Raw genomic sequence first — 144,179 nt, 5'->3', positions numbered from 1 at the left:
TGCAAAATGTATTTATGCAAGACGATGAAAGTTCAATTGATTGAGCGTTACCATATTATGCAAGAAAGACGATACTTTTTAAATCTTCGTCGAAGATGAATTGAATTCTCAGTTTGGATTGAAATGATTTTATTGCTGCGCTTTCCGGCGAGTATCTTGTAACATTTTCGAGAGTAACTATAGTCAGTTGTCCAATCGTGCTTAATCTAAATTTTAATCTAAAAAATAAAAAAAAACCATATGTTTATTATCGTACAATCTTTATTATATACTATAGTTTTCATAACATTAGTGTAAACTACACACGGCAGTTCATTAATTTTTATTAAATATAAAATCTGTTAAAAACCGAGCATAAAATAAGATTGTGATATGTTATATAAACTTATGGTATGTGAGACAAACTTCATATTTTCGAGAGATTTAATCCACTGTTTACTTTTTATTATTTATTAAGTATTGCATATGCAATTATGAAATAAATTTTGGGGAATAATATTTATATATTATATATAAAAATAATTTAATATAAATATAAGTCTACATTATTTGTTACGATTATATTTCAAAAGCACATGTTTTATAAACTAAGATATAATAATCTTATGTCTTATATCTCTCTACATTGAATATATATTAATTTATTTATAATTTTATATTTAATAATATTATAATTTTATATTAAATAAAACTAATGTATAATCAAACAAATAAAATATAAAACAAATCCATTATTATTATTTCTTGTACAATAAATTATTATTATTAAATTCCATATAAATAGAAATTCACTTGTTCCATACACATAAAAAAACTACTAGATATATATCAAAACAATTATAACTTCTAAAATATAAACAAAAATGTCTTTGATCTACTTGTTTAATATTTTCTTCTAATTTTCTCTAATTCAATATTTTTTTAAATCTACTTACACTTTTACTCAATCAACCTTCTAATAATTATAGTGTAATTTAACAAATTTTTTAACAAAATTTGATGTCAATTTCAAAAATTACAAAATATTACTTTGTTATCATTTCACGTGGTTATTCTATCTAGTTTTCTCTTAATGCAGCACTGAATCAAAGCTTATATTTCATTTTCCTTTTTATTTCAATAATAAATGTCGAAAAGTCTAAAAGATATAAAATAATAAAAGATATTATTTTGAAAACTATTGTCAAAATTTGTTATAATTATTAATATTGTTATAATTATATAAGTTAAATAATTTGCGAATAATTTACCTTTTTCTACAGGATTCTTTTCAATTCATATTTTATTTGTACATAATTATTGGTTTCTTCCTTCGTGTTTCTCGCGTCTTCATTTCTTTTTATCTTCTTTACTCGACAAAATTCTTTTTGATTGAACGTTTTCTGATTCTGCTATTTTGAATAAGGAATTCGCATAGATATGTATTGTTAAAAGGCATTCATGTAATAATTTGTTGTAATTAAAATCTTATTAAAATCCTATTAACCGTTCACTGTGATCAAAACAATGTTACAGCGTGTATAATCGCCATAGTTTTTGCGACGACGAACTTAACGGTCGACACTTTCCAACATTCCGGACTCATAAAAAAAAACATTAATTACTGTTTATGTTTATGTTTTGATGAGAGTTACTTTGCGACCGGCCAGGTGTGGCAGTTCGTGATTGTGTCTTTTATCATTAACTAACAATAAATATTTTTTATCAGAATGAGATTACAAACGGTACAACACCAAGATTTCTTGACAGAATGGATCAGACAGTGTCGGTTCAATTTATATTTGATACAGAAACGACCATTAAAAGAAACCTCGCAAAGGTAAGAAAAAAATATGCCAAGTACATAAAATATATCTTAATTTGTAATGGAATGTTTAAAAAAATATTCACATACCTAAGGAACTGCGAAACTTTTATAAAAATTTTCCTTAAAAAATAATTGTTCTATAAAAATTAAAAAAGTAAAATCTAATTTTTCTTTAAACAATAGAACCTTTAAAAAACAAAAAATCAAAACTAAATATGAAATAAATAATTAATTAGCCAAGTACTTACAATTAGGAATAATTCTTTCAGTGAGGATATGAATTTAAAATATTATTGGCCATAAAATCAATCTTTCTTATAGAAATTATGAATAAAAGATTCTCTTTCTAGGAAATTAAAATGTATTTAATTTAAAGACATACAAAAACAACTTGGCGTACCCAGGTTACATTAACAAATTAATTAATTAATAACACTAAATTAATCATCAATATACTAATTTAATTGATAATAAAAATATTTATAAAATGTATCCGTCTTAATGCGACCTGGACACGCCAAGTTTTTTTGTATGTCTTTAAATTAAATGCATTTTAATTTCCTAAAAAGAGAATCTATCATTCATAATTTCTATAGAAAGATTGGTTTTGTGGCAAATAATATTTTAAATACATATCCTCACTGAAAGAATAGTTCTTAATTGTAAGTACTTGGCTAATTAATTATTGATTTCATATTTAGTTTTGATTTTTTAAAAGGTTCTATTGTTTAAAGAAAAATTATATTTTACTTTTTTAATTTTTTATAGAATAATTATTTTTTTTGCGAGGTTTTTTTTAATGGGATATCACTGCTTTTTGTAAAATTTTTTTATATTTATAATTTATTTTTTCTGCAAATGTATATAAAATAATGATTATATTTTATAAGAGTACGCACGGAGTATAATGTGACAAGAAAAAAAGTGATATAAAGTGATTAACGGTTATGAGAATATCGTGGAATAGTGCAACACAAGGAAAGAAAAATGATATAAAATTATAACCGGCATAATAATTATATAAAAGAATAGCAAAATAATGATATTGGGCAAAGTTAAGTTACATTAGTACAAATAATGTTAAAGGTTTCATTTTATTAATATTTCATTAATACTGATATTAATTGATTGATAATAATATTATAATTAACGATAAAATTAAATATTATTTTAAATATATAAAAATATATACTATTTGCCTAGAGAGAATACAATAATTCTGTTATAAATACAAATTCTGTTACAAATACAAATACATTTATAGAAAATCTAATTATTTATTAATTACAAAAAATTGTAATTAATATATTAGCTTTCTCATAAAATTTCTTATAAGCATTACCTGTACTTTTAGGAAAATTAGTCGCTGCAAGTGATCCTTATATAAAACTTGCAACTTTCAGTGATGTACCAGCAGTGATTTTTGGCATCGTTATATCGCACATTAAATAAATTATATTTGTATTATTTCAAACTTGTGTGAATATATGTAAGTTTTAGATAAATCTACTTTTGTATTACGGAATATTATTTTGAGTTGCGAGAGGATGGACTAAATGTGCTGATAGGATTCTCTTACAAGATCATCTATACTTTTATGAAAATTAGTTGATGATTGTGGTTGTGATACTTATGTGATGTACACATGATACTTATATGAAGCTCAAACTTTCAGCGATGCAACAGCAGTGATTCTTGGCATCTCTCTCGCTCGCTCCCTCTCTCCCGCCCTCCCTTCCCCCCTCTCTCTCTCCTCTCTCGTTGGATTCCATTTTAAGTGTTCTTTCTTTTCTCTTATAGAATTATTATTTATTTATTACATACTTCTGTTTAAATTACATTTAGGTTTCAACTTTTTTCCTTTCTTATAAATCTAATAATGATCGAATTTTAATCATATCTTTGAGTGGTAGAATGTATTTAAATAGTTATGTCATATTTGAATGAGTGGAAGATACTTAAGAAAGCATAACTAAAAGAATAAATCCCCAAAAAATGTATTATATTAAATTAATAAATATTAAAGGCAACATTTTTTTTATACATATGATATATTGAGAGAATTGCATATTAACATGTCTTAATTGATCACCTAAATTCATAATTCTCTTTAATTTTTTTATACGTAAAACAAATTTCTACTATTTATTGTTTCATTATTATTGTACTCTATATTTATTGTTTCAATATTATTGATATAGTTAATTTTTTTATTTACAAAGTAGATCTTTGTTTTACTTGTTGTATAAAAAATTAAAGTTGATTGATTAAAATATTAATATGCAATTCTCTCAATATATTATATGTATAAGAAAAATGTTATTTTTAATATTAATTAAAATATAATAAATATATTTTTTATTGAATGTTCTTTTTTCAAACTTTTTCTATTCATCTTTTAATTACGCTTTCTCAAGTTTTTTCCGCACTCATTTAAATTTTGACATATCTATTTAAATATATACTACCAATCAAAGATACGATTAAAATTTGATCATCTGCAATGGATTTATAAGAGAGAAGAAAGAAGTTGAAATTAGAAGTATCTTGAACAGAAGTATATAATAAATAGATAACAATTCTGTAAAAGAAAAAAAAATAATACTTATTGTGGGATTCAACGATGTCAAAGATCACTGCTGTTGCATCGCTGAAATCTGTGAGCTTCATGTAAGGATCACTGGCAGTGACTAATTTTCATAGAAATATAGATATTTTGTAAGGCAACATTATCAGCACATTTAGTTCATCCTCTTGCAATTCAAAATAGTATCCTGTAATACAAAAATATATTCATCCAAATGTCAACTCAAAATAAAATAATAATTAGATACTTAAAAAGTCGCTAGTAAAATTTTAAAATAGGAACGAAGTAAAGTCGACCCAACTAGCCAAAATTATATATTATTTAAAAAACACACACAACGTTTCGACCATATGGATGTGGTCCTTATCAAGTGTAATATTCATTAGTAGAGGTGCAGCCAAATTAACGATAACGTCAACTTTTCCATAATATAGTTACAACATATTTAAATAAACATAACATAAATTCAATTTTGTCATGTTATGTTTATTTAAATATGTTGTAACTATATTATGGAAAAGTTGACGTTATCGTTAATTTGGCTGCACCTCTACTAATGAATATTACACTTGATAAGGACCACATCCATATGGTCGAAACGTTGTGTGTTTTTTAAATAAATATAATTTTGGCTAGTTGGGTCGACTTTACTTCGTTCCTATTTCAAAATAAAATGTCCTGTGATACAAAAGTAGATTTATCTAAAACATATATTCACAAAAGTTTAAAATAATACAAACGTATGTAATTTATTTAATGTGGGATTTAACGATGCCAAGGATTACTGCTGTTGTACTACTGAAAGCTGCGAGTTTTATATAAGCATCATTGGTAGCAACTAATTTTCATAGAAATACCGGTAATGCTTATAAGAGACTTTATGGGAAAGCTAATAACATATTAACTACAAGTTTTTATTAGCATATTTTTTTATTAGTACAGTTTTTTAATTAATAAATATAATATTTTAAAATATTATTAGTTTCTCCATAAGCGTTTTTAAATTTATAAAAAAAAAAGTATTTATTATGTATTATCTTTATGCAAAAATATACATTTAATATATTTACTTTAATCATTAATTATTATCAGTCTTAATTAATGACAATATGTTAGACAAGTGAAACATATTTAAGATTATTTATACTAATGTAACCTAACCTAACCTAACTTTGCCCAATATCATTATTCTGCTATACTTTTATGTAATTATTATACTGTTAATAATTTTGTCACTTTATAAATAATCTTAAATATGTTTCATTTGTCTAACATATTAACATTAATTAAGATAATAATAATAATAATAATTAATGATTAAAGTAGATATATAGTTTTGAATATATAAAATGTATATTTTTGCATAAAGAGAATACATAATAAAAGATTTCTTTTACAAAATCGCTTATGGAAAAACTAATATTTTAAAATATATTTATTAATTAAAAAACTGTACTAATAAAAATATATACTAATAAAAAATTGTAGTTAATATATTATTAGCTACCCCATAAAATCTCTTTTTTTCCTTATGTTGCACTATTCAACAATATATTCTCATATCTGTTAATCACTTTATCACTTTTCTTTTTGTTACACATTACACCTCGCGCGTACTCTTATAAAATATAAACATTATTATCTCACACATGTACGCACACATGCACACAGAACTTTTAAAGTTTCTCACACTCGGCGAATAATCATACCTGGAGCACAGTCAGCACAGTATATACAGTAGTGCAACCAGAGAGAAGAATGAGAGGCGCCACGCCATCGTTTTTCGTACGACGCTTTTTCTCTGCAGTACACTAGCGTCACGTACATCCATTTTACGCCGCCTGGAACTACATGGCCACATCCACTTTCGATCTTATGGTAAAACAATCAATTGGTTCATGTCCGTGCTACATCCACTTTTCGATTAAAATCTAAGGGCCATTCCACAATAGGTTGCAAATGCTCTCGTTGCCAGTTGATAATTGCGGATTGACCAATCGGATTGGTCAATCCGCAATTATCAACTGGCAACGAGAGCATTTGCAACCTATTGTGGAATGACCCTAAAGCCTACGGCACACGGTACGATTTTTCGTACTGGATTTGATAAGATTTAGTAACATACTAAAAATGCACCAATCCATGGTGGAAAGAAAGTAAGGTGTGCTCATACTGAGGACGCGTTTTCGTATCGTTCTGCGCATTATACCCATAGACATATTAAATATAGACTGCGCGTTTGATTAAAAAGGTGTTAGGGTGCCGGCACATGCAGCGTAAGGGTGCCGTCACATGGGGCGTAACTTGCGTAAGCGTAATCAGCGGATCGCCAATCACCGAGTTATTCCGATAGAGCCCTTCGTCGAGTTCTATCGGAATAACTCGGTGATTGGCGATCCGCTGGTTACGCTTACGCAAGTTACGCCCCATGTGACGGCACCCTAACTTGCGTAAGCGTAACCTGCGTATTCTAGTAATTTTAACAGAAGTTACGCCATTTTGGGCTCGAGATTCACATAGGGCGTATTTTACGTAAATGTGAAAAAAGCGTAACTAATTTAACCAATCACAGATTAGAGTTTCTGTTAGACATTCTAACAGAAATGCAAAACAAATTTGTGATTGGTTTTCGTAACTTACGCATCTGAAAAGGTACGCGTCATGTGAAGCCCGGACATGTGTGAAGCGTAATATTTGTAGTATATCTGCACTTAGTACACCTCGTGTGTTTTTGAGGCTATGTAAAAAGATTATCGGTGATACCATGGTAAACTCGTCATTACAAAAGGTAAAACTAATTTATATTTATATTGATTACGTTATAATTAATAATATATAAAGTTAAAATTCTAATACGAATCTTTTATATTAATAGGTGATTGTGGGATCAGAATACATAAATTCTGATTTATTATTACTTATTATTTGGAAACGGTGGCAGAGATGGAAGAAGAAGTAAACAGTTCAACAGTGGAAAATTAGAAAAAATCACTTATTAAAACTGTTTGCAATCTGGAAAATACTATCTGAAAAGAAAGAAGTTCGTCGTATGTGGTAGATCAATGTGGTAGATGACAGAAATTTTTTTATGATTTTCATTTTCAATGATGCATACTTCTTCTGTATTCTGACATAAGCATTGCTTTACAAAAGCTAAAATAAAATAATTAATAATTAAAAGTATGTCTATGGATAATCTAAAATTATATAACGTTAATATTGCAAAGAGATTATTACGAATTAATGGCTCTCCCTCTATTACGATAAACTTTTGCATCCGTTCTGGCTTATTTTTTAGCCAGCTAACATGTAATTTCCTAAAATCAATTGTTTTGTATTATTTTATTTTGTAATAATAAGAACATAAAGTATAATCAGACTATAAAGCTACTTTTTAACTTACCCTGATTTGATTCTCATTCATTTTTATTTGCAAATTTTTTGTGCGAATAATCACTGACGAGGTACTGTTAGTGGAATAAATGCACTCTCTCTCTGCACCACGATACACTTCCGTCAGTTTCTTGAATCGGCGTAATAAAACAGCGTAGTCTGCGTATCCTAGTAATATTTTACGCCGAAGTGTAAAATTACTAGAATGCAGGTTACGCTTACGCAAGTTACGCTGCATGTGCCGGCACCCTAACGTCCCGTCATTTTCGCTAAACCATATTTTTGCGCGCTACTGTTTTCCCTGCGCCGATACTTAAAATTTAAGGATAATTAATGATTTTCCTCTTTACATATAATTGTTTAGACTAAAATCAAGCATTTATGGCCTAGTTTACATCGAGCACTTGATACGCGTATCAAATAGTGCATTTAAGCTGATCAGCCAATAACTGAACCAATGTACTAGTTACTTACTATTTGATACGCGTATCAAGTGCACGATGTAAACTAGGTCTATATTGGCCTAGTTTACATCGAGCACTTGATACGCGTATCAAATAGTAAATAACTAAGGGTGCCGTCACATGGGGCGTAACTTGCGTAAGCGTAACCAGCGGATCGCCAATCACCGAGTTATTCCGATAGAACTCGACGAAGGGCTCTATCGGAATAACTCGGTGATTGGCGATCCGCTGGTTACGCTTACGCAAGTTACGCCCCATGTGACGGCACCCTAATACATTGGTTCAGTTATTGGCTGATCAGCTTAAATTCACTACTTGATACGCGCATCAAGTGCTCGATGTAAACTAGGCCATTATTAATTACTAACCATACCAAATCTAGGGTCTTCAGTTATCTAGTTCTAACTAGCCGCTACCAGGGACTAGCGATCCGACCATGGACGTATGAATATATCTGGACGGAGCGTAAAGTTAGTTTTAGGGCGAGGGGACCGATACTGGCGCGGCGGGGGATCGGCCATCTTGTCTGGCGACATTTTGGCGCTCTCTTTGAAATGTGACATATCATGATATTTTATTTCTACTTCTATTGCATGAGAACAGACTTTTATAGAATAGAACATTAATTCAACAATTGTGCGCAATTGAAAATAATTTTCTGTTTATATTAAAAGTTTATATCTTTTAATTTAAATGATGCAAAATATGATATATTTTTATTGTTTGTATGGAGAACCATAATCCTCATATTTTGGCTTTTTTGAAACGTATTAAAACATTTTAAGCTATAAAGTCATAATTATATAAAATATAATTTATTAAAATTTTTGAAAAATTATTGAAAATAACTTTATACCTAAATATATTTTATACATATATATATATATATATATATATGAATTACACTCATAAACATTAAAATCAACTTTATTATAACAATATTGATCATATATATGTAATACCACGAGACCACTTTATAGCTAAAAGTGTTCTTAATTCGTTTAAAAAAATCTGAATCATGAGAATTACGGTTCTTCATATAAATAACAAAAATATATCACTGCATCTCAGTTGGTTGATGAAAAAGAATTGTGTTATTGGATTCGGGGAAAGAAAGACTAGATTTTTATCATTAGCTTTGCGATAACTTTTATTGTAACAGCCGATTGCAACACAAAGCGGCATTTTTTAATATTTTCGTGTAATAAATTAATTTCGCACAATAAAATAATTCAATGACACTGTTCTATACCTATGGAGCAGCACTAATGTCGCCAGACAATATGGCGGCCCCCTCCTCCCCTAAAATCTTCACCCCCCGCGCCAGAAAGCTCCGTCCAGATATATTCATACGTCTATGGATCCGACCAATCAAACGTCATCCGAGACCCCTGAGCGTATACTTCAACTAACCAGCTGTTATTATATGAAACCACTGATTAATAGACAGATAACCAAAGGTCTGGATGAAGGCGAGACCGGCATTTCTCACTGATTTCAGCGCCATATCGTAGTAGTGGCCAATGCAGTAACTACTAACTACATTCCCAAGAAGTAAGTTATTTTCGAAGTCAAAAGTCGCGTCGTTAATACGACGGTAATAATAGTAATTGTGGGATTTTAGGTTCAAAACTTGGGATGGCATATTTTTTTTTTTTTAATTATTTTATATGTATGTTATATGTATTATTTATTACGCAGACATAAATATTCGGCATATATTTATTGTTTTTTAGATACGTATATATCTTCTTATATATTTAAAATGTATAAAATAATCATAATATAAATAAAATATTTTTACAGAGAAATATTTTTAGAAATATTTTTACTTTTTAAAAATTTATACATTTTTTAAATTTTCTTAAATAATCTAATAATGTTAGAATACACACTAGTAGATATACTAGGCGGGTTCTAACCCAGTTTAGGTCATTCACCCCGTTCCGCGGGCGCGGGGGAATGCCGTCACGCGGGGAGGGGGAAGCGTCCGCGAGGGGTCCGCGGGGAGGGGGAGGCGTCCGCGAGGTTAGGGTCCGCGAGGAGGCCGCGGGGAGGGGGAAGCGTCCGCGATGTACCGCGAGGGGTCCGCGGGGAGGGGGAGCGTCCGCGATTTTGGAGCCGGGTCCGCGAGGGGTCCGCGGGGAGAGAGGAACGCGAAGGAGAGCGCGAGGCGAACGCGAGAGAGAGAGAGAGATGGCGCGAGAGAGACGTTCGCGAAAGAGAGATAGCGGTCGCAAGATGATGCAGCGAGGCGTATATGCAAGAGCGAGAGAGATAGCGGTCGCGAGATAGTGCGAGGTAGCGCAGCGACAAGATGACGCGAGGCGTTCGCGAAGGAGAGCGCGAGGCGCACGCGAGAGAGATGACGCAAGCGAGGCGTATATGCAAGAGCGAGAGAGATGTTGCGAGATGATGCGACGATGGAGAGCGCGAGAGCTGATGCAGCGAAGGAGAGCGCGAGAGGCGTACGCAAGAGAGACTTTATTTTTAATTAATATTTTTTTTTTCTTTTAATATTTTTTTTCTTTTAATATTTTTTTAAAATAATAAGATTTTAATAGGAGGAAAGGAGAGAGGACTTATTTTAAAATAAATACATTTATTTAATATTTTTAATTAATATTTAAAATAATGTTTATTTATAAAATAGGTATGTGTATACACATGTGTGTGTGTGTGTGTGTGTGTGTGAATTCAAAATATAAAAATGAAAATATATAAAATATAAGAAAAACAACAAAGAAAAATATAATATATGAATATATAATACAGAATATAGGAATATAATGAATATAAGAATATAATATAAAAAGATATAAAGAGATATATTAATAATAAAATATAAGATTAAGATTAAAATATATATGTTAGGGAGGGCAGCGGTTCCATCTTCTTACGGTAACCATTATACGATGGTCTCTATCTACCAGTCTACTGAAACAAAAGTAAAAATTTATTATTAATTTTAATATATATTACAAAAATAGATTAAATATACTTACAATATTACCAATCATTAAAATCTTCGGGAACGAGTCCGAAAAGTTCATCGGACAGTGATGATGGTGATGATGGTGATAGTGGCGATGCTGATGATGGTGGTGATGGTGGTGATGGTGGTGATGATGGTGATGGTGTTGATGGTAGGTTGAATTCTGCTGCATAGAAATTATGAAGTCCCCAGCGCGAGTATAGGTGTTCTGTATAAGATTTTTTTAAACCGATCTCTCGACTTTGTATCGCTTGCACGATCGAACTCACTGGATTATTTCCCGATATCGCTGGAACACTGACACCAGGTTCGAAAAGTCTGCGTAATGAGTACTTTAAACCCTCGAGGCGTGCAATTCGAGCGCGAAGCAATGCATAATAATAATCTTCCAAATGTTCACAATCAATTTGTTTTTGCTCTTCCATCAACAACTCGATACACGTGTCACATTGATCCTCCCACACAGCGCATTCTCTTTTCGAATCCACCCAAAGGAAATGACTCCACAGATGCCGTTTTAATGCTTCGATTTCCCCCATATTGTTCGCCATTTTTCGATACACATGGAATGTTTTTAATTAATCAATAATATATATACTCACTATAATAGTTTATGCAAGTTTATTTTGTGCAAATAGGACACAGATTGCACGATAGTATTTGGGATATTGAACCTCTACACTCACAACATCTATCTCCCAAAAGATAAACGTATTTTTCAGTTTCATGTTCACGCACAGCACAAGCATGCATGTACAAGTCATTAACTCGCAGGAAACACGCTGTGCAAAATTTATCATTATAAACTCTATAGTAAAAAGAAATGCAATACATTTTCAGTAGCTCATCAATGTTTCTAATGTCTGTCGGTTTTAAACGTTTCACGCGTTTATCAACACACTCACTGCAATCACTATCATAATCAGAATCTTTTAAAATTCCTATGTCATGATCGGATGATTCTTCATTGTTCACTTCTTCGATATCCATGTCTTCCTCTTCATTGTCGGCTTCTTCAACATTTATTTCAATGTCTTTATCATTGTCTTCATCAATAACCACATCTTCATCACTATCTTCTATATTCATTTGTTTCTTCTCACTTGCACTTCGTCCAGGACACTTTAACTCGTCAAATGCTAAAAACTTTATGACGGTACACATATTATAATGTTGCTCCCCTCATGATTTTAATTCTACATCTCTCTTGTTCTAACTGGAGTATCATGTCTCGGCTAGCTCATCACTTTTTACATCACCAGAGAGCGAAGAAATAATTTTGTCAGCTATATCTTATTGGGAAAGAAATAATTACATACAGTTTAACAGTAAAATAATTTTTATTTGTTACAAGCATTATGAAGAATATCTTTTACAGCACAAGCTAATAATTCACAATCAATAAGTGAATCGCTGTCAAACATAGGGCTTTCACGTATCATTTTTGCGGCATTGCTCACATCGCAGATATTATCAAGTTGTAAAATATTTACAAATTGTTTAAACTTTTCAGTAACAATATGCAGATTTTCACACAACCAGGAATACATATGATCTATACATTTTTTAAAATATTTACAAATTGTTTAAACTTTTCAGTAATAATATGCAGATTTTCACACAACCAAGAATACATATGATCTATACATTTTTTAAAATTAAATAAACATAATAAAGTTGATGGTTTCATGTATAAAGTATTATTAGATGATGTAATCTTTATAATTTTTGAAGTAGACATGTCAACCAATTCAAGTGTCAAATCACAAATCCATAGCGGAGTTTCAGTTAGCCGCTCAATATCAGCTCGTTTCTACATTAGCGATTTCCATGTTTCAATAGGCAATATTATTTGATTGCATCGATTATAGCCAATAGCCAATTCCACATAAGATATAACTCCAACGCTGATTCCTATTTCCAAATACTTGTATGACGTAGCAGTCAGGGCGTATCTTCTTCCAAGTATACGAACCGCAAATCAATTTCAAGCGTTGGTACAATTGCGTCATCCGTATGTGACAAAATCACAATTAACCGATTTGCAAAAATGTAACACAAGCGCCAATGTTTGGCCGCTATGACATCATCCTCAAATGAAATGTTAGAATTATTGTCAAGGTCAAAATGTGCAAAATGCAACATGTTCAAAATTTTCAAGCGCCGATGCGCGGCTGCTATGACAGAATCCTCAAATGAAATGTTAGAATTATTGTCAAGGTCAAAATGTGCAAAAATGCAACATATTCAAAATTTTCAAGCGCCGATACACGGCTGCTATCACCTTGAGATGAATCTTGCGAAATGTGCTAAATGTATCACGAGCGCCAATGCACAGGCTGCTGTCATCCCCCAGGTGTTCACAATTAGTTTATTAGCAAAATGTGCAAAATTGCAATTTTCAAACAGCTGCATGGTCGCTATGACACCATCCTTAATGAAATATTAGACGCAAAATGTATCAATTTCAAGGCCGATGAGCCGCACGTGACAAAATCGCAACATACTCGAGTTTTTCAAGTGTCAGTGATCAAATAAAAAGGATGATAAAGAGGCATACTATGTCAGTATCTTTGTCAGAGGTTCAAGAAGTGCATCTCGAGTAAAGAAATATGGCACAATTGGAAGCAAGTTTGTTGGAGCAAGCCACAAGGGTGAATTCGGTTGAAGAATATATTGTGTGGGAGCAGCAATGTGACGAATACATCGAATCACTGGAAGAACAAAGTCGAATAAAACGTCCACGATTACCGATCGGAGTTCGACAATCGCTTGTCTCCCAAATCGCGCGTCTCGAAGGGTTGAAGAATTCGGTACGCAGACGTTTTATACACGCAGGTGCTGGAAGCAGTTCGCGAGACATCGGACTCATATGGCGAGAGATTGGTACGGCGTTCGAGAGCCGCATCTTGACTGGTGCGGTGATAAACAGCAATCACATCGAACCTCGTCAATTTCTAGAGGAGGCCAAAGACATTGTGATCGGACACGTGCAAAAAGTGTTGCAAAAACACACTAGTGTGAAAGTGAACACTATGTTTAATGGTGAGTTTGTGTCGGGTGATAAACGCGCCAATAAAACTATCAATACGAAAAACTGTGAAATCTTTCGATTTGCGTGAATGGTACGAGCGCCGCATTATCGAGCCCACGCTAGCATCACTAGAAGAATTTCAGGAACGCGATAGTGGTTGGGCATTGTCGCGAATAATCAATTTAATTGTAAATATAAACAAGTATAATCCAATGCGCGCGGGATGCCATATTAAATTGCCGCGGGAGATTATGATGAAGAGAGCAGTGATTAACGTGAAATCAAAAGACACAGCATGTTTCGCGTGGGCTGTGGTCGCTGCACTGTATCCCGCTGAAAGACACGCGGATCACAAATCTTCGTATCCACATTACACAACAGTGCTGAATCTCCAGGACATTGAGTTTCCAGTGACTATTAATCAAATTAAAAAATTTGAACATCATAATGACATTTCGATAAATGTGTACAGTATCGAAGAAAAGAACATTGTCCCGATACGTCTCTCGGAGGAAAAGAAAGACAGACACATCAACTTGTTGTACATGCAAGACAGCAACAGCGTTGGACATTTCGCCTGGATAAAGAATCTATCCCGGCTTGTCAGCTCGCAATTGAGCAAAGACAAATGTAGAAAATATATCTGTGATCGGTACGTATATTTATTGCAAATTATATATTAAATAATCATAAAATAATTATAAAGTGTTTATAAATGCTATTATCTTTTACAGATGCTTGCATTATTTCGGGTCTGAGGACAAGTTGCAGACACATATGGTAGACTGCAGAGAGATGAATGACTCTATCCGGTTACCGAGCGATAAGGACAAGTGGCTCGCGTTCAACAACTTTAATCGCAAAGAACGACTTCCTTTTGTCGTATACGCAGACCTCGAATGTGTGCTGACAAAGACGAATAAGAAGGAAGAAGAAAAGAATTTATATCAACATCACCAAGTATTTAGTATAGCATATTATGTACATTGCTCATATGACGTTTCGTTATCCGAATATTATTCTCGTCGTAGTGTAGATTGCGTTTCGTGGTTTTCCAAACAACTTAAAAATTTAGCGATACGCGTAAAGAATATTTTAGCAACTAACGTCCCCATGGTAAATTTAACATCTGACGAGTGGGAAAAATTTCATAGCGCGACGCATTGTCATATATGTGAGAAACCATTCATGCAAGATGACGATACACGCGTACGCGATCATTGCTATCTGACCGGGCGGTACAGAGGTCCCGCGCACTCAAATTGTAATCTAAATTATAAAAACTCTTTTTGTATTCCAATAGTATTTCACAATTTATCCGGTTATGACTCACATTTCATAATTAAGGAAATAGCTACAGCGTTCGAAGGGGGAATCGAATTACTTCCAATAACTAAAGAAAAATATATATCATTTACAAAAACTGTCAATAGTACCAACGATGACAAAGATAGGAAAGCTTGCATAAAATTACGATTTATCGATTCATATAAATTTCTCACGACAAGTCTCGATAAATTGGCATTTTTTTTGGATAAAGATAAACTCAAAATTTTACATTCAGAATTTAAAAATTTATCTACCGAAAATTTCAATTTATTAACACGGAAAGGTGTCTTTCCATACGAATACATTGACTGTTTTGAAAGATTGCATGATACGTGTCTACCACCGCGCGAATCGTTTTATAGTTCCTTGACCGGCGACACTGTATCCGAGAACGATTACGCGCACGCTGAAAACGTATGGGAGCGGTTCTTCATTCGCTGGGCGAATATAGCGATCTGTATTTAAAAACTGACGTCTTGTTATTAGCCGACATTTTTGAAAATTTCCGGGATAAATGTATCGAGAGTTATGGGCTCGACCCCGCGTATTACTATACTCTCCCCGGGTATACGTGGGACGCCATGTTAAAGCATACAAAAATTACATTCGAATTACTTACAGACGTTGACATGGTAATGTTTATCGAACGCGGTATACGCGGTGGATTGAGTCAATGTTCAAACAGATATGCACGCGCTAATAACAAGTACATGCAGTCGTACAATCCATTGAAACCATCTTCATATCTAATGTATTTCGATGTAAATAATTTGTATGGATGGGCAATGTGTCAACCATTGCCTTATGCTGATTTTCAATGGGTCGACGATGTATCTAATTTCGACACATCATCTATCGCGCTCGATTCACCCACAGGCTACATCCTCGAGGTAGATTTAGAATATCCGCGACTTCTTCACAACACGCACACTGACCTACCGTTTTGCCCGACACGCGACAAGCCGCCAGGCAAGCGGGAAGATAAGCTTCTCGCAACGCTATACGACAAGAAGCGATATGTGATACACTACCGCAACCTGCAGCAATGTACGCGTCACGGCCTTCGCGTTGCAAAAATACATCGCATATTACAATTCGCGCAATCTCCATGGCTTCGAAATTATATCGAACTTAATACACAATTTAGAATGCAAGCAAAAAATGATTTTGAAAAAAATTTATATAAATTGATGAATAATGCAGTATTCGGCAAAACGATGGAAAATGTGCGTAATCGGGTTGATGTAAAACTTATCACACATTGGGAAGGAAGATACGGTGCAGAGGCAATGATTGCAAAACCAAATTTTCACAGTAGAAGTATCTTTTCGGAAAATCTAATCGCTGTCGAATTATGCAAACTCGAGGTAAAATTTTATAAACCAATCTATGTTGGCATGTGCATACTCGACATCTCCAAAACATGTTTATATGAATTTCATCATGAGTACATGTCATCGCTGTATCGTGACAGATGCCGGGTAATGTACACCGACACAGACAGCCTAATATATCACATCGAATGCGAAGATGTGTACGAGAATATAAAGCGCAACCTCGACAAATTTGATACGAACGATTACACTGCGGACAATGTGTACGGTATACCGCTCGTGAATAAAAAGGTACCCGGTCTAATGAAAGATGAAAACAACGGTGTGATTATGACCGAATTTGTAGGGCTTAGAGCAAAAATGTATGCATTGCGAGTGGATGGCAAGAAAGATACGAAAAAAGTAAAAGGTGTCAAGAGTAACGTTGTCGCGAGAACGATAACGTTTGATGATTACACGCGGTGTTTGAATGAAGAGATTGAAATGACACGTAGTCAGTCATGTATAAGATCGAAATTGCATGAAGTATACACCATTCGCGAGACGAAAATTGCTCTAAGTCCTCACGATGACAAGCGGTATATCATACCTGAAACCACTGATACATTACCATGGGGACATTATAAAATACCTTTGTAAATAATATTTGTTGTAAAAACTGTATATTATATGTATATTATATGTATATTTGTATTTATTTATAAAATTATTAGATAAATATATTGTAAAATAAACAGTGTACAGATATTTTAAATAAATGTTTATAATACATTATTTTATGTATCCATGAGTTGTGTTAATTGGTGGTCGAATCATCACAATGAATCACCACACCCTTTTATTGAATAAATTTTTATTGAATAAATTTTTATTATTGAAATAATATTCTCCTTGTTCTCTCATTTTCCTCACACACACACACACACACACAAGTATTATATGTCCGCACGTGCTCGTATTAATTTCAGTATGCGACAGCTTTCTTATATTATAATTTTAAATTTAGTCGAAAGTGGTTCGAAGGTGGTTGATCGAGATACGAACGTGGTTCGAAAGTGGTTCGAAGGTGATTGATCGAGGTACGAACGTGGTTCGAAAGTGGTTAGAAGGTGGTTGATCGAGGTACGAACGTGGTTCGAAAGTGGTTCGAAGGTGGTTGATCGAGGTACGAACGTGGCTCGATGTCTTTTCTATTTTATTATTATAATAATATGTATTTTATTATTATATGTTAATTTATTATACATAGTTTATAAAATTATTATATTATAAAATATATGAATATAGATAATCCATCTAGACGGTGTGCAAGCACGAACACCGAAAGTAACTAAATATAACAACGGCATGTGCCATTTGAATTACATATAAAAAGCAACACTATAGTATCTAACTTAGGCAGATATGAACCCACAAATATAACAAATATGAAACCAGAATATGTGGAATTAAAGGATATTTTAAATAATTCGCGATGTATAAATAAGTTTTATAGATAGTTTCATATATAATATAGTTCTACTTATGTATATTATTATTTGTTTTATAATTTTATAATTTAATATTTAATTTATTTGTTATAATAATTATAATAATATAATAAAATAATAAAAACAATAACAAAATAAATAACAATAATATAATCATAAAATAATAATAATAATAATATAATAAAAATTAGATACAATTATAACATACATATAATTACATATTTTATTTTAATTTTAATTTTATATTTTTTATATTTTATTTTAATTTTATATTATTAAATTATTATGAAATTATTATTAAATTATTTTTTATTATAATTTTACATTATTATTATAATATTATAATATTTAATTATTATATATTTCTAATATATTTATATTTATAATATAATTTTAACTTAAAAAAAAAGATATATAGATATATTATATTAATTAAAACAAAATTATACGATAATTAAAACTATGCGTTAATTAAAACTCTTTGAGTATTAAAATGTAAATCTGTATATGAAGAAAAAGAAATATGTTTAAACACAATTAAAATAATATATTATCTATTAAATTTTTAAAAAATATATTAATTTTTTGAACTTGAAACACAAATATATACAAACATCATCATTATCATTATCATAATCATTATTGTCATCAATGTCATTATCATCATCATCATTGTCATCAGTGTCATCAATGTCATCATCATCATCAATGTCATCATCATCAATGTCATCATCATCATCATATCATCATCATCATCATCATCATCATTATTTTATCACTTTATATTAATTTTAAATATCTCTTTATTATATTATGTACAAAATCTATATATATATATATATATATATATATATATATATACAGGGTGATTCAGAACAACCTGATGTCCTTGAAATATGATATTCTTGAGCGAATTGTGAGACTATTTCTCCTTTTACATAATTTTGTCCGACGCTTAGTTTTTGAGTTATAATTGAAAATAATTAGCGAATTACGAGTCCGGTACAACAGGCAGGCAGGGACGGCGTCACGACACTAATGCCTCTCTCCCTCCTCTAGTCAATCACTATTATTGCACAATATTTGATATTAATATTTGAAATTTATTGAATTATTATTGCAAGTTTTTCTGTACAATATTATACAATATTATTCATTGTCTAGGAAGGTTATAACATAACGCTTGAGAATAAAATATTCAAATGTGAGTTTTGCATAACTGGCAAATAATGATTCAATAAACTTTAAAAGATCAGCATCAAATATTGTGCAATAATATTGACTATTTAGAGAAAGAAGAAGGCATTAGTCTCGTGACGCGTTGTGCCGTCCCTGTCTGCCCGTTGTATCGGACTCGTAATTTGCCAACTATTTTCAATTATAACTCAAAAACTAAGCTTCGGACAAAATTTTGTAAAAGGAAAAATAATCTCAGAATTCGCTCAAGAATATCATATTTCAAGAACATCAGGTTATTCTGAGTCACCCTGTATATATATATCAATAATTCAAATATATAATTCTGTTCAATTTATAATTTTATCTTAAATATAATACAAATACAACGTACAACTTAAACGTGTTAAATATATATATATGTATATATATAAATATATATTTATATATATATGTATAAATAATTATAACTATATTAATTAATTTTAACTATATTATTATTATTATTATTATTTATTTAAACATCTGCAAACATCCGTATCTTTACTGCGTACCTGAAAATAAAATAAAAAATATTAATATCAAATAGAAAAAATCATATTTTATAAATGTTAAAGACTATAATAGAGAGAGACTATAATAGAAAGAGAGTGAGAGAGAGATTATTATATTTTTATATTATTATTATTCCATGATTTCGAGTTATGGGATACCCTGTATGAGGGTTAGTCCAAAACTTACTTTTAAACTAACCCTCATATACCAGGTGTCCCATTTTAAAGGACCCACTCAAATATCTCATTGTCAGAAACACTGCGTTAAATCGAAAAATGTTTCCTACAAAAGTTGTAGGGTTTCGAGGGGGACATAACATAGTAATATTCATATGACCTTGGGCGGCGTCTCCAAGGTCAAATGAAGGTGAGAATGAATTTTGAAAAGAAGAAAAAATATTAGGAAAATAAAAAAATGCTTCAGATAAAAGTTGTTCAAATTAATTAGTAGAAAAAGATGTTATAATAAAAAATATGTTTTTCCATTTAAAAAATTCATTCTTACCTTTACTTGACCTTGGAGGCGCCGCCCAAGGTCATATAAATATTACTATGTTATGTCCTCCTCGAAACCCTACAACTTTTGTAGGAAACATTTTTCGATTTAACGCAGTGTTTCTGAGATATTTGAGTGGGTCCTTTAAAATGGGACACCCGGTATATAATATATAAATATATATATAATATATATACAGGATGTATTATAAAAAATTAAGAGAAGATTTCAAAATAAATATTTTTTTAATACTTTGTTAATACTATTTTTCTCTCCGACGTTTAGTTTTAATATTATATAGTATGAAATAGGAGTTTTTGACTTAAACAATAAACAAACATATAAGTGGAAAAATCAAATTGAATTTTAATCTTAAACAAAAAGCAAAACAAATACATAAAAGTGACACCCTTTTTACAGAATTTAATAACGATACGTGCTTCACAAAAAAAATATTTTAACTCACATCTCTAAACTTTGGAAGTATAAAAACTTTTATTTATAAGATTCCCATTAAAATAGAAACATAATTATCGATCTTGATAACAACTGCGGCAGATTAATTCAAAATATCTCTGCAATATATTTTCGAGCATGTGAGACAATCAATGTTTCGATGATGTCATCTTTGAATTGAAGTTAATAAAATAATTTTTCATCATTTACTGTAAAAAGAATAAATCACTTTTATGTACTTATTACATTTTTTGTTCAAAACTGAAATATTTGATTTTTCCACTTATATGTTTATTAATTATTTAAATCACAAATTCCTATTTCATACCACGCAGTGTATTAAAACTAAACGTCGTAGAAAAAAAATAATATAAACAAAAAATATTATTTTAAAGTTTTTTCTTTTCCTTCTAATTTTTTAACATCTTTTACACACACAAATATATATACATACAGAGTATACTATTTTAAATAATGCATTGTTAAACATACTTTTTTGTTCGTCTCTCTCTTCTCTTTCCTTCTTTTTCTTATTCCTTCTCCCTTCTTTCTATCTTCTTTTCTCCCCCTCCCCCTCCCCCTCCCCCCTCTCTCTCTCTCCTTCTTCTTCTTTTTCTTTATATTTTTTCTCTTGACAGCTCGACAACTGACCAATTAAGATAATACAGCAGAGATATAATTAATTATATATATAATTATCTTAACATAATATTACACATATAATTACACACACACACACACACACACACACACACACACACACACACACACACACACACACACACACACACACACACACACACACACACACACACACACACACACTGAAAAAAATCTTGTTAACCTGACTAAACCTCACCGTCAAAAAAGAAGGTCACGTTTCAACGACCCCGTTTTTTAAGCGCACCGGCGAAATTAGCAAATAGATTCGGCTTCGTAACGCCCGTGCAAGTAGTAGAAGAAGCGGCCCGCGATATTTGCGATAGCGTACGGAAGAATCTCGAATCCGAATACCCAGGCGTAAAGCCGCGCGAACCGGAAGCTCGCGAACCCGAAACCCAAGGCGCAACGGACAACCAGTCTTCGCCGCATAATAATAACGAAGCAGGACCGAGCAATATCGATCGCACAACGGTTGATCGCGTTTCGGTAAGACGAAACTACTCCCCCGTGTCGTACGATAGTATTATTTTTGAGATACCTGACGGAAACACTATGACACACCCCACGGTCCCGTCCGACGACATAGATAGAGAAATCGAGCGTATGCGAACGCAGACTAGGCATGGCGCCGCCGCCCATTACGAGGATGCCGGACGTCCTAGCGAAGATCCGAGCAACGCGGTATTAGTCGAGGTTTTGCAGAGCTTCCGAAAAATGCAAGAGGAAATGAGACACCTCCGCGACCAGATGCAGGACCTACGTACTAACCGGGAAGACTTAAATAGAACGCGAATAATACACGAAAACCCCTATGCCGAAATCTCATATGGACGAACCGTGAGCGATGTGCGCAGGCAAACCGCACATCTGCATGGCTTCTTACGGCTGAAAGAAGCGCGGGACATGATACCTGAGTTCGACGGAACCTCCCAAGCCAGACTTAAAGAATTTCTAAGCGCCAGCTCCTACGCCATAAAAAATATTAACCCTATAGACGAAAAGAGACTAGAAGCGATACTCTGCACCAAGTTAAAGGGGAAGGCTATGCTCGACTTTGAAACACGCGACATAAACAACTTCGCACAACTTAAAAGGGAACTGGAAATCTGCTATCTAAGCAAGAGGAGCACTACCCATCTCCAGGTGGAATTCAACACCCTGAAGCAAAAACCCGGCGAAAGCGCCCGGGAATACGGACTACGCGTCGACAATTTAGCCATGGAACTGTACGAATCCATGATCGAAGGGTAGGCTTTCGGCAGCGAGCGCAAGCGCATTATACTCGATACTCTTCAACAACAAGCCCTGCAGAACTTTCAGATAGGCCTCCAGGAAAACATCCAGCTGATGGTACGAGCACAGCATCACACGACGCTACAAGACGCCATCGCACAAGCCAGCGCGGAAGAGAAAGTGAAGGGCCCGACAGAGCAGACACTACGACTCCGGACCGACCAGACTGCTTCACACGCAGGACACATCCATAAAACTCTACAGTGTCACAAATGTGGGAAGACAGGACACCTCGGACGAGATTGCCGCACGAGTAGATACGCCAACAGATTCTCCTTGCCAAAACCACAAGGGAAAATCAACGCTGTTGAGAAACATTGCACCTACTGCAAAAAATCAGGTCACGGTCGTAACGAATGTTGAAGTCTGCACGGACGCCCTGGAAATACGCGGACAAAGACAAACGGAAATAAGAGCGCCCAAGGCCATTCTAACACTAGTGGACAGCGAAAGAAACATACAACACCGGAGGATGAAGAAGACGAGGAAAACACGAAACGGCCGAGACCCGCGGCCGAGTATCAAATATCGCAACTAACCACACAACTACCCACTACTACAGGTCTAGATCTAGTGACTCTGCCCATACAAGAGGCAAAGAAGGGAAGGTTAAATTTACTCTTCGACACCGGCGCAACCGTTACCTTAATTAAATTAAGAAAGGGGAAGCCATGATCTACGAAGAGAAAATGGCATTGACCGGAGTGACGGGACACCAGATCCAGACCATAGGAAAAATCAAGGCCACAATAACCTTGAAGGACCGAAAAATACGGCACCCTATCTACATCGTGAAGGACGATTTCCCCATGGACTACGAAGGAATCTTGGGAGTAGATTTTTTGCAAAAGCACAAGATAACGTGTGATTACGACAAAAAACAGCTACAACTAGCAGAGACAATATTAAAATTACGCCCGTACCGCGAGCTAATGCTGAAGCCGCGAAGCGAAACAATCGTCCGAGCCACCACCGACTCGAATAAGGTAGGCGTGGTACGCGCCGAGGAAATGATGCCCGGAGTATTTATCGGACACTGTCTCGTAGAACCAGAAGAATTTTCATGCTCGATTAGCGTTATAAATACAACCGAAAAATACATTAAAATGTCCATTCCATGGGTAAACGTCGGGGAAATTACGAACACGGTGGCCCGAATAGATAATGTCCCGCCCCCACAGGAGGTGCCTACACTCTCCCGCAGAGAGCAAATAAAAAATTTACTCCGACTACAACATCTCAATCAAGAAGAAGTAAAAACATTGCTTCAAATCTGTGAGGAATTCGGTGACGTGTTTTACCTTAAAGGAGACGCGCTGACTTGCACTCCTACTACGTCACACGAAATCGCACTCCGAGCTGACAGTGCACCTGTAAATGTACGCCCATACCAATTGCCGGAGAAACACAAAAAGAGATAAATAAACAAATAGAGGGCATGTTGAAGGACAAGTTAATCCGACCTAGTAACAGCCAATGGCGCCTTTACTTGTGGTCCCCAAAAAGGTGGATGCGGAAGGAAACCGAAAATTACGCATAGTTGTAGATTTCCGGAAACTTAATAATTTAACCATAGGCGATTCTTTTCCAATGCCAAACATAACGGATATACTAGACCAACTGGGAAATGCCAAGTACTTCACCACCTTGGATCTAGCGTCGGGCTATCACCAGATACCCATGGCCGAGCCCGATAAATGCAAGACTGCATTTTCCACACCGTATGGACATTACGAGTTCAATCGAATGCCATTCGGGTTAAGGAACGCACCAGCTACATTCCAACGGTTAATGAACTCCGTGCTGACGGGACTACAAGGGATCAAATGTCTCGTATACTTGGACGATATACTAATATACGGTAACAGCCTAGAGGACCACCACATGCGACTCGCCGAGGTTCTCTACAGATTACGCAAACACAACTTAAAACTCCAACCAGACAAATGCGAGTTCCTTAGAAAGGAAGTGATATATTTAGGGCACATCGTTACAGAAAAAGGGATCATGCCTGATCTTTCCAAAATAAACGCCGTACAAAAATTCCCCACTCCCACCAAAGCTAAGGAAATCCAAGCGTTCATAGGTTTAGCAGGATATTATAGAAAATTTATAGAAAATTTCTCAAAAATTGCTAAACCGTTGACAAAATTAACAAAAAAGGAAGAAAAATTTGAGTGGAACGGCGAACAGCAAAACGCATTTAACACGTTAAAAAATTAATTAACTACCGCACCCATACTAAAATATCGGAATTCGACCAGGAATTCCTCGTAACAACGGATGCCTCAGATTACGCCATCGGAGCCATACTGTCGCAAGGCCCGGTAGGACAAGACAGCCCGATCGCTTACGCAAGCAGAATTTTGTCGCGGGCGGAACATAACTATAATACTACTGAAAAGGAACTACTAGCCATAGTATGGGCAGTAAAACATTTCAGGCCTTATCTATATGGTACAAAATTTTAAATTATCAACGATCACAAACCGGTAGTATGGTTATTTAATGTAATGGATCCTGGATCGCGATTGATGCGTTGGCGATTAAAACTTGAAGAATACGATTACGAGATTGTACACAAGGCAGGCAAAGTTAATAAAAACGCCGACGCACTCAGCCGACACGTAGGTGAAATTAATAAAATCGATGAAGAAGAAATTAATAAAATCGATGAAGAAGAAATTAATGACACAAAAACAGAGCGGAAATACACGGAAGAGGAGAAACGCCGCATACTATATGAGTATCACGACGCATCCCTAGGAGGACATCAAGGGACAGAACGTACCATTAATAGAATCCGGTTACTACACAACTGGAAAGGACTGACTAAGGACGTAGAAAATTATGTAGCAAAATGTGAACTCTGCCAAAAAAATAAACTTTCGCGAAAAAACAAAGCACCGCTGGTAATAACAGACACCGCAAGCAAACCATTCGAAAAATGCGCTTTAGACATCGTAGGACTCCTAACGATCTCTGGTAATGGGAATAAATATGTACTTACCTTCCAAGATAATCTAACGAAATTTAGTAAAGCGATTCCGATAACTAACCAAGAAGCCGCAACAATTGCAAGGGAATTTGTAACAAAAATTATTTTCGAACATGGTATCCCAGAAAAGGTCTTAACCGACTAGGGTACAAACTTCCTTAGCCAAATGTTCAAGGACGTCTGTAAATTACTAAAAATTGAGAAAATTCAGACAACTGCCTACCATCCAGAAAGCAACGGAGCCTTGGAACGATCACACCGTACCTTAGCAGAATACCTTCGCCACTACATTAATGCTGAACAAACAGACTGGGATGAATGGACATCATACGCGATGTTTGCGTATAACACCACACCGCATACAGCCACGGGGTTCACGCCGTTCGAACTACTTTACGGGCATCAAGCGACCCTACCTACGGCATTATCGCAACCCCCGAAGCCGACATATACATACGATGACTACGCGCAAGAATTGAAAGAAAAATTACGCGCCGCCCAGCAAATCGCAAAGGAACACTTAAAAAACGAAAAGGTGAAAGCAAAGGATAACTACCACAAAAAGTCGAAGAATACCACGTTCAAGGTAGGAGAAAAAGTGCTATTACACAACGAAACCGTCCGCAGGGGCCGATCCAAAAAAGTCGATGCATTATGGACCGAACCATACACAATCATCGACAAAATCTCCGATGTCAATTATAATATTAAAGTAGGACGAAAGATAATAAATACACATGCGAACCGTTTAAAAGCGTTCATAGAACATTAAGAAAGAAAAATTTCGGCACATCTATTTCCATTCCAGAGCGCTAATGGCATGGAAGATGCAGCCTACTACCGCAAGAAAAGACCTAGAAGAGGAATACGAGGTAGAACAATTTAATCGAGAGCCAGGGATATACTTCGAAAAAATCGGTTATCTACATCAAGTAGAATCTAACTGGAAGTTAATAATTAATATAGACCTAGGAACCTTAAATAAAAGATTCCACGATTTACAAAATTATATTGATCACGGACACCTCCTACACAAGATACAAAATAAAGAAAACTGCCAAATCCAAAAAACGATTATCGCAACGGAGAATGATAAATTAACACAACTCTTAAAACGAGTAAACACCATATACAGGACACCAACAAACAAACGAAGAGGACTACTCGACGGGATCGGGGCACTAGCAAAAACACTCTTCGGAACCATGGATGCCAATGACGAAAAAGTCATTAAGGAACAACTACTCCTCTTACAAAATCAAGAGCAAACACTGCATCACACTATGAAAAATCAAGTAAAAATTTTAAACACAACAATTGCCCACATCGATAATCTGGAAAAAACAACACAATACAACGAACAACTACTACTCAATTTTACCACCAAAATCCAAAAACAGATGGCAAGTCAAGTACAACGAGAAGAAATACACGAATACTTCTCCATAATTAATGCCATAATAACGGATTTGATGAGAGACCCGGAAGACGTCATCGAACACTTAATGGCAGTAAAAACAGGAAAGATACATCTGTAGGTTTACGGATTTGATTTCAGACGGGAGAAGAATGTCTTTAAAAAGATGAATTTATATACAGATTCAGATAACTTTATTTCTACTCAGATAACACATACTTTTGCCTTCGCGGAATTCGGCGCTCTCCCTGAAAACTCGCGAGAGACGATCTAGCCTCGCTATGCCCCGCGCGGGCCAATCAGGAAGCGACACGTCGAGTGTTCGAAATCGCACGCTTAACTGTCGCACGGTAAAAACAAGGGCAAGAACTGCCTCAAAATAAATACGAGCTCAAGACAATATACCTACAGACAATAGAGATACAATAAACTCCAGCCGCGGTTCGTCAACACGCCCGAGAAATAATCTAACATACAAAGCAATTCGAAATGAAAACGAAATCAAACGAAAAATTCTCGATTCCTACATTCGGCCATCCTGCGCTGATATCTGTCCTCAGATATTCTCAGCATCGTCGTCGGTTGTTATTTCATCTTCTTCATTTATCCAACGCTTCATGTATTCGGCCGCGGTGGATGTCTCATAAGGCCCTTCATGTGCGCCCACCTTCTCGACGATATAGCGGTCATTCCGCAATATCTTAACTCGCAATATTTTAACTCGATACGGGCCGAAATACTTGTGCGCGAACTTCAACCCAGGATTAGCCTGCGTTCTTTTGATCGCAACCAGGTCGCCTATTGTGTAAGACGTAGCCGGCTTCCTTCGTTTGTTAAATCCTCGGCGATTCTCCCGCTGTATCTGCCGGATAACTTCCTTGGCTTGTCTCCTTATTTCATCGCGATTCTCTTCAAATATGGAAATTAGCTCCTTCTCCATCAATTCTCGGATGGAGACGTCGTCCCTCATTTTGATATCCGTCCCGAACAGTAACCTGAAGGGCGTCGTCCCAATGCTCCTATGTTGCGTGGCATTTAAATATTTTTGCGCTATATTCAAATGTTTATGCCACTCTTCTGGTCGGGGGGCGGACAACTTTGTCACTAGCGGAATTAACGTCCGGTTGACCCGCTCGACTTGCCCGTTGCCCCTGGGCATTCCCGTCGTGGTGAGGACATGTTGCATTCCCTCCGCCTTGCAATATTCTTGAAAATCGTTGGAGGTGAACGCGGACCCGCGGTCCGAAATAAGTCTCCTCGGATTTCCAAAAACATGCGACTGTCTTGTTAAGCACGCCAACACCTCCGCTGTGTTCACCGTCTTAACAGCGTAAAGCCAGATAAACTTCGAAAACGCGTCTATTACCGCCAGTATGTATCGATACTGTTTCCGCGTCGAAAGGAGCGGTCCCAGGTGATCGAGATGGAACGTGTCCAAGGGAGCCTCTCCCTTCTCGATGGGATGCAACATTCCCTCCCTCTTACCATACTTTCTTTCGGCTAGAATACACGACACGCAGTTCCGAACGACTTTTTCGACTTTCGCTTTCAAGTCTGGTATCCAGTAATCTTTCGCGACTATACGCTCAGTTTTATCCGCCGATATATGACCTTTATCGTGCACGTATCGGATAACTTGCGTGTGCATCGGTCGGGGAATCACCATCCGCTCTTCGTCGCTAGTTAATTTATATAAAATTCCTGCTCGCATTACAAAATTATCAGTCTTTCTCGCCTCAACCAGCTCAATAATTTCTCGCAAACTAACGTCTTCGCGCTGAGCTTTCCGAATTCGCGTTACTATATTATCTTCGCACTCATTCCACATACACGCAGGCAACGGATTTCAGCTTAGCGCGTCCACGTGCGCCATCGCTTTCCCGGGGCGGTGCTCGATCGTATAATTAAATTCTTCCAACTGCAGAGCCCACCTCGCCACGCGCATGCATAAATCTTTCTTGCTCATCGTAAGGCTGAACGCTTTACAGTCTGTCAATATCCTAAAAGGAATGCCTATTAAATACACGCGAAACTTTTTCAAGGCTTTAATGACTGCGAGCACCTCGAGCTCATAGCTGCTATATTTTTCTTCAGCACCAGTCGTACGACCGCTAGCATAATAAACGGGACGTAACAAATTATTATTATCATATTGCAACAAAATAGCGCCGTAACCGTATTTTGACGCATCGGTGTGGAGCTCGGTGGTCGCATTTATTTGATATATTTTAAGGACGGGATTGTTTACCAGAGCGGCCTTTAGTCCGTTAAACGCGTTCCTCTCTTCCTTCTCGAATCGGAAAACAGCATTTTTTCTTAATAGGTTCGTCAAGGGTCGCGCAATTGACGAATAACTACAAATAAATTTACGGAAATAACCGGATAGCCCTAAAAAACTCTGAACCTACTTCACATTCTTCGGCTCCGGAAATCTCGTGACCGCGTCCGTTTTTGTCGCCGACGGCCGTATGCTACCCGATTCTATTTCGTGCCCTAAGAACTCGACTTTACTTTTTAAAAATTGACATTTCTTCCAATTTATTGCTAACCCCGATTCACTCGTCCTGTCGAATATCCGTTTAAGTTTCTCCAAGCCCTCTTCGCAATCTCCCGACGGCACGATCAAGTCGTCCATGTACGTCAGTACTGTCCCGTCGCTAATAAAGTCTCGGAACGTCGCGCTAACGAATCTCTGGAAAACGGCTGGTGAATTACATAAGCCAAACGGCATTTTAAGAAACTCGTATTGCCCGTCAGGCGTAATAAATCCCGTATATTTTCTACTGTCCCCGTCCACCTCAACGTGAAAAAACCCGTTTTCCAGATCTAAGGTCGTAAATATTCTCGCGCTCTGCGATCCAGCTGATCGTCGATCAGTGGCAGGGGATAACGGTCCTTTATTATTTTCAGATTTAAACGTCGGTAATCTACGCACAATCTATACGTGTCGTTCTTTTTCTTCACGAGCACCACGGGGCTCGCATACTCCGATAACGACGGCCGCACCACACCCTCGCGCATCCAATCGCCTATCTGTGTTTTTATTATTTGCTTCTCCCGCTCGGAACATCTCCGCGCTCGCTGATACACAGGCTCATCGTCCTTAAGAACTAATCGCATTTTTACATCCACACCGCGTGTTTTATTTGGCGTATAATTTCGTATCATATTCTCCAACGCGTCTTTATTTTTATCGTCAAAGTGTACAGTGTCAAATTTATTCGCTTCATACTTATAGTCGATCTGAAACACTTCCGGCAATTTTGACAATTCCGAATCCGAACTTGGCCTCAAAATTAACGCCTCATTCTTTATTAAAATTTCTACGGTTCTTAGAAAATCGGCTCCAATAATTAGATCATATCGCATGAGCCCATCGGAAACTACCCGTATTTTCATCAAATACACGCTATCGTCTATATGAACGTCGGCCTCGAACTCGCCTAATGTCTCATTACCGTCCCATTACCGCGGAAATAGATTTTGTTCTCTTTTAACGGAACGTTCAATCGACTATGGCAATCCGCACGCATCAAGCACATATCGCTTCCGGTATCTACCATCGCCCGGATATCACAACCACCGATACGCACGTCTTTATAATATTTTTTATCGCAGAGTTCGCTCACCGCACAACTATCTTTAGCGCTCGCTTTTCCGGTGCACCTCGCCGCTACGTGCCCGCGCTCGCCGCACCGAAAACACTTCACTCCACTTCCTTTTGTCGGACAGTTCGCACTGATGTGATTTTGTCCGCCGCAATTGTAGCACCGTCGTGGTTTCTGCGCCTCGCCGTCGCCTCTCCGCTGCCTCGCTCCTCCCTGAGATCTCGCGTCGCCGTCCGGTTGTCCCATCGGGGCGGCCGTGCCATCTTTCTGCCCCTTCGGCCGGAGGGTCACCTTCTCGAATGCCCGCAACAAGGATGCCGTCGTCTCAAATCCTTGGATCCGCGCTTGGTTTTGCAGATTCAGATCCGTGATTCCGTCAACGACGTAATCAACGAGATCGCTTTCCTCGACCGGCACCCTATTCGCCAGAATTACCTTATCATGGAGGTACGCGCCGAAGGCCTCGCCTTTCCTCCAGATTCGTCCCTCAAATTCTTTTCTGCGCGTCACTTTATTCGGGCGGTGGTCGAACATGCCCTTCATTTCAGCTAAAAGATCGTCTGCTGACATTCGATGTGTTCAGGTTCAGGTTTCGAACGAAACCACTCGGCCGCCTTTCCTTTGAGGCGCGAACCTATTAGTATCTTAACCATCTCATCTCGCAACCTATAGGTAGTCGCGAGGAGACGCACCTGCCTCTCCCAGACGCTCCAGGAGTCGTTGGCCCCGTCGAAATGCGACAACAATTCGGCAATTGCTGTTATGCCGACTCGCGCCGTCGCTCCCATCGTCTCCGTCCATCTCTCACTCTCCTGGCCACGCTCGGTCTCTCGCTCTCTCTCTCTCGCCCGAAGAAGCTCGGTCTCCCGTCGCGCCAACGCGAGCTCTCGCTCTAGGAGTTCTCTCTCTCTCCTGAGCATGTCCATCTCCCGCCGCGCTATCTCCGTCTCACTCACGCCGGCTGCCACGGATGCATCTTGTTCCTCATCGTGCAACAGATTATTCTGCACATCGTTTTCCGGCCCGCCGAGCCAATCGCCCGCAGGATCCGCTTCCAATAATCGGCTAATCAATTCATTTTTCGCTCCGGTCGTACTTAGCCCTAAAGTCCTTAGCTTCTCCTTAAGCACCGGGACCGTTAAACCGGAGGCATTCTTTGTAGGACTGATTACCTCTCGCCGACTCACTCAGTGTCAACCTTGCCTTCCACTCTATTGCACTCAGCACTCTCAGGCAACGCTATCGCACTCGGTACCACTGCAGCTCGCTATTGTCTCTCACAGTTCAATCGCGGCTCGAGCCCCCAAAAATTTGTAGGTTTACGGATTTGATTTCAGACGGGAGAAGAATGTCTTTAAAAAGATGAATTTATATACAGATTCAGATAACTTTATTTCTACTCAGATAACACGTACTTTTGCCTTCGCGGAATTCGGCGCTCTCCCTGAAAACTCGCGAGAGACGATCTATAGCCTCGCTATGCCCCGCGCGGGCCAATCAGGAAGCGACACGTCGAGTGTTCGAAATCGCACGCTTAACTGTCGCACGGTAAAAACAAGGGCAAGAACTGCCTCAAAACAAATACGAGCTCAAGACAATATACCTACAGACAATAAAGATACAATACTCCAGCCGCGACCGGTTCGTCAACACGCCCGAGAAATAATTTAACATACAAAGCAATTCGAAACGAAAACGAAATCAAACGAAAAATTCTCGATTCCTACACATCCGAGGTTAATTCCGTTAGATCAAATCATAGAAAGTCTCAAGGAAGCCACGTCACAAGTGCCCCAAGGACTATTCTTCCCCTTCGGAATCTCCGAAGACAATTGGCTCACGATTGAAAAATTCGTAACAGTTAGCGCATATTTTAATAACCCTTACGTACACACTATTTTGCGCTTCCCACTAATTTCGCATCCTAGATACAGTGTTGCCACCGGTCTAAAAGATCTTATCCCTACTAATCTTATAAAAAGTCCCTACTTTTCCCTACGCTTTATTTTTTTATAATTTAATTTAATTTTTATAGTTCTTACTTTTATTTTTTATTTTTTTTACATAGTATAGTAATATATCTGTAATAATGATTTTCTGTATAATATAATTTCAACGTAATATAATATATTATAATTATATTATAATATTCTTGTTTGTAGAGCCTCACATGCATTAAAATTATATAATCTGATTTATATGAATCAGTAGTAAGGATTGCTTTTGATTAAATTGTAACGATACCCCCGTTACCCGACCGAACACCGTGCGGAAGGCTGCGCCCGGCAAACACCGGCCGGGCGATGCAGCGGGCGCAATGCGCCATCATTTATTAAATACACACGAATCGGGCCAGTTATTCAAAATCCGTACGGCGTACCGAAAACCACGACGTCACGAAAATACCCGAGCGCTACCGAAGACGCGCGGAAATTCCCGAACGCGAAGCCGGGACGCTTAAAAAGAGCGATTCGAGGCGAGAAAGCTCATTCCGGTCCCGATCCGCTCTCGAGCACACATCCCGAACCGATTCCAGAATAAAAACACGAGTAAGCCGCAAATAACGGGGGTCGGGTGTACTCTGCCTCCGGTGGGTGTTCCCATCTAGAAAGCGCTCTAGTGTCTTCCGTCTTCTCTCGCTGTAAGCGTATGACCAAAGGGGTCGGGTGTGCCCGGTCTCTACCGAGAGTTTTCGGTTAGCGGACAAACGCTGACGTCCTTCCGTACCCCGGTTCCGGCAATCAGTCACAAGGTAGGGAGTTCCCCGCCTTGGACGGGAGTTCCCGTCGCCGGTCACTATCCTCCGCGCAACTATATCCTTACACGCGGACGCGAGTCGCGAGTCGCTAAAGAGCCCGCGTATAATCCCGCGCGGCTTTCGAGATATATCGAACGCTCTCTCGGGCGCGAGAGAGAGTCCGCGTAGAAAAACGCGAATTCCGGAGCCACGCGCTCGGCCCCGCCGCGCCCCGCTTCCTGCGCCGTCACCGTTCGCCACAATAACATAAACACGCGTGAACTAGTGGCCCTTTAAAGTATAGCTACCCGAGCCTATAATAACCTCGCGATTGAAAACATATGATCGCGCCTCTCTGTATCGATATTATATCGCGGATTTTGTACGTTATTTAGCCGAAGCGTTTACCGCATTAATTCTGTTAATTGTATTATTGTTATATCGCGGATTTTTGTATATTATTTAGCCGAAGCGTTTATCGCATTAATTCTGTTCTTTTAATTGTAGTATTGTTATATCGCGGATTTTTGTACATTATGTAGCCGAAGCGGTTACCGCATTATTTCTGGTAATTGTATTATTGTTATCTCGCGGATTTTTGTGCTGTATTTAGCCGAGACGTTTCCCGAATTATTTATGTTAATGGTATTATTATTATATCGCGAGTTTCTCTCTTATATGGACACCAAACGGACGAAACATTAATTTCTTTTGTGTCTTTTGAATAAACAGTTTATTAAGTTAAATATTAAATCATCGTCTTGTGTTTTCGCCTGAACCGTTTTCCCCGAACCTTGTGATCCCGACTGAGCGCAGTCCGACCGTATCGGAAAGAAAACGGTACGTTACAAAATAAAACCAGAAATTTTGGAGAAATAAACATTTATTCATATATTTAAACATCCGTATTGATAATGACAGATAAAATAATAAAATAAAATATACATTTTATTTATTAAACAAAATAAAAATAGTTTGAATTATTTTATTCATCAAGAATAAATAATAATTTGCAACTAAATAGATTTTAAAAAATTTATTCATCATCAGACTCTAAAAAAATCCAGTCTTCTTGAATTGTGTTATTATTTTCTTTATTCTTATACGCATAAACATTTTTGTTATAATTATGTATTAACTTTTTATCTATTACATACGTCATACAATTTGTATTGCAATTTTTCATATCAATTTTTACGCGAAGTAAAGCGCTTACTGTTGAACTTGAGAGTTGATTTCGTTTTTTAGTTTTTATGTCTGAGCACATAGAGAACATTCTTTCTACATCTGCATTAGAATGCGGTAAGGCCAAAACAATTTCTGCAAGTTTGCATATATTTGTAAAATAATATTCGTCATTGAAATTTTTTATATTTCTTAATTTTGTCCAAAATTCAAAAATATCTAAATTTTCTAGAAGAGTTTTCTCTTGATTCAGAAAATATGAGCTTATTAACTCATACTCTTGTAAAACCTTAAAACTATCAAGAATATCGCAATACTTATTACATAAATTAGTAATAGAAACTTTTTTATTCAAACACATTTTGGGAATAATAAATTCAAATTCACTCAAAATTTTTTCTTTTAATGGTAAACGTTTAACAGCTTGTTCTACAGAAACTTGATAGAATTTTATACATTTAGTTTTAAATACAGTAATATCAGCATCTTTACAATCTTTTAAAGTTTCTAATGCTTCTTTTCCTATATTAATTTGTTCAAATGGAATTTGATGGTAAATTATGCGGATGATAAATATTTATATCACAAAAATTTTCTTCCTTGATAATATCTGGTTTTAAAAAATTAATACATAAAAGTTTCAAAAATCTTTGTGATTCTGATAAAATATATGGAACTAAAATTTTGTTTGACTGAAATAGTATATTAAAATTATTAAAAATAGGCAACACATGTTGCAAAAATTGCAGATAAGCCTTAGTAAAAGGATTATTTAATTCATTTAAAATAAAATCAGCATTTGAATGTCGTTCTTCAACTGAAGCTAACAAAAATACTTGTTGCAATACATTCCATTGCTCCAGAACTCTTTGAACAGCATTTAAAAGAGCAAGCCAACGAGTTTTGCTTGGATTAATAATTTTATGTTTTTGTGATTGCAAATATTCTTGTAATTCTACTAAGATAGCCTGACGTTTAGGACTTCTAGAGAAATAAGTATATAAAGAATGCATTAATTCTTCTACATTTGTAGGTAGTTCAGCTGCTGCGCTTGCCATTAAATGTGTTGAATGACAGATACAACCTAAGATAAATATGTTTTTATTCATAGATAATAAATGACTAGCAAAGCTGTTATTTTTACCCAACATTACATTAGCATTGTCATTGCAAAAGCTTACTATATTCTTTATATCTAAATCAAAGTTTTTTAAACAATCATGAAAACTGTTAAATACATTTATTGCAGTGGCCCCGTTTGTACTTAATTTTATATAATCTAATAACTGTATCTTAATGTTGCTATCATTACAATATTTGACAAGAATGCACAAATTTTTATCTGAACTTGAATCAGTGCTCTCATCAACAAAATCAGAAAAATATTTATTTTTTATTTCATTGCTAATATTATTTTTTATGTTTTCTGCTATGACATTTTTCACAATTGATGTACATTTAGTTCGATGAACTTTAATTTCTTTAGAAAGAGAATCATTTTTAAAAATAAGTTTATTGATACTAATAATATGTTCCATTGCTCTGAAACTTAAATTATGCTCAGCTGCTAGCAGAGCATATCTGATTTCTGCTTCTATTTTTTCAGTGGAATGTTTTTTAACAAATATCTCATCTATATTTTTAATAGTTTGCTTACTCTTAACATTTCTTTGATGGAGAGCTGTATTTATATGTTTTTGTATTTCACTTTTTCCTGCAGATAAAATTTTGTTGCAAGCTGAACATTTTATTTTGTACTTATCATCTTCAACATTTGTAAGCCATGCAGCATCCTTAAATTCTTCTTTCCATTTTGAACAAAATGCTTGACGTCTCCATTTGGTTTTAGCTTTTTTTATTGGAATGTTACTATCATCGCTCAATTCGTTATTGCTGTTTGTGTCTATTGCTGCTATTTTCGTTCATTTTTCTGTAAAAAAAAGTAAAATTCTAATACTTTTATGAATTAATAGATACTATTTTCATTAATCCAAGTAATGGATACTATTGAATAAATAGAAATATTACCTTTCAATGTGTGTGATAATTAGCACAAGTAAACACGCACATAGACATAACCAAAGGTTAAATAAAACTTAATCGAAATATGAGGTATAGGTATGTATCGAAATATAAGGAATCCGAACAAAAGATAAATAAAAACGTTAAATACGTGTCACATTTGCGTTCTTGTTTACGACAATAACGGCTGTAAACTGCGCACGCCGCACGTGCGTATGGGCTTCTGCTTCTTCACACAGGACGCGTCGACGCGTGGTGAGAAGGCGACGCGATAGCCAATAGATCAATATGTCAATACAAAAAAGTCCCTACATTTTGATCAATTTTCATTTATCTGTACCTACGCTATTTTACTTATAAAAATCCCTACAAATAGGGAAAAATCCCTACAAGTGGCAACACTGCCTAGATATAACATAGTGAAGGCTATCGCCCTACCGAGTTATAGCCACGGGAATTTATTTACCTTTGCAGAAATAAACCAACCGATAGTAGCCATTGATAACGAAAATCAAAATTATCTAACAATAACGCAAAGTAATTTAGAAAAATGTATTAACGTAGACAATCACTATATATGCGAACAAAATAGGCCCATCTATCACATAAACGACAATGCGATCTGCGAAATTCAAGCGTACACACACACCCCCCCAGGGCAAAAGTTATGCGACACACGATATATACATTCCAATCATACCATATGGATTGAGCTGACTAACCAGCACTCATGGTTGTACTCCACACTTACCGAGCAGTCGATAACCATAAACTGCCAACACCATGAAGAATATAGGACAACCATCGCGGGGACAGGACGAATCACACTAGGCAACACTTGTAAATTAGTAACAGCCGACATGATTGTAAAAACTTTGGGAACCATAGACGGCACATATCTCCAAGCGTACTTACCAGAGTATAATATCTCAAGGTTAAAATTCGAAATACCAGCGAACCTGAATACAATATAGTTAAAGAAAATAATTCAGAACCCTACTAAAAGATTTAAGCTCGAGACTACAAGATCTAACAAAAGATCTAGATAATGTCAGCGTCAACCCGCTTTTACAAAAACAATTTATATATCTAATATCAGGTAACACAGCCATACTTATTATAAGCATAATAGCTATAATATTGTACCGAAGAAATAGAAGACAAAACCCACCACGTGAAGAATAGGGAAAAGAAAAACTCGATCCGTTTTCTTTTTTCCGCGGGGGAAGGGTGTTGTAACCGTAAACACTATGACACAACCATGACCTAAAAACCCACAAAAGAGAACGCAGAATCAGCATTTCGAAAGATATAGCGCGCGCCTCGAAATCGAAAACGCAACCGATTGCATACACGCGTTAAGACATCGCGACACATTCGAGATCGCAAAACGCAGACGATGCAAAAACGATTGCATACATGCGACACATTAACCGAAAAACAAAACCTACTTTCGGGTAATATAAACGCGCCTGATTAACTCCTCGGGGCCGTATTCCGAACCGAAGAAGACAAGTAATTACATATAATCTACTGCGAGGACGCGCTGCGATTCGATATACCAAAGAATTGTACACGTGAGTTGGAATAAACTCTTCTCTTGTGACCAAAGTGTTCTGTTCACCACCCTCGACACTCGAATTCCCAACTCCTAAGACGAACGGACCCCTCACAGTATCCTACAAATCCCGTTGTACCCTGAGAGGCACAACACATTATTAACATACTTTTTTTGTTCGTATCTTCTTCCTCTTTTCTTTTTCTTCTTCTCTCTCTCACTCTCACTCACTCTCTCTCTCTCTCTCTCTCTCTCTCTCTCTCTCTCTCTCTCTCTCTCTCTCTCTCTCTCTCTCTCTCTCTCTCTCTCTCTCTCTCTCTCTCTCTCTCCTCTCCCTCTCCCTCTCCCTCTCCCTCTCCCTCTCCCTCTCTCTCCCTCTCTCTCTCTCTCTCTCTCCCTCTCTCTCTCCCTCTCTCTCTCCCTCTCCCTCTCCCTCTCCCTCTCTCTCCCTCTCTCTCTCCCTCTCCCTCTCCCTCTCCCTCTCCCTCTCCTCTCTCTCTCTCTCTCTCTCTCTCTCTCTCTCTCTCTCTCTCTCTCTCTCTCTCTCTCTCGATCTCGATCTTTCTTCTTCTTTTTCTTTTTATCTTTTATCTTAACAGCTTGACAACTAACCAATTAATATTATACATATATTAATATAATTATAACAATATAATAAAACATAATACACAAATTACATGTAATTACACACAAACACTAACACACGCATAAACGCACGTACGCATAAACGCACGTACGCATGCACGCATATGTGTATAATATATATGTATACACGTGTGATAAATATGAGTGTTTTCAATTTAACAACACAAGTCGACACAAGCGTCATTCTAACTTTATTCACATAGAATGTAGAAACAAAGATAGAATGACGCTTGTGTCGGATTGTGTTGCTAAATGGAGAAAGCAACCTACATCTATACTTTTTTTTTGTTCATCTCTTCCTCTTTTTTTCTTTCTCTTTTCTCTTCTTCCTTTCCTCTCTTTTTCTCTTCTTCTTCTTTCTTTTCTTTCTGTCTTGTCTCTCGGTGCGACTCTGCTCGACAGCTGGCTAATTAATACAATATAGCATACATTTAGATAACATACTTTTATTACCTAAATAAATATATATTATATATATACATATATATATTATATATATAATAAATATGTATGTTATATATTACGCAACAAATAATTTATATATAATTATTATTTACCTTATTCTTTATAAAAATTCCTGCACAATTTGCACACTTTTAATACCTTAACCAATTTGACTCGAAACTGTCAAAATAATCTTGACGATCAAACACTACGAAGCATGCGACACGATGATCAGCGTAAGAACCAATCACTTCCGCGGAAAAGAAGCAACAATACACTTCGATACATTCGAGAATCAATAACATGCCTTTTTTAGAAAGGGATTATTTTTAAGTTTTTGTTGCTGCATTGAAAATGTTTTCGTATTTCAGGTCTGTTGCAGATCGATTTGGAGTATCTAAAGACACTATATGGAGATGTGTTTTTAATGTAGCTTACGTACTTGAGCAACATGTGCAAAATTATATTAAATGGCCACAAGTTCATGAAATATATAATATACAAGAAGAATTTGCTGCTATTAGTAACTTTCCTGGTATAGTAGGTGTCATTGATGGCTGCCATATTCCCATCAGTGCTCCTACTGAATATCCAAACAGTTATATAAATAGAAAAGGATTCCATTCTATATTACTACAAGGTATTTGTAATAATAAAATAAAATTTATGGATGTTTTTATTGGAATTTGTGGCAGTGTTCATGATGCTCGAGTTTGGCGGCTAAGCGATATTAAAAATATGATAGATCAAGATATAGAAAGATACTTTCCACAAAATAGTCACTTATTGCTGACTCTGCGTATCCATTATCGCATTACATGCTCACTCCATATCGACAATGGTCACTTAAATAATATGCAACGTAATTATAATACAAAATTATCCAAAACGCGTGTTATTATTGAAAGAATATTTGGAATGTTAAAAGGACGATTTCGCAAATTAAAATATGTATATATGTATAATACAGAAATGATACCATTAGTTGTACTTGCATGTTGTATTTTACATAATATTTGCATTGATAATGAGGATGAACCATTTGACATGGAAATGGAAAATATAAATAATAACAATAATCATAATTATGCAGTTATTAGACCTGATGAGAAAAGAGATATTATTGCACATTTATTATTATAATAGCAATTATTATGTATATATTTTGTACATATTATGTATATATTATTGTATTATATATAATACACAAGACAAACAAATTTTATTATTTAAAATATGAAGATACATATTTATGTATAATGCAATATATTATGTACGTATAATATACAAAATACCTAAGATAGCAGTTAAAACTATATTGTAACTTAACATTAATCTTTGGTTTAATATAAAATAAGTTGTATTAATCTTCAATATACATACGAGGGTGGTTTGAAAAGTCCGTGCAAAGTCAGAGAGATGGCACCACTGGTGCGTATCGGGATTATTTTTAGTTAGTAGCATCTCTTAGAAGAACACACACCAAGTTTCAGCCAGATCGGTCTATTTCTCTGTGTTTGGCGTTTGTTTGAATCGAGAAAGTCGAGTGATTTCCAAAAAATGGATGAAAGAGAATTTCGTGTGTTGATAAAACATTACTTTATGAAAGGCAAATCGCCTCAGAAGACTAAGGAGAAGCTTGATAAACATTATGGTGAATCTGCACCTTCGATTAGAACAGTTTATAAGTGGTTTCAAAATTTTCGGAGTGGCCATATGAGCACAAGTGACGCTGAACGTTCTGGACGCCCTATTGAGGTCACTACTCCAGAAATCATTGATAAAATCCATGATATGGTGATGGATGATAGAAGAGTGAAGGTGCGCGAGATTGCTAGTGCTGTGGGCATCTCGAGTGAACGGGTACATAATATTTTGCATCAACATTTGGGCATGAAAAAACTATCCGCAAGATGGGTGCCGCGATTGCTCACAGTTGACCAAAAACGAAATCGTGTGAGGTGTTCCAAGGACGGTTTGCAGCTGTTTCAGCGGAATCCACAGGACTTTAAGCATCGTTTCGTCACTGTGGACGAAACATGGATACACCACTACACGCCTGAGACAAAGAACAGTCCAAACAATGGGTTGCCAGCGGGGAGTCTGCACCAAAGAAGGCGAAAACCGTTTTTTCGGCCGGGAAAGTTATGGCGACTGTCTTTTGGGATTCGCAAGGAATAATCCTCATCGACTATTTGGAAAAGGGTAAAACTATTACAGGTGCATATTATTCATCGTTATTGGACCGTTTGAAAACCGAGCTGCAAGAAAAACGTCCACGATTGGCCCACAAAAAAGTCCTTTTCCATCACGACAACGCACCAGCTCACTCATCTGTAGTTGTAGCCGCAAAATTGATGGAATTAAGGTTCCAACTCGTTCCGCATCCCCCCTATTCTCCAGATTTGGCTCCCTCGGACTACTACTTGTTCCCCAATATGAAGAAATGGCTGGGGGGAAACATTTTATTCAAACGAGGAGGTGATTGCGGAAACAAGTGCCTATTTTGCAGAGTTGGACCAATCTTATTATTTGGAAGGGATCAACAAACTGGAGCAGCGTTGGACGAAGTGTATAAGCCTAAAAGGAGACTACGTTGAAAAATAAAAAAAGTTTATCCCGAAAAATTAAGTAGTTTTCATTTTTGCACGGACTTTTCAAACCACCCTCGTATAATATTCAATAATCATAAACATTTGATTTTTAATCTTATTTGGCAATTCTATATATCTAAATCATTAACATTTAATGTAATTATAAATTAGCATGAGAAATAATAAACTAGAAACTAAATTAGAAATTAAATAAAAAACTAAAACTAAAAATAATTTTATATTTTTAAATATTTTAAAGATTTGTCTAATCACATATTTTAATTTGTTTAATAATTTTAATTTGTTTAATAATTAACAGTCTCTTTTCATCACAGTTAATTATTGCAAAAATCAAAAAATACTTCAAACAAAACAAAAATGAAAAATCTTTTCATTTACTGATATAAAAAAAATGAACGTTAATTACTAATGTTTTCTTACATAAAAAAAATAATCACATGTAATACTAATTAATGTAATTATAAAGTAGCATGAAAAATAATAAACTAGAAACTAAATAAAAAATAAAATAAATTAGAACTAAAAATAACTTAATATTTTTTAATATTTTAAAGATTTGTCTAATCACATATAATTTGTTTAATAATTAATAGTCTCTTTACATCACAGTTTAATTATTGCAAAAATTAAAAAATACTTCATCAAAACAAAAATAAAAAATCCTTTCATTTACTGATATAGACTAAATCTTATTGTTAGATAATTCTATTGTTTTTATTCTGCGTTATTTTTTTGTAAGCTTTTTTTGAATAACTTCAGAAATTTCTTTTGCATTTTTATATTGTTTTGATGATCGACCTCTCTTTGTTTGTAGAGTGTTTTGAGCCATTGAGGTTCATCACTTCTTCGCCGTTTTTTTTTATTTCGTCTTACATCATAAAAATTAGTATTGACTGCTACAGAGTCATTTTCATTAGATTCTTCATTTTGCTCTGTAGATGGACTTAATTGTCTTATCCTAAATCCATGTGAGCTAGAAGCAATTGATGCAGGTGCTATTTCAGGTCTCGTATTAATAAAATCATCAATCATATCAAAGAATTCCCAAGATTCTCCATCTCTACCCGTTTGATTATTTAGATCTCGTACACTTTTATATTTTCGTTTTAAATTTTTCCATTTACCATTACATTGTTCTTCTATTACGTTATAACCTTTTTCAATAAATTTGTTTGCAATTCTCCTCCATATATTTTTTTGTAGACAATTTTTGTTATTTAACAGGGCCATATTATTTCTAACCTCTTCTATTAAAAGTTTAGTAGTTTGAATGTTCCACTGATATCTGCAATTTTCTGTAAAAAAAACAAAAATTATTAAAATAATGCAATAATATTATATACTATATTATATATTAAGAAAAAAAATTTTGAGTGCAAAGTATATATTATTTTATAAAAAATATAAAAAATGTTTTAAAATAAAAGACTATTTAATTCAAAAAATTATCTTTTAAAAGAGAAATAATTTTTTTATTATAAATTTTTATTTAGCGAAAGAAAATTTTTCCTACCCAAACACAGCTGTTACTTCAAATATTTTCTTAGTAATGTTTTGCTTTAAGTATATGTGCAATGGAACAACCTATATATTGTCATATTTAGAATTACACGAATAATATTTGACTCAATATTTATGCATCAATAATAACAAAATAAAATAATTTGCAATTTTATAGTATACACATACCAAATTGATTTTGCTCTTAACATCTTGCTCCATAACATTTTGCTCTTCATGTGAATTCATTATCGTAGTTTTTTTATCCTAGAATTAAAATTATTTATGAAAAATATTGTTTTAATTATATATATATATATATAACTTTATTTAAATAAATTCACTTTAATAAATGATGAAAGTAAAGTGAGGTTACAATTTATTTGTTTTTTCTTTTACACTTTTATAGTAGCAAAATACATTCGGTTATTAATATATATTTCAAGAACACAACAACGTTAATTATTAGAGAAATAACAACGTACCTTTTATATTTTATATTATTATATAACAACTTTTGATTATATGAATATTTTATTAAGCATTATTTTTTTTTCGATGCTGCTAATCTAACCCGATCACTGCTGAGACAACATGGATCCGGATCTCGATTTTTTCCTGGACTAGGGAAATTTTTAAAGTCTATCGATTGAGTGCCACTGCTCAGTCCGATCAGAAATCCGATTAGTTGTCGTAAATACCCTGTATGAAGCGTAGTGGGATGATGTTTTTGGCCTCCGCAAGTTATTCAGGGAGGAACTATATCCTCCCAAACCTGTCAGGAAAGAATTATGGGTCTAGTGAGTATTTCTTTATAAAGGACCCCGCACAAACCTTATGGAAAATGGCTTTCGGTAAAATTGGCTGAAACTTTGCCATTTTGTACTTCAAGTAATGCTGATCAAAAGTTACCATTGTCACAAGTCAATCCTATGAGCTGTTTTTGTTCCAAAAAGGCTCAAAGTTCGATAATACACGTATCATAGGCACTATTATCGAACTTTGAGCCTTTGGTCCTTTATAATAAAAAAAAATTTTAAGATTATTAATCTTTTTTCCGTGTTACGCAGGAGTCCCGCCCGGCCACAACTCAGCCTGCCGCCCCACCATCGTCGGCACAGCCGCGGGCGGCCGCCACGCCGCCTCGCAGCCGCAACACTTTTACATTCTTATATTTTATATTCTTATATTCTTATATTATATTCTTATATTTTATATTTTACATATTTTAAATTTTAAATTTTATATTATAATTTTTTACATTTTACACACAGACACACACAGTCACACACACACGCGCGCGCGCGCGCACATGCACACACATGCACATATAAATACACATTATTAATTAAATTATTATTAATATTAAAATAATATGTACTTAAAAATTCCTCTCCTTTTCCCATTGTGTCATCTCGCCGCGATATCTCTTTCTCGCCTTGTCGTCCTATCTCTCTTCTTTGCATACTTTGCCGCGACATCTCTCTCGCGTGCGCTTCACGCTATCTCTTTCGCGTTATCTTTGCTTCTTCTTCTTCTTCAATTTCGATGGCACTTAGTAGATGTGATTTCTGCTTATGCTGCCAGATTTTCCTCTGCAAGAGTCAGCAAACATCAGTGGTCATCTCACTATTCTCTGTTTCCATTCCTTATATATGCTTTGCAGATGCTCATGCCCAAGAGACAGGAAATGCAACGTCCTCATGCATGCCCACACCAACAAGCAAAGCAAAGCCAAATCCCCATCCTCAGTCAATCCGATCAGATCATTATATCATTCTTTTGCAGAAAAGCGATCAAAGGTGATAGGACTTTATATGAAGGGAATTTTAGTAATGCAAAAATATTGTAAAGAGGCCCGTAGCCTAGGCCGCGACGAAGGGAGCTCAGGAGAGCGCCACGACCAACTTCAACGGTGGGGCAGTCCCACAAGACATATTCTATATCCTGCAAAGCAGCCCCACACTCACAACCCGGCGAATTGACGATTCCACATCTGAAAAGACTGCCATTCAAATTATAATGGTTAGACCTTATTCTACCGGTCAGTACAATCAGCTCGTCCCAACCCAACCGCAGAAAACCATGGTTTAGAGGAGAAAGAGGAACCATAAAGTTCGAAGTACAACGATTCTTTATGCCCAGCCTGTGCGAGAAGATAATCTGATGTAGAGTTAATATATCTATCTTTTGCTCTTTTATAAAAATCTGTGTGGGGAGGAAGATACTCCGAGTTCTCCCTCCTCCGTTATCTTTGCTTGCATGCTCCTTCGCGTACCTCGCAGTCCCTTCTTCCTGTAGCTCGCGGTCCCTAGCCTCGCGTTTCCCTCTTCCCGCAGACTCCGCACGTAGTCTTTCGCGGATTCCCCTCCCCGCGGACCCCTCGCCCACGAAGCTCCACGCGGTTTTTCGCGGATCCTCGCGTGGCGTCATTCCCCCGCGCCGCAGATCCCCCTCGCCCCGCGCCCCTCTCAGAGGACCTGGGTTAGAACCCGCCTTATATCACTATTGACATTCAAGGTCCGTAGATTGACAGGCGGAACAGGGAAGGTCTTCGCATGAGCCGCCATTTTGGATCCACGAAGTATGTGTGAGTGTGTGTCATACGAGAAAAGTAAAGAGTGATAGTAGTGGGCACCCGGTTGTGAGTTGTGAGTGATTCAGGTTAGGTTAGGTTAGGTTAGTTCCAATACATTTAATTCTTTTTATTTTATCATTTTTCGATGTAATTTCAATCATATTAAAAGGTTTGTTCTTTATTGCTGCACTGAGTTTACAGTGCACTGCACTGAACTAAACTAGTGCAAGCGGGGACAAGCTGGTATAAACAAGTATAAAGAACGTTTCAGTGTCATTTAGTGCAGTGATCAACATGGCGCATTACGTAATAATAAATGAATTATTAGATTCTTCAGATGAAGATCTAAATCTAATGCCTGATATTTTATGCCATAAGACTCTTTTATTTTTAATTTTTCTAGTTATAACTAAATTAATTTTTTCTTTATATAAACATAAAAATAATTTGATACTAGCATCCGTCTATGCAAATATTTCTGTATTTTCTTTATCATTTTCATTTTCTTGTATATTTTCTTCTATATTGTTTTCAATGTTATTCATATTTGCATCTTCATGTAATTTAATAAATATTGATTTATTTGCTACACAGTACAATTTACAGTATCACAATTAAAATCAATCTTTTTATAAAGAACTTTAAATTCTGTCCGTCCTCAAAAGTCAATATAATACATTAATTTTTAATTTTTCTTTATTTTTTAATTAAATTTCTTCAAAAAATTTATATACACAAAATTAGCTTTTATTTTTATATAATTTCTATTTTTAATATTTAATATTTATTTTCAATATTTTCCCTATTTTGTGCAGAACTTTACTTTCTATTACTATTTATAAAATTAAATTCGCCACCATTATTGAACTTATCAGTTCCTGCACTGCTTGTTCTTCCTCAAGACCCAGTGCAACGAGTACAGTGAACTGTTGCACTAAATTTCGTTGCACTGCAATAAAGAACGGACCAGTGCTATCTTGCACTGCAATAAAGAACGCTTTGGTGTCACTAGTTTACACTAGTGCAGAAAGTTCAGCAATAAAGAACAAACCTTAACTTTTTGAAGAACTCCTGTTTATCCTTAACCTCTTTTTTAAACTGACAGGGAGCAAAGAAACTATAGTTTGAACATCTGGCATCTAGCGGCCGCCATTTTAGTTCCACGTGTGTGAAACGAGTGGGAAGACCTTCCCTGTTCCGCCCGTCAATCTACAGACCTTGCTGACATTGTACAAAAATATGCTAGCGAACGTTTCGGTCCTTTTTTGGACCATCCTCAGCGTACAAAAAAAAACATCAAAATCAGCAGACTTATATAAAAGGTGAAAAGATTAACAGAATCAGTGACGTTACATAGAAAATAATAAACGAAATTACAAACAACGTGACTGAACATTAAGTAGTTTGCACGTAGAATGTGATAGGAACAAAAATCATATAATGATGAGACTCGCTACGTTAAAGAGTTTCGCAAATGCATAATAATTATCCGTATTAACGTTGTTTCCTATTAACAAGCTGGAAAAACAAAACCAAGAATACATATAGTGGTAATGGTTAATCAATTTCATGAGTTCCCACCACGAACATCTATATATATAAACTAGACTGCTAACTCCTTATGTACATGCAGACATATTCATATATATAGACTGCTCATGAGGCTGTGGAATCGGGAGTGGAGGCATCCTCCTGAGGGAAAAAGATAGCATGAATTGACCTGGCTTGCTGTCTTCTTCTAGTGGGCGTGACTTATGACGTATCTGCATACCAGTATGCACGGTTAATAATCTCAAAATTACGGCCCTGCGCACAATAGAGAAAAATTAAAAATTAAATATTAGGAATAGGAATTATTTTAAAATATTTAAATCGAAAAGACTTTGATATACAAATACAAATTTGAGTAAAAAAGACTAGTATCTAGGAGCCTTACTATTTTACTAGCTCTTTATGGTCGATTTTCTATTTGTATATCAGAGTTTTTTGATTTTATATATTATTTTAAAATAATTCTTATTTTTAATATTTAATATTTATTTTTAATATTTCCTCTATTGTGTAGGATCTTAAATGTAAAAATATATATAAAACATATATAAAAAAATTCATTAATTGTCATTATTGTTTTCGAAAGTTAAATAAAAACTTATATATAAACATTATCCAAACAGCTTTATATATACCTATATTATATTTAAGTTTATAAAAAAAATATATTTTATTACTGTTACTATGCAAACGTATATATATATTATTTATAAAATATATATATATATATGTGTGTATTTTTATTTATAACAATAAAATTAATACCTTATATGTTACTTTTTTCCCAATAGCTGAAAACCATTGTTTTTTTACATCTTCATTTTTGAGAAAACTGAAAAAATTGATTCATATCGAATTAAATTATCATCTTCGAACAACATAATTATATTGTATAAAACAATTATTGTATTTCAAAATATTTTAATGACTTACGTGTGAAATGATCGATACACATTGCTTTTATGTTCCACACCGCATATGCAACAACATTGAACCATATAAAATTTATTTATAAAATTTATATTTTTTCTTATTTTCTGTTGGCTTTTGATATTTGAAAGCAATGAGGGTGCAAACCGATGGAGCGGAACGGCGTACGCAGAAAATCGCGGAACGAGAGCCTCGACCAATCACAGGCATTCCGCTATTTTCGTTGCGCGGATTCACGATCCCTATGTACTCATGAAGCGTAACGAGCAGCGCGGATTGCGTGCGACCAATCACGAGTCTTCATTTAAAATATGTTCAAACTTTATTTCAATGTTTTAAGCATTAAATTAAATATTTCTAACAGAAAACCCATTAAATGTAACATTTAGAAACATGATTATAATAATTACTTGTAAATAGAATGATTAAAAAGTAATTATTGGGACATACTAGTCGTTACGCTTTGCTCATTCCGCTCCATGGGTACCTCGGGATGTGATTTCGCGTAACGTATGTTGCGAATGTGGCACGCACACCGCTCCTAAAAATATCTCCGATTTACATAGTGTTAGCGAACTGTTAATCCACAAAAGTCTTCAGCAAATTATAAAATAATAATAACTGCCAGGTAATATTCATATTCGTTTTATTCGTTGTGTTGTGTATATTGACACTTCGAGATACTTAACCTCGCAATATTGAACACATGTACATGGAATTGCGTATTGCGCAGTTCTGCCGTTCTGCGGACAAAAGTTATCCGCTGAAAACCACGGAAAGTCGCTGAAAATCACGAAATGCTTGTGATTGGTCGAAGCTTTCGTTCCGCGATTTTCTGCGTACGCCGTTTCGCTCCATGGGTTTGCACCCTGACACTTGGCGCCTTTGACTATAAAAATATGGACTGCTAGTCCCCCACTTTCCCTATATGATTTCTGTGCATCGTCATGAATCCAACATCTTTGAGATTTAAGCCCCGCCCCATCGACCAAAGACCAGGAAATTTGAATAAATAAACTGCATTTTTTTAAATGCACAATTATATTTTCTAGTTTTTAGTTACAAAATAATGTAAAAAAATTATACATTTTAATATACTAGATAACTAGAGCACTATAAGCGCGCGTGTACAAATGTATTAAAAAAATGTATTTAAATATAAAATTTAAACATAAATAATAAGTACACATATAATATAGTAATAAGTATATAATAGTAATATAAATTATATTCATAAAAACATAAATAACTTGTATAATTATTTGCATATACATTTAAAATTTGAACATAATAATAAATAGTAAGTAATAATATAAATTTATAAAACATAAAGAACTTATATATAATTATATGCAGATACATTTACTGATCACTAAAAATAATCGTTTTTGTTAAATTATGCCTAAGAAATGAATTGCGTTGTCTCAATGTAATTGTTTGCCATAATAAAATAATTTAATTTAAAAAAATAACTAAAGTATATATATATTATATATATAGTAAGAAGGATAGAGAATGACTAACACAGAAGTCCACCGTGTACGTGTGAGTCCCGTGAGGCAAAAGCGCAACCTTGCGGAGCATTAATAAACTACATTTAGGCTTGGCATTCTGTCGCACTTTTCGAAAATTCCTCCATGCTAGTTCGGCCTCCTTATCTCTATTCTTCATGGCTATAACAGAGAGAAGATATAGGGTGGTTTCCAGCTATGTACACAGGCGACACTGTGTAACACAGTGTACGACCAGAGAGAAACATGAGAGCGGCCATCGCGGTTCAGGGGACGTGTAGCAGCACCATCGGTGTGTTCCCCTCCATGTACAACTCTGAGTTCACTTTCTAGACTTAGCATAGTTCATGTAAGTAATGGCTACGCACCAAGAAGCCGTTGGAAGAATACACAATAAACAAATATATGTTAGAGCGGCTATTCTCCTTCATTACGTATAAAAGAACACAACAAACCCCACAGTGGTGACCCCGACGTTCTGGGAGAGTAGTCGATTAGCGAAAGCAGTAAAAAAGTAACGTCAACAAAGGCGAAAAAGAAAACGCTAGCACGTGCTCATGTGTGATAAAAGGATCCAGTTTCCAGTACAATCCATCACAACCAACAAAAGGAACGATGAAAAAAGAAAGCACGCAGAGGGCCGAGGACGGCGAACGTTATAAGCAGGACGGACAAGAAGACAACGCAAGTGGCAACGATAACCTCACCGAAAGAAGCGACGAACACAAGACGGACCCAGCGATACAACGCATAGGTACGACGATGACGGGAATGCCAGGAGTGTCTACGTATCCACCGAGGCAGGTAACATACGAACAGGCATACACGCCAACACGCATGACAGGATTTACGGGACCAATCAGGTACGTCGAGTCCAGAGTCAAATTACGTAAATTCAAGCCGGGTAATAATATAAAAGCATGGTTTGAGATCGCCGACAACGAATTTATGGCGCGAGATACTTCTGAGTTGGACAAATTCAGTGCATTGATAGCCAGCTTAGACAACGAAGTATACGACGGTATGAGCAACGCAATCGCGGGACTTCCTCCTAGAAATCGTTACGAAACATTGAAATCGCTATTAATAGAGCATTATTCGTTAACAAGAAGACAGGAGTTAAGAAAATTATTGTCAGGATTATCGATTAAAGGAAAAAGGCCTTCAAGACTTCTGACAGAAATGAAATCACTCGCAGGCCACGGAAGATTCGACAACGAAGATCTAAAGACTCTCTTCCTTGAATACTTACTTAACGATGTACGCATGACCTTACAGGTAGTACCAGGGGATGTGTATGCATTGGCCGCAGTCGCAGATAAAATTATAGAACACCGACCGGCAGATTCAGGTCAAGAGTTGATGGCAATCCAGAAACCAAGAGACAGTCTTGCTAGCCAATTAGCAGAAATCACCAAACAACTTGACGAGATGCAGAAGCGATTGGATAAAACCGACACATCACGCTCACGCGCACGTTATCGTTCACACTCAAGGGCAGCATCAAGAGATTCTTCACGTGGAGCTAAGGTTTGCTATTATCATCGGAGGTTCAAAGAGCAAGCAAAAAAATGCGAAGAATCCTGTACTTGGAAGCAGAAGAAACCGGAGGAACAAAAAGCGTTAAACTAAAACAGCCGCCATTGGCAGCGGCGACAATGGACGGCACTAATTCCTCTCGCCGACTTTTTGTTACAGATAGAAAAACTGGACTCCGTTTCTTAATAGATACAGGAACGGATGTATCAGTAGTGCCACCACGTCCGTCAGATCCAAAGATAGCTCAGGGACCACTGTACGCAGCCAATGGTTCACACATCATGACATTTGGCGAGCGTGCATTGGCACTCGATTTTGGTCTCCGGCGACCAATCCACTGTGTTTGTCTAGTTGCGGAAGTGCCCTACGCAATTCTAGGAGCTAATGTAATATACCGACACAACTTAACATCCAACCTTCGAAGAAAAACACTAAAGGACACAGAGACGGGATTGACGACTAAGGCAAGGGTGGACAAATCCCAATAACAGGAATTTCGAGCTTCGACAAGTCAACACCAATAGCAGGTATCTTAGCTGAATTTCCAGAGGTTTCAAAACCTGCGACGTACATAGTTAAATCTCGTCACTCTGTTAAGCATCAAATTGAGACGTCCGGCAAACTAGTATTCGAGAAGCCACGACGCCTCCCAGCAGATAGGCTAAAGGTCGCCAAAACAGAATTTCAATTCATGATGGACCAAGGATACTGTCGACCATCAAATAGTCAATGGGCCAGTCCCCTCCACCTAGTCAAGAAAAAAAATGGAGGTTGGCGTCCATGCGGCGATTACCGTCGCTTAAATGCGCAAACACAACCGGATAGATATCCAATAGCTCACATACAGGATTTTCCGGTGGTACTACATAAAAAAAAGTTTTTTCTACAATCGACCTAACGAGGGCATATCACCAAATTCCGGTGGCAGAAGAAGACATAAAAAAACCGCTGTCACAACGCCTTTTGGACTTTTTGAATTCCTGGTGATGCCTTTTCGTCTCAGAAATGCAGCCCAAACGTTCCAACGTTTTATAAATCAAGTCATCAAAAACCTTGATTTCACATACGCATATATAGACGACCTTATAATTGCTTCTTCATCCTTCGAAGAACACAAACAGCATCTTAGGACAATCCTGAAACGATTGGAAGAACATGGATTACATATCAACGTAGAGAAATGTGTGTTCGGAGCGGAAACTGTAGAATACCTGGGATACAAGATCTCTCAAGAAGGATTCGCACCCTTACCGGACAAGGTAAAAGCTCTTCAAGAATACAAGAAACCAAGGAATATCCAAGAACTTCGCAGATTTTTAGGAGTGATAAATTTTTACCGGCGATTTCTACCCAAAGCAGCAGCGACGCAAGCTCCATTGAACAAATACCTTAAGGATTCAAAGAAAAATGATAAAAGACCAATTGAATGGACAGAGGAAGCTACGGAAGCTTTTGAAAGAACGAAGCAAGAATTGACAAAAATGACCTTATTGGCCCATCCAGCCCTGCACGCGAAATTACGTCTATACACAGATGCCTCAGGAGCGGTAATGGGAGCAGTATTGGAACAGAAAACAGACAAGGACTGGAAACCATTAGGATTCTTTTCAAAAAAATTTTCACCAGCACAGACGAACTACAGTACATACAACAGGGAACTGACAGCTATTTATTACGCAATTAAATTTTTCAGACCCTGGGTCGAAGGAAACACAGAGCTAGAAATGAGAACGGATCACAAGCCATTGATCTATGCCTTTGCACAGAAATCGGATAAGGCCTCATCAATACAACTTCGCCAACTGAACCTAATTGGACAATTTACAACGAAAATCTCATACGTTCAAGGCCACGAGAATATCGTCGCAGATTCACTGTCAAGGATCGACGCCCTACGAATCCCTTCAGTAATCGACTTCGAAGAATTGGCAAAGACGCAATTGGAGGATGAAGAGCTGAACAGATTACTCAAAGATAATCAATCGTCTGAAATTGCAAAAGCTTACGTTTGGCCCGGATCATCAGGCAATGTATTGCGACGTCTCAGCCCATGATATTCGCACCCTTACCGGATCATTCGTTCCAACGAAACTGAGGAGGCAAGTTTTCGACGTATTTCATAATTTAAATCACCCTAGCGGGAAAATCACCACGAAGGTAATCAGTCAACGTTACGTATGGCCATCCATGAAAAAAGACATCAAGGAGTGGGCCAAAAATTGCGTACAATGCCAACGGGCAAAGGTAGGTCGACATGTCCATACACAACCAGCAATTTTTCCACATACAGACGCACGTTTCGATCACGTATACATCGACATAATCGGACCAATGACTCCATGTGACGGATTTATATACTGTATCACAATGATCGACAGGTTCTCCAGGTGACCTGAGGCAATTCCTATCAAGAATCATCAAGCAGAAACGGTAGCCAAAGTCTTCTACAGAAATTGGATAGCCCGCTACGGTACACCCAAGATAGTAACTACGGATCAAGGATCAGAATTCGAGAGCAGACTTTTTACAGCACTAGTACAACTAATTGGTGGAAAACGAATACGCATTACGGCATACCATCCGGCATCGAACGGACTCATCGAGCGATGGCACCGCAGTTTGAAGACAGCAATTAAGTGCCACGAAAATCAAAGATGGATTGATATACTTCCAACAGTACTGCTAGGCCTCAGAACGTGTTACAAAGAAGATTTAAGAGCATCACCAGCGGAATATCTATACGGAACAACCTTAAGAATTCCAGGCGAATTTTTCACACAAGAAGAACCGCCCGACGATCCAAATTTCTTCCTAGAAGATTTTCGTATTCATATGCGAGAACTCAGACCCGTTCCTGCGGCACACCACGGGCGAAGAAAGACGTTCTGTTTTAAGGAACTACACATCTGCACACACGTTTTCGTGCGGAGAGAGAGCACCCGAAAAGAAACTCTAGATAGCCCATATTCGGGCCCACACCGCGTGATAGAAAGACTAAACGACCGAATATTTACAGTGGAGGTGAACGGTCTACCGACGAATATATCGATCGAACGACTAAAACCAGCTCATCTTCCAACGGACGAAGTCAGGGAAACCGAAGAAAGCAGCAACGAAAATATTGCCGAAAATTCGGACGCACGGAGTGCAGGAAACGCTCAACAAATACAAAAATCCGACACGCAAGTTAGTCTTAAAAACGAGGAGGCACAACGACAGGCCGGAATACGACAATATTTGGGATCAAAAAAGAAAGTACAATTTAATATAGTTACTCAAAAAAATTTATAAAGATTAAAATAATAACTTCAGTCCAACTTACAGTATTATTACAAGTAGTATTAGATTAAGACAGTTCAAGTAGCGCATTACATTTTATATAATATTTTATTTTTAAAATGACCTTACTAAAAAGGGGAGTATTGTAGCAGCACCATCAGTGTGTTCCCCTCCATGTACAACTCTGAGTTCACTTTCTAGACTTAGCATAGTTCATGTAAGTAATGGCTACGCACCAAGAAGCCGTTGGAAGAATACACAATAAACAAATATATGTTAGAACGGCTATTCTCCTTCATTACGTATAAAAGAACACAACAAACCCCACAGACGCGTGTACTGATGCGCCCCCTGAGAAAGTGGACATAAACTACCACGTTACGATCGGTAAAAAAACGTAAGGTTCGAATCCGTGATATGGTTCATGTCCGAACTACTCAGATAAGAACCGAGTTGAGAACCAAACAGATGAGTCAGACAAGGACAAAACAATCCGTCGCTCTGGCTTTGTCTCACCGACGATGAGCGTCTCGTGGACTCGTGCGGCGGCAGGCACGAGGTTTCGCCTTTTACGCGTAGCGTTCGCGTAATTCGGAAAATTTCATGACGTTAATAAATAAATAAATAAAAATTTAACCTGACCTATATATATATATATATATATATATAGGTATAAAACATGTACCTATTTATTGAATCTGTTTTTTAATAAAATGTTTTATTATTATTATTTAATCTAACAATAAGTCATTTATATAATTAATTTTTAATTTTTTTATAATTAATTTAATTTGTTCGACAGTTATTTTTATACGAGAAATACTCTATCACGCGTATACGTTTTATAATGAATTAAAAATATATTTTTTTGTGTTAAAAAATTTATTTTTCCTTTAATTTTAATTTTTATTTTATTAAATGTTAACACATATACTGAATTGCGAATTATTATATGGATGAGAAAAAATCCCTAGTGTGTAAGAGATTTCGGAATTCTTTGATAATAGCTCTCATCTCGCCTTGCTTTCATACTCGGCAAGTCATAAACGATTCGGAAAGATAAGCAAGCTCGCGAATCATCTCCGACAAAAGTTCTAAACTCTTTGATGATAGATCATGTTGCTCGTATGTTCTTGCTCTTGTTATGCCCTTGTGAGGCACAGGATAGTTAAGGGATCGTTACCGAATTAGAACTAGGAAGCTCGGGAACGTCAGGGGGAATTTCACTTCCGTTTGTGGTTTCACAATATATTCAAAATAAATAGTCAGTTGTACAAAGTATATGAGCGTCTTGGGATGACGCAAAATAAAGTATGCTTACACAGTTGTTGCGTAGGTCACTTGTTCACAATCGTGTCGTGGTTTGTTATTAACGTACTTGCGCTTTACTGCAGCTTGACTGGGACCTCGAGAGTTGTCTTAGGGTCCTTTTTATATCTAATAATTGGGTTACTAGTCGCAAGCGAAGGAGGTTAATGGAACGCTTTGCTTGCGATTTTGGTAATTTCTTAATTAGCGCAGTGCTTACTCAGCGTTAGTCTCGTTTTTCGGATTTCGTATGCTTGTCGAAATTCTTATTGCCTCAGCGCTTTTGCAAGCATGCGTCTTACTTATTTTTGTGTAATATATACAAAATAATAATAATTATATTAAGTGATTTTAATAATTATAGTTATAGCTTTTAGGGCTATAACACTCTCGACAATCAGGGGAAAAAAACTTGTAAAATATATATATATATATATATCATATAAAAGTGTATAGTATGATCTGGCACTCCGCTTGGCAGTTTATCCGAGACTGTGAAACAGTTCACATTCAGCATCAGTTATAGCAGAGATCTCTCTGGTTATAGAAGATTGATTAAAAGTTGAGTAAGTATTAGTAATTAATTAATATTATATATTTCTATTTACATATGTGTGTGTGTGTGTGTGTGTGCGTCGTTTTAAAAAACGTCTAGGCATTTTATAAAGTGCGGCCACATTCTCAAATTGATGGTTAAAAATGAAATGTTTTACAATCTGGCTAAAAATTTTAGTCTTTTTATAAAACGGTAACAAAAGAGACTCTCGCTACATTGTCAAACGCAACGATTTGTACATCGTTTTAGATTCTGGCTGGTTCACTTATATAGTCATTTTATGAACGCGCATTTTTACCCCTATTAATTTTCTATAAACAAATAGCTGATGTTACTTTTTATAAAATCTCAATTGTAATAAATGTGTTTATACAAGCCTGAATTTTCTCATTTAGAAATACACATAATTACCTATTAATATTATAATTATTTTATTAATTTTCTATAATAAAATCTATAATTACCTATTAATTTTCTAAATAGCTGTTCTATAAAGACAGTTCATAAAATGACTGAATAAAAGTGAACCTGCCAGAATCTAAATCGATGTACAAATCGTTGAGTTTGACAATGTAGCGAATCTGGTACCGCGTTTTATAAAAAGATTAAAATTCTTAGCCAGATTGTAAAACATTTCATTTTTAACCATAATTTGAGAATGTGGCCGCACTTTATAAAATGCCTAGACGTTTTTTAAAACGACGGATTTTGTAATCTGGCTACGACATATATACATCTATCTCTATCTCATATTATTATATATTATCCAGCAAACCACAAAGTAAGAATAACATTCAATACATTATAATTACTCAATCGACAATTTAATTGCAATGTACGTGCAAATGCAACATGCCTTGTACGTAGAATTAACATTGTATTGCTGTGAAATCTTATAAGACAATACATATTCACATATATTTTCTGAAAGTAATTGATTACATAGATTGTATAGACTACTTAAAGAAACAATAAAACCAAGAAATCCCACTCTAACGTATTTACTTTGTATTACTTTATGATGCATAGTTAATATCTCAAATTCGTCATTATTTTTATTGTTGTTTAATTCGTTATTGTTACTTTGTTTTTTTCAACAAACTCGTACCTCAACTTCTAATTTATTTATGTAATCAATATATTCGTCAATTTTTCGTTTTACTTCTGACAAATCTTTTGTAGTTATACCTTTCCGCGTTGGAGTTTTACTAAATTTATTTCTTGTGTTTAACATATCAAACATATCATTAAAAGTTTTACAAAATTTAGCTGTACTAGAAGCATTTTTAAACGTTGGATCTTGCAAATCAAATTCAAGAAAATGTAACGCATTTGCAACACTACTGCTTAAAACTTGGGCTGCAAGAAAGACTATCATCTTTTCATTTTCAAAATAAACATGTCGTTTACGAATTTTGCAAGCGCAGTGCAAGCCTTCATTAACTTGTTTTTCATGTAATTTTTCTATGTATTTCCAGTTTATTATTTCTGTTTTATCATATATTACGAGGGTAATTTGAAAAATCCGTGCAAAAATGAAAACTACTTAATTTTTCGGGATAAACTTTTTTTATTTTTCAACGTAGTCTCCTTTTAGGCTTATACACTTCGTCCAACGCTGCTCCAGTTTGTTGATCCCTTCCAAATAATAAGATTGGTCCAACTCTGCAAAATAGGCATTCGTTTCCGCAATCACCTCCTCGTTTGAATAAAATCTCTTTCCCCCCAGCCATTTCTTCATATTGGGGAACAAGTAGTAGTCCGAGGGAGCCAAATCTGGAGAATAGGGGGGATGCGGAACGAGTTGGAACCTTAATTCCATCAATTTTGCGGTTACAACTACAGATGAGTGAGCTGGTGCATTGTCGTGATGGAAAAGGACTTTTTCATGCCCAAATGTTGATGCAAAATATTATGTACCCGTTCACTCGAGATGCCCACAGCACTAGCAATCTCGCGCACCTTCACTCTTCTATCATCCATCATCATATCATGGATTTTATCAATGATTTCTGGAGTAGTGACCTCAATAGGGCGTCCAGAACGTTCAGCGTCACTTGTGCTCATATGGCCACTCCGAAAATTTTGAAACCACTTATAAACTGTTCTAATCGAAGGTGCAGATTCACCATAATGTTTATCAAGCTTCTCCTTAGTCTTCTGAGGCGATTTCCTTTCATAAAGTAATGTTTTATCAACACACGAAATTCTTTTTCATCCATTTTTTGGAAATCACTCGACTTTCTCGATTCAAACGAACGCCAAACACAAAGAAATAGACCGATCTGGCTGAAACTTGGTGTGTGTTCTTCCAAGAGATGCTACTAACTAAAAATAACCCCGATACGCACCAGTGGTGCCATCTCTCTGACTTTGCACGGACTTTTCAAACCACCCTCGTAATTGTTTATTTTTTGATCCAAAATAATTTCGTACTAATTTCAAACTATGACATGGATCAAAAAATATATGTACAGGCTTTCCTGTGACCGGGTGATCAATATACGGTTTAAATTTTTCTTTGTCATCAAAATCAAAATTTGCTCCTAATAATTCACAAGCAGTTCTATGAGCACTATCGCCATCAAAAGTAGTACCGACTACGTCAAGGCCTTTTTCATCAAATTAAATTAATAGATCTCGTAAGAATATTGATTTTTCATGACCATTCAGAGAATTTATAAGATAATAAGCAACTGATGCTTTAAAATGTCCATTGACATTTACTACCATAAAAACCAAGACTTTTATTGCTTCAAGAAAACGGGCATTTTTATCTTTTTCCGACAATTGACCACCCGCATCAACAATTCCCACCCATTTTTTAATATTTTTATTCCAGCTTACTCCTTTTTTTATGTGCATTTCATCAAATGTTAAGTTAAATATTAATTTTTTAACCTGCCTATCTAAGTGATCTTTCACCATATTTGATACATGTTCAACCATTTCTATTGAAATACCTGGATTATAGTTTCTTGAATAAATCCAACTATTTAGAGTTTGAACACATGGCAAACATTTTAAGAAGGTTTCACGGACATATCTATAGGCAGATGGAGAAAATGAAGGCTTCTTGCAAAGCTTTTTAAATGATCTGGATAAGGACTTGTAGGTTTTCTTTCTTTCATTCGATGTATCAATTGTTGTATATGTAGAGGTAAATCCTAGGAAACATTGTAAAAACAAAGTTAAATTTAAAAAAAGTAAAGAAATTTGGAAATACACAATACGACTGAGATCTGTAATAATAAATCCTAAGAAATGATGTTTATGGAGATTTAAAATGTAAAGAAAAATTTTTTAAATTATAAGTACAAAATATAATAAAAAATATATAAAAATTGTAATGATTAAAAAAATCAGAAATATATAAATTGATTAGTATATGTACAAATGATTTTTACCTTATTCATTCCAATGTAAAGTTAACATAATAATGATGAAGTTAATACATTACTCAGATAGCACAGAAAGGTTAAAAAATATCTTAAAGATATCTAAAAGACAATAAAGCCGGCTACACACACGCAGTTAAAACTGAGCGATCTAACTGTACAGTTCAAACTGCACAGATCGGTCGGATTCACAAGTGCACACACACCTTCAGTCAAATTTATCAGTTCAATGTTAGATCACGATGATGACGGACGACATTTTAGCGGTGGTCGGTTTATTGCTTTCTATTAAAAGCAAACGGCATAAACATAAAAAACATTTGGTGCAAGGAATGGTTAAAAAAAAGAGAATGTTATTCTCATATAAACTTATTAAAGGAACTAAAATTGCATCCTAAAGGTTGGCATAACTATCTCAGAATGAATGAGGATACTTATTTAAATCTTTTATCATTAGTTACACCATTAATAAAAAAGAAAGACACTTTAATGAGAAACGCTATTTCGCCTCATGAGAGACTTACCGCAACTTTGCGATTTCTTGCAACTGGACGAAGTTATGAAGATTTAAAATTTTCTACAATAATTTCACCTCAAGCTCTCAGTTATATTGTACCCGAAACATGTGAAGCCATATATAAAATTCTATATAAGGATTATTTGAAGGTAATTAAAAAAATTCTTTAATTAATCTATTCATAATTTAATAAAACACTTTAACACTTTTAAAACTTTTAACTTTTAACTTTATTTAACATTTTATCAAACTTCATTAAAATATAAAAATCTTAAAAATATTATAATGTATGAAATTCATTAAAATCAGATAAATATGAGTTTTCTGATTCGGGGTATTGAGAATCTATTTGTTGCTGGGTTTGCTGTGTTGATAATGATGTATGAGTTGGACTGCGTGATGTGGAATGGTGAGCGTATGGTGTATGAGTTGGACTGCGTGATGTGGAATGGTGAGCGTACGGTGTATGAGTTGGACTGCGTAATGTGGAATGGTGAGCGTATGGTGTATGAGTTGGACTGCGTGATGCGGAATGGTGAGCGTATGTATGCTGTTGATTATATTGCTGATATAATTGTTGACGCATTGGTGTAGGATTTGAGGCAGCGATGAATGGATTCATTACTTTATGTGATGTAGTTAATTGTCCCATTTCAGTTTCAAATAAAGCTTCATTGATGATTTTTTCGGCTAAAATTCTTTGATTTTTTTCTAGATCACGCAATTGAATTGCGACATTTGTACCGAAAATATCGAAACGGTCATCTTGTTTTATTGGTTTTCTAAAATGATCTTTAACTGATAATAGGACATCATTTGTTAAGTCTTGATCAGATAAAGATTTTTTTGATGGCCTAGGTCTAGGATGATTATGTTGAGGTAAATCAATAGAATGGGAGGGAACTGATTGTGACAAATCAATAGAACGGGAGGGAACTGCTTGTGCTTCTAAATTTTGATCTTCTGCAGCAGCAAAGTGATGCGGGGATGAAGGTGATAAGTTATCGATACTCTGTAACAATATTTTTTGTTTCAGTTTCTACGAAAAAAAAAAAAATAAATAAATAAATAAATAATAAATAAGTAAATCAATAATAAATAATAAGTCAACAATGTAGGCTCCCTGCATTGATAAATTACAAATTCAGAAGGAGGCTATATGGAGCCACGCGTAGGGTGTAGATACGCAAATACTAAAAACAAACTTGTTGGAATAACAAATTTATTAAATCTAAACGTTTCGGCCCTTTCTTTGGACCTTCTTCAGTAAATTTAATACAATAAGTTATAATGTGGAATCTACATACTGACGCACGCAGCGCAAAAAGCCGTGAGCCCCCCGATCGATACCCCACTAAATAGACAAAGTGAAATAATATGTCATGAGGTACTCAAAAGTGTATATATATAATAATAAAAATAAAAATAATAAAAAAACAATAATAAATAAATAATAAATAAATTGATGAGTTATCGGTATTCTGTAACAATATTTTTTGTTTCAGTTTCCACGAAAGGAAATTGAATGGAAAAATACAGCAAAACAGTTTGAAGAAAGGTGGAATTTTCCCCACTGTCTTGGGGCAATGGACGGTAAACATATTGTAATTATTTCTCCAAGTGGAAGCGGATCTGAATTTTATAACTATAAAAATCGACACAGCATGATTTTATTAGCAATAGTGGATGCTCAGTATCAATTCATTCTGTGTGATTTTGGTACAAATGGCAGAATTTCCGATGGCGGTGTACTTCAAAATACAGTTTATTTTGAAAAACTTCAAAACAACGATTTGAATATTCCCCCTGAAGAACATATAAGAAATAGTTCAAGAAGACTGCCCTATGTTTTCGTAGCAGATGATGCTTTCCCCTTGAGAACAGATATGATCAAACCATTTAGACAGTCGGATTTGACTACTCAAGACAGAAAAGAATATAATTATTGTGTATCACGAGCAAGGCGAATTGTTGAGAATGCTTTTGGCATTTTGGCATCTCGATTTCGAATATTTCATACAGAAATCAATATTGAGCCAAAGAGAATTGAATCTGTTGTTATGGCTTGTTGTGCATTGCATAATTATTTAATTAAATCAGTACCAAATTCTTATTCTCCACCAGAATGTTTTGATCGAGAAAATTTAGAGGATGGGATTGTATCACAGGGATACACTTCAATAAATTCTAATATGGAGTGATTAGATCGAAGAAATTCGGGAAATATTTCAATGCGGCCAGAAAAGTCAGAGAGGACTTCATGAATTATTTTGTTAATGAGGGTCGAATTCCATGGCAAAGTAACTTTACTCATTGATTAGAAAAATCTTATTATCTTTGTAAACCTTATTATTTGTGTATAATTAAACTTATTAAATTTAAAATATAAATGTTATATATATTGCGACGTCTTTTTCTCCCGACTCGATTAAAAGCCGGAAGAACGGAACTTGGCCGTCAAAACACAGGGGTTTTAATGTTTCACGCGGCGGAACTAAGCTCGGGGTCGTCCCGCGCGTGCCGCAGCAGAACGCCAGCCGTGCTATTCGCGAGAGACTAGTTTTGGGCGCCAGACGCGGTCTTTCACGCGTCAAACCACAAATCGCGAACCCAACGCAAAGTTTTGGCCGGGAATCCCGCTACGGGCTAACTAGCTCGCCTAACGGCAGAGGGGCAGGGTGGGGTTGCCGAAATTGCTCTAACGGAAGGAACTTACACTCTTTTCGCGATGTGATGAACACAGAAATGACGACACAGACATTTAAGTTGACAGTACTAAAGAAAAGCAGTACGCGATTTAGTTAAACAAAGCAAAATAATGAAGTTTATTATAAACCAATGTAATAGACATAAATATAAAAGAAAAACATAATAGCGGATGATAATCAGAGAATAAATTTAATATAACAAAAGATAATAAATAAAAGTTGAAGATAACAAAATATAACTGGAACCGATATTAATAATGAAGTATAATGGAAAACTATGAAAGTAATAAAGAAATGACTATAAAGACGGAAGATAATATACAAGACACAGTAAATCCAAAATTCTATACAAAAGAAAATATTTCGACGATTGAACACAGAGTTATATCCGCGACAAGCTTAAGTCCGAGATACGCGCATCGATAGCATAGACGAATACGAAAGAATAACCGCGACCATACAAATAGACATTATCGAACTGACTTAGATCGCGAACAATCGGAAGTTCATATCGGCGACGAGACTGGAGAGTGATACAATATCTGGATTAATCTATTTTTCGCGATCCGACGGGCGAAATTCACCGGTGAATCGAGAGCGCCGGAATCTTTTCCGCGCGCTGTCTCTCTCACTCACGCGCTCGACTACGCTCGCTCTCTCGCTCGTAATCTCTCTCACTCGCGCGCGTTCTCTCTCACTCGCGCGCTCGACTACGCTCGCTCTCTCGCTCGTAATCTCTCTCACTCGCGCGCTCGACTGCGCTCGCTCTCTCGCTCGTAATCTCTCTCTAACGCGCTCGCCGGTGGTCGCGAACTGCGTTATCACTCTCTTTATGTCGAATTCCTCCGCGATGAGATTAACACAAGGTGACGTCCGGACACAGCCGGATAGCGCATACAACAACGAGACCCGACAAACATACGCACTAACAGAAGTAATATTAGAGAAAGACGCGACAACCGTGTAATATGAGACGCGACATATATGATCGAATCCCAGAGAGACGAAGATTTCGCGTTAATATTATTCACTTGCCCGAAGGTGCGAAAGTACTCGCCGCTTGACGTCGATCGCTCGTACACCAAATAGTTTCCCGAATAAGGCAGAGCCCACGCGACAAAACTTCACTAAATAAGACAATCGCGTCAGAACGGACGAGACTCGGATTAACACCGTGACAGACGTGATAATTATTCGATACGCTTACGAAAGGGTAGCCTCACCGGTACTTCTCCCTTCGACTTGGTCCCTCTTGAGCTCGTCTTGATCGCCAGAATCGATCTTAGGTCGTCACCCGTCTCGCCAAGTTGAGCGGTCGCACCAATCTGCCGGATCTATCGGCCCGAAAATCGACAGCTGGATCAATGCTGCGCACGCGGGGTGCGTACGCGATAACCAATTACGGCGCCGTGCCGTCTACCGTCGTCGCGCGAGATTAGCAAGGCCGTACGGGGGTTCACAGCACCCCTCGTGATGGTGACAAAATATATTTATTCGCGCGGTATTTGCGTGGGGTTTCGAGGCCCTCGCGACCTCGCGCCGCGGGCCTCCCCGCGGTGGCCTTGTGTCCAGTATCTGACGGAGCGGTAACCCGCGGGAGGAAAGTTATCTTCCCGGTCTGGGCCCTTCCGGCGCCTGTTGTCGGGCGCCTCACTGGATCTCCTGTCAGTAGATTGTCAAGGCCGAATTCCTACGTGACGCTCTGTATTTGCTTCCTTCTTTGTTGTTAGGAAGGGCAGTTCTTACGGTTCTCGGCGGTATGTTTATCTCGCTAATCTCTCCAACCGCGGCTGTCTCTTTCCTGCGACGACAACACCTCTCTCTCTCTTTCTCCAGCGACAATATTCTCTCTCGGTCAGGCTCCCAAAAATAAAGTAAAATACACGCGAATTAGTAACAATTGATACTGTGTTGCTCAGTCTCTCTGGGATTTTCGGTTTCGCTCTCTCTCTCTCGCTCTCTCGCGATTGACGTGACCGCTTGGCTTTTTGCCCCGCGATTAGGCTGGGGCGGACGCGCGTCGTGACGACCACGTCACAATATGTATAAATAATTTTATAATATATATAAATATTATATATATTATAAATATGTATGTATATTATAGTCTTAAAAATTCTTAGTTTAAAAATTTAAATTCAAAATAATTTTTTTTATTTACCTCCAAATCACTTTGTTCGTCAAGATTATCTTGCGTTTCTATATTAGATAAAGAACGTCTAGGTATTTCTTCATCATTTAAAAACTCTAATAAATCGTAATACCACAATTTTGGTTCGTATATTTTCTCGGTAGCTGATCCTGACTTTGTAGATGCTTGCACTTTTTTTAATTCTTTTTTATAAGAACATCGTAAATTATTAATTTTTTTTACTACTATTTCTTTTGTGACGTTAGGTTCAATTTTTTAAAAATAGTTTATTAATTTTAAATATCCCTGGTAGAAATTGCCTTGTCGACGCCACGACACTTGTCAGCACCATGCAAGTTTGCATGGTGCTGACAAGTGTCGTGGCGTCAACAAGGCCACAGCCTTATCCAAAAGAATTGGAAAGATACATATCAGGGCCATGCTTGCGCGTGATATATAAATGGCGTGGCATTCACTATAAAATTGAACGGGCGCAGGTCTGGATTTGACTAGGCTTCTAATGCGGCCCATATTTGCGCCACGTCAAATACTGTCGCGACTTTAGAGCAATCTGCGCATGCGTTTAAATTTAAACAAATTACTGCCGGTTTTAATCAACTTTTTTTTTTAATAAACTACAACCTATATATAACGATATGGATGCTAATAAAATAAAATAAAAAATTCGGGCGCAAAAATATCGCCAAATAAAAAAATTTAAACAAAATTTATATGAAGAATTCACAGAAGAGGAAGAAAAACATGATGGATATAATAATAAAGCAAGTTGTAGTGGTGCAACATCAGAAGGTATATTAATCAATGTGAATAATATCGAGACAAGTATATATATATATATATATATATATATATATATATATATAGCAGTGATAAAAAGGTATTTTATTATTTCTGATATAGATCATATGGATAATACAAACGTAGAAAGAGAAGAGTTGATGAGTGACTCCGATACAAGTTATTCAGAAACTCACACTGTACATGAAGAAATTGATAATAATGATAGCGATCGATCATTACTATCATTATTATCAATTTCTGATCAGAGTGATGTTGACGAGTATAATGATGACAATATAAGTGATGAAGAAATCGAAGAAATCGAAGAAATATCCAAGCTATGAATGTGGGCTATTGAATGTAGAATTCTATTCGTACATCTGGATAAATTGCTCAAAATCCTTCAACCAAGACTTTTATCTACATTACCAAGATCATCGTCAACGTTTTTGAAAACTAATATTTCATGTTATGAAATACGCAAAATAGATGACTGCGATAACATTACTAATGGAGAATATTCGTATTTTGGTATAGAACAAGGATTGCAATTTTGCGTCAACTCGGAAATCCATCCTGACAATAGCATTATCGAATTACAAATTAATATTGATGGAATGAAATTATTTAAATCGAGTATAAAATCTATGTGGCCTATTCTAGTCAAAATACATTTTAAGCCAGACATTTATAAGCCTTTCGTAGCTGCTGCTTATGTGGGAAATAGTAAACCAAAATCAATCAATTTATTTATGAAAGATTTCATTGCTGAAGTCAACATCCTGCAAAATAGAGGCATAATTATAAATAACAAACATTATTATATAAAACTAAAATGTTTTATCTGTGATACACCTGCTAGAGCATACCTTAAATGTATTAAAGGTCACAATGCAAAATATGGTTGCGAACGATGTCTGGTAGAGCGTCAAACTCATCATAAAGTTGCCACATATTTAGACATTAAATGTCCCAAAAGAAGTGATGAAAGTTTTCGAAATTTTTCTCATGTGGAACATCATACAGCAGCATCACCTTTAATATACATACAGCCGTCAGTCAACATGGTCAGTGATTTCCTTCTCGACTCGATGCACTTGTGTTATCTAGGAGTCATGAAACGTTTAATTGATGCTTGAATGTTACCTGATTTTAATACGCAGCTTAGTAGCAATCAGAAGAGGTTATTATCAAGCCGAATGGAGAAAATAAAATTTCAGCAGCCCGACGAATTCCACCGAAAAATTAGAGATATTGAGCACCATGCTAGATTTAAAGCCACGGATTATCGTTTTATCTTGTTATTCTGCGGACCTATAATATTAAAAGGCATTTTAGAGAGTGACAAATATAAACACTTTTTATTACTTCATGTAGCTTGTCGAATGTTATCGATGGAAAATGCAGTTGAATATACAAATTATACAGAAGAAATACTTACCAAGTTTATTGTGCTAGGAGAAAAACTTTATGGTCCACAATTTGTAGTTTTAAATATCCATAATTTAATGCATATTTCAGATGATGTAAGAAATATGCAGTGTGGATTGAGTTTTTTAAGTGCGTTTCCATTTGAAACATATTTAGGGCAATTAAAAACTATTATAAGATCACCTCATAATATTTTGGCACAACTGGCTCGAAGGCTACATGAAGTTAATTCATATTTGAACCAGTCACCTTCACTCCCATCTGTACATATTTTAAAAAGAAATGGAGCAGATATTAAAAAGTTAAAATATAAAACAATAATAACAACAAAGTCACCAAATAATATGATTTTGTTGGAAAATAATAAAGTATGTGAGGTGATTAAAATTTTCAAAGAAATAAATAATGGCATTTTGTTAAAAATTAAAATATGGAAAATTAAAGATTCATTATATATTTATCCTTGCGATTCAAAAAATTTAAATATGTACGAATTAAAACTTGAACCTTTACAAGAAGAAAAAATAATTTCTGTAGAGAAAATTAAATATAAAAAGTTGTTCACAATCGTGAACGATGATCATATAAATGGAAATTATTAGCCATCCGGTGCCATCATAAAGTCTGTTGTTGTACACGTGTTTAAATAGTTTGTACATTATTTTTGTGCCAATTTCACTTGATCCGTTGATTCGGCCACGTGTGCCGGCCGGTGAATCATGTGCGCACATCTTTTGTTCTTCGCAAGTTCAGATGTTTTTGATTTTTTGCAAGTCAATATCAGCCCATTCGAGAGAATAATTGCACGGTAAATATTATGTTAACTACGAATTAACGCACGCACGCACGCGCGCCCGCGCACACACACGCGCACACACCACACACACACACACACACACACACGCGCGCGTTATGTATTATATATTCAAGACTATTCTTTTATTCAATTTTGAGGTTAAATAAGCATTGGTAATTATTTATGTAAAAGACACACACACAAATTGAATAAATGAATAGTCCTAAATATACATATAATATATGAACATGTTCGCTATTAATTGTAAATAATTGTAAGGCTCTCAACTTCAGCATCATATATAAGGATATATATACATATATATATATATATATATATATATATATATATTTACAGATGTCTGACAGCGATAATGAAGAAATGGTTCATCGGTTTAAAATTGTCAGGTTTATTAAACGTGGAAGAAAAGGTTCTACAAAAGAGATCGATATTGTTCCTTCAACCTGGATTAATTGGGATAACACTACTAAACGATTGAAAGTTCCATTTCTTCCACCTCCATATACAAAAGAAAGCATAAATGATCTCCACGATATGGTACAATTTGAATTGGAAGCACCAGAGTCATGGCCGTTCTACAGTATTGACATTATTGGTCAAGCAAGTATGTATTTTATACAAATAATTTTATTTTTTCAAATGAAAGAAACTAATAAATCCAAACTGATTAAGATGCTTACAGACTCAATCCAACAGAATCTAAATCTGAATCTATTGGATTGCATTGGTCTGGAAGCACCTTAATGCAGTTAAAATTTTTTCTTATGGATCAATTAAACTTATAAGTTTTTTTTCAAATTAATCACAATGAATTTAATAAAACGATTATCTTATTTCAGAAACATATTCAGAAGCTATCGATCGCTTGATGCTTCTTGATCGAAAGGAAACTGCTTTTTCGCATGATTCGGAAGATGATGAACAAAAAATTAAGAAAGTGCAAGCAATTTATCAGCAAAAAAGATTGAAAAAAAATGCGGAAGAAATTAAACATATTTTTAATGAAAGTCCTGCGTTTGCGAAAAAAATCTTGTAGTCAGCCAGGTATGATTGCATTTTGAAATGTACAATAATAATATTTACTTTCGCTTAAAAGTCTAGACTTCAATATTATATTATATTGTAGACAAACATAAACTTGTCAAGTCAATACCATCAAAGAAAAAAAACTTAACAAATAAGAGTTTCATTGTACCAGCAGCAAAGACATTTGATTGTGAGCCAGAACCATCGAATAGTGGGTCAGTATCATCGGAGAAAAGAAACTTTAAAAATAAGAGTTTCATCATATCAGCTGCAAAGACATCAGTACGGGGATTCTATAACTCATAACGACGATGTCGCTATCGTTAACGTGTCGTTGCGCATATATTTTGACATGTTAAAATATATGCGCAACGACACGTTAACGATAGCGATATCGTCTTTAAGAGTTACAGAATCCCCGTACTGATTGTGAGTCAGAATCATCGAATAGTGGGTCAGTATCATCGGAGAAGAAAAAGTTAATAAAAAAGAGTTTCATCACATCAGCTACAAAGACATCTGATTGTGAGTCAGAACCATCGAATAGTGAGTTCTTTTATTTTTAATTCAGTATTCCTGAAAAAAGAAAAGAAAGCTTTCTCTGATGAATGTGTTATAATTCACATTTTTAATTCATATTTTATTCACATTTTATACATTATTATACTCAATTTGCACATATGTATTGGATTAGCATCAATTTTCTGGTATTTACATTATTGATATAATATTTTTATTATATCAATAAATATGTTATGTTGTTTATTATGTTTATTTCTCAACATCACATATACATACATATTACATTTTTCCGTAAAATTTTTAGGCCAGAACTCTACGGTAATGTTGCTCGATGCAGACTTATCTGTTATAGATGAAAACAATTTCATAGAATATGCAAACAACAAAGGTATACAATATTTTTATAAAGACGTAAATGTTAAATTTATTGTATAAAGACTAATGACATTAATGACATTAATTATATGCATTCAAATATTTAACAAAATTTTATTTTCAGAACCGGTTTCGGTTGATATAGATTTAATTAATTCAAAATTGTTAATTTTGGAAAATGAATCAGTAAAAACGAATAAAAGTAAGATTTTTAAAATTAGATTTATTATTCAAATATACAAATCGCTGTCAAAGTATCTATATATGTATATGCAACTTAATTAATTATTTTTATTTTACAGAATTAGATTTAATATTAGTAAAATTGGAAAGTTTATTATATGAAACGAAAATAATAAAAAATAAAACGGTAAATCAAGCTAGTTCTAAATGTAACATGGATACGGATAACATGTTGTTAAAAAAATACAATATTATATTACCTGTAAAGACAAATGAAAAGTTCAATCGTATCAATAATCAACTAGAAAACAATGTAGAATTCCGAAATAATTTTGTAAGTTTACTTATTTTATAAAACATAATTTATTATTCTTTGAAATATATATATATACATATATATATATATATATATATATATGGTATATTGTAAATAAACATTGTACATATGTATTATAAAATAAACATTGTACATACATATATCTATATATATTGTAAATAAACATTGTATGTATACGTAAGTTTTCTTCTAAATTTTTATTGATTTTCAAGTGGAGATTTCCTTCTAAAAAGTTTTATTACTTTTTAAATAAAATTTTCCTTTAAAAGAAAAATTTTTATTGCTTTTCAAGCACGAGTTGTCAACTAGTCAAAGCAAGAATTTCGGACACCGCGAGTTACATCTGGTATGTATATATCTCTTTTTTTTATTTTTACGATTAACCGTCTCCGGTCAGCTGCTTCGCCTGCCAGATCATAGTCTTATTCCCACGCCTGTGATTTTTCAATCATCGCCTTGCGTTCTTTGAAAGAAAAGAATCGTGGAGTCCACAGGACGTAACAAGAGAATAAAAAAAAAGAAGTTTGTTGAAGAAGTAAGTTGAATATTATTCTGAGGAGAGGACTTTTATATCTACGCATTAATATATTATTAGAATTTAGATTGCGCTAATTTTCTTATTTTTAAGTATATACATTTAATTATTAATATAATTTTCATACTATACATAAAACAATGTCAAAAAATATTTAGTATTTAATACATTGCAGAAAGCGACAATTAAGTTCTTTATATTTTAATGAAATAAGTAATGAATCTTTAATTAAAAGTCTGCCATCGTCATTGTCTTCGGTTGTAAAAGTAAATAGAGAGTCATGTAATTATGCTATTGAGCAGACAGCTTGTGAACCAAATTTCAGAACTAATAATGAAGAGTTGACTAATCAAATAGCTCAGGAATTAATGATTAACGAATATGTTGAAAGAAATTATACTTGTAATGACAACATCAAACAGTGGTCGAATCATAATAATCAATTTTTCGTAAATAATGAAAAAAAACAATTATTTAAATGAGTCTAGTGAAAATATTTCATCAAAATTAAGTTCAAAAAATCTAATTAATGATTTACAAGTATGGGCTTCAAATTTTCAAATATCTCTGTCTGCTATAAATGCATTACTAAGTATTTTACGTGAAAATAATCATTCTGATCTTCCTAAAGATGGTAGAACATTAAAAAAAACTCCAAAAACAACTTGTAAACAAATTCATTTTGGAAATGGTGGTGCATATATGCATTTTGGATTAGAGAATGGATTAAAACGTTCAATTATTAGATATTTTAAAATTTATCCCGATGTGATTTATCTTCAATTAAATTGCGATGGAGCTTCTATATCAACAAGTTCAACTAGTCAATTTTGACCATTATTAGTTGCTATTGAAGCTGACTTTTATTCAGAACCATTTTTAGTAGGCATTTTTCATGGCTATTCAAAACCAAAAGATGTTAACATCTTTCTTCTTCTATTTGTTAATGATATGGAAAATATTGCTAAAAATGATATAAATGTAAATGGAAAAGTAATTACTGTTATTCTCAACACAATAATCTGTGATGCCCCGGCAAAGGCTTACATAACTCGTACAAAACATCATACTGGATATTTTGCATGCGGTAAATGCACTCAGGAAGGCGAATGGAATAATACAGTGATATTTCCTGAAATTGATAATCCTTTGAGAACAGATGAATCATTCATTACTATGGAACAAGAAGAGCATCACACTGGAGAGTCCATTTTAACACGGTTAAAAATTGGTATGGTTTCTAATGTAACAATAGATTATATGCACTTGGTATGTCTAGGCGTAATAAAGCGTCTCCTTCAAATATGGATTAAAGGTTCAAAGGATCATAAGCTACCAAAAAATTCACTTGATGTATTGAACACTAATCTATTAGCTATCAAAAAATTAGTTCCATCGGAATTTGCTAGACGACCAAGAGCTGTACATATTGTAGACAAATGGAAAGCAACAGAATGTCGCCAATTTCTGTTATACTCTGAACCAATTGTTCTAAAATCGATTTTATCAGACTCTAAATATAATCATTTTCTTGCATTATCTGTAGCGATTAGAATATTATGTGACTCGGAATTTTGTTTGATTTGGAATAATTATGCAAACTCTATTGCGATGGTTTGTACTGGAATATAAAAAATTATACGGATGTCATTATATTACATATAATGTACATAATCTTATACATCTTAGCAATGAAGTGAAAAGGTTTGGTTGTTTAGACAAATTTAGTAGTTTCAAATTTGAAAGTTTCATAACAAAAATTAAAAATAGAGTTAAACATTCACCGAAACCATTAGAACAAGTTATTAATCGCACTTTGGAAATTAATTCTTTACTAATTTCAAAAGATTATGAGAGAAAATATCCGATAATTCATCAATCTAAAAAAACATTAATTATTTCTAAAGTAGAATATAATGGATTTATAATTTCTGAGAAAACTAATGATAACTGTTGCCTTCTATCAAACTCAATATTAATTGTCAAAAATTTTTCATTAAAAATAATGTTCTGTACATCCGTAGCAATAAAGTATTGAAAGTATTGAGATACAAATCGTTCTTTACAATACCATGTGACTCAAAAAAGTTAAATATATTTATGATCAATAATTCTGTTGAATCTGTCACTATTGAAGCTGCAACTGTTAGTAGAAAATGTTTTTGCATTTCTTTAGATAAAAATTGTTCAGTAGTGATTCCTCTCTTACATACAGAGTATGAAAAAACTTATTAATGCAATAATATATATGGAACATATCACTGTATTAAATTTCTGTGTTTTATTGTCATTTTTATGTATTTTACGATTTCTTAAAAAGATTCATTACTTATTTTTTATAGACTCGCATTTTATATTTAAATATATTAATAGTATTAATTTATATATTTCGAAATAATCCAAAACATTTTATTGTATGTTTTAATTTTGAAGACTGCGTAAAGTAAAAGAAAATGATTTATGTTTCTTTCGTTTAAGTTTATATATGTATTTTTAAATAATTATATATACGCATTTAATTAAGATATAGGACATAAAAAAAAAATATTTAATAGTATTAATTTATATATTTCGAAATAATCCAAAGCATTTTATTGTATGTTTTAATTTTGAAGACTGCGTAAAGTATAAGACAATTATTTATGTTTCTTTCGTTTAAGTTTATATGTATTTTTAAATAATTATATACGCATTTAATTAAGATAGGACATAAAAAAATAATATTATTCCTTTTTATATTATGGATTATTATTTGTAATAAAAAATTTAATTTAATAAAATAATTTAACTATTATTAATATATTAATGTATAATAAATATATAATAAAATTTTAATAGAAATTATATATTATTTATATTTTATCATATACCTTTTCTCCTATGTAATTACAATATAACAAAATGATTATGCATATATTACAGATTCATCACATTACTGTCACATTAATGTTATTGTATTATTATAGTTTTGTTAAATTTATAAAATTGTGTAATATAACTGTTACATAACGTGTTATATTAGATCGTTATGTTGTTGAGGCGGAAATTGTAACTTGCATTTAAGTTACTTCTAACATCCATGTAACATTACTTAATAATTGAGTTTCGTAATAATAATGTAACAATGATATAACTGTGTTTAGTGGGATACTATTACTATCATTATAAATAATATAATCGTTGAATTACTCTTTTTTTTACAGTTGCACTACCACTTGCGATATAAGCGCATTCTAAGGTATGCTCTTTTACAAATCGATCCCTTAAATTTTTCCATTTTGTCTGACTTGTACCAGGAGTTGTTTCTACACACACATATATCTATACAGTAGGTGTAAAAAGTATTCGTACACAGGGTCGGACTGAGGAATTATGGCGCCCGGGCAAAGGACCAAAAAGTCGCTCCCCTCCCCATTCTAGCTTTCTCGATCGCGTTTGCTCTTTGCACTACTCGGGATCACGACGAAGATGTGGCAAACAGGATCCCATTTGTTTTAAAATTTTTTAATTTTTTTTGTACATTTTAGTTTTAATAATTTTTTTGTGTAGTATTTTTATTTTTTATATTTTTACATTTTTACATTTGTTACCATTATTTTATTTTCTATGGATTGCAATCCGTAGGTAATCTCTGTATACTTAGCAGACAAATTTAATATTTCTTATTTTTATTTATTATGCATTTAAAAATTGTTTGGGCAAGTTTAGGAATATAGTCTCATATAGTTTAAGAAATAATTATTTTATTTATAATTAATTTAAATTAATTGAGCGTATAGTTAGCATATATAATTTAAAAAATTTTAATGCAATTGTTGAAAATTTATTTGGGCAAGTTTAGAAATATATACTACGTTTACGCGAGTGTTACTACAGTAGTAACACTCGCGTAAACGCAGTAATAGTCTCATAGTTTAAGAAATAATTATTTTATTTATAAATAATAAAAATTAATTAAACGTATAGTTAGCAGACATAATTAACAAACTTTTAATATTGCAATCATTTAAAACTTATTTGGGCAAGTTTAGGTATATAGTAATAAAATAATTATTTTATTTATAATTAATAAAAATTAATTAAGCATATAGTTAGGAAACATAATTTTAGAAATATTAATATTGCAATCGTTAAAAAATTGTTTAAGCAAGTTTAGGAATATATAGGGTGCGGTCGAGTTGCCACTCTCGAATGCTTTGAACGTTTTCGTTTTCAACACTTCCATGAAACGGTCGATTAACGTTACTAACGCTATCAACGCTGTCATATCGACCGATCTGAAGCGATTCCAAACGTTTGAGCGTTTGTCAATTTCGTATTAGTATCTATTATCACGTTAATTCACACTACGTTTTACAATTAGTACACTAGTACGCAATTAGTCCATTAGCACACAATTTCCCGCGCTTTGCGAAGATTCAAATAACGCTTCAGCCGTACCACCTCTCCGGCTGCAGCATTGGAAGCAAAATGGAGGGGGATATCTGTGACGTTTCAATGACGTCATTGATATTGCTGGAGTGTTTCTAAATGCTAAATCGACCGTACTCGAATTGCTTCGTAGCATTCCTAGTACCTTCTCGACCGCACCCATAGTCTTATGTTATATAATTTAAGAAATAATTATTTTCTTTATAATTAATAAAAATTAATAGAGCATATAGTTAGGAGATATATAGTGCGATGTCGCTACCTTTGTCGGGAACGCCGATCCCAAGGGGGCGGTGTGTAATAGAATAAAAGTATATTAAGGTATGCGGTAAAACGGTAATCTCGGTAACGAACACACTCGGTACTCCCGCGGTATTGCGGTATCAAGTATTGGCGCGAATTCTCGCGCCGCGGTACGGTATGTTCGGTAACAATTTCCGGTTGCTCTTAGCCCGGTAGATGGTAGAGAGGCGCGGTTCTTTTGATTGATCGATATAAGGGGTAGGCTCTGGAGAGAGGACGTTATAATATTCAACACACAGTTAACAATAATTAACAAATATATTTAGAGACGTTTACAATGGTTATTGATACAATCGGTTACTTATTGCTACGGCCCTTTTATAAGGACGAACGGATAATACAATGTATGAAAAACGGGCGAAACATATTATTGAACGGCAGTCGAGATAAACACGATACAAAAACTAAATTCTTGACGGGATTCGGTATGTACGCGGAACTACAATTATTTGATAGCGATATCACGAATTATACTTTAATCTTGACGGGAATATCGTCCCAACGGAAGAATGCGGTAAATTGACTTTCGGTACTAACTTCCAACGACAATGGAAATCAACGCGATAACGCGTAACGAACGTGATCGGCAAACAATTCGATATTTACCTCGGCGACCTCGGAACTCGCTCGTTCCTTCGCGAAGATCGCGGAAATACAAATTGCGGTAAGAATGTTACGGAAATACGGGATTAACTAATGAGAATTTCGCGAATTTATTGCGACTCTCGCGGAGTTGCGTTCGGTACAGTAACGTTAACTCGCGAGAACGACATCACGCCAATTCCACTATTAATCCACGCGACGTTAATTAAATGAAGTCGACATTAATTCGCTTCTAACGAATATTTACGTAAACGGTATTCTACGATACGGTACGGTACATTACTCTACATACAACGATTGTCGGCGGCAACTTCACTGAGAGGAATCTACTCGCGACACCCGGAGTCAGCTGGTCTCGTGGTAACGATACTTATATGGCGAGGTTATTCTCGCCCAGAAACGGTAACTGAATTTTACTCACGGACATAATTTGGAGACACTTAACTCACGACACGACACCAGCCTAGTCCGGGCCTTACATCTATCGACTACCTGAGTGGCGGCTTACAATAATGATGGCGATGTATCGGCGTAGTCGGGTCCCGATTCTGGTATTCTCGTCTCACGTGCTCGCCGAACAGTGCCCAGTAGCGAGAGCGTCCTCAGGTCCCTCGAGTTCCGCGTCGATCTCCTGCGCATCCTGTCGATGTTCGGGCGCGGTGGGGTTGCCTTGATCCGCCCATCGATCTCCGGGCGCCCCCGGTATGATAGCCGCGAATTTTGAAAACTTGTTTCCTTGATCTTCGGTAGCGTCATAATAATGTACAGCTGATTTTCGGGGTTGGACGTGGCAGGCTGGCCGGGCCGTACTTCAGTCCTTCCCGACGGGCTTGTTGACGACCGCGGGCCCTCCACTCATTCTGCAGCATGGTGTGGGTCCGGAAGTGTCCAATTTTGTTTTTCGGTATCTAAAACAATTAGTACCTGTAATCGATTATTACGATGGCGGAAGTGATGGAACTCGATACTTGACCTGAGTGAAGGGGAGTCCTTTTATCCATGACCCCCTCGGTACTTTCCCAATGCAGTCTCTTCTCCGAATCCCAGGAATCTTGCTTCACATTTTCACGATTACCCTCCGCTCAGGCTGTCGCACCGCGACCTTCTAAAGGTCGCATCCTACGGGTCTCGTGATTACGGAATCACGGTAACACGAGAATATAATTCTAATTACAGTCGCTCTCTCTCTCAGGTGTGAGGGGCAACTCCAGAACCGTTCCCCCCCCCCTCGGTCGGGCCATTGCCCTTGTGACGGCGCTCAAAAGGCGTCACGTCACAATAGTTAAAAGTTCTTAAATTGAATGGATGCTTACGCGCGTTTCTTTCTTTTAATCGCTCTTTGCACGAAAATAATTATGTAATTTAAATAATTATAGAAAAAAACTTGCGATTTTTAATTATTACAAATTGTTAAACATAATTGTACATATACATGGGTAAATTTAGTGACAAATATTGTAAAGTGACTGCCCTGCACTCTGGTGGTGAAATGAAATAGCTAAATAGCATTCCAGCTACAAGTCGACACTATGTAACACTGGTCTAGTTTCCACCGAAGCCTTCAATCCGATTCTGCTTCGGTGCAAGTCGAATTTAATATACTGTTTCCACCGAAAGTAGAATAGAAGCGAGGAAGATTGATATTTCAGAAGAGCCAATTTAACGCCAACACTTAACTTTTGCTTGTTGAATGTAAACAAACTTAACTTCTGAAAAATGTACATATTAATTGAATACAAAGATAATTGAGTTAAATAAAAGGAAAATGGGTAATAAAATAATTTTGTTGGATTACTCACTGTGTTCCGTAACTGGAAAGCACCCCTAGTGACGAGCGGACGTGTCTTAAGGTTTCAGATTTCGATTGGTAAGTAAATTCAGTTTTGTGTTCATGATTTTACATAAATTAAGTTTGGATAAAGTATAGAAAAATTTTCATTCAAGTTTTTACATTATTTATTTAAATAAAGTGGGTGACGAAATTATGTGTCCTTAAATTGCCTTGTCTCTTATTTCGTCACACCGACGAAATTAGTGAGAATGTTTACGGAGTAATTGTTTTTACATGTGTAAACAATATTTTGATTTTTTAAAATAATTTTTTCAAAGACGCTAATAGAGTTTACAATACTAAGATTAAATTTCGTCATATTTATAATTATCTTGCGCTTATCAAAGTAATCTTTAATTTTTGAGATGTCAATTCGGTATGATGAAATTAGATACATTGTGGTTTTTACTCGGGTGGATATAACTTCGTCAAATACATTTTATTAATAAAAGTCTAAGAAAGAAAACAAACGTCATTTTATTCCAGCGTTCACTTATTCTATCCTGAATACTACCAACTATTGTTGTTTGTTCTCCTTATTTATGAGGAGAAGAAATAATATTGAATGACGATACTATATCCAACCTAAATGATACTTGCCCCTTATTTCGTCACTCGACACAAATAGATACTGACAGTGTTAAATAAACTGGACTATTTCGCCATGCACTTTTCATTTTATTTAATATAACAAATAATTAAACTGTTTTCATTATAATAAATTTAATCAACTCAATTGCTACGTTTATTTTTCTATTTATGCCTGTATCTCATTTTTATATAGGAATTTTGAAGATGGAGAAAGGGAAGAAGTCCCAAGTCAAAAAGAAACCCCAACAAAACATGAATTACAATGATCAAACGATGAAACTAGCTTTAAAACAAATTAGCGAAGGGATGTCTGTAAGCAGCGCTTCGAAAGCATTTGGCATTCCCAGAACTACGCTTCAAGATAAAAAATTTGGACGACATCAACGATCAGTCGGAGCTCCTACTATATTGACACAAGATGAGGAAAAAGTTTTTATCAATTGGATAGTCGAACTGGGAAAGCAAGGATTTCCAGTAATAAAGGATCAACTCTTGTACAGTGTTTCCAAATACATGGCAGAGAACGGACGAATCAATTATTTCAAGGATGGAATTCCAGGGCGCCGATGGTATGAAGCTTTTTTAAATCGCCACAAAGAAATATCCAAAAGAGTACCTCAAAATTTGTCGACGGCTAGAGCAAACATAAGTGAAGAAGGAGTTCCAAATTGGCATGCAAAAATCAAGAACTTTTTTGAAGAATATGGTGATCTCAAACAGGTTTTAACTTGTCCCAATCGCATTTTTAATTGCGATGAGACAGCTTTTTACCTTTGTCCAAAAAATAAATTTATTCCCGCCAAAAAAGGATCTAAACAGATTTATAGTAGAACAACTAATGACGAAAAGGAATGCCTGACAGTTCTTATTGGAGCATCAGCTACTAGATGTTTAATGCCACCATTGACTCTGTTCTCATACAAACGCATGCCACAGAATATTGTTGCGAAAATGCCCAAAAATTGGGGAATAGGGAGAACCGACTCAGGTTGGATGACATGCGAAGCATTTTATGAATACATAACAAATATTTTTTATCCATATTTGCAACAAGTCTCGTTCGAGCCTTCGTACGGGTCGGATGTGTTTATATCGCGCTGCCGTTCCGAACGCGCTAAAATATCTCAGTATAAAATATCTCAGTGTTGCTAACTTTCAATAATTTGATAGTGCTAATATTTATCACTTAAATTTTAACATCTGTGTGTAAAAAGCTAAAGTATTCAATAAACAATAAAACACATTGCTGCTCAGTTAAAATAATCCGCGGCCGTTATGGCCAGCGGACGTGATAATACTACCGCGCAACTCGCGCAGACAACGACCCATAGCAATACACATATACAGACGGATACGATGCCGCAACGGAGTCAATCAGATGCAATGGAACAGATAACCGCAGTCGTGACAGATCAAGTATCTTATAATAATGATGAGATAACTTCGAAAAAGTATACCACGGATAAACATAATGAATGGCAAGAGGTTAAAAGCAAAAACAAACGACCTAGATCCAGTCCTGAAAATAATAATAATAATATACGGCGCAACTCAAAACAAACACGTATCGCCGATTACTGGCTAAGCGCGCCAATTAGTGTAACAAACAAATACAAGCAACTAGAAAACCAGAAATTCGAAGGAACAGAAAATATAAATACTGCTAAACCTATAAAAGCTCCACCCATATTTATTTCAGGAGTCAATAATATTAGTCCGTTAATGAACATGCTAAATGTAATTACTAAAGACAATTATATTATTAAAATTCAAAATCAAGAACAAGCTAAGGTTCAAGCTAAAATTATCGAGGCCTATGATATAATTATCAAATCCTTAAAAGAAAAAAACACCGAATGTCACACCTATCGGAAAAAACAAGACAAACCCTTCAGAGTAATACTACGAAACATGCACCACTCGACTGAAATTGATAGTATAAAGGAGGAAATAGAAAGTCACGGTCACACGGTGCTAAACATTATAAATATGCGCCAAAGAATAACGAAAAACCCCTTATCAATGTTCTCTATAGATCTAAAACCAGACGAAAACAACAAAAGCATTTATACAATCGAATATCTGCTAAACACAAAAATTAAATTTGAAGCGCCGCATTTTAAACGTGAAATACCTCAATGCATAAACTGCCAACGATACGGTCACACAAAAATTTCTGTTTTCATCCACCGAGATGTGTAAAGTGCACAGGTAAACACAAAACCTCAGACTGCTCATATAAAGAAAGATCTGATAAAGTAAAGTGCGTTCTGTGCGGCGAGAATCATCCAGCCAACTATAAAGGCTGCATAATTTACAAACAACTACAAAAAGCCAAATTTCCGGCACTAAGGAATAAAGAAATTATACCAAAACAAAATACTATGGAACAAACTGTACATTCGCAACGAATATCGGAGCAAACTCAGCCTAACAGCTCAAGACCCTCCTATGCACAGGCTACAACTGCAGAAAGGACGCAAGGACACCCCTATAGCATTCCAGCATCAAACCAACAACTTCAAGGTCATCAAACTAATGATCTTCAAGAACTAAAATCCATGATAAAATGTCTCGCGGAACAACTGAGTACTATGTTAAACCTACTAACCACTCTAATTTCTAAAATATCACAATGATAAAAATTCTACAGCTAGTAATCTGGAATGCCAATGGTCTAGTGAAACACAAACTTGAACTACAAACCTTCTTGAAAGATCAAAGCATAGATATTATGTTAATATCTGAAACTCACTTCACTAAGAAGAGTCACATCAAGATCCCCAGATACACAATTTATCACACCATGCATCCGGATGGCACTGCCCACGGAGGATCTGCCATTATCATCAGAAACAACATAAAACATCACGTAATTAACGGATTTCAAACAGAGCAAATACAAGCCACGAATGTAGTTGTAGAGGACTGGCTTGGCCCTCTTACTATCTCAGCAGTGTACTGCCCTCCGAAGCATAACACAAAAGAAAGTGACTTTGTGCTCTATCTTAAAACACTGGGTAACCGATTTATTTCCGGAGGAGACTACAACGCCAAACACCCACAATGGGGTTCAAGATTAATGACACCAAAGGGCAAAGAACTCCATAAAGCTATGGAGCGCCTAAAGCTCGAATCAGTGTCCACGGGAGAACCGACGTACTGGCCTACAGACAGAAGAAAGATCCCAGACATTATCGACTTCTACATCACCAAAAACATAAACAAACGTTATTTAAAGGCTAAATCATGTCTGGAACTGTCTTCAGATCACTCGCCAGTATTGCTCATCTTGAGCAGTAAAATGCTCGAAAAAGAAAAACCGTGCACATTGTGTAATAAAAGAACCGACTGGGAATATTTCAGACTACAAGTAGAAGAAACATTAAACACATCAATAGCCCTAAGAACTGAAAATGAAATCACGGAATCAATAGAGCACTTCAATCAATGCATACAGCAAGCAGCATGGAACGCTACTCCGCTCAACTCAACAAAGGTCAATGCTAACGAATCTTCAACAACGATAAGATTAAAAGTAGAAGAAAAACGAAAACTCAGGAAACAGTGGCAGATAACTAGATCCCCAGAGTTAAAAGCTAAGTTAAATAAAGCAATTAAAAGCCTACGTAAAATGCTTAATTCAGAAAGAAATCAAGGTATAACGGAGTACCTGCAAAATTTGAGTGCAACGCAAGCAACTATTCACTCTGGAAGGCGACCAGGCGGCTTAAGCAACCTGAAATCCCAATATCACCAGTACGTTTACCAGATGGAAAGTGGGCGAGAAGTGCAAAGGAAAAAGCGGACGCATTTGCTCAACACCTAAACGAAGTTTTCACACCACATCCTGAGGAAGCGCAATCAGAAAAAAGAGAAGATGTAATCTGTCGTGCGATAAACGAACCCTACCAACAGGAATCACCTCTGCATAATTTTAAGATGAACGAAATCATCAAAACTATCAGAAATAACCTAAACCCAAAAAAGGCTCCAGGATATGACGTGATTACTGGACTAATACTCCAAAATCTACCAGAGAAAGGGTGGAAATTTATAACTCAACTATTCAATGCTATAATGAGAACCAAGTTCTTTCCACTACAATGGAAGGTGTCTCAGATCATACTCATATTGAAGCCAGGGAAAAAACCGGAAGATATCAAATCATATCGTCCAATCAGTCTTCTACCAATCTTGTCAAAGGTCTTTGAAAAATTACTGCTCTCAAGGTTAAGACCAATAATAGAAAAAAGGACTAATTCCTAACCATCAGTTCGGCTTTCGACAAAAACACGCTACTACCGAGCAGGCTCACCGTATCTATAAAAAGATACACACAGGATTAGAGGAGAAAAAGTATTGCTCGGCTGCCTTTCTGGATATCACTCAAGCCTTTGACAAGGTATGGCATGATGGCCTATTATACAAAATCAGACAAAATCTACCTATAAACTACTTCATTCTCCTAAAATCGTATCTTCAAGATAGACACTTCTTTGTAAAAAATCAAGACGTAACCACGGATCTTTACAAAATACAAGCGGGAGTGCCGCAGGGAAGTGTGCTAGGCCCAGTGCTCTACCTCCTCTATACGGCTGACTTACCTACAACAATTGGAGTAACAACGGCAACATTCGCGGATGATACTGCAGTTATAGCCTCTCACACAAACCCTGTAACAACCTCTCAGATGCTACAAACAAATCTTAATGCCATTCAAAAGTGGCTGAAGAAGTGGCGTATAAAGGCTAATGAAACCAAATCAGTCCATGTGACCTTTACTACCCGAAGAGAAACCTGTCCTCAGGTGACACTCAATGGCCAACCAATTCCACAATCAGAGTCCGCTAAATACCTAGGCATTCACTTCGATCGTCGATTGAACTGGCAATCACACATTTTCACCAAAAGGAAACAGCTCGGACTTAAACTACGTAAAATGTTCTGGTTACTACGACGAGGATCACAACTATCAGTGAAGAATAAACTACTGTTGTATAAGGCAATATTAAAACCAGTATGGACGTATGGCATCCAGCTATGGGCAACAGCATCTAACTCCAACGTGGTAATACTGCAGCGTTTCCAATCCAAGGTCCTAAGAATGATTCTAGACGCTCCATGGTTTGTAACTAATGATTCCATACAACACGACCTCCAAATACCGAGCATCAAAGAAGAAATTGTTAAGTGTTGTGTAAACTATTGCAACAGACTTCTAGATCACCCGAACTCTCTAACAGTAAACCTCATGAAAAAATTCTTTAAAACGAGAAGACTTAAGAGAAAAATACCAACAGACTTCATATCCTAAAATATACTAATATACAACATTGTATGAATATGTGAGATAACATAACTTAATCTACCCTAAAAACTTTAAAACTACTTCAAGTATTAATAATCATATAATTATACAAAGTATAATCTATATATAAGGTCGTATCACTGGAAACGTCCTCCCCATGTTCAATTCTAAGACATAAATATTGCTAAATGTCCTACATACATGGACAGATTGTAATAAAATTAGGATGACAAAAAAAAAAAAAAAAAAAAATATTTGCAACAAAATAACGTCGAATTTCCTGTTGTCATGTTCCTTGATGGGCACTCATCCTATTTTTCTTTGCATCTAACAATAAGTACATTTTGCAGAGAAAAGGGCATTATTTTAATCGGCTTGATACCAAATGCAACGCATCTTCTGCAGCCTATGGATGTATCCCTGTTTCATCCCCTTAAGAACGTGTGGAAAATAATAATTCATGAATGGAGGATCAATAATAACGGTGAACGCCTGAAAAGGGAGGATTTTTCAGGTTTAGTTAACGAATGTTTGCAAAGAGCAGCTAAACCAGAAACGATACGCAATGGCTTCAGGATCTGTGGATTATACCCATTCGATGTAAATGCAGTGCCTTTTGAAAAACTATTAAAAACTACAGTCGATGGTTCAGAAAAATCAGAAAGTGAAGAATCAGAGTCAAGAGAAAAAAATAAAGAAGATATTCGCTTAATTCTGTCATTCATTGAAAGTACGATAGGAGTCGAAAGATTAAAAGAGTTCAAGAGATGTGAAAAGGCTCAATGGAATGGCCAAACGAAAGATGAGGGTCTTTTTAATTTTTGGTTAGTCATTAAAAAAAAATATCCGACTCATCACTTCAAAATATGAGTATTTCAGAAAATAATCAACAAGAGCATAATACAACACTCGAGACAAATATAAATTTTTCCGCCCTTGAACTTGATGAGAATTTCGCTGCGAACGATGTAATCGACTTGGACATAAATCCAGATGGTTCAGTTGTGATTTCGACACCAAAATCAAGCTGTGCAGATAGTCTACAGATTTTCCGACAATTTGATGACTCACCGATCTCCAACATAACAGAACGAGATGAAAATGCACTTCCAACCTCGAAAATTTTGATAAACAAACATCGATTACTCAAAAAAAAAATATTTCCATCTCCATTCAAAAATGCACTTTTTTGGCTAGACACCCCAGTTTCAACAATCAAATCTGTTAAAGTTAAACGGAAGATAACTCCATCAGTAGCTGTTACTGATGAGTTTATGGCATATCAAATAAAACTAAAATAGGAAAAGGATGAAAAACTATCCAAATCAAAATCGAAAGCTAAGGAACAAGGAGTCCCGCATAACCCGCATTCTCTACCCGGAGGTGCGTGGTACCTATAAAAGGTTTCCTCAGCGTCACAAAACAAAAAACAAAAAAAAACAAAAAAAGGGTAAGAAAAAATCAAATGGGAATAAAGATGAAAATGCCAAAAATAGTATGACTGATGCGAATTCTACAGAAATAACCAAAGGTGATTATGTAGTAATTCTGTATGAGGGTGAGAAATTCCCAGGGCTGGTACTCGATATTGAAGAAGGACCAAAGTTTAAAATAAAAACAATGGCAATGGGTGATATAGGTATACAGAACAAATGGAAATGGCCTGATAAGGATGATATTCTAGTCTACGAAAGAGAAGAAATTGTTTAAAAAATCTTGCCACCCATGCTCTTAAATAATAGAGGGATCTATTCCGTAAACGTTGATTAATGATACTTAAATAACGGTGATAATAGATGTAAGAAAAAAAATTCAGTCTACGAAAGAGAAAAAATTGTTTAAAAAATCTTACTACTTATCCATGCTCTTGAATAGTAGAGGAATCTATTACGTAACCATTAAAAAAATTTTTAATATCAAAATAATGTAACAAATTAATATAAAAACTCTTACATATAATAATTTGTTTTATAAATTTTATACTTAAACGTTGATTAATGATACTTAAATAACGGTGATAATAGATGTAAGAAAAAAAATCTGTTATTTGTGAGTAAGTATAAACAAGACTGATTAATAAAGAGTCATTATTTGTGATAAAATTAATTTTCTTTTATACACCCCATATTTAAACGCCCTAGTCCAATTAACGGAATTACGTAGTGACGAAGTTGAAAACTACAGAATATTCTATGACGGAATTACGTACACGGAGTGACGAAGTTAAAAATGATACCGTTTTTTCTGACGAAATTAGGTACAAAATAGAGGTTCGAAAAAACGACTTTTTAATTATAACTATCAATAGTTTAGACATTTGATACACTTTCTAAAGTGATAGGTTCGTTTTACCCGATAAATAATTCCCTCCATAGGAAAAACAACTTAAACATAATACTTATTTTCAGGTCATAATGCGTGAGTAGGGATACTATGCCAATTCTAACCCATGGGGCTCCGAGGGGGGTTCGGGGCGAGGGGGTATCTCGGTGGCGCGGGGTATGACGTCACGCGGGGCGGGGGGTATTTCGGAGGCGCGGGGCTGACGTCACGCGGGCGGGGGACGCTTATCGCAGAATCGGGGGGGGGGGGTCTAAGCATGTTCGGCAACTGATTATCTTTGTGATTTATGGCTACCCGAAGCCATAAAACTATGTTTTTTATTTTATGAACAAAATGTCCAATAAATGTCCATAAAATCATTAGGATATTATGGAAAGAAATGAAGATTTTAGGGCCGACGCTGCGACGAACATGTCGAAACATTATTTATAGGTGCAAATGTAAAAGCGTTGACGTTCGGCAGCTTTGTACCGTCGCGGAAAATCTCCCATAAAACGGCAGCGAAACATCTTCCTTAATATTTTTTAAGGAAGAATTGCAACGTATCGGCGCCAACGTTCGGCAGCTTGTAACCGGAGCGCTCTAGAATCCATAAAACTATGTTTCTCATTTTATGGACAAAATATCCATTAAATGTCCATAAAATCATTAGGATATTATGGAAAGGAACGAAGATTTTAGGGCCGACGCTGCGACGAACATGTCGAAACGTTATTTATATAGGTGCAAATGAAAAAGCGTTGACATTCAGCAACTTTGTACCCTCGCGGAAAATCAGTCGTAAACGAGAGCGAAACATCTTTCTTAATATTTTTTAAGGAAGAATTGCGATAATTTTGAGAGGAATGGGGGTTGAAACTTATGGAGAGAGTCTGTCTCCGCATCAAAAAGTCTCTAGCATTCGTATAGCACAGATCAGAGTAAAAGAAATGGATGAAGATATTATTATGACTGAGGATAGTGATAATGACATAGAAATTATAGATATTGCGGAAGATAGTGATGTTGATGTAGATATTATAGATATTGCGGAAGATAGTGATAGAGAAGAAAATGACATAGTGAGTGAATCAACAGACTCCAATTATAATAGAGAAGAAAATGACATAGTGAGTGAATCAACAGACTCCGATTATAATAGCGAGCACGGCGGGGACTTGGATATATTTGAACAATTATTGGGGGTGTCTGTAATCAGCAACATAAATGTTGTAACGAGGGTGTGCGCTATATATTCATATTATATACCTGAAGATTATATTAAATTATGCACTGCTTGTGTAGTACGAAATGTGGAACTATTTGTAAACATTTGTGCCATACGCGTGCATTGTACCACTTCTTATGAAGTGATTGTAGAAGAGTGGTGCAGCAATTGTCACGCTCCGCTGCATCTGATATTCACGCGGAACATGTGTCCACTTTGTAATCATTGTAAGTATCCGTTTTCTATTTATAATAAATTAAAAATTTGAAAAGACAAAAGTAAAATTCACTGTTTCTATTTTCAGTATAAGACGCAGCCTCCACTCTACTACCTCACCAGTCATCGCTGCAGTCACTGTAACCATCTCCATCGCCCGGCCACCTCACAGCCGCCGTTGCCACTAGCATTTTTTTTTTAATTTTATATTTTATATTAATTTTTATTCATATATTTTCATTTTTATTTTATATTTTCTTTTATCCATTCAATTTCATACTTATATCTTTGATATTGAGAGCCGATAAAAATATCCTTAATTTTCTTTTATATTAATTTATATTTACATGTTTATTGTATTCTTTTATATTCTTTTATATTATATCCATTTTTAAATTTTATATGCTTTTATATTTTTAATCACACACACACACACACACACACACACACACACACATTTTATGAATAAAAATTATTATTAATAGAAAATATTCTCTCTTGCGAACACCTCACGCTCTCCTAAGCGCTACCTCTCTCGCAGTCCCTAACCTCGCGCTGTCTCTCTTTCATATACCTCGCCGCAACATCTCTCTCCTTCACGTTCGCCTCGCGCCCTTTCTTTCTCGCGCGTTCACCTCGCGCTCTCTCTTTCTCTTGCGTTCACCTCGCGCTCTCTCATTCTTTCCTAAGCGTTTGCTCTCTCACAGTCCCTAGCGTCGCACTATCTCTCTCTCTTTCGCGTGCGCCTCGCGCTATCTCTTTCTTCTCTCGCGGTCCCTAGCATCACGTTCCCCTTCACCGCATGACGTTATCCCTCGCAAGGACCACTACAAGCTTCGTATGAGAGCTGGGACTGCTTACGGGTGGGAGAAAAATGGAGAATGGAAATGCGTGTGAAGAAATTATGTCATGATTTAAACTTAAAATCTCTTTATTCTTCTCTCTTTTACATTTTTTTTTCATGCATATTATGGAGTAAAAACTAAAGCTACCAGCTCGCACTCGATGAGCTGATGCTTAGTGAAGGCGTCGCTAGCGCGTATTATATTTGGTACTTTTTTATTATCCGTTACATTAGACGCGATATTTGAAAATTGTGTAAATTTAACATCGACTGTCTCGGTAATTTTAACCAATCGATCAAAAGATACATCAATGCATGGATCGAGATCGAACATACGGTGTAACGTCGATTCGATCATCATCATGCATACATTAGAAGATTCGAGACTTATGAGTTTGACGTTGTTAATCGTATGAACTCGCATTGTTAGCGGTCCAACGCTTATAAAACTGTGGACATCATTAGAGTCATTCCGAAGAAAATTTTAAAGTATCATCAAATATGAAATTCTTATGCTTTTATTCCATATATTTCTACAATTTTTGAAGATCTTACGAGGGCAGTTCGATAAGTCAGTGACTTTTACAAGATATGGCACTCAAATCGCAATCTAATTTTATTTCTGATATTTACCATCTTATTTAAGTATATACACACTCTCAAACACACAAGTATATATACACACCAAGTTTCAAGTAGATCTGTCAAATAGAAATTTTTTGACAGCGTTCTAAAGCGGATAAGTTTGTGTTTTTTTCTAAAATGGAAAAAAGTGAATTTTGTGTGCTAATAAAACATTACTTTTTGCGTGGAAAAACCATTAAGGAAACTGAAGAAAAGCTAAAAAAGTATTATGGGGACTCTGCTCCGTCGCATGGAATGGTTCACAAGTGGTTCACTGAATTTCGTTGTGGTTTTTGGTCGATTGTGAGCAAGCGCGGCACCCATCTGGCCGACAGCTTCTTCATGCTGTGCAAATGTTTATGCAAGATATTAAAAACACGTTCATTTGAGATGTTTACCATCTTGGCTATCTCGCGTATGTTCACTCGACGGTCGTCCAATACAATATCATGGATTTTATTGACTGTTTCTTCAGTTGTGACCTCATTCGGACGTCCCGGGCGCTCAGCATCATTCGTGCTTGTACGACCACAACGAAATTCAGTGAACCACTTGTGAACCATTCCATGCGACGGAGCAGAGTCCCCATAATACTTTTTAGCTTTTCTTCAGTTTCCTTAATGGTTTTTCCACGCAAAAAGTAATGTTTTATTAGCACACGAAATTCACTTTTTTCCATTTTAGCAAAAAACACAAACTTATCCGCTTTAGAACGCTGTCAAAAAATTTCCATTTGACAGATCTACTTGAAACTTGGAGTGTATACTTAAATAAGGTGGTAAATATCAGAAATAAAATTAGATTGCGATTTGAGTGCCATATCTTGTAAAAGTCATTGACTTATTGAACTGCCCTCGTACATTGAAAATTATTGTACGGAATTCACAAATTTGACATAATAACTTTATAAAAGCGTATTTATTTCGTTCTTAAATCGGATTTTTTTTTTATGCAAAGAATAATATTATAAAATCGTAAATCCCCTTACTAATCTTGATCATTGAATAAATCTCACCATTTATCTACATTTCCCTTCAATCAGAAATTTATATAAATTTAATATCATATTATATTATCGTATGCAATTAATTACAACTACGATTTAGTGCGATTATATATATTTATAATAAAAATGGAAAAATGTTTATATTTGTTTTATTTGAATATAAATGCATAACGAGAAGACTAGAGGAGACCGGGGCTAGTAGGCTCACTTCAAAGATATTATAAAATACCTCTTTTGTTATAAAATATATATTTTTTTTGTTTTGAACACGCGTTTTAGATTGGTCATCACTAATTAAATAAAAATATATTATATAACTAATTTTTATCAGATTTATATTGATGTTTTACTTCTTCTTATATAACAATATTGATATGTGTGCAATTGAAAACTATTAAAATCATCAAAAAAGCCCGATCTCTAAAAGTTAATAAATTATATAATTTTTTCCGTGATTCACGTATATGGCAACAGTGTGCGACATCTCTCTCGCGCTATCTCTCTCACGGTCCCTAGCCTCGCGCTATCTCTCTCTTTCGTATACCTCACGCTCTCTCATGAATGCCTCGCGCTATCTCTCGTAAACGCCTCACGCTGTCTCTCTTCTAAGCGTTCTCATGGTCCTTTCCGCAGGTATAAATAAAACAGCGTATGACGTATAGCATTACGGTGAGCGCTGATGTCCAACCGCTCGAATTTATAAACAGATATTTATTACTACGATTTATCTGAGGGGATGGGGCTGAAGCTTATGGAGAGAGGGTCTGTCTCTGCGATGTTCATCACAAAGTTTAAAGCAGTCGCCGAGCTAAGTATCGCTAAGTGTCGTCGAGCTAAGTTATTAAGTGCAGTGCAAAATGCCTTTTGGATCGGGAGACATATTGAGCCCAAATTTTTTTAACAAGAATGTCCTTAGGACTTCATGAAATAATAGACATAATATCTTGGAAGACCCACCTGCTAGAAAATTTATTGAGGACTCTGTTCCTTATATTCACAATGCCGGTAAGTTTTTATTATTATAATAAATTTGTTTATTAATATTATCTACTAAATATTTGTCGATTTTCAGAAGATAACCGAGGAATCCGTCCAAATCGGTGGATACCTTAATCTTCGGCATATGGAACAAGTACGAAATTATCGGTGGTGCGATCGGCGGGAATTGGCCGAGCTATGGGACGACGCGGAGGGGATCGTGGAATGGGCACAGGATTACTAGTGAGATGACGTCTTCTGCCTCAGAAAATTGTTCGGCGAGGAATCATATCCTCCCGAACCTGTCAGGGAGGAATTATGGGTCTAGTGAGTATCTCTTTTTAATTTTAAAAATTATTAAAATAATAAAATAATTAATAAAAATTTTAAATTTTTTAAGTTGTTTTTATATCGCTAGTACAATAATCAAAGGGGTAGTTGTAAATTAATCGACCAAACTAGCCAAAATTTGTTTATTTAATAGAAGTTACGACGCTTCGACCATATGGTTGTGGTCCTTTTCAAGTATAAACTGAAATAATAATTAATTTAAAAAAAAACGGTTTGAATACAAAAAACAGTAATATACATAAATGGATTTGCTATAAAATTTTGAGTACACACGTTCTTATTGAAACACTTCACAAATTTGAGTTAAAACAAATCATTAACATCATGTTGAATTTTAAAGAGAGAGAAACATTGTATCAGTATGAAACCTTGTCAGTGACTGAAATATAAAAATAGGAAACCAAGCTAAACGACCTTCATTATTTTGTCATAGATTTTATTTAAGCTATCTGTGTCCTTTTGTAGGTTGATTGTATTATTGAATTTTTTAATATACAACATTTCCGCGATTTCTCTCTTTTTCACATATTTCTCATTATGTAATATATTAGGTTTTGTCCAAATCAAATTCATGTCCGAATTCGAACTTATGTTTACTTATAACGGAATGATTGGTTTCATGCAATTTTATATTGTTAAAATGCTCTTTCACTCGAGTACGTAAGCGCCTTTTTATTTGGCCGATATATGACAGTTTTTGCAATCTAATTTATATACAACATTAGTTCTCTGATCATTATGTAAACTATCTTTACCACGTTTAATCAATGTATTTAGTTTTTTTTGTTTTGTTATTTTATAGACGTTGAAGCCCATGCCACGCATAACACGACATAGATCATAACTCACATCTTTAGCATATGGCAATGAAATAAAAGATGTTCTGTCAGATTGTCCACGATTCATATCACAATCATTATTGTGATTACGATTTTTTAATACATTAATTCTTTTTTGTATATGTCGTTTGATGATGTGTTTAGGGAAACAATTATTAAGTAAGATATCATTCACCATCTCAATGTTTTTATGATGGTAAATGTCATTGGATAGTAGAATGACATGATCAACCAGATTATAAATAGTATTAATTTTATATTTTAAAGGGTGGTTAGAAAAAAAAGAGTTTATATATCTTCCAGAACATGTAGGTTTCCTGTACCAATTAGTAATGAGTCTATTGTCAGAACGAATGATCGTTGTATTTAGGAAATTAATGGAAGAACTGACTTCAATTTCATATGTGAAATTCAAGCGTTGGTGGTAATTATTAAAAGTCATTAATATCTCATCTATTTTTGTACGTGCAATATAGCAAAAACGTCGTCTACATATCTATAATATATGGGGACAGTGAAACTTAACAAACTTAAACATTGTGTCTCCAAATCATCCATCACAATATCTGCTAGGATAGGTGATAAAAGAGAACCCATCGGACTGCCAAATATTTGTTCATAAAACTGACCATTGAAGCTGAAACTAGTTGAATCTAAAATCAATTCTATTGCATGTAAAAATTGAGCTAAATTGAAATTTGTGTTCTTAGCAATGTCAGTCCAACGTTTTTTAATGGCATTTAAAACCAACTCTTTAGGAATATTTGTGAATAATGAACTAACATCTAAAGATATCATTATATCATTATCATTAATAAAAGTATCTTTAATATTTTTAACGTTTATCGCTCGTTTATCGCAGTCTGTAACGCTAACTCAGAAACGGCTTTGAACGGCTCAGAAACGGCTTTGAACGCGTCAGAAACGACTAGGAACGGCTTTGAACGGGTCAGAAACGACTACGAACGGGTCTGAAACGGCTTCGAACGGGTCAAGAACAGCTATCTTACGATAGCGGACGATAAAGAACGGCTATTGAAGAATGACAACAGGAAATGTATGATAAAACAAACAACAAACGGCGATCGGGAAAGCAAAGAAGCAACATAGTTTGGAGATACGGCAGTTTGTGAACGAACTGCAGGCTCCGTCGAGAAAAAATTTTCCCCGAAGACATGTCATAGTGCGGGATATGATGACCTGTGACAAGCCGACATCGTCGAGATGCGTCCGTATTCTCGTTTCAATAGAGGTTACCACTCAAGAGTAAAGACAAAAGCGAGAATACGGACGCATCTCGACGATGTCGGCTTGTCACAGGTCATCATATCCCGCACTATGACATGTCTTCGGGGAAAATTTTTTCTCGACGGAGCCTGCAGTTCGTTCACAAACTGCCGTATCTCCAAACTATGTTGCTTCTTTGCTTTCCCGATCGCCGTTTGTTGTTTGTTTTATCATACATTTCCTGTTGTCATTCTTCAATAGCCGTTCTTTATCGTCCGCTATCGTAAGATAGCTGTTCTTGACCCGTTCGAAGCCGTTTCAGACCCGTTTGAAGCTGTTTCTGACCCGTTCAAAGCCGTTTCTGAGCCGTTCGTAGCCGTTTTTGAGCCGTTCTTGACCCGTTCGTAGCCGTTCTTGAGCCGTTCAAAGCCGTTTCTGAGCCGTTCTTGACCCGTTCGTTGCCGTTCTTGAGCCGTTCGTAGTCGTTTCTGACCCGTTCAAAGCCGTTTCTGAGCCGTTCGTAATCGTTTCTGACCCGTTCAAAGCCATTTCTGAGCCGTTCGTAGTCGTTTCTGAGCCGTTCGTAGTCGTTTCTGAGTTAGCGTTACAGACTGCGATAAACGAGTGATAAACGTTAAAAATATTAAAGATACTTTTATTAATGATAATGATATAATGATATCTTTAGATGTTAGTTCATTATTCACAAATATTCCTAAAGAGTTGGTTTTAAATGCCATTAAAAAACGTTGGACTGACATTGCTAAGAACACAAATTTCAATTTAGCTCAATTTTTACATGCAACAGAATTAATTTTAGATTCAACTAGTTTCAGCTTCAATGGTCAGTTTTATGAACAAATATTTGGCAGCCCGATGGGTTCTCTTTTATCACCTATCCTAGCAGATATTGTGATGGATGATTTGGAGACACAATGTTTATGTTAGTTAAGTGTCACTGTATCCATATATTATAGATATGTAGACGACGTTCTTGCTATATTGCCACGTACAAAAATAGATGAGATATTAATGACTTTTAATAATTACCTGAATTATTACTTGAATTTCACATATGAAATTGAAGTCAGTTCTTCCATTATACAACGATCATTCGTTCTGACAATAGACTCATTACTAATTGATACAGGAAACCTACATTTTCAGGAAGATATATAAACTTTTTTTTTCTAACCACCCTTTAAAATATCAAATTAATACTATTTATAAACTGGTTGATCATGTCATTCTACTATCCAATGACATTTTCCATCATAAAAGCATTGAGATGGTGAATGATATCTTACTTAATAATTGTTTCCCTAAACCCATCATCAAACGACATATACAAAAAAAAAAAGAATTAATGTATTAAAAAAATCGTAATCACAATAATGATTGTGATATGAATCGTGGACAATCTGACAGAACATCTTTTATTTCATTGCCATATGCTAAAGATGTGAGTTATGATCTATGTCGTGTTATGCGTGGCATTCAACGTCTATAAAATAACAAAAAAAAAAAAAACTAAATACATTGATTAAACGTGGTAAAGATAGTTTACATAATGATCAGAGAACTAATGTTGTATATAAATTAGATTGCAAAAACTGTAATGCGTCATATATCGGCCAAACAAAAAGGCGCTTACGTACTCGAGTGAAAGAGCATTTTAACAATATAAAATTGCATGAAACAAATCATTCCGTTATAAGTAAACATAAGTTGGAATTCGGACATGAATTTGATTTGGGCAAAACCTAATATATTACATAATGAGAAATATGTGAAAAAGAGAGAAATCGCGGAAATGTATATTAAAAAATTTAATAATACAATCAACCTACAAAGGACACAGATAGCTTAAATAAAATCTATGACAAAATAATAAAGGTCGTTTAGCTTGGTTTCCTATTTTTATATTTCACTCACTGACAAAGTTTCATACTGATACAATGTTTCTCTCTCTTTAAAATTCAACAAGATGTTAATGATTTGTTTTAATTCAAATTTGTGAAGTGTTTCAATAAGAACATGTGTACTCAAAATTTTATAGCAAATCCATTTATGTATATGACTGCTTTTTGAATTCAAACCGTTTTTTTTTTAATTAATTATTATTTCAGTTTATACTTGAAAAGGACCACAACCATATGGTCGAAGCGTTGTAACTTCTATTAAATAAACAAATTTTGGCTAGTTTGGTCGATTAATTTACAACTACCCCTTTGATTATTGTACTAGCGATATAAAAACAACTTAAAAAATTTAAAATTTTTATTAATTATTTTATTATTTTAATAATATTTAAAATTAAAAAGAGATACTCACTAGACCCATAATTCCTCCCTGACAGGTTCGGGAGGATATGATTCCTCGCCGAACAATTTTCTGAGGCAGAAGACGTCATCTCACTAGTAATCCTGTGCCCATTCCACGATCCCCTCCGCGTCGTCCCATAGCTCGGCCAATTCCCGCCGATCGCACCACCGATAATTTCGTACTTGTTCTATATGCCGATGATTAAGGTATCCACCGATTTGGATGGATTCCTCGGTTATTTTCTGAAAATCGACAAATTTGGTAGATAATATTAATAAACAAATTTATTATATAATAATAAAAACTTACCGGCATTGTGAATATAAGGAACAGAGTCCTCAATAAATTTTCTAGCAGGTGGATCTTCCAAGATATTATGTCTATTATTTCATGAAGTCCTAAGGATATTCTTGTTAAAAAAAAAATTTGGGCCCAAAATGTCTCCCGATCCAAAAGGCATTTTGCACTGCACTTAATAACTTAGCTCGATGACACTTAGCGATACTTAGCTCAGCGACTGCTTTAAACTTTGTGATGAACATCGCAGAGACAGACCCTCTCTCCATAAGCTTCAGCCCCATCCCCTCAGATAAATCGTAGTAATAAATATCTGTTTATAAATTCGAGCGGTTGGACATCAGCGCTCACCGTAATGCTATACGCCATACGCTGTTTTGTTTATACCTGCGGAAAGGACCATGAGAACGCTTAAAAGAGAGAGAGAGAGAGAGCGTGAGGTGTTTACGAGAGATAGCGCGAGAGAGATGTCGCACAGTGGTGCCATATACGTGAATCACGGAAAAAATTATATAATTTATTAACTTTTAGAGATCGAGCTTTTTTGATGATTTTAATAGTTTTCAATTGCACACATATCAATATTGTTATATTAGAAGAAATAAAACATCAATATAGATCTGATAAAAATTAGTTATATAATATATTTTTATTTAATTAGTGATGACCAATCTAAACGCGTGTTCAAAACAAAAAAAAAAAATATTTTATAACAAAAGAGGTATTTTATAATATCTTTGAACTGAGCCTACTAGCCCCGGTCTCCTCTAGTCTTCTCATTATGCATTTATATTCAAATAAAACAAATATAAACATTTTTCCATTTTTATTATAAATATATATATAATCGCACTAAATCGCAGTTGTAATTAATTGCATACGATAATATAGTATGATTTTAAATTTATATAAATTTCTGATTGAAGGGAAATGTAGATAAATGGTGAGATTTATTCAATGATCAAGATTAGTAAGGGGATTTATGATTTTATATTATTCTTTGCATAAAAAAAAAAAATCCGATTTAAGAACGAAATAAATACGCTTTTATAAAGTTATTATGTCAAATTTGTGAATTCCGTACAATAATTTTCAATGTAAGATCTTCAAAAATTGTAGAAATATATGGAATAAAAGCATAAGAATTTCATATTCGATGATACTTTAAAATTTTCTTCGGAATGACTCTAATGATGTCCACAGTTTTATAAGCGTTGTACCGCTAACAATGCGAGTTCATACGATTAACAACGTCAAACTCATAAGTCTCGAATCTTCAAATGTATGCATGATGATGATCGAATCGACGTTACACCGTATGTTCGATCTCGATCCATGCATTGATGTATCTTTTGATCGATTGGTTAAAATTACCGAGACAGTCGATGTTAAATTTACACAATTTTCATTATCGCGTCTAATGTAACGGATAATAAAAAAAAAAGTATCAAATATAATACGCGCTAGCGACGTCTTCACTAAGCATCAGCTCATCGATTGCGAGCTGGTAGCTTTAGTTTTTTACTCCATAATATGCATGAAAAAGAAAATGTAAAAGAGAGAAGAATAAAGAGATTTTAAGTTTAAATCATGACATAATTTCTTCACACGCATTTCCATTCTCCATTTTCTCCCCATCCGTAAGCAGTCCCAGCTCTCATACGAAGCTTGTAGCGGTCCTTGCGAGGGATAACGTCATGCAGGGAAGGGGAACGTGATGCTAGGGACCGCGAGAGAAGATAGAGATAGCGCGAGGCGAACGTGAAGGAGAGAGATGTTGCGTCGAGGTACATGAAAGAAAGAGATAGCGCGAGGTTAGGGACTGCGAGAGAGGTAGCGCTTAGGAGAGCGTGAGGTGTTCGCAAGAGAGAATTTTTTCTATTAATAATATTTAATAATAATTTTTAATAATTTAAATAATGTCGCGATGGGGGAGAGGAGAAGGACATCTTATTCTAGAATAAATATATTTTTTTCTTTTAATATTAATAATTTTAATATGTATCATGTGTATTGTACATTTGTGTGTGTGTGTGTGTGTGAATTTAAAAATATAAATGAATATAAAATATGTGAATATAAAATTTAAAAATATAAAATTAAAGAATATAAAATTAAAAGTGGGAAGGGTGGCCGCTCCTTCTTCTTACGGTCACCATTATACAGTGGTCTGCCAGTCTACTGAAACAAAAAAAAAATAAAAATTTATTATTAATTTTAATATATATTATAAAAATAGATTAAATATACTTACAATATTACCAATCATTAAAATCTTCGGGAACGAGTCCGAAAAGTTCATCTGGCGGTGGCGATGGTGTTGATGGTGGTGATGGTGGTGATGGTGGTGATGGTAGGTTGAGTTCTGTTACACAGAAATTATGAAGTCCCCCAGCGTGACTATAGACGTTCTGTATAAGATTTTTTTTTTTAAACCGATTTCACGACTTTGTATCGCTTGCACGATCGAACTCACTGGATTATTTCCCGATATCGCTGGTACACTGACACTAGGTTCGAAAAGTCTGCGTAATGAGTACTTCAAACCCTCGAGGCGTGCGATTCGAGCGCGAAGCAACGCATAATAATAATCTTCCAAATGTTCACATTCAATTTGTTTTTGCTCTTCCATCAACAACCCGATACACTCGTCACATTGATCCTCCTTTTTATTCATAAAATGTGTGTGTGTGTGTTTGTGTGATTAAAAATATATAAAAGCATGTAAAATTTAAAAATATATATAATATAAAAGAATATAAAAGAATACAATAAAATGTAAATATAAATTAATATAAAAGAAAATTAAGAATATTTTTATCGGCTCAATATCAAAGATATAAGTATGAAATTGAATGGATAAAAGAAAATATAAAATAAAAATGAAAATATATGAATAAAAATTAATATAAAATATAAAATTTAAAAAAAAAATGCTAGCGGCAACGGCAGCTGTGAGGTGGTCGGGCGATAGAGGTTGTTACAGTGACTGCAGCGATGACTGGTGAGGTAGTAGAGTGGAGGCTGCGTCTTATACTGAAAGTAGAAACAGTGAATTTTACTTTTGTTTTTTCAAATTTTTAATTTATTATAAATATAAAAACGGATACTTACAATGATTACAAAGTGGACACATGTTCCGCATGAATATCAGATGCAGCGGAGCGTGACAATTGCTGCACCACTCTTCTATAATCACTTCATAAGAAGTGGTACAATGCACGCGTATGGCACAAATGTTTACAAATAGTTCCGCATTTCGTACTACACAAGCAGTGCATAATTTAATATAATCTTCAGGTATATAATATGAATATATAGCGCACACCTTCGTTACAACATTTATGTTGCTGATTACAGGCACTCCCAATAATTGTTCAATTATATCCAAGTCCCCGCCGTGCTCGCTATTATAATCGGAGTCTGTTGATTCACTCACTATATCATTTTCTTCTCTATCACTATCTTCCGCAATATCTATAATTTCTATGTCATTATCACTATCTTCCGCAATATCTATAATTTCTATGTCATTATCACTATCCTCAGTCATAATAATATCTTCATCCATTTCTTTTACTCTGATCTGTGCTATACGAATGCTAAAGACTGTTTGATGCGGAGACAGACTCTCTCCATAAGTTTCAACCCCCATCCCTCTCAAAATTATCGCAAAGGAATATCATAGTAATAAAATCGAGCGCTATCTGTTTACGACCGATTTTCTGCGAGGGTACAAAGCTGCCGAACGTCAACGCTTTTACATTTGCACTTATATAAATATTAAGAAAAAATGTTTTGCTCTCGTTTTTATGGGAGATTTTCCGCGAGGGTACAAAGCTGCCGAACGTCAACGCTTTTGCACCTAATCACGTTTCAACATGTTCGTCGCAGCGTTGGCCCTAAAATCTTCATTTCTTTCCTAATGATAAAATGTCTATAAAATGAAAAACATAGTTTTATGGATTCTAGAACGCTCCGTTGACAAGTTCGAGCAGCCGGACATCGGCGCTTCCGTAATAAAATTATTCTAATGAGGGTACAAAATTGTCGATCGTCGGCGCTTGTTCTATACCTTTTTGGGAAAATGTCTAGGATCCCTCATAAAAAAAAAAAAAAAGTCGTAAAGATATCCATCTACAAATATTGCACTCAGAAAACTCTCCTCCCTCCTTTGTCGAAACATCCCCTCCACCCGCGTGACGTCAGCCCCCGCGCCAACGAGTTCCCCCGCCCCGCGTGACGTCATACCCCGCGCCGAGAGATACCCCCGCACCCCGCACTCCCCTCGGAGCCCCATGGGTTAGAATTGGCATAGTATACCTACTAATATAGCGATTTTCGAAAGTACAAAAAGTATTTGTACACTGTGATATCAATGACAACAACTGATCTTAGGTAGGGAACATAGTTCGTATGTTTGTTTACATTTCTTCGATTGACCTTCTCTTTATATATTGACGTGAAATTCCATAGTTTCATTTAGTCCTTGTTTTCTATTTTGCGAAAATGGATCGAAAAGGAAGCGAGACTACCGAAGAAAGAAGAAAAATTATCATTAGGCTGCATAATCAATGTAAAAGTCTCGCGCAAATTTCGAAAATTGTTGGTCGAGCCCGCTCAACGATTCAATCTATTATTGATCGATTTTGTACACAAAAAACCGTAAAAAATGCGCCTAGAAGTGGTCGACCACACGTTCTTTCAAAGTCCGATGAAAGATTTATCGTGCATCTTATCAAAAAAGATCCCAAAATTTCTGCTCCGACGATTGTGGCTATAATGGAAAAACGAGGTGTACATGTTTCAATCAGTACTATTCGGAATATGTTGCGCAAGAATGGTTATCACGATCAAGCAATAAGAAAGTGGGTCAACGAGACTAATCGGGAAAAACGACTTTAATTTGCCAAAAAATACGTCAATAAGGATAGTGATTTTTGGAATAAAGTCATATTCTCAGATGAGAGTAAATTTAATATTTTTGGTTCGGATGGGAGACGCACAGTGTGGCAAAATAAAATTGTGAATTAAATCCAAATAATTGTTACCCACTGTGAAACACGGCAGTGGTTCAGTGATGGTGTGGGGCTGTATGAGTGCTGGAGGTGTTGGAAAATTACATTTTATTGAGGGTACAATGAATCATCAAATGTATATTGACATTTTGAAAAACAATCTAGCCGTCAGTGCGGAAAAACTTGGACTCGAAAATGAATTCATCTTTTAACAGGACAACGACCCGAAGCATACAGCCTATAATACCAAAAATTGGCTGTTATATAATGTACCCCAACAATTACATACTCCCATACAATCACCGGACTTGAATCCCATTGAACATTTGTGGAGTATTCTTGAAAATGCAGTGAGGAAAAGACAAGCATCGAATCGTATAGAGTTTATTAAAATTTTACAACAAGAATGGGATGAAATTTCACCTGCCGTTATAAAAAAATCTTGTTGATTCGATGCCACGAAGACTGCAGGCGGTGATCGACTCTAAGGGATACCCGACAAAGTATTAATTTTGTTTCTATTATTCAACAATTAGAGTGTACGAATACTTTTTGTACTTTCGAAAATCGCTACATTTTGTTATTTTATTGTTTTGAAATATAAAATGTTATAATTTGAGTTTTTTAAAAATGTTATTAAGAAAAGAAGAATTTGTAATATAAACAAATAATTTATTTATTTATTATTTATTGTTACAAAGAAATAAACCATTTTTTGTAAAAATGCCTAGTGTACGAATACTTTTTACACCCACTATATATACAATATACATATATTACCCTTATTATAATATATATAACTTATTGAAGAAATACATCTTTAGATTTTTATATATTATATAGTGTATGTTCGTAATCATACATTCTTACTTAAACAATTATCTATATCAGTCCATAGTACTTTTATAACTGATGGACCTCTAAGTTTATATGGCAGACTTGATTTCCATAAAGGTTCTCTTTTGAACACTGCAGCAATTAATCTCTCCATATAATCCGTATAATCATTTTTACTATTAGAAATAGAGCAATCACGTTCCTCTGTTATATCTATTATATTATTGCTATTAGAAGTGGAGCAGTCATGTTCCTCTGTTATAACAATTATATATTATTGCAATCCCTGCACGACTGCAAATAAAAATATATATATAAATAACATAAACTATCTGTACAATAAATATAATAATTAACCTATTATTTCACATAATCTTATTAAGTACATAAATTATAAAAACAATTACTTGATCGTACCACACTACAACTATGATAAAAGTATTAATTAATATATAAATTCTTTTTATTTTTACTGTTAGCTCAGGAAGTCAGAGAGAGTAGAGAGATATAGATTCTGCGTTTATAATTCTCACTTAAATGCCTTTATTATTGTTTCCGCGAAATCAGTACTGAGAGAGAGCGTCTCTCGACCGGGCGGTCGTCTTATATATAATTCTCAAAACATAACTGTCTTTTAAACGCAGCCAATCGCGTGAGGACACATTTTAGCCAAGTCTCCGAAACGACGAAAGATAATGTAAATATAACGGATACAGAATAATACGAAGGACAATACCCGACAATGACACACGATACATGACAACAGAATCTCGACGGATATTCCGTCTTATAGAATATATGCCGACATTACTAACAATTTCAATATTTTCATTCTCCATTTTTCTTCTTCAGTCGCTTCTACAAATCTTCGCTGGCAGAACATACACGATATGTGAAAGATTCATTAGAAATAACTATACCGCGCGGCAAAAGTTGGATCGAGTTCAACTTTTCCGCGCGGCGGAAGATTATATATACTCTTTCCAGAAAAGCAGAAGATTGATTGGCTACCGCGTCGCTTCTTGCGCGGCAAGCGTTGCCGCGTCCTGTGTGCAGAAGCCATTACTTTATTGCACTGTTCACACCTTTGACTATATAAGTATGGACTGCTAGCAGTCTGCATAAACTATAGCACCACTGCGAGCCAACATGTACCAATATCTCCAGTACCCAAAAACGCGCGAAATTCAAATAGTCATTAATATATCCATAAACGTGTCTTTATATTTTGTTTATTTATTGTAGAAAGAGCCATCACCCATTTGCTATGCTCTTCTACATTCTTTGGAAACCTATATATTTCACATGATTATATGTAAGTGACTTTAACAAACAACGTATTGCCTTTAGACAATTAACAAACAAAATATTGCGACATATCATTCTTATATTTTTTTTCATGATATTCAATTTGTAGAGAACAATGAAACATACACAGAAATTATATTTTTAAAATTTTATATTATTGTATACCTGTAAAATGTGATACGTTCTCTATTTTTTGGTCGATTTTGGCTTTCATATGTACTACTACTACAGCCTTCAACAAAACAGTAAATAGGCATTCTTGCTTCTTTCCTACAGATACGTTTCAACAAATTTCAGTTGCGACTGCGATGTAAAATGCGTCCGACTTTGCAGTTAAAGATTTTTATTTTTGATCTTACATACACCCACAACGGACTAAAATTAACCTTGAGCTAACCTATAATTTCCAAGCCATGATAGCACAAACTGTACATTGTTGTTTACTTTTTTAGTTCTTGCGTACTGGTGTCGCTGTAGATCTTGAAACAGGCGTGAAGTTAGCTACTATCAGTCCATTCTTATATAGTCAAAGGTTCAGACGACAACCGTTCGAGACTAAGACGAACATCGCGGAGACAGACCCGCTCTCAGTAGAAAAGTAGGGGATAACATATAATGTAACATTTGATAAGAAAACAAAAGTTAGCTTATTTCCAGACAACGGTTCGTGAGAAAACTAAAGTTGTCATGTTCTCATACAACGAATTATAGTTCGCAAATCTTGATTGAACCGCGACCAAACCATAATCAAACCATTTTTTTTTTTATTAACGTGTGGGAAATGCGTTACGCATACCCCCGCTCCTCGGGAAAGGTGACGGGGGTTATGTGGGGCTCCTCTCCACCCCGCACCAGCGTGGCGCGAGGCTTCATCGAGTATACCCACTAAAACCCACACGGCGACCTTCTCGGGCGTTGTGTGGAGCCCACCGGGAATCTGGCAATTGCACTACTTCCGGTGGGCTCCCGCCTTACTGCCCGCAGGAGCGGCCGTTGTGTTGGGCCGCTCCCTACCTTCTGTCTTGTTGTTTGACAGAGGGCTTGTCGTCTCCGACGTTGCGGCACAGGGGGGTCGCTCTCCCGCGCCGCGCCCACTCGGGGAGATTGTCCTCCTCAAGGGGCAGGACCAGGACTCGAGTTTCCCACTCTAATCCTGGTCCCAACCTCCCCGCATGGCTGAGGAGGGAGCCCAATTTGTGGAATCCCTCCAGTCGAGCGGGGAGGTTTTAACTACTGGTGGACTGGGTCCCTGTTGGTAAGGGTACATAGTGTATATGTGTAGAAGTGTTGTTGTGCGTGTATGTGTGTGTGTGTGTACAGATGTTTCTAATGTGTATACGTGTGAGTGTAACTATGTACCCTTGCATCTCGGAGGCACATAGAGGAGGGACTTGGCGGCAGTTAGTTGCCGCCGCCATTTCCCCCCTGGCTTCCCCCTCCTTGCGGAGGGTGTCGCGGATTTTGGCGTCGGGGGCGTCTCCGTCTCCTCTGTCGGATAGGTCGACCGCCCCCGTCGTTTCCACTATCGTCCTCGCTCAACGGAAGTCTTTCCCGTTCTCTCTCCGCGTCCTCCTTCTGCCGCATAACTGTGGAGCAGAAGGAGGACACGGCCCTCCAATTATCCTCGCTCTCCAGCATTTTGACAATTAATGCTGGAGGCGATAGGTCTTCGCCGATCGCATCCGTGAGGACACGGCGCTCGTCGGCCCACGCTGTACAGTGAGCCAACGTGTGCTGCGCCGTGTCCCTGCCTCCCTCGCAGTGATAGCAATCGGTCGTTCGTTCCTTGACTATCTTGCACAGGTACTCACTGAAACAGCCATGTCCAGTAAGCACCTGCGCATGGTGGAATGACACCTCGCCGTGCGACCTTTCCATCCACTCATTTAATTGTGGTCGCAAACCATAATCAAACCATAATCGAACCATGATCAACCCGTTCGAACCTCAATCAACCACGTTTGAACCATAATCGAACCACATTTAAACCGCGATCAACCATATTCGAACCTCGATCAATCATGTTGGAACCATGTTCGAATCACGTTCGAACTATGTTCGACCACTTTCGAACCACGCTCGACCACTTTCGAACCATGATCAACCACGTTCAAACCACAATCAATCCACAGTCAACTACATTTAAAAAATTATAACATTATAAGAATGCTGTTACTGAAATTAATACGTGCACGTGCGGAAATATAATACTCGGTCGCATACATGGTACTGGAAGGGGGGGTGGAGAGGGAGAGAGAGAGAGAGAGAGAGAGAGAGAGAGAGAGAGAGAGAATGTATTTATTTATGCTCTGGGATTACTCCCTTGAGAGCAATAAGGAATAGTATACAATATACATACAATAATGATAAATTCGATGTTTGTAACCGAGAAGGGGAGTTTCAACCCTTCGGGTCACCGATTTCGTCGAACTTTTGCAGGTATGTAGTATTCATACAGAAGAGAGTAACATATACTATTCGGAGACGATGCGTCTCTCAAGCATTAACGAGAAATCGCGGTGTGAAGTTTAGCACGCTCCTTTAGTACCGTTGCACTAAAGCGTCTTTTCAAGTCACACAGCGTGGCGTAGCGGACTAGACGTTAGACTACAAGTACGAAGGTTGCCGGTTCGCACCCCGTCAGTTTTGTAATTATTTTGTTCTCTTTCACATTTCCTATATTATTATAAATTATATTACAATATATTATTATAAATTATATTACTATATTATTATAAATTATATTACAATATATTTTTTTTATTATTACTTTTTATTACAAAAAATATTTTTATAATTTAAATACTGCGCATAAAATATTTTTTGAATATAACAATTTAAGGCGAGATATACAGGGTGTATCAGACCACCCGTCCACCCTTTTTATTTTGGAAACGGCTCAAAATTATGAAAAACCGCGAAATACGTGTTTGATTATTTCAAGAGGCTACTCTTTTAAGGGGGTTTTGATGGTTGTCCCTCCAAGAAGGAAAAATTCAGATTTGACTTTAATGTTTTTTTCAGTTCAAAAAAGAAATTTAAACAACTTGTTAAATTCATGTCTTGCTTGGATTTCTTTTTCAAATTGAAAAAAACCTTCAAGATCAAATCTGAATTTTTTATGAAAAGGACTTAAAAAGACGAATACATTTACACCTCAAACGTTTTTTCAGGATTTTCCAAATGATAGTAATAATTTTTTGAAATTGGCTTTTGTTGAACTTTGATCCAAAATAACTTCTGAAGGGGTCAACATATCAATTTCCGGTTTGCGCCAAAAATTTTCCTTTTTTATGCCCTTTCAAACGATATACTACAATATGGGTGATTCCATTAAAAATTTTTGAGTTGGGGTCCCCCTGGGGCACCTTCTTGGGAGGAGGGCAACCATCAAAACCCCCTTAAAAGAGTAGCCTCTCGAAATAATCAAATTAAGATAAGAATTTAGTAAGGTGATCTTGGATTGTTAATATATGGGAATGTCCTTTTGAAGTTTTAGGTAATGGTCGTACTATCCATGGATACTTTTTCAAATGCAGAATATGGGGTAGCGCAGGATATTTGCAGAGAAGATGTATTTTTCTTTTACAAGAATATATATTTCCGTTAAATTGGATTTGGTGTTACACTTTTGATTTAGTTCTCGGTTCCACTTAATTATTCGTGCAGTATTCGGTGGTTAGGTAGTGAATGATTCGAACTTTTATTAGCGAGTCTCGTCCTGATGTTTCGGATTCTTCTTGGCGACTCGCGTCCTTATGTTTCGGATTCTTCTTAGCGACTGCCCCGCGGGCTCAGTCTCGGGCTTATATATTCTTTTGTTCTTGGATTTTCAACGGGAGAGGCCCTTGGAAACAGGTCTCTGATTGGTTAGTAATATTCACGTGTTTTTCTTCTAATTGCAAGCGAAGCAGGTCGAAGTCGCAGGTCTTCGCTTGCATTTCGCGATTTTCGATGCTTCGCGCGTGTCTCGCTGCGTTAGCGTTCTCGCGCGACGAGCGTTTGGCGAGAGCGCTCTTTTATAAGTAAAAATGTTTTACAATATTCTATAAAAATATTTAGTAAATTCTTATTCCTAATAACTACTGGTTATAGTTCGGGCTATAACAGCACCAATTGCTGTTCCTGATGCGTCAATTGTTAAAAGAAAGGATTTTGTAAAATCCGGATATTGTAATATTGGTTCTTGGCAAAGTGCATTTTTTAATGTATTAAATGCATGTTCTTAATCTCCCTATTTAAATTCAGCTTCTTTCTTTAATAAATTAGTTAATGGTTTAGCTATTCTTGAAAAACCTTTCAAAAATTTACGATAATATCTTGCCAATCCATGGAATTGTTTGACGTTTTTTGAATTTTTAGGTATTGGAAAATTTTCTACTGCTTCAATTTTTTTAGGATCTGGACAAACTCCATCTTCTATTATATATCCCAAATATGTAACTTCTTTCCTTAAAAACTCACATTTAAGCGGTTGCAATTTAAGATTTGCTTCCCGTAATCGTGTAATTAATTTTTCAAATTTAATTTTATGTTCTGTAAGTGAGCTAGCATATAATACGATATTATTCAAGTACACGAAAATTTCACTTCCCTGCATTCCACTAAGTACTAAATCCATTAATCTTTGAAATGTTGCTGGTGGCCGTTTCTTAGGCCAAAAGGAATACGATCAAATTCATAATGCCCATGTGGTGTTGAAAAGGCTGTTTTATGACTGTCTTCTGAATGCATTCTTATCTGATGGAAACCTGAAGCAAGGTCAAACACTGAAAAATATTTTGCACCGCCTAACTGATCGAGTATTTCTATTATGTTTGGAAGTGGATATGCGTCTCCTACTGTCTTATCATTTAGGTCAAGGAAATCCAACACCATTCTCCATCTCTTATTCCCCTTTGAGTCCGCTTTCTTTGGAACTATCTACACAGGTGTATTATACGGAGATTTTGACGGTTTAATGATATGCTGATCTAATAATTCGTTTATTTGTTTGTTTATTTCCGCCTTATGAATTGTTGGAAATCGATATTGTCGTGTATGTATTGGTGTCTCGTACTGTTATTCGATGTTGCAATACGTTTGTGTATTCAAGTTTTTCTCCCACTAAATGAAAACAATCACTACTTTTCTCAATTAATCTCTCAACATAAATTCTCTCTTCGTCATTTAAATGTTTCAATCTTAAGGCATCAATTATTTTATTTTTTCTATCAATTTGGAGATTCAAACTTGTGTCTGAATTTGTTGATTCTATTTTTATAGTTGAATTTGTTTTAATATTCAAAATTAAATTCTTTCATTCTGGACACTTATTAAATTTTAAATTAAAGTTTGAATTTGAAATTGAATTAGCATTTGTATTAGAATTTCTATTAGAATCTAATAGATTTAACTTTGAATTTGTTTTTGAGTTTGAATCTGAGTTTGTATTTGGATTTGAGTTTGGATTTGTATTTGAGTTTGGATCTGAATTTGGATTTGGATTTAAGTTTGGATTTTGATTTTGAATTTGATTTTTATTTATTTCAAAATCATATATTTTGATAGTAGGAATATATACTTCATGATCTTCTTCATTTGGGGTGACCTTCGTTTGGATACGTAACGATTGGACACGCTTTATTGGACACGTTTTATTGGGCACTGCTCGATGGGACACCGCTCGATTGGACACTGCACGATTGGACACTGCACGATTGGACACGTATATTGCACGATTGGACACCGCACGATTGGACACCGCACGATTGGACACGTTTAAATTTATTACACTAATTTTTACGTATAATATGGTCTAACAATTAAAATATAAATCGTTACTTGATTGTATCTAAAAAGTAAGTAAAACGAAATCCACCTAAATAAAATTTTAGCCATGCATAAAAAGTTGCAAACCCATGTGGAATTTTGCAAAGATAGACCTCGATTCGCACTGAAAGCACCGGGTGATGGGGGTGGACGTCGCTTTGCGTGAAAAGTTGCAAACCCATGTGGAATTTTGTAAATATAGACCTTGTTTTGCACTGAAAACATCGGACGATTATTCGCATTAGGGTGCCAGCACATGCGGCATAACTTGCGTAAGCATAACTTGCGGTAACTTGCGCCGACCAATTACATCCTTTAATTTGAGTATCAGTTTCCGCCTAGTTATTTTACGATCTTTACGCTATTATCTTTACGCCGAATCCAATTTCTAGCGGAAGAAACGCTAATGTATGTGTATTGGTATATTAATAAGAAAGAAAATAAAAATGAATAAGAGTCAAATCAGAGTAAGTTAACAAATATTTTATGTCGAATTTTTTTATATAATAGCTATAAATATATTTTATATAATAGCGTTCTATCATATAACTGTACTGCTCATGGTATGTGGAAAAAAAATTTTAGGTTATCAATAGGTTTATCTGTATTGCTTTTTGTATTTAGAATATTCGCTTTCTCTTTCTTTAATGCATATTTATTTAAGCAACACGAACATGTTCTTCCTTTGACCTTTTTATTTCTGAATACATTTTTCATTGCATTGCATTGCATGCTTGGACTTTTTTAGCACAAATGTGGGTATTGTGGGTGGCTCTTCAATTTTACCACAAATTTTCTTGAGCATGAATGCTTTGAACATTATGTAGAGGGTGAAGATCGCATTAATGTTGACGAAAATTATGTTGTGACAATATGTATGTATTTTTAGAAACTTTTTTCTTCTATTCTTTACGCATGTTTTATTGTATCCTTTTTTGTATCAAAATAATTAAATGCATTTATTTGTTTTATAATTCAAGACAATACAAAGACTGCGGAAAGTCCTGCATCTAAAGATACTATAGATGAACTTTTAATTGGAGCGGTGAAGGATAGGAAAGGGCTTTATGATTATAGGATACCTGCTTCTGAAAGAAGTAATTTACGTAAAAATGCGTTGTGGGCAGAAGTTTCAAACAATCTAGGGGGTACTACATATCTACGTTTGTAAATATATAATTTGTAAATATACGTAGCTATTTTATACATTATAAATCAATTATGAAATTAATTTGTTAGGGGTTCTCAGTCCAGAGGAAGCTAAAGCGCGTTGGAAATATTTACGTGATAACTATACAAAAACTCGCAAAAAGTTTAAGAGTTATAGATAGATAGATAGATATATTTATTGTGTCTCCAAAGAGATTACATAAGGGAGTTATCTCCGTTATCAGTACAAATTCTTTTCCCCGCGTGGAAATTACAAAAGAAATAAACATAAAAATAAAATGATAATACTAATAATCATACAAAGAAAATAACAGTAAAAAATAAAATTAAAAAATATACAAAAATACAAAAAATTATAAATAATCTATAACTAAACGCTCGCTTCTTATTTCTTCGCATTACATCGCTTACTCGCCACGCAACAAAGTAAATCTTTTACAACACGCCTCCTAACTATACGCATACACACACATCTCCGCCCTAAGCTAATCCCTAAACCCTAATCGGACTTCCGTTTCCGTTTACATATTTCATTTTTCCATCCGTTCCTTCATTCATCCCTCACTCAACCACTCCTTCATTCTCTCTTACCCTTTCCAGTTCTTTTAACCATTCCTCTCCCTCTCCTTCTTCTCCTAATATCTCTCTGACCCTCTCCCCCCATGGTTTCCTTATTTCCTTTACCATACATTCTTCCCATACGTGCTGCCACGTTTCCATAGCCCATCCACATATCCTACACTTCCTTCTCTCTTCTTCCTCCCAGAATCTCCCTCCTCTCATTTCTTCTCCCAATCTAAATCTGGCTATCCTCTGCCACCTAGTTTCTCCCCATTTTTTTAAAAATAGCTCGGTATTCCTTCTGTTTTAATCATCTTATACCATTCATTTGACCTCGATTCTCCTATTCTTTCCCATCTATCCTCTCTCTGTATCTTCTTTTCTTTTTCCCTTATATCCTCTCCCCTCAACTGTCCTACTTCCCTTAACTCTTCTACCTCTTCCAGTTTCCACCCCCTCCTTTCAAAAAATTCCCTTATCTCTTCTTCTCATCCTGATATTGCCTTTCCTTTTCTCGCTCTTTTCTTCATCTCCTCCCAGCATGCCCTTGCCAATTCTCCTCCTCTTCCTTCCTCTAACCTCTTTTCATATCCCCATGCCCTCAGACCTGCTCTCCCTTTCAACCTTTCCCTTTGTAATTCCTCTCTCACCATATAGCCTGGTATATGTCTTCCTACTCCTAGCACCCATCTCAGATACCTTTCATGGATTCTTTCTATCCCCTCCCTTTCCTTCCATCCCCATATCTCTACTCCATAATTAATTACCGCTCATATCAATTTATCAAACAGCCATATTCTTCTTCCCCAATCCCTTCCAAATCTTCTCTTTCCAATTCCCCACACTTGTCCTAACAAAGCAGCTCCTCTTTTTACTCTTTCTTTAATTTGTGCTTCCTGTCTCCCATTATATTTTAATACGTACCCTAAATACTTAAATTCTCTTACTTCCTCTATTTCCCTTCCCCTCCATCTCCATTTAACCTTTTTCCACCTTCCTCCCCCCTTCCTACATCTCATAATTTTTGTTTTCCCTATATTTAATTCCAATCCCTTTTCCTTTAAGTATTTTTCCAATTTTCCTATTACCCCCTTCATCCCCTCCTCATCTTCCGCCAAAACTGCTATATCGTCTGCATATGCCAAGGTGTATATTTTTCTTCCTCCTACCTTTACCCCTCCCCATCCCCCGTTTAAGAGTTATTCCTAGCGGATCGGCAGCCAAAGCTGCTGGTGTAAAAAAACCAAAGTTCAGATTTTATGATGACATTCTTAAACGATTTTTTAGAAACACGGCAGTAAATTTTTTCTCTTCAATATACAAAATTGTACTGTTAATATTTTTTTGTCAATTTGTCAAAAGTAATAGATTGAAGACAGCTTGTTTCATATGTTGTACATACTCATACAGGCTGGAATTCAGTTTTCTGTTTGTTTATTCTTATTTATGTGTTGTCTTAAATAATGTGTTGAGATACTAATGCAACACTGTAATTGGATTGCAACATTTTAAGACTGTATTCAAGATGATTTTAAATATAAGAACAAAATATGAATATCGGCCATAGAATGCTGTATATGTATAAATAAATATATTTATTTTAGCACTGTGAGTTCATTGCCAGACGACGTTGCTGAAAGCGAAGTATGTGAAACGTTCGAGCAATATGAGGATGATGCTATTGCTTTATCTCCGGGATCCTCCGATATTTCTTCGCAGACGTCGATTACTATTAATACGTTCCTCTGCAGATCTCGACACCTGACAATGTCCTTCCACAAACGCTGCCACGAGCTCTTAATGTAACTTCGCAAATACCGGCCACAAATTCAAAAAGTTGGTAGTTTATTAATATGCTTTTTTCCGTTTTCTTTGACCATAATAACTTTACACATATTGAAATATGTATTGCTACAATAATATTACTACGTTGTTTACAGGACCATTGCAGACTGCTAATTTAGATGTACCTGGGAAATCTTCCGTAACCAAAAGTAAGTCATTGCAATGTAATCTGGGTTGCTTTCGCGACTGTGATTGGTCAAATCTGAAATTTTATTGAATTTTACTCCATGAAATTTTAGATTTGGCCAATCACAACGTAAGATCATTTTAGTCTGGATTATTTTGATTTTATCGCGAAAGTAGCCCTGTTAAAAAATATGTAATATAACGAGTTTACTTTCTCAAAGATTATTACACCGTGCGTGTTTCGAATTTGTTAATCTGTCTGCTATGAGTAGAGAAGTTTAAAAACCGATGAGCCTCTTTTATTTGCAGTAGATTAATAAATTTGTTAAATGTTTTTGCTAGAAGTATGTTTGTATTGCATGTTCACGTAAGCATATAACATGGTTAGTGTATTAAAAATATATTATATGTTTTTAGAGCCAAAAAGTGATGCTTTACAAACAGCTTTAATGGAAGCATTGAAAGAGCCAACAGTGCAAACTATTGATCCGCTAGATGGATTTTTAACAAGATTAGGAGAAGGCAAGGAATTGTCTCGAAACGAAAGAGGTGACAGGCTTATCCAGTTCTGCATTGATAATAACTTTACAATTGCCAATACAGTCTTCAAACAACATATAAGAAAACAATACACCTGGACGTCACCAGATAACCGTACCAAAAACCAAATTGATTATATTTTGATCAACAATCGATGGAGATCGGCCATACTCTCAGCAAAGACACTTCGCGGGGCTGATTGTGGCTCGGACCACAAGCTACTGGCTTTCAAACTTAGAGTAAGAATGAAAAGGTGTAAAGGAGCCGCAGTAAAGGCCAAACTACCGCCAGTTACTGACCAAAGAGCTTTCCTTAGCAGACTTAATCACGAAATAGCATCGACCGACATGGAGGAATTGACCGACCCAGATGATTTGTGGAACCGACTCAAGGGCGTCATCGAGACATCTTTAATTGAACAACAACCAAAAGATCGAGCAAAAAACCGTGACTGGATTTCGGCCAATACCTTCAAGATAATAGAGGAAAGAAGAAAATTGCTAGCAACCGGCTTAAATAACACCGAAGCGGTAGACGAATACCGCAGGCTATCGTCGTCCATCCAAACAAACTGTCGAAGGGATAAAAATAACTTCCTAAACGATATCTGTGCGGACATCCAACTTCATGCAAACCGATTTCAATCGAAAGACATGTTCCACAAAATCAAACAGATCACGCGGAAATTCAAACCCCGCACATGGACTATCTCTGACGAGAATGGCGTCCCGGTCACGGAAATCGACAGCATAATAGAGACGTGGAGAAGATATTGTGAGAGATTGTATGCGGAGGATGAGCTGGTGGTGGCCAGTGGGCGGGAAGAATATGAACAGGAGCCACACATCTTGATAGAGGAGGTGGAAAGAGCTGTTGGAAGACTGGCCAATAACAAGTCTGCTGGTATAGACTATATAACAGCAGAGGTACTCAAGGTAATGGGATCTACCGGAACAAGAATTCTTCATCGCATCTGTCAGAGAGTGTGGACCACCACAGTATGGCCCAAAGAGTGGACCACCACCATAATAGTTCCACTTCATAAGAAGGACCCAACCTGCAAGTGCGAGAATTATCGACTAATAGCACTCATCACGCATGCCAGCAAAATCCTACTACACATTATACATAGCCGACTGCAGCCGTTTGCCAACCGACAGATAGCCCCAGAGCAGGCTGGCTTTGTCAGTGGCCGAGGTACAAGAGAGCAGATCCTGAATCTGCGACAGCTGATCGAAAAAGCTAGAGAGTACTATATACCCATGTTCTTGTGTTTTGTGGATTATGAAAAGGCGTTCGATAACGTCAAATGGCACCTACTGTGGCCCATTCTTAGGGAAATGGGCTTTCCGCTGCACCTCATATATTTAATTAAAAATCTATACGAAAATAGCACAGCTGTCGTAAGACTCGAGAGTACCACCTCTGGAAAGAGTGTAATCAGAAAAGGGGTCAGACAAGGCTGCATACTCTCACCACTTCTGTACAACATCTACAGTGAATATATAATGAGGCAGGTGTTGGAGGACTGGAATGGTGGCGTGACCATAGGCGGTGAAAAGATCTCGAATCTTAGATATGCGGACGACACGCTGCTGGTCGCGAGGAGCAAAGAGGAGCTCCTTGCACTCCTGGATAGGCTTAATAACACCAGTTTGGATTATGGACTTCACATAAATAACACCAAGACAAAAATCATGACAGTCGACCGGGAACATGATAACATCCCTGGCACGTCACGCATTGGTCGTTTCGAAGTAGTCGATAAATTTGTATATCTGGGCGCACTAATAAATAACCGGGGAGACTGCGGGGAGGAGATTCGCAGGCGTATCCAGCTGGGAAGAGTGGCAATGTCCCAACTGACCAAGGTATGGAAAAGCCCCAACATCACACGCCAAACCAAAATCAACTTGGTCAGAACATTGGTGTTCTCGGTATTCCATTACGCCTCCGAAACATGGACGCTACGAGCAGCCGACCGACGACATGTGGATGCGTTTGAGATGTGGTGCTGGCGAAGGATGCTGCGAATCCCTTGGACAGCGAGGAGGACAAACGTGTCTATACTGGCAGAAATAAATCCGCCCCAAAGACTGTCCAGCTACGTGTACAGCCGCATCCTCAAGTTCTTCGGACACATAAATCGCAGCAATACTATCGAACACCTGATAATCCAAGGGAAGCCGGAAGGGAAGCGACGACGAGGTCGCTCACCAACCCGATGGACCGATACAGTTAAACAGCTCCTTAATACCAACATGGAGGAGGCAGTGAGGGCCACCATCAACCGAGACAGATGGCGCACCACTATTAGGGACGCTATCAGAAACATGGAAGGACAAGCATAGTCACCACACATCTGCCAAGATGTCAAGGACTTAGATGATGAGGAGAAGGCATGCGAAGGTTGCCATACCGCGAAAGAGCTCGCCTTGAAATACAATTTTTAACATTACTTTTCGAAAAGGAAAATCTTTGTGCTAATAATTAGTTAATGCTTAGTTGGAAATGTTTTTATTTTTATTTGCAATAATATAGGTAGTAGTTCATATAAGGTAATAGTTTATATAAGGTAATAGTTAATAGTTTATTAATAGATAATAGTTCATATATATTTATTTTTTATTAAACAGTTTTTATATAAAAAAAATACTCGTGAACAATCGTTTGTAAATAAAGAAAATAATATATGTTTATATAATATCTGTTTATATTTAAATATTTGTCGATTAAAAATCGTTGAGCAAAACTTTTTCCCACTGCCAGGGTACTGCTCCGATGTTTTCAAAATATGAAGCAAAGTCATCTCGGATTTTAGAGGCAAGTCGGGAGTGAGCATTAGTTCTGCCAGCATTATTTATTGGTTGCAATGTATCGTTTATCACGGTTCTCTCTTTCTTCATTGATGATATGTGTATAACGTCTTGAAGAAAGTGGCAATTTTTTTTCATTTTGTATTATAAAATTGTGCAAGCATACAGTCGCTTGAACAATTTTAACTGCAGTAGAGACAGATGTAATTATCGGTCGACGATAAATTTGCCATTTTGCTGCCAAAATGCCGAATGCACTTTCAATCATTCTTCGTGCTCGACTAAGACGATAGTTGAATATCTTTAAAAATAATAAGTATACATAAACACATAGAAGTATCTTAAAAGCTTACATTTTTATATATGTATATATTAATATTTTAATATTTTATATATTTAATACCTTTTTTTGACGATTTAGATGTCCGCTTCGTGGATATGGTCGCATCATGTAAGGAGTCAAAGCGAATGCCTCATCTGCTACTAGCACAAACGGTAATGCGGACCCGGAAACTTCAATTGGTCTCGATTTTGGTAAAATTATTTGATTTTTTTCGAATCGCTGGCCGAAGTTTGAATGTGCGAAGATTCCACCGTCGCTCTGCCTTCCGCACCAATGTCAACTAATGTAAAGCAGTAGTTGGCATCACAAATCGCTAATAAATTAATGCTATGATTCCCCTTGTAATTGTAAAAAGTTGAACCGCTGCGAGGAGGTGCCTAAAATAGAAAATAACTATTTTTATCTCTCAAAGTAAATATAAATATTAAGTACATTATTTAAACATCAACTACCTGTATTTGTACATGTTTCCCATCTATCGCACCTATGCAGTGCGGAAAATGCCACTTTGTATCAAAATCATTCGCGATTCTCAGCCAATTCTCTTCGTTTATTTCAGGAAAAACTGATTTGTGCAGAGTATTCCACAATTCCTCGCATGTTTCGGAAATAATTTTTGAGACAGTGTTTACTCCAATTCGAAAAGAATAAGCTATTGAAGCCATATTATCCCCCGACGCTAAATAACGCAGGCATACTAAAAGCCGGGTACGGGCTGAGATTGGGTCTCGAATAACGAACTGTTTTTCAATAGATGATCCAACAATGCCCAATAATTGATGAAATATCTCTGTGGACATTCTACAATAATTGTAGAACATTTCGTGATCTTCAAGTTCCATTTCTCTGACCAGATTGTCACTGACACCTTGTAATATCCTTCGTCTTTCAGTGAATATCGAGCGCACCCACATTCTACGACAAGCTTGTTCTTCCTTACATACCATCAGTTTCCATATTGCAAATAGTTTTAATATAGGTATGTTGTTTTCCAACTTTTTGTTGTTTTAATATAGGTATGTTGTTTTCCAACTTTTTGTTGTTTAAATGTTTGCTTCATCTTTTTCCATTTTTGAAATCGTTTCCAAATAATTAATAATACTAGATTAGAATCCATTATACTTTTGTGCTTCTTCTTCTTCTTCTTTTACTTCTTGTGGCAACTAGCTGGGCTCCACTTTACTTTTGTGCTTCAAGAACTTCAAGGTTATGTTTTGTATTTACTTAACCCTACTTTATAAATATTACATATATTCCGCTTCACACACACTCGTATCCAAAGTATCGGTTCCCCATGACGCGTACTGTTCGAGACGCGTAACTTTTAAGAACCAATCGCAAATTCGTTTAGCATTTCTTTAAAGCGTACAACAGAAATGCTAATCAGCCATTGGTTGATTAGTTACGCATTTTGTGCAATTTTAGCGAAATACGCTCCATGTGAATTCCGGAATTCAGAATAGCATAACTTTCATAAAATTTACTAGAATACGCAAGTTACGTTTACGCAAGTTACGCCGCATGTGCTGGCACCCCGTAAAAATTAGTGTAATAAATCCATACGTGTCCAATCGTACGGTGTCCAATCGTGCGGTGTCCAATCGTGCGGTGTCCAATCGTGCCGTGTCCAATCGTGCCGTGTCCAATCGTGCCGTGTCCAATCGTGCCGTGTCCAATCGTGCCGTGTCCAATCGTGCCGTGTCCAATCGTGCCGTGTCCAATCGTGCCGTGTCCAATCGTGCCGTGTCCAATCGTGCAGTGTCCAATCGTGCAGTGTCCAATCCTGCCGTGTCCAATCGAGCGGTGTCCAATCAAGCAGTGTCCAATAAAACGTCCAATAATGCGTGTCCAATCGTTACTCGTCCAAACGGGATACGCTCTTCATTTGTATTGATTACTTGTAAATATGCTTTTCCATTCCGAACAGTTACTAAAGCGTTTCCTAAATAAATTCCTTTTGTCACATTTAATTGCGGAACATATCCTTCCTGAAATTCAGGATTAGCGATATTTATATACATCTGGGAAATACTTCTAGCATGTATAATTAATGTTTCTTCTAAATATTTTTTTGGTTTAAAAGGTATTTTAATATTTCTCTATTCTAAACGATTTTATTGATAATTGACAATTACTTGAAATTGTTTGAAAAAGTCTGAACCAAAAATACCGTTTTGTGGTATTGGAAAATCATCTTCAACTAAACGAAAATCGACTGGACATCCTAAGATATCTATCTGTGCCAGCCCTGAGGTGGTTACATGATGCGCCGTGATTCTACTCAGTTTTAGAATTTCATTTCTATCCACTACGATTTCTGATGTGAGAGAATTTGTTTTAATAATGTTTGGTCTTGATCCGCTATCTACCAAAAACTCTATATTTACCTTTCTGAATTTTATTCCGTCTCCGCAGAAATTATCCGTATGGGGCGTGAATTTGTTTTTCCCGGAGTCGCCCCTGTTCTCTCGGGAGTCTCCCCATTTCCCTGTGTTGATGAATTTTGTCGAAGATTATTGTTTGTGACGCTTTTTGAGCGCAATCACAAGGGCAAAGGCCCGACCGGTGGGGGGGGGGGGTAGTTCTGGGGCTGCGAGGGAGCGACCTTAAATAAAATTATATTTTCGCGTACCGCGTAATTTCGTAATTGCGAGATCCGTAGAATGCGAGTTTTTTTACTTAGTCGCGTTGCGACAACCTGAGCGGAGGGTAATCGTGGAAGTGTGAAACAAGATTCTTGGAATCCGAAGAAGAGACTGCATTGGGAAAGTATCGAGGGGGTCAGGGATAGAAGGACCTCCCTTCACCCAGGTCAAGTATCGAGTTCCCGTCACTTCCGCCAGTGTAATAACCGATTAAAGATACCTACTGTTGTAGATACCGAGAACTAAAAGGAACACCTCCGGACCCACACCATGCTGCAGAATGAATGGAGGACCCGTGTTCGTCAACAAGCCCCGTCGGGCAGGACTGGAGTACGGCCCGGCCAGCCTGCCAAGTCCAACCCCTAAATCAGCTGTACGTTATCATGACGATACCGACGATCGAGGAAACAAGTTTTCGAAATTCGCGGCTATAATACCGGGGGCGATGGGAGATCGATGGGCGGATCAAAGCAAACCCCCACAGCGACCGAATATCGACAGGATGCGCGGGAGATCGACGCGGGACTCAATGTACCTGAAGGCTTTCTCGTTACTGTTCACTGTTCGGCGAGCAATTGAAACGAGCGGATAAGCCCAGAACCGGAACCGGCAACGCAGAGACTTTGTCACCATTATTGTACGCCGCCTCTCAGGTAGTCGCTAGAAATAAGGCCTGGACTAAGCTGGTGTCGTGTCGTAAAGTGAGTGTCTTGGAATTATATCCATGTCTAAAAATTAGTTACCGATTCCGGGCGAGACCAGCTGACTTCGGATACCGCGAGTAGGTTCCTGTCAGGGAAGTTGTCGCCGACAATCATTGTATTTAACGTATGTAATGTAGTATATCGTATACTGTACCGCAGTGTCTCGCGTGCTTAAATAGTTGTTAGAAGCGAAATAATGTGGGCTTCATCTAATTAAAGTCGCATGGATTAATAATGGAATTGGCGTGATGTCGTTCTCGGCGAGTTAACGTTACCGTACCGAACGCAACTCCGCGAGAGTCGCAATAGTCACGAAATTATCATTAGCTAATCCGGTGTTTTCGTAGCACTCTTACCAAAATTTGTGTTTACTTGATCTTTGCGACGGAACGAGCGAGTTCCGAGTTCGCCGGGATAAGTATCGAATTGTTTGTCGAGCATGTTTGTTACGCTTTGTTTTTACCGCATTATAATTTACCGTAGTCTTCCGTTGGGACGATATTCCCGTCAAGGTTAGAGTGTAATTCGTTATATCGCTATCGAATAATCGTAGTTCCGCGTACCTACCGAATTCCACAAAGAATTTTGTTTTTGTATCGTGTTTATCTCGAATCCTGATTACCGCCGTCCAATAATATTTTTTAGCCCGATTCTTAGGTATTGTATTATCCGTTTGTCCTTGTAAAAGGCACCGTAGCAATACATACTCGATTTTATAAGTACCAATTGTAATCGTCTTCAAATATATTTGTTAATTATTGTTAACTATGTGTCGATTATTCTAACGTCCTCTCTCCAGAGTATACATCTTATATAGATAAATTAAAAGAACCGCACCCCTCTACCACAGTATATACAGTAGCGCAACTCTCTCAGTTTCTTGATATATAAAATGGAGTACGCATGCGCGAAATCAGCGAGTATATTCAGTACCGCCATCTGAACTTTTCTCTCACTCTTTCTTTTAATTTTCTCTCTCTGATTCATACTGAAGGATCGAGTAGCTGAGGTATGGTTAGGTGAGAGATTTGAAAGAGAAAAAATAAGTTTGCATAATTTGCGATATAAGTACATATGTATAATTTATTGTACATTATAGTACATTATAATTTCTTAAAATAAAATAAAACATAAATTATAATTACGCACTTTATAATTTTCCTATAAAATATTTGTTATAAAATATATATATAATATAGAATTATTTATTAATAAATATATTTAATAAATATCTTGGTTTCTTTTTATTCATTTATTTGCTTTAATATATGGATTTTAATTAAACGCATATATTATCATATGTTATATAAATTTTTTAAATATTTCTTTTAATTTTATATAAGCTTTTAATTGTGTTAAATATATATGTGTGCACACATTAATATATAAATATATGAATATTTGATGTGATTCTTTTGCTATCTGTTATGTCAAGTATAAATTATTATTTATTTTAATATTTAAATTATGTTATATAATATTTTATATTTTTTAAATATATTTATTTGTCTTATATATATTAGACATTATATTATTAACAATGTGTGATCTCTTATATACATAATTTTTATTAAAATTAATTTATTTTACATGTAGTAATGTGCTAAAAAGAGAGCGAAAATAAAGAGAGAATGAGATAAAAGTTCAGATGGCAGTACTGGTTATACTGGCTGATTTCACGCATGCGCGTTCCATTTTATGTTTCATAAACATCAAAGGTACCGACAGAGAGTTGCGCTACTGTATATACTGTGCCTCTACTGTGGTTAGAGTTTCCAATCCCGAAGACGATTTATAATCCCGGGATTTCGGGATATTCTGTATTATATCCCGGGATCCCGGGACCAATCCCGGGATTATGTATATATATAAAAAAGTAGAATATTTATAGAATCATTACTTTATTAATGCAATTAGAAACAAAATAATAAAATTTATACTATTAATCAGATGTCTAACACATAAAAAACTATCAATAAGAATCTTTTAATCGAAAATTAAAATCAAACAAAAGGTAACTTGCAAAAATAAAATCTTAAATCAAATAAAACTTAATGTTATCTTTTTTATGTAGAAATTAAAAATTATAAATGGAAACGCAAATAAAATAATTTTTGTAAATTTTAAAATACAAATTAAAATAAAAGATATAATTTTTACTAAATTAAGATGAAAGATATAACTTCTATTAAAAAATAACTTTTTTAAGAAATGAGATATTTATATACTTAATGTATATAGACTAGATTAGAAAATGCAATCTTAGTAGTAATAAAAAAAAATAATTTATATTAAAATCATTAAACAGATCTCTCAGATCTTGAAAATAAAATTATAAATAAAAATGAAGCTTTTGAAATAAAAAATCGAGATCTCATTCCGTTTTTTGGTTTTGAAAATATAATCTTAAAAATAGCAATGCATCTAAAGTGGCATCCCCAAGTCGACTTCTGATCTTGCTTGCAATACATCCAGCTGCTGAAAACGCTCGTTCAGGTTCCACACTTGTTGGAGGTATTGACAATAAATATTGATACGCCAATTCAAGATGGTGTGCTCTTTTCCCAATTGTTATGCCCTTGTGAGGCACAGGATAGATAAGGGATCGTTACCGAATTAGAACTAGGAAGCTCGGGAACGTCAGGGGGAATTTCACTCCCGTTTGTGGTCTCACAATATATTTAATATAAATAGTCAGTTGTACAAAGTATATGAGCGTCTTGGGATGACGCAAATTAAAGTATGCTTACACAGTTGTTGCGTAGATCACTTGTTCACAATCGTGTCGTGGTTTGGTATTAACGTACTTGCGCTTTACTACAGCTTGACTGGGACCTCGAGAGTTGTCTTAGGGTCCTTTTTATATCTAATAATTGGGTTACTAGTCGCAAGCGAAGGAGGTTAATGGAACGCTTTGCTTGCGATTTTGGTAATTTCTTAATTAGCGCAGTGCTTACTCAGCGTTAGTCTCGTTTTTCGGATTTCGTATGCTTGTCGAAATTCTTATTGCCTCAGCGCTTTTGCAAGCATGCGTCTTACTTATTTTTGTGTAATATATACAAAATAATAATAATTATATTAAGTGATTTTAACAATTATAGTTATAGCTTTTAGGGCTATAACATCCCTCCCCCGTTAGAAAAGAAAACGAGGCACGTAGTTTTCTTAGTTCTATAGCGATATTTACAATGCTTTACAATTTTTGTTCTTACTTCTAATATCGCGTGCTTAGACTACGTTTTAATATTGGTTTTGGTCTTGGTATTGTTGTAGGTTTGTATACGGTTTTCCTGGTTTTTTTTGTTATATAAATTATTATTGCTATTACTACGGTAAGGATTATTCCGTTGGTTGCCATTGGGTATAGAAAGTATTTTTTGGTAAAAAACCTTTGCTCATTGTTTTCCAAGTTATTATTTATCGTGTGTAATTTGGCTCTTAATTCTGTTAATTCAGTTTCGTGTTCTGTGACGTCTGTTAACGTTATATTGTTGTTAGTTTTGAGATCGCGTAATAGTGTTATGTTTAATTCTGGTAGGTACGTTTCCGTTTCTGTTTCGAAAACTGTGTTTCTTGTTTGTATCGTCATTTCTGTGGTTGTCAATTTGCATTTTCCTTGTAGTGTTATTTGTCCCGTATTTCTTATTGTTTCTCTGTACTCATGTTGTCCGTTGCATTGTATAATTACTTGCAGGTCAGTGGTGGTTGAATATAACCAAGTGCCTGGCTGGTGTAATGCGATCCAGACTGCTTTTCTTTCAATAGTTCGCTTTATTTTACAATTATTATGATACTGTTGTCGCTGTTCGTACATTTGTATTTCGCACGGGGCGTTCGCGTTTATACGGTATATTGGATGTGTCTTTAGACATATATAATCGTAGTTGTTCCTTTTACACTTTTCTAACACGTTTTCTGTTATTAGTACGTATGTTAGCGTTTCCTTATTTAACGCGAGTAGTTCGTTTGTTATTTCTGTGCTTGACATTATCGCGTTATGGTCCGGAATAGGGAGCGCTACTACTCTTATGATATCGTACGTAGGTTTTGTTATTAGCGGAAAATGAAGGATGGTGAAAATTTTTGTTTTATCGCAATATGCGCTTACTGTCATGTATTTTTCTATTTGTAACCAATTCTCGGCATGTATTGAGAACGGGAAATATGAACCTTGCGGTATTTGGTGTACCGCTTCCTTTAAATGCGCGGTTATTATATCTACCGGCATTAATTTTAGTTGTATTGTTTCTTTTTGTATGTGTGTCAGGTAATCTAGTACATTTTCTGCGTCGCGTATTAGTTCTGTAATGACCGCAGTGGTTATCGCAAAATGTTCAGAAATGTCTTCGCGTTCGAAAAATGCCTGTACTTGTTTGCGTAATAGATTTTCGTTTCGTTGAACTATATTTTCTAACGTTTCTATGTGTGCTATTGTTGCGTTTATTACCTTTAATTGGGTTTTTATTGCATGCTGCATCGTTTGTTGGTTGTCGTTTAGTAGCTCGAGTTGTTGGTTGATATGTTCCTCATCTTCTGCGTCCATCGTTCCAAATAATGTTTTCGCTATTGTTCCTATTCCGTTTATTAATCCTCGACGTTTGTTAGTCGGCGGTCTGTAAACCGTTTGGATTTGTGTCATGAGGTTCTTCAGATATTTAGCTTCTTTATTTGTGATGGTCTCGAAGCTAGTACATGCGTCCTTTTGATACTGAACGTGGAACTTCAGTGTGTCGCATTTCAGTTGGTGCTGTTGTACGTATTCTTCTATTTGTTCGTACCTTTGCATTAGTTCTTCTAAGTTTAATTTAATTACAAGTTTCCATGTTCCTTCGGTATAATATAATTTTCCGATTTTTTCAAAATGTAGGCCTGGGTTGTGAATAAATTCGTGTATTTTATATGGGCGATCCTTGTCGTCGTGGGGCCTTGCGAGTACCTTGCTGTTCCAGCAAGTAAGCATCCTGTAATAATACAGTTCGTTTATGCTTCTATAAATTGTTTGAGTTTATTTGCGTGTATACGTATAGTCTTTCTTCCTTTTTTTATTGTATAATTTACGTCTGAGTTCCTTTCGAGTATGACGTATGGTCCGGTCCATAATGATTCGAGTTTCTTTGATCGTCCTCGTCGTAACGTCTCGTCGTAGACCAGTACCTTGTCGCCTACTCTAAATTTTGTTATTTTTGTTTCTTTATCGTATTGTTGTTTGGCTTTAATTTTCTTATCCTTTAGATGTTCCCTTGCCTGTTGATTGGTAGCTCGTATTCTTTCTCGCATCTCTTGTGCGTAATCGTCGTAATTATATGTTAGCCTTGGGGGTTTCGTTAGTGCAGTCGGTAATTCTGCTTGTCGTCCATATATTAGTTCGAAGGGCGTGTATCCTGTTGCTGTGTGTGGTGTGGTGTTATAAGAAAAAATTGCGAACGGTATCCATTCATCCCAATCGGTTTGGTCTTCGTTAATGTAATGTCGTAAATATTCTGCCAGCGTGCGATGTGATCGTTCTAGTGCGCCGTTGCTTTCAGGGTGATATGCAGTTGTCTGTATTTTGTTTATTTTTAACAGCTTGCATGTATTTTTGAATATTTCACTGAGGAAATTTGTTCCTTGATCCGTAAGGATTTTTTCTGGCGTCCCGTGTTTGAGAACGATTTTTGTAATAAATTCCTTGCTGACCGTGTTCGCTTCTTGGTTTGGGATTGGTACTGCTTCGCTATATTTTGTTAAACTATCTTGGAATGTTAGCAAATATTTGTTTCCCTTCGTGGTTACTGTTAGTGGTCCGACTATATCTAATGCACATTTCTCGAATGGTGCAGTGGGTGTATCTGTTATTATTAAAGGCATTTTAGTTTTTCGTGACAATTTGTTTTTTTGACACGATTCGCATTTAGCTATATATTTCTCGACGTCTTTTGTTATTCCGTGCCAATCGTGTTTTAGGCGAATTCTTTTTAAAGTTCGCTCGACACCTTGATGTCCTCCTATGGGGGCGTCGTGATATTCATGTAATATTTGTTTCCTTTCTTCTTCCGTATAATTTTCAGTATTTTCAGTGCTTGTGTTGTTTACTTCTATTGCATGTATTTTTTGCTCCTTTTCCGATTCGCTTGTATCTCGGATTACATTACGGCTTAATGCGTCAGCGTTTGCGTTCGCTCGACCCGCCTTGTGTATTATTTCGTAATCGTATTCTTCTAACTTGAGCCTCCATCGAATCAGTCTCGATCCGGGGTCGTTGACATTGAATAGCCATATTAGTGGTTTATGATCGGTCACGATTTTGAATTTCGTGCCGTATATGTATGGTCTAAAATGTTTGGCGGCCCATATTATTGCGAGTAGCTCTTTTTCAGTTGTGTTATAATTTTTTTCTGCTCGTGACAAAATTCTGCTTGCGTAAGCAATGGGGCGATCATTACCTATTTTACCTTGCGATAGCACTGCTCCGATAGCGTAATTGGAAGCATCGGTAGTCACTATAAATTCTTGTGCGAAGTCGGGATATTGCAACACTGGCGCAGTCATCAGTTTTTCTTTTAATGTTTCAAAGGCGTTTTGTTGGTCTGTGGTCCACTCGAATTTTTCTGACTTTCTTGTCAGCTTTGTTAATGGCTTGGCGATTTTGGAGAAGTCCTCTATAAATTTTCGGTAATATCCGGCAAGGCCTATGAATGACTGTATGTCCTTTACTTTTTCGGGCCTTGGGAATTCTTTTATTGCCGTTAATTTCGAGGGATCTGGCGATATTCCATTTTCTGTTATTATGTGGCCTAGATATATAACTTCCTTTCGTAGGAACTCACATTTATTGGGTTGGAGTTTTAAGTTATTCTTTCGGAGTCGTTGCAGTACTTCCTTGAGTCGTTTATTATGTTCTTCTAGGCTGGCTCCGTATATGACGATGTCATCTAAATAAACTAAGCATTTGAGCCCTTGCATTCCGCTGAGTATGGAGTTCATCAACCGCTGGAAAGTTGCTGGCGCATTTCTTAGTCCGAACGGCATTCGATTAAATTCGTAGTGTCCGTGGGGTGTTGAAAATGCGGTTTTATTTTTGTCTTTTTCGGCCATTGGAATTTGGTGATATCCTGAGGCCAAATCCAGCGTGGTAAAATATTTGGCGTTGCCTAACTGATCTAATATGTCAGTAATATTCGGGAGAGGATATGAATCGCCTATGGTTAGATCGTTCAGTCTTCGGAAGTCTATTACTACTCGAAGTTTAGGTTGTCCGGATGCGTCCATCTTCTTAGGCACAACTAGTAAGGGTGCATTCCACTGACTCATACTCGTCCTTATTATTTTTGCTTTTAGCATCTCGGTTATTTGTTGGCTTACTTCGGTTTTATGTTTTTCGGGTAAGCGATATGGTCTTATATTTACGGGTGAAGTATTACAACGCGTATTTATTTCGTGCTCTATTGTGGTGGTGCACGTTAAGGGTTCCCCTTCTACATGAAATATGTCTTGGTATTCTTCACAGATATTTAAAAGTGCCCTGTGTTCTTCATTGTTTAGATGGTCGGTTCGTAATAATTTGCAAACGCGGTTCTTCCGTGGTTCCTCTAGCTTGGTTAATTTGTCGCTAATTATTGCGTTTATCCCGGTTGTAGTGTCTCGTTCGATTTCTTCGATGGTCACTGTTGGTGTTTCTATTTCGACCTCCTCGTCTGTCGTGTTTATCATACTGATCGGGCAAGTGAAGTCGATCGGTTCTACTAGCGCATTTCCGATGTATATACCGGGGGCGGTTTCTGCTGCTTGAACTATGCCTATTTTGTTTATATTTGTCGTGGCTCTAATTATGGTTTCGCAGCGAGGTTTTAAGATAATCTTGCTAGTGGAGTGTAGGTTTAAGATACCTTTCCCTAGCCTTAACTGTGCTTTCTCGAAATCGCAGACGGTGGAATGTTTTTGTAAGAAGTCGAATCCTAAGATTCCGTCGTTTTCGATGGGCATATCGTCTTTTACCACGTAGAACGCGTGTTTTATTTTATGGTCACCTATCTTGATTGTAGCGTTTATCTTTCCTATGGTGTGTACCTTGTGTCCCGTTATTCCGGTGAGTGAAATATCGTCTTCATGGATTAAAGTATCATCTTTTAATTCCTTTAATTTTATTAATGAAGTGGTTGCTCCTGAGTCGCACATCATTTTTACCCTCCCTTGTTTTGCTTCGCGTATGGGTAGTGTTACTGTAGGTAATCCTGGTTCGCCTTTTATGTGTGCGACGCGGTATTCTAGCGCCCTTTTTGGCGGGTTTTTCTTGTCTTTGCTTTCGTCTTCGCTGCCGCTATTAGAGTCGGTGCTCTGTTTTCGTTGACGAAGCGATTCGCGTTGCTCGCGAGTATATTTGGAGTGTGATTTTAGGTCTTCGTCTTGTTTTTTGTATCCGCTATTTTTTGGTCGTTCGTTTAATTTCCAACATTCGTTGCGGTTGTGCCCGGATTTCTTGCAATAATTACAGTACTTAATGATCGCGTTTACTTGCGATCGTTTCTCCGGTTTTGGGAGCGCGAACTTGAAGCTACTGCGGCAGTCGCGTCCGTAGTGTCCGTTTTTTCCGCATTTGTGACATTGAATCCGCGTTGCATGCGGATGCTGCGAATACTTTGATTCGTGCGTTTGCTTATCCGCGGCCCTAGGGGTCTCGAGGAGTTTTTCGTCTTCGCCGGCGCCGGTTATTGCCTCTTGTAGAGTTTTAAAGCGTTGCGCCCGTGCGAGGATTTTAAGGTCATGGCGTAACCCTATTTGGAAATTTATTAGTGCTTGTTCCTTTATGGTTTGCTGTATTCCACATTTATTTTCCGGGGTGTAGCCCTTTCCCTCAGTTATTGAGTCGTATAGTTTCATTGCTAATAGGTCGACGCGTTGACCGAATTCTTGTGTGCTTTCGTTTGGTTGTTGTTTTAGTGAATTGAACTCTAATTGTAGGCTCGTCGTGCTGCGTTTGGATTTATAGCATGACTCTAATTGTTCCTTTAATTCTTCGAATGTTTGAATATCGTGCGTTTCAAAGTCTTGCATGGCTTTTCCGTCTAGTTTTGTGAATAAGACCTCTTGAATTAAGGATTCTTCGTCCTCGGGGTGAATTTTTTTCATGGCGTAAGTACATGCATTTAAAAATTTTTTGAGTTTATGAGGCGTCCCATTGAATTCGGGGATCATGGCGCGTGCTTCCTTTAGGGCCAGATACCTTGAAGGGAGACTTCGTCGGTTCCTCACGTCGTTTCCTGATCTTCCGTACGTATAGGTCGTGTCGAGGTCACGGTCTGTATTTCGCGCATTTTCTAATTGGTGTCGGTTCGACGTTTGTTGTGTCTCTCGGTTATTCGTGGGCTGGTCCCGTATTTGGGTGCGTAATCGGTCTATTTCGTTCCGCATTTCGCGTTGCCCTTGTATGAGTTCAACAAGTAGGTCGTTTTTTGGACTGAAAACTGGACGTCCGGCATCGGCATAACACGCGGCGGCATTACCGTCGATTATTGATCGTAAGCGTTCGATTTCCCTGTCGACATCTTCAGGGGGGGCATTCCGCGTCGGAGGGTTTCGTCTCATGTCGTCCTCGCTTTGCGTGCCTAAAACGCTATCGTCGACTGATACGGGGGAATAGTTTCTCCTAACCGAAATTCGCTCGGAAGACGCGCGATCCGAGGGGCGTCTTCCTTCGTCTAAATTAGAAGGACGTACGTTTTCCTCGATAGGTTCGGCACCTACTTCTGGTGAGCTAGCGTCCGAGTAACGTCTATCTAAATTTGTGCGTACGTTATCGCGAATGTCGCGTACCGCTTCCTCGGCTACTTGTACGGGTGTTACGGAACCGAATCTACGATTAAGTTGAGCTGGTCCGCTCCAGAATCGTGGCTTAAATGAGACGCGTTTTTTAGGTCGTTCCGACATTGAGTAACTTCGGGCTTATTTCTCGACGCTAGAGGGGTTTCTCCCTTACAAGAGTATTTTTATAATAGTTAGTTTCGCACTTACAGCAGTAGTGCAGCTCGCATTTTCGATGTATTTCGTATCAGCGGCTGGTGTGGTGGTCCCAGGTTCCGTGGATGCTGTGGCGGTCTGCAGCTTGGCGGTGCTGTCTCGTCAATGGTGGTCCCACGGTGTTGGTCGTCGTTTTTACGGCGATGGCTCTCGGCGTTTCGTACGTTCACTGTTTTATCACTAACGGTGTCAGTTCTCGTGATTGATTTTGTCAACTGATTTTCGGAAGTATTTGTCACTCCTTGTCACAAGACGATCCTTCGGTAGATCCCACCGCTGCCACCAAATTATGTTATGCCCTTGTGAGGCACAGGATAGATAAGGGATCGTTACCGAATTAGAACTAGGAAGCTCGGGAACGTCAGGGGGAATTTCACTCCCGTTTGTGGTCTCACAATATATTTAATATAAATAGTCAGTTGTACAAAGTATATGAGCGTCTTGGGATGACGCAAATTAAAGTATGCTTACACAGTTGTTGCGTAGATCACTTGTTCACAATCGTGTCGTGGTTTGGTATTAACGTACTTGCGCTTTACTACAGCTTGACTGGGACCTCGAGAGTTGTCTTAGGGTCCTTTTTATATCTAATAATTGGGTTACTAGTCGCAAGCGAAGGAGGTTAATGGAACGCTTTGCTTGCGATTTTGGTAATTTCTTAATTAGCGCAGTGCTTACTCAGCGTTAGTCTCGTTTTTCGGATTTCGTATGCTTGTCGAAATTCTTATTGCCTCAGCGCTTTTGCAAGCATGCGTCTTACTTATTTTTGTGTAATATATACAAAATAATAATAATTATATTAAGTGATTTTAACAATTATAGTTATAGCTTTTAGGGCTATAACACAATTGATTCAAAAAGAGCCATTTCTTTTCTTAAGGTTGACATTAAATCATTTAATTTTTGAGTTTCTGGTTTTATTACTTCCATACTTTTTTCTATTTGTTGCTGAAATTTTTCTTTTAAAGTTAATGGCTCTCTTTCTAGTGTTTCAGGTTCAGTTTCGTTTTCTACATTGCTATCTGCATTTTCGCAATCATTTTCATCAGCGTTCAATCTTTCTATAATGTTTTTTAATTTTTTTCTAATAATCATTTGATTAGGCAAAGGGAATAATTGAAATTCATCTTCATCATTAAATGCTGGTTTGTGTAAATATTGTAAAACTCCGGATAATTCTTCTTTACGCCTTTGGCTAAGTCTAGTCTTCAAAGCTTGGAATATATTTTGAGCTAAAGATGACTGCTTTTTAGACATCTCAGACATAAGGAGTTTAAGAACTGCATCTGCCGTACACAAATTTGCATCTCGACGACATAATGCCTCTACAGTTAATTTCACTGGTGTAAGCACGTCTACTATATCAGCAATTATATTAAAATCATTTTCCTCAAATATGATAGGAGATTTTAAATCAATCAAAGCTTTTTGTATGCACGTTTTCAAAGAAAGAAAACGTTCAAGCATTATTAAAAGAGAATTCCATCGTGTTTTACAATCTAAAAGGAGAGTTAACTCTCTCCCCTTTTCTGCTTTCACATATTTTTGTAAAACAGATTCGTTTTTTGTTGAAGATCTCTTGAACAAGACAACAGTTTTACGTATTTTCTTCACTAGCTTGTTAATATTATTCTCATTTGATATTTCAATATCTCTGTAAATAGATTCAAAGTCTAACCCCATCTGCGGACATGTAAAATCTTCAGCAGCATCATCATCGCTATTGTAACAATCGTCTTCTATTTGTGAAACAGCTATGTCATTTGTCGGAGTTTCAGATATTATAGTATTTTTATTTTTATTGTAAAGAATATCACAAACAGCTAGGTGTATACCGTGTGCTAGACATAAATGATGTTCAGCTTCTACTATTCTTCCAACTTTTAGCATTATGTTAGGGCCATCTGTAACTATAGCAACTATATCTTTTGCAAGTGAGATGTTGTGTTTATGCAAACATTGCTCTAAAATATCTTTACATCTTTCGGCAGACATAGATCCGTAAATACGAATGAGACCCAAACTCCAAAATTTCTTTATGCAATGTACATTAATATTCATATATCTTTTATTAGCTGTGGATGTCCATTCGTCAAAAGTTAATGAAAAGCGCATCCCGGCTTCTTTGTATTGACATATTTCTTTAATCAATCGTTCTCGTATTTGCAACGAATAATTCACAACTCTATTACGTATAGTAGTGGCAGAAGTAGGTAAATCATTATAACCTTTTGATATCAAAAGTTGTCTTAAATCTTGTGAAGTAACAAAAAGATTAAAAGACAATCCATCTAAAGCAGTCATCCGAGCCAAAATTACGTCGCATGAAGATTTTTCAGAAGGTAGAAAATAATTAGAGATTTTTCGTTTCATTGGTGGCATTTCAATTTCACTATCATTTATATTACTTGGTCCAGTTTGAAGTGTTATAATTAATCTTTTTGTTGTGCTTAGACATTAAATGGGTATGCAAACCTTTTGTACTGCCACCGAGGATCTTCAACACAGGGTTACATTGTTTACACTTTGCTGTTCTTCCATCTACAGCTTTTAAAAAATAATACCATACAGACGTATCACATTTATCTTTTTTATGTGTAATATATATAACATCTTGTTGTTCCATGTTTTACGGATTAAAATTAGTTTTTATATTAGTTATTTAATGTAAAAACACTGGTAAAACGAGCACGTATCCGTTCTAACCTAACCTAACCTACAATTGCACAATGACAAATATTAAGCGTTAAGCGTTTATGCAATTTGACGCACAGATAGCGACACAATCATTTGATTATGCTGCCAGCTGCCAGCTGCCAGCTGCCACCGATAGCTAACGGGTGCTGGTTATGTTTCGCGTATAAATTTTAAATATTGAATTTTATAATCCCGAAATTTCGGGATTTGTGATATTGAATCCCGAGTATTTTCGGGATCGTAAATTGGTCGGGATCCCGAGATCCCGGGAACCGGGATCCCGGGATTGGAAACTCTAACTGTGGTGTAGCACCACGGTGATTATAGTAAGAATATATATATTTGTACATACACACACACACACAAGGTCACCTACTAATGTATACGAGCCGACGTTCAGTCAGTCGCTATCCAGTCGCCGAATATAACAGTTGAGAATACAAAGGCTTAAGATTATTTTCTCCTATATCCAAGACATCACAGTGGCGACGAGGAGAACCAACAAACGCAATAAATGCCAGGGGACACAAAAGACGAAGACAGAAGGGGCGGAAAAACGTCCTGGATATATAAATTGACGAAAGCGGAAGTGATTAAGGAACTGGTGAAATGCGGAAGGCAGGACATAAAAGAAAATGAGGATATAGACACATTGAGAAAGCAGCTAGTAACGGTGTGGAAAACCCACCAACAAAAGCAAATCGAAACGGCGGGGACGAGCGTATCAGAAGACCAAAAAGCAAAGCAATTGAACACAGCCCCGGAAGAAGAACAACGCGAGAACGCAAGGAAAAAGCACAGGATGAGCTCAATGGAGAAAATACATGTGCATTTCAAGTTAGATGAAGATGACTGGGAGATTTTCACAGAACGATTGGAGTTCTATTTTGATGCGATGAACATTGAAAAAACAAAAAAGCGATCAGTGCTATTGACAAAGGTAGACATTGAAACGTATAACCTCCTAAGAAATCTAGCAGCACCCAAGAAACTCAAAGAGATGACGTATGAAGAAATTGTGAATAAATTAAAAGACCATTTGGCACCACCGCCATCGGAGGTAGCGGAACGAGCGAAATTCGCGATGCTCAAGCAGAATGGGGAAATAAAAATAGCCGAATTCGTGGCAGAGCTCAAACTAGCAGCGCGTCACTGTCAATTCAAAGATGATCAAGAAAGACTGCGGGATCAGTTTATTGCGGGAGTGCGGGATACGGCAACCCAAGTGGAGTTATTCAGAGCAAAAAATTTAACTTTCGATTCAGCAGTGAAATTAGCGACAGAAATGGAAGCAGCCCAAGTGGACGCGGCAAAAAACCTTTGGAAGAGCACTCAGTAGAAACCAAATGGGAGATCAACAAACTTGGTCGACCATCACGAGGTCAAGGGCAAAACATCACGCGGAGACCGAGTGAAACATACACACAACAAACGGGCAAACAATCAGCGAGCGAGAGCGAGGAACGGGAAGGCAGAAACGTCATGAGGTGTCGCTATTGTGGAAGAAGCGGACACACGAGCAAATATTGCCGGTACAAAAATTTCACGTGCCGGGCATGTGGCAAAATAGGGCATCTACAGAAGGTCTGCAGACAATAAGCGAGGGGGGGAGCCGTGAAGAATGTCGCGACGACAGACACGGGAGAGGACGAAGAGAGCAGTGAGGACGAAAGAGAAGAGCACGAAGAAGACCGTATTACGACAATAACAGATAGAATTAATAACATAACCAAATGCGAGCAAATAGACGGGGAATCATTAGCAATGGAAGTAGATACGGGATCCGCGGTATCAACCATTACGGAGAGGGTAAGAAAGCGATTATGGCCGGAAATGATAGTGAACAAAACACGACGGAAATTTAAAGCGGCGGGCGATTCGACAGTAATACCGACAGGGGTAATCAAGAATGTGAGTATCGAATACGAGGGGATCCGAGCAAAAGGAGATTTATATATTATTGAAATGGCAAATCCGCTAGTAGGGCGCCCATGGTTGGAATAATTTAAGTTATTCCCTTTAACCCGCCAAACAGCAACGATTGCGAATGTGAAACCGACGGAGAGCATGAGAGAAAAATTAGAGAATAAATACCCAGAATTATTTGATAACGGGCTGGGAGCATATACAGAAAAAAAAGTAGAAATAGTAATAAAGCCAGGGACCAAACCCGTGTTTAAAAAAGCGAGACCATTGCCATTTGCGCTAGTTGATAAAGTAAATAAGGAGTTGGATAGACTGCTAGAAGCAGGAGTAATTATACCGGTAGACAGGAGCGAATGGGCGACCCCGATCGTACCGATACTGAAAACAGACGGATCGGTGCGCATCTGTGGGGATTTTAAGGTCACACTAAACCCGAATTTGATTATAAAACAATACCCATTACCCCGAGGGGAATTCATCTTGCGAAAATTAGCAGGGGGGACGAGATTCAGTAAAATCGATTTAGCAAATGCGTACCAGCAAATAACCTTATGCAAGATAGCCGGAAGTACACAACGATTGCGACACACAGAGGGTTATTTCAATATATGAGACTAACATACGGGATAGCATCGGCTCCCGCAGAATTTCAACAAATCATGGATAAATTAACAGCAGATCTAGAGGGAGTCGAGTTTTTTTTAAACGACGCCTTTGCGACAGGAAAAAATTATAAACAACATTTTCACATAGTAGATCAAGTATGCAAAAGATTATGGGAAAACGGGTTCAAAATAAATTTAAAAAAATGTATTTTTAACGCGAAAAAAATAAAATATTTCGGATTTGTAGTAGACAGAAACGGAGTACACCAAACAATGGACAAAACAAAAGCAATTGTAGAAGCACCGCAACCACAAAACAGCAAACAATTACAATCATTTATAGGGTCGGTACCCGTGTAGAAATTTATCCGGGCGTCCCATATTTAATATGGGCCCTGTATGGGCATTACTAAGGCATCCAAAATAAGGGCTTGTCAAACTCAAGCCCATTTAGGACCTAATTATTCAATTAGACATACTTAAATTAAAATGTCTTCAGAAAAACATTGATAACCTAATCAGATCCGTGACAGGCTCTAAAGATACAAATTAAAATGACATTAAACAAAAAAAAAATAAGAACTTGGTCCTAACTAGGTCCTACATGGCCTTGAGTTTGGCAAGTCCTGTTCGAAATTGCAATAATATATCCGCTTTAATTTATTTCGGCTGTTGTGATAATATTTCGCGGTCGAATAAATAGCAGAAAAAAGTTCACCTAGCTAGGAATAACTATGTCATAAATCATCGAGGCAATTAAAGCGTCAATAATAAATAACAAATCCGCAACGGTTACCGCACTGAGTTACAACTACCAACGTCGCGAAACACATGCGCAAAACGATCACGTGATTTCCGAGGGCCAATCGATGGAACAATCGATTGCCTCGCGCATGTCAGGCCCGTGCTTACTCAGCGCGGATTGCGCGGCAGCCAATGGCGCCAGACGCCCTTGCGTCACCTCAACAACTTTAAATTTGTTGAAAATTGATTGGCGCGTGGTGACGTGACGGGCTCCCGCACCGAGACAATAAAGGGAGCGCTGACAAAATTCTAAGGGCCTTATCTCAGCATATCGCAGTCAAACCGCATATCGCATCTCCGCTTATTATTGAAAAACCGCAAATTCGTTGACGACCTCCGCTTACCATTATTACGTTTTCTCTTTGATTTATCGCTCTGAAAAGTATTCAAGTTTTGTATTAATATTGTGCGTGTTCACTTTTGTTAATTAGTGTATGTCAATTAATTAAAAGTCTTTATATACAAAAAAACGGTGACTTATCTATCCAGCGCATCCTATCTTCACGACGCGCGTTCTCGAACATATTTTTGGTCCTTCGAGCCGGATCGCGTCGTCGCGCCGGCACCCGCAAGTTCGTGAGCGTGACTTTTCGAGTGGAGTGAAGTGAGTGTCCGCCAAAGCCGAGTGCAAGCAACAATGATGGATGTGGCCACGCTGATTGACTCTCAACGCGAGATCCGCATCTCACGCTCGGTGGAGTACCTGAGGAAACTGGGCAACGCCAACATCACCGCCAGTGCCGTCACCACACGCACCAGAATCGTCGATCAGTTGTGGACGAAATTTGAGGCTCAACATGACCTCATTCGCGCGGCCCTGAAAGACAAATTTATTGACAGTGATTATTTCAAATCAGAGCTGCATGAGGATACAGAGAACCTCTACGTGGCGCAGCGGAGCCTGCTGGATGGCTACGCCGAACTATTCCGGGAGCCGCCCGTGCGTCCAACTCACGATGTCGCATCGAAGTCCTCGCTGCCGCGCATCAAGGTGCCGCCGTTCTCGGGCACCTATGCTGATTGGCCATCCTTCCGAGATCTCTTCCTCTCCGTCGTCGGGAACAATGCGTCGATTTCAAACATCGAGCGCTTTCCACCACCTCCGCTCAAGTATGACAGGGCAGGCTGAAAAATTAATCAGATCATTACCTGTCACCGGTGATAATTACGATCGCGCTTGGGCGATCTTGAGCAAACACTACGACAAGAGAGAGCTTATCCGCTCCAACTTTGCCACGTTCGTCAACGTGTCAAAGATGAAGGGAGATACCGCCGATGAGCTGAGCCGCATCCACAACGCCGTCACCACCGTCGTCAACTCACAGGAGAGCATCGGTCGCCCAATCGACACGCACGGGATGGACCTCTTCAACTACCTGGTCACTGAACTATTCGACGCAACCACTCGCTTAGAATGGGAGTCTTCCACTTCGGGATCCGTCGAACCACCATCGCACGAGACACTTCTCGACTTCATCAGCCGACGGATTTTGACACTCAATGCCGCACGACCGAAAGGGGTCAGCAAAACCTCGGGAGATGCACCACGGGCCGCCAAGTTACACATCGCGAAGCACGGACCGGTTTCCCCACAATGTGCACTGTGCCGTGAGAAACATCCACTCATGGCCTGTCGCGAATTCAAGGCCAAAACCGCGACGGAGCGGAAAACGTTCGTTGAGACGAACAAACTCTGCTTCAACTGTCTGGGGAACCACTTTATCTCACGGTGTCAATCCAAAAAGAACTGCCTCACGTGCAACGCTCATCACCACACCATGCTGCACGGAGCTCACACCGCATCCTCGACGTCCGAGGTCAACACGTCTGCCGCCACATCAGCTTCCACACAATTTATTATAATAAATAAATACACACACATACAATATAACTTTACAACAAAAAGTTTCTTAAGGCATTAATGTGTGAAGAAGTGACATAACGTCAAATCTTGTCTTTCGTGGTTTCATAGCAAGTTTCATCATTATTAATTTTCGTTGCACGTAAGTAAGTAAAAAAACTAAATTATCGGAAAACTTTGCATTAACCTTCCACGTTTCAACAATAGTGGACTTTTCAGGGAAGGAATATATTTTCTTTTTTGACATCCATACTTTCCCAGATATGAAAATTGCATTTGCTATTGCTTCAGAGCCATACATTGTTTCAATTTCCATTATTTGACCATTATTTAAAAGAACTACATTATTGGATGTTTTGGTTGTAATTATAATGGAAAATTAATGGTTACTTTAGTAATATGTAAAATATTATTAATGATTTTAAATTTATGAATTTTAAATTTACTTGGCAGTGAAACTTGTTTTTTTAATTGGGTTGATCGTTCGTGTTCTCTTCGACAAACTTGAGTTAACGGTTTAACAGCAGTTCGAAGGGTCCGTTTAATTCTGCCTAAAGAATTTTCAAACGGAAAACAATTTATTCTACTCAAAGAACATCCCATATTGAGAACATCATCAGCTATATGAACAAGATTGTGTATATTTATAACCTGAGCTTCTTTACCATATAACTCTGGTACAAGTAAAACAAATTTTTTCAAACATTCTTCAGCTTTAGCATTAAATAGCACTGCAAGTTGATCGGAACATAAAATTCTGAATGCAAAATGTAATAATAAAAAATGTCTGTATAAATTTTTGGAAATAATATCTCGTAAAATAATAGGACCGCAATACAGCAAAAAGAACCTAAACTCTGTAGCCTTCCACTGACGAATACAAAAAATTGATCTGGTTTTTCTTTGAAATTCTGACGGTAGTTGTGATCGTAAAGAAAGAAGCCTTTGTGAAATTTTTATTTTTTGGATTGGACTTAATCTAATTTTTAAAGAGCCGTACATGAGCATCTCTAGTAATTTCTTCATCACACCTACGCAGGCTAGGTGCATATAATCAAGAATAAAACTAGTCATCATATCTATCGCAGGTCTTATCTTTTCTAAAGGAGATTTTCCCATGTGATGTTCAGGATCATCCTTATTTCGAAATGATTAATTTGTCCTTGGTACATAACCAACACCTGGATATATTACTTTTGAAGCCTTTCTAATTAAATGCTGAATTCCGTATATGTATAGTGCATCTTTCGCATGCACTATATCCACCATGACCTTTAGTGCATTTAAGATAAGATCGTGCTGGAGTATCCGCAGCAAAACATTTCAATTTAACAATAAATGTTTTTTGAAAAAGTTCTATACCATGTTCTTGCAAATAATTTAATTCGACTATAAACTCTTTTAGATATTTAGATAAATCTTTTGGTTTGCTATTACCACAATAGATGGCTACTATAAATGATTTATAAATATCAGGTATATAATGTACCTTACATAAAATAGGCCAAAAACATTTTCCCGCCGAGCGTGTTAAAGGAAGTCCATCAATGTTGATAATTAATTCAATATTTCCTTCGTGGAAATTATTAATGCAAGACTCAAGGCCGAATGATATACCCATGTAAACAAATTCGCCCGAAATATCTTCTGTGGAATAATCTTTCATTTTAATAATTTGATAATTGGTTGATATACCCAAAAATGTTTTGGAACTTTTTGATAGTTCTGGGATAAGTCTTTTCCGTAAAATTCCTAATAATTTATCTAAAGTTGAAAAATTGATGTTTTCTTCGATAGCCTATGATTTTAACGCTTCAATTTCGTTGTCATCTGCTTTTGATGATAACGTGGCAACATTTTCTTCTAGTTCACCTTGAAGATCAGCTTGTAATATAGCTTCTTGAAAATTCATTGCCTGTCTCTCAAATTCCTGGATGTCTTCAGTGATGTGTGAATACGATTCAAGTTCATTGATTTCGATTTCCTGAGTAAAAGCGTGTTTTACTTTTTCACTATTTAACACACCTATTTAAATCAAATTTTTATTTTAAAATATTATAAAAATATTATTAAAAAAATATATATAAAATATATATAAAAAATTATTTTTTATGTAAATAGTAATGTATATAAATAATATTTAATATAAATAATACAAATAATATATAATATATAAAAAATTAAAGATAAAAGTAGTAAACTGAAAAGTATAATAAAACGTAGTTTTATCTATATAGGTTTTGTTATCAAATTATATGATAGAAAAAAGCATACATGGTAAATGTTTCCTTGCTTCATCGTTTCCATCAGTTTGTATCAGCGTCATCACTTCCTTATAATCTTTATTACATTCTTTTTTGATAGCTCGACATTTTTTCTTTCGACGTCGAGCTAATTCTCTTTTACGAAATTCCATGCTCAATAGTTTTCGTAAAACGTTAGAGACTGATTATATGTGTATATATATATGTGTGTGTGTATATATATATATATATATATGTATATATATTGATTAATAATATAAATAAAACTATTGATTTTAAGAAATTCTCATATTTATTTAGGTTACGTTCCACAACGCTCGCAGGATCGACAGCATGCCAAAATTGAGACTTGAGCAACATGCAATCGTGGAAGAGATAACGCACACAAGCAAAAATCGCATATATGTAAGCGCTTACACATATATAGCTCGTGTATGTACGCGATTTTCGCTTGTTATCCTCTCCACTACAATTGCATGTTGTTCGCGTCTCAGTTTTGGCGCTAAATTAGCGCCGCCATAATAGAGTGCGCCACTCTCACTGTAAAAGTGAGATCGTCTTTCGATAAGTACGCATTTCAGCGCGTGTTATTGAATTTTTCATTGAATGTGTATAAGTGTGCAAGTGTATTAGCCGCAAATAAGTAAGTATATAATATGAATTGCACTATAATTTGGATGATGAGTGTTTTATTGTGCGTGTAAAAAATATCGTACTTTCAAGGCATTATTGAATTCTAACCTACAATTATTTTTATTGTTAAGTGAGTAAAAACGCTAATTCGGATACATTATATAAAATTGTTGAATTTGAAGACGAAAGAACTGAAAATGGTTGTAAAATAATAGAATGTGTGCCAAGTTCATGGATCACATATGACCATAAACTTGGTTCTTGCGTAGTGCAATATATGGCTCCACCATATTCATCAGAAAATTATTAATTAATCCAGGATCTAATAAAAATTCGAGCACAACCGCCTGAAAGTTGGTTACGATTTCCCGTAAATTTGAAAGGTGACGCAAGTAAGTAATTAAAAAATAATAACATAAAATAAGATGACGAAATATATATATTCGCTACTTCATTACAGTTAATCTAATATAAAGGTGCATCAATGAATCTTTGAATCGTATTTAATTTTATCTCGATTTTGTGAGTTTATTAATTTTCAATTGTATTTAAGTTAATCTATCAAAAATATTCGTGAGAGAGATAAAGAATATTATAATAAATAAGTTTTTAATTTATATAATATAAAAAATGAATGTAATGGATATATTATTGTGAATATATAATATATAAAAATTAAAAAATTAAAAACAATAAACAATATAGTTAGTTTTATATAGATATTGTATTTTTATATAGTATATTAACTTAATAAAGAAAATGTTATTTACAGATTCGTATAAAGAAGGAATGAATAAATTGAGTATTCTTGAAATCCAGCCATACACGACGGATTTTGAATCACGAGGGATGGAGAAGGCTAAAAAAACAGTAGAAATTTTGAAATCTCGTGCAGATGTTGAAAAAATGCTGTCTAAAGATAATAAATCATCATCTGAACTAAGTATTTGGAAAATGAAGATTTCAGGATCCACTAATAATTAGCAAAAAAGTGTTATAGCCTGAACTATAACCAGTAGTTATTAGAAATTAGAATTTACTGAATATCTTTATAGAATACTATAAAACATTTTTGCTTATAAAAGAGCGCTCTCGACAAACGCTCGTCGCGTGAAAACGCTAACGCAGCGAGACACGCGCGAAGCACCGGAAACCGCGAGATGCAAGCGAAGACCAGGGACTTCGACCTGCTTCGCTTGCAATTAGACCAAAAACGCGTGAGTATTGTTAACCAATCAGAGACCTGTTTCCAAGGGCCTCTCCCGAAAGAAATCCAAGAAACAAAGAGGATATAGGACGGAGAGCCCGCCCGCGAAGGCAGTCTCGAATACAATTCCTAAACATCAAGACGTGGTCGCTAATAAGAAACCAGAACATCAGAACGAGACTCACTAACAACGACCTGAATTATTGAGAGGAATACGAATATACGCTCATCGAGTGTTACGCGAATATATATTTAAAGAAAGGACGAGAAATAAAGCGAAACCATATTCAATCCGAAATAAAAATATATTTAATCAAAAGAAGAGAGAATAATCTTCCTATCTTCCTACGACGTCCCGGTCGACCCGAGGATCCTCATCCTTAATTCGGCGCAACCCCAGTGCCTTGTTCGAGGCACACAACAAAATTGGTGGCAGCGGTGGGATTGCGCCGACGGACCGCCAGGACCAGCAGGAACCTGAAGACCTGAAAACAATACAAAAGTATTAGAAAAATCAGGCACGTCGAAATAATCGACGGACAACACAGAAAGCAGCATACTAAAAAATAAGACCCGCAATACACACATACACAACGTGTGGAAGCAGGCACGTCAGTTAGAAAAACAGCTGACGGAAATAAGCAGAAGTCACAGTGCAGTGGAAGTGAAGGACGGACAACGCAAGCAGTACGAAGAGCGATAAGCAAGCAGCTGAGAATCGAGTAGGATCGCCAACGTCCCAAGGACAACGCCGACCTGCGACAATCTCACGGACAACGCGTCATCACGGAGCGACGACCTGCCGTGTCAAGCACGAGCACCGAGCCGCCAGCCGTTATCAGCCCACGAGCGATCGAGTTGCAGCAGCAGCAGCCAAGCCGTACCGAGCGATAAAGAGCGTAACAATGCGAACCGTGATACTGTAAGTCCGATCCTTATAATATTTCTGCGTGAATGTCGGAAGGGAACAAGACATCCCCGAAACCGATAGCGAACAAATCTTGGCTACATAGCGACTCAGCCAAACGAGCGATTCAAGCGTTACCATTAACTGTAGAAAGACTCGAGCGAGTTCGTAGAAAATTAGAGAACGAATATTCAAGCGAAAGCGAAGACGAATTACCCGCGAACGTCATTGTTAAACGCGAGTTTCCCTTCGATAGTTTTGACGAAAGTATACTAAAGACGCGAACAGACGGTAATAACGAAAATATAAAAGAAATTAAAATACGCGCAAGCAAAACCCCTAGCAACGCGTCACAGAAAAGCGGATGGTCAACTACGTACGATAGTAGCGATTTTGAC

General features: G+C 36.2%; 3 protein-coding genes, 1 long non-coding RNA gene and 2 pseudogenes across 12 annotated transcripts in view; 3 read left to right on the top strand and 3 right to left on the bottom strand.

The window, feature by feature from the left end:
• Window positions 1-6,205, bottom strand: part of LOC145948942 (uncharacterized) — a 7,335-nt gene extending 1,130 nt beyond the window's left edge. The window contains exons 1-3 of one of the 9 annotated variants that reach the window (XM_083058541.1): window positions 6,104-6,205; window positions 1,251-1,391; window positions 1-218 (exon numbers count right to left, since the gene is read on the bottom strand). The exon at window positions 1-218 is cut by the window's left edge and continues 1,130 nt beyond it. The gene's annotated coding sequence lies outside the window, so the exon portion shown is untranslated. The other 8 variants (XM_083058543.1, XM_083058548.1, XM_083058546.1 and 5 more) reach the window with 8 other exon arrangements.
• A 1,196-nt stretch (window positions 6,206-7,401) lies between these two features.
• On the bottom strand, window positions 7,402-7,976 carry LOC145948894 (uncharacterized). Its single transcript, XR_014427497.1, has 3 exons — window positions 7,798-7,976; window positions 7,632-7,711; window positions 7,402-7,547 (listed from the first exon to the last, which is right to left on the bottom strand). It is a non-coding gene; the product is annotated as an uncharacterized LOC145948894 (long non-coding RNA).
• Window positions 7,977-41,217: 33,241 nt separating this feature from the next.
• LOC145948865 (protein GVQW3-like) lies at window positions 41,218-41,891 on the top strand (annotated as a pseudogene).
• A 1,123-nt stretch (window positions 41,892-43,014) lies between these two features.
• Window positions 43,015-48,884, bottom strand: LOC145947964 (uncharacterized). The gene is made up of 2 exons (XM_083057733.1): window positions 48,863-48,884; window positions 43,015-43,595 (listed from the first exon to the last, which is right to left on the bottom strand). Exons 1-2 carry the CDS (start codon window positions 48,882-48,884, stop codon window positions 43,015-43,017), a joined length of 603 nt encoding a protein of 200 aa, XP_082913859.1.
• Window positions 48,885-69,191: 20,307 nt separating this feature from the next.
• LOC145932811 (uncharacterized) lies at window positions 69,192-80,319 on the top strand. The gene is made up of 9 exons (XM_083032051.1): window positions 69,192-69,459; window positions 69,695-69,869; window positions 70,333-70,406; window positions 70,708-70,791; window positions 70,903-70,980; window positions 71,081-71,295; window positions 72,935-73,064; window positions 79,786-80,161; window positions 80,313-80,319. Exons 1-9 carry the CDS (start codon window positions 69,192-69,194, stop codon window positions 80,317-80,319), a joined length of 1,407 nt encoding a protein of 468 aa, XP_082888177.1.
• Window positions 80,320-110,544: 30,225 nt separating this feature from the next.
• On the top strand, window positions 110,545-116,870 carry LOC145932810 (uncharacterized; annotated as a pseudogene).
• Window positions 116,871-144,179: the final 27,309 nt, after the last annotated feature.

This window comes from Prenolepis imparis, unplaced genomic scaffold (assembly GCF_030444845.1).
Source record: "Prenolepis imparis isolate NDT839.2.m4 unplaced genomic scaffold, iyPreImpa1.0 SCAF_2, whole genome shotgun sequence".
NCBI classification, from domain to species: domain Eukaryota; kingdom Metazoa; phylum Arthropoda; class Insecta; order Hymenoptera; family Formicidae; genus Prenolepis; species Prenolepis imparis.
Note: the sequence above shows the minus strand (reverse complement) of the source record. Positions and strands in the feature narration are given on the sequence as shown.

Coding starts and splice junctions, on each gene's coding strand:
- LOC145947964 (XM_083057733.1), bottom strand. CDS start 48,884: ATGTGTATCGATCATTTCACAC. Junction 43,596..48,862: donor GTGTATCGATCATTTCACAC/GTAAGTCATTAA, acceptor TTTTTTTTACAG/AAAATTGCAGATATCAGTGG.
- LOC145932811 (XM_083032051.1), top strand. CDS start 69,192: ATGTCTGACAGCGATAATGAAGAAATGGTTCATCGGTTTAAAATTGTC. Junction 69,460..69,694: donor TGACATTATTGGTCAAGCAA/GTATGTATTTTA, acceptor ATCTTATTTCAG/AAACATATTCAGAAGCTATC. Junction 69,870..70,332: donor ATTTTTAATGAAAGTCCTGC/GTTTGCGAAAAA, acceptor ATCATCGAATAG/TGGGTCAGTATCATCGGAGA.